This window comes from Pleuronectes platessa, chromosome 20, assembly GCF_947347685.1.
Source record: "Pleuronectes platessa chromosome 20, fPlePla1.1, whole genome shotgun sequence".
Classification (NCBI taxonomy): Eukaryota; Metazoa; Chordata; class Actinopteri; order Pleuronectiformes; family Pleuronectidae; genus Pleuronectes; species Pleuronectes platessa.
In genome coordinates, this window is record NC_070645.1 from 16538192 (window position 1) to 16682370 (window position 144179).

Below are 144179 nucleotides of genomic sequence, written 5' to 3' on the forward strand. Positions count from 1 at the left end.
AGTGTTAACAGAAATATTCCTGAGTCAGACTGGACTGGGAATACTGCAGCAGGTCAAAGTGAATCAATGCATCAGTCCCACAGTGACTGGTAATGGATGGTCTGGCAACGCTGGAAGTGTAAAAACTTGGTTGTAGTATGTGATATTAATAATAGGAACAATTCTAAATGATAATTCGTCTTGGAATAATAATATTTTAAAGTGTTTTTTCAAATGCTGGAAGGCTGCCACTCGTTTTTATGTCTTTTTATTTTTTATTGACTGATGTGCTTCGTCTGTGTGGTGGCTTTAAATAGAAAAATGTCCAAGCAGACATGTTGTCTTCTATTTGTGTCCAGATTATATGCACAACTTAGATCAGATTTAAAAGTATCGCTGCTAATGGACACATCATCCATGTAAAAGCTCAGTACTTGAATTTCATTACCACACTTCAAATTATGTCTCTGTTACTCGGCAGCAGTAAAAGTCGGTAAATCGTGACTGCAGCGGACATAAAACCCTGAAATAGACACCGACTCTCCTGAAACACACTTGTTTTGAATTTAAATCACCTGCTTTCAGGATGAGGAATGTGTCTCGACGTTTTCTTAAAAGTCATAAAAAACTGTTGCATATGCGAAGGCGGATGAAGCCAGGAGGGCGCACGCGGCTTCTCGAGTCATGTTATTCTCTGCACTGACGTGGAGTTTGAATCATGTCTTAATAAACACGGCAAAGAAAAAAAAACAATGATTCAAACTTCGGAGTTGGATTTGAGGAGGCAGGGAGCAGCTGGAAATATCAAAGGTTCATCTGGATATCATGGATTCATCTACATGAGTTTGATATATGTCCTGTTTGATCTATGATGATCCTGGACAGGTAGTGTTCGTATCACAGGGCCGACATCCAGAGACCAACAACCATTCAATTTGCATGAATTTGGACCCAGAGGAAACCTATGCAGACACTGGGAGGACATACACACTCCACACAGAAAGATCCTGGAGGAACCGGGATTCAAACCAAGAACCCTCTCCCTGTGAGTGCACACCACTGTAACACTGTGCCACCGCAGAAATTTCCCATTCGTCATCTTAAAATTTTCATTTTTTTTGTAGCAAAGTTTATGTTAAAAGGTCATTAGACGTTTTAGACCTACAGACCAGCGTGTTTAAGTCTGGTGTTTCAATCCACCTACCCCACCATGATGCCGTCCTTTGCCCCTGTTGTAATCTGCCACGGCCACTGAGGAGAATCTGTCACTTGAGCTTCACTATGACTCGTGATGAGCAGCAGTGGGGTCATGTTCGAGTGGAGGGCGTGAAAACACCTACAACACACTGGAGACGGGTTAAATAGACATGAAGAGGAATTAATGATTCTTGGTGTAAACTTTGAAGAATGCTTTTTGTGAGATTGTAAATACGTGACACACTGTCTATTCATATTTTCGATTAAGAATCACGGCCGTATGTTAAAGTCCTTTGGCTCTAGGGGTTGTATGTAATTTTTGTAGTTTTTTTAATGCTTTCATTTGGTTTATAATGATAAATAACTTATTTCAAAAAGCTGTTTATTGACCTAAAAATCCATTTTTCTCCCTCATCTGCATAGACACAAGCACCTGTGAGGCAAATTGAGGAATACACATATCAAAATTAATTTCTCCCTGTACTGTCTCACAGCAGGAGTCCACACAAACTGAACTGTGGTGTTTCTCTCCTCTCTGATCATCGTTCACTCTCCACCCTCCACCCTCCCGTCTCACTCACACACTCCACACCTCCACTCACGAGAGGTTTCTCCTCCGCCTCGGCTCTGCTTCGATCCCTCTCTTTGCTTTCTCTCACTCTAATGACTTCTTTATCATTTCTTCCTCTGGTTTTAAAGGGCCATGCCGTACTGGAGCGGCTGTAAATCTGCTGGGAGACTAATCTGCCACAACCCACCAGCTGCTCTCCTGGCACCGGCCGGGGCCAACATTCCCGTTGCCATGGAGATCACCAGTCACGGCAGTCACACATGAGGCCTGGAGCCGAGCCGAGCCGAGCCGGGCCGGGCCGTGTGTGGCCAGCGTGTGCGAGTGTGCCCGGATAATGTGCACGTGTGTTATTATTAGAAGTCGAAACCGTGTGGTGTGTCAACTGCCAGAGAAAGAGAAAAGGTTCATGATTAACGGCCATCACCAGCTGGTTGTCAGTCACTTCTTTGACGGCGTGCACGAGACAGTTGGGACAAAGTCGGTTGAGCGTTGCCTTTTTGTGTGGTTGTGTAATTGTAGAAGTCTGTGTCGACCTTTGACCCGTCTGCAGACACACACCTGAGGGCCACGAAGCTCCGTCATCACCTCAAACATCACCTGTGTCTTTTTGTCAGTAGAGCCAGTGTTGGCTGATGACATTCAGATTTAAGTTCGGGGGATTTTGAGGAGATTCATTTCACTCTCAGGTCTGTGTGGTTGATATGAAGCTCAAACTTTACTTTAAAAACTCCACGAGCAGCCAAACCTGTTGAGATTGCAAAAGTCTGTCGAGATAATGATCAGCGAACACCCCCCCCCCCCCCGATTCCTCCATACTGTACAACTGTGTCCACAGAGGTGATGATGTTCTCATCAGCATTGTTATCAGGATAATGCAAAAACTTTTGAACTGATTTCCAGGAAGTTATGTGCAGGGGTGGGAAACTGCCCGAGGCCTTTTGAACAGTTTCTTAGAAAGTTCACGTAACCTGTGGAGAATGTCGCTCTCACACACGACTCAATGATGACAGGTGTGCAGACTAAAGAGAAGTTGTCGTGTGAGACAGAGAACTGCATGTGTACACACACACAACTGAACTGTGAAGTTGGACTGTAGACACTGGCACATGTGAGCATGCGACAAATAGCACTGCACATAGCTACACAATGCAGCAATGAAGCAACACACCAAGTGACAGATCTCTTGTGTTGTTATGAGGAGTGATGGATGTTGTTTGGGTTTGATGTGAATCTGGGACAAATTAGAACAAAGTCTAGATACTTATCACTGCTTTGACATGGTGAGACGGGATTTAACTGAATATTGTCCAATGCCTTGTTTGTAAGTGAAAGTGAATTAACTTACATTCAACTTCTTTAAATCACCTGCTTCCTTTGCTTTCATAGAATGTTAGATTTACTTGTGTATAACCGTAGTCTTATTTATTATTGGTCTTGTTTGTAATTAAATCAGACACTGAACTCAAAAGGAAGCTAATTATTATTTTTTAAATGTCCCAGTAAAAAACCTGGTGAAGGGTCACAGGGTCACAAAAGTCATTTTTTTAATTTCGTGGCACCACTGTTGAGATTTACTTTCAAGCTAATGGCTTTCCTCAGAGTGGAGACGTTCTCGGGAGGTGACGTGTTTGTTATCTGTTCTCAGGTGAACGTAGAAGCTCGTGAGTATTTTTAAGATGAAGAGCACTCGGTGTTCTTTTATCAGTGAGATGTCCCGAGGCCCTGAGGGTGCAGGCCGCCGCAGACTGTCACACGTTGAGCTTCTGATGTGTTAGAAAGCTGCTGGTGAAAGAATGTGCAGCCGCAGAACGTTTAAATTTAGACCGCTGCACGTTACACAGAACTAGACAGCAGAAGAAAATCTATTGTTGTCCGTCACGGCCCCGGATGACACACGTAACATGCGCAGCACTCTGCATGATTTCCCTGTGTTTTTCTAGGTATGCACGAGGCCTTTCACTGAACACGTCTTAGGAAATGTGCAGGAAGGAAGCCGCTGCGGTTTTGGTTGCTGCGGAAAACAGGTGAGAGCATGTGCTGTGTGTGTGCTCAGGCGGTGACATCACACATTCCATGACGTCTACATGGCAACAGTGAAAGGTAGAGAGAGGTGAGGGGGCGAGCGGCGAGACCTCCGGGTTCAATTGATCCTCTCGTTAAGACCTGGGAGGAAATAAAACAAATATATAAATAAAGAGGAAAAACCAGACTGTTCCTAATAAGGTTTGTTTGTTCCTCACTGTCTGACAACATCACACGTACAGTACAATCCTCCATCTTTATAAAAAGAGGCTGTGCTTGTGCTGCAGGAATCAGGTGCCAGTTCGACTCCTGACACTGGAACAAAGACGACACACCTGCACACGTCAACACAATTCAAAACACGCAACACACACAAACAGTGGAAAGTGTTCAAATAAAATAAAACGAGTTAAACACACACAGATCCAGTCCAACAAACTCTTTAGCAAATGTTAAACATGAAATAACAAGTGTAACTATTATAATAATATTATTCAAATGTGCTGAGGATCTTTCTGTCCTCCTCTGATAAAGGGATGTAAACTGAAAAACGAATTAAAGACTGGGAGTGTCCTCTGACCTGAGAGGCAGCACAGACAATAGCTGTGTCGCAATTCAGAGGCTGCACTTGAACACTGATTACGTCACATCACTGTAACTGGGCTGCTACCGATTCAAAGAGGTTGTCCCACACACAAAAATGTCAAGTTGGGCCGATACAGGCGAATAGAGCTGTAGTCTCATCACAGGCCTGAGGGGAATTTTGTAAAATGTATGAATATCCTCACACGCCCAATCAAACTGTCTCTCGTGTGCTGTACAGAGGCCTGGAGCCCCCCCGGGTGTTTCCCAGCCCTGAACATGAATATGGTATTTACCCACCTGGGACTAAGTTTAAGAAAGGTCAGATCCGTATTTCTCTAGTTATTGTCTAGAATGATCACAGGATGTGGGTGTGTGTGGGGGGGGGGGGGGGGGGTGTGTGTGTGTGTGTGTGTGTGTGTGTGTGTGTGTGTGTGTGTGTGTGTGTGTGTGGCTCCCACATGAATTAATGGTTTCAGACGTTTGTCGATTTGCTTAAATCAGCAGTCTTATCATCACTGTCATTACCTGTCAAGTTACTGTGAGCTCACTGTCATGTGCTCTGGTATCACTTCCTGCTTTTCAAACCACTAAAAGACAATGATCCTTATCTCCTTTATTCGAGCACTTTGGAAAACAAAATCGATTGTTTTGGGGGTTTTAGGCTATTTTAAGACAAAGTGAAATGTCGGATGATTCATGCGGGACATGTTTAAGCCCTTTAACCCCTCGGCCTCCCTGTTGTCACCTGTCTCCGTCTTGTTCGGCTGATCAGGGGACATAATAGGGAACCAGCCACTTATCTGGTCTCAAACATGGATTCCCAGTGTCCCGCTTGGTGGCGGTGAGTACACCTAAGACTGAAACCACCTGGTCCAGACACCAGAGAGACTATTACAGGCCGCTATTCAGGTTCGGCTCCAGCTCAGCAGGAATCGCTAAAGATGAACCTCGTAAGCTGCTTTTCACAGGGCTGACAAAACAGCAGTGTGTCCTGTGATGAGCCAATGAGTTGTTGGTCAATAGATCTGCAGGAGGCTCTGGTGCTCTAATCCCACCACAGCCCCACTGGAGACCAGATGAGAAAACACGAGTGAGGAGAACATGTGGAGCATCAGGACCGAGAACAGTAACACGCTCCACATTTTATATGGATGTGCAAAATGTGCCAAAATCGGCCAAGTGTCCAAGAGGGTAATTGAACGAATCTGTTAAATGAGCGCGGCATGGGTTTCGGCACATTACTCCAAATTACTCCTTGCCCCCTGATTTGCATGCATTTGAATGCACAATGTCATCAGAGAGACGAGGAGAGAAAACGCACGGAGGTGATTGCCGGTGACTTGCCAACGCCGGTCCTTCCCTTTAGTCTCTATTAATCCCCGGCTCCTGGCCTCGGGCCATGGCGGGAATGTGCAGTGGAGGACGCTTGGTGCCCTCTCTCAGCTGCCTCCTAATCTTACTCCCAGCCCCAGACTCCCTCCGACCCCTCGGCCCTGCTTGTGAGGTCCAGCCAGTCTTTTCCTCTGGTTCTCTCCTGCCCCCTAAAGCACAGAGAGAAGAGTCAGCCTGTTCTGCTCAGACCTGAGGATCTCCGGCTGGTTTCCTCAAGGCTTCTCCGAGGGAAGCACTTGAAAAATGCAATGTACGGCTTCATGTGGATATTTTCCTGGTGCATTAACAACGCTATAGGATGAACCTCACATTATAATAAACGGTTGTGACTGTAATCTTCCTGGTCGTTGTGTGGATGTCACCAGAAGATGGAAGAGGGAGAAACAGCGCTTGGCAATCAAATATTCCCATGTGCTTGGTTTGTTGGCGTGCTTCTTTGAACCCTCGCGATTCACATGCATTCCTCTCCCAATAGGAGCTGTCACTTTGTGTGGACATTGTCCCTTCAGTGTGTGTGGCTATAGGGAGCGTCTGATGTCCACTCCGGGCCACTTGTCTCTGATGTGAATGGGAAGACAATGAGACCCCCAGTGGCTCCCTCTCTCCATGACCCGCCTGGGGTCTGATTTGCCTTGGCAAGGGGGACAGAGGCCCAAAACAAAGCTGAAGGATTCTCCGGTGAAGGGGAGCAGAGGTCAGCCCCAACGCCCGACTAACAGGCCTGTCCTCTGGTTCGGGCTCCTAAATGGGGAAGGAACACAGAGGTGCAGAGACAATGGGATAAAAGGGACCTCCAAAGCCATTAAATTCTGAGGAAGTGATGGCCGTGAATGATGACAGAGACTGAATAGAGACTCTTGAGGTGGGAGGTACGCTCTATTAATGACCATGGATGCTCCATTATGGCAGCCCTGAGAGGTTGTGATGAGGTGGTGTATTTCTTCCCATTAGGCCTCTCTTCTCCAAACAAGGAGACAATTCCAGATTGATGCAGGAGTCCTGGTCGGGGCGTTGAGGAGATCCCCTCTGTGGCGCCCGGCGCGGGGGGAACAACGTGACACCGCCAGGGCCCCCGTTGAAGGTATGGATGAGTCAAATTACTGTTTGCGCAACATCAAGCCCTTCACAGCTCCCCCCTGAAGGACACTTGGATTGATGGACTTTCTCCTGTACATCGCGTGTGTACAGGAGGACGTGGTCAGAGGCTTCACGGCTTCAAAGTGGGCAAGATCTGTCCTGTTCGGTATTCGAGGTTCAATTCATAAAGGTTAAAAGGGATCAGCGGTGTGGACAAATTCATTATTCTCTGTCAACACGGACATGAAGGACAAACCGCTTGTAACTGCATGTACATTACATGAATCCTAAACGTGTTATTCATCAATAAATTAAACCTAATCCCACTTGAAGCAGATTTATTCATTAAACACCGACATATGTTACATTAAATGTACTCACTGTTCTCTCAGGGGTGTATGTACACGCTCTCCTATATGGACAGATTTATTATTTCTCAGATGTAATTGCCGGCCATTAGGCAAATCCACATGTTTCTAATAGAAGCAATATCAGAGCCTTATTCAGAAATAAGAGCCTGAACTCACATAATGACGTGTTATGATCTTTTGTGTAAGATAACGTTCCTTTTTTATGTCCGAGTAATATTCAAACCTAATGAATTTTCATTATGCACTATTCCAATTTTCCAGGGCCCTCCACTCCCCCGGCTATGAGCTGAAAACTCATTTTCCTCCCGAAACACTTCACCTCCCTCCCTCCACCTCCTTCATACTTCACTATAGGAACCCGAGTCTGCAGCTGTGAGGTCAAATATAAGACCTTTTTCCTGTCTGGATCTTTTCCACACCCCCACACACTCGTCTGTTGGACATGAAAACTTAGGGAGCACAGGACGGTGAAGGCTCGTGGAAAACGGGGTGTTAGATATCTCCAAATGATTAATGATTAAAGTACCATACTATGAGAATTCAATTAAATTGGATTAACATCATTTTGAGTACATTTTGATATATGATAGCTCATGTGCAAGGCTGTGGAAACCAGATCTAAATTTATTTTTGACTGGACAGAGATCCAGCTGGGATCAATAGTTTGGGCATTCAAGAAAAAATAAATGGTTTAGCTTCCCCCAGCGGGCGTCATGTCATTGAAAAGTGAAAACGCAATACGTAATATGGAAGTATGGTAATTTACCTTCCAGCCGAGGGTGAGATGAGCCGATCGATACTGCTCTGGGGGGGGGAGCTCCTGACTGCAGAGGGAATAATCTCCTCATCTAAAAGGGAGAGAAATCAAATAAATGCTTTTCTCAAATAGAATTATTTAAGCTCAAAATCAAACTAATCTTAAACGCTGATAAACATTTTTTTAATCTGTGTTTCTCCTGATCTCACTGAGTCCACCTCACACAGTGCTTGGGTGTGTATCACCTCTGGATTCAGAGGTAACTCCAGATTCAAGGTTAAAAAGCAGAAGCATGTCTAGACTGCAATTATTCAGCCACAAATAGCTTGATTTAAGGAAGCCAGCCACATGTTCTACAGTAAGACTCTTTAAAAACAACACTGAACAGCTGGCTGCGACTGCTCAACGGGGCTGTCAGGAGGATTCCACTTCTTTTTTTTGTTCTCCCCCCCCAAGCAGGAAAAATGCACCGGTCTGGCCAAAAATAGGCATCTCGCTCCGTGAGGAATTGCTTGCAGGATGATATTCTATAACGGTTCTGCAGAGCCGCACGTGGCTTGAATCTCGGGCGGCAAACTTTGGGCCGAGATACGGATTGAGGCTTAATGGCCACCAGCAACAACAACAAAACACATTGAGAGCACACTCTGGCATTTGCATAGATCAGGTCAACAACAGAGCCAAGCACGAGCTCCATGCGGGTCCGAGCCACTCCTGCACACTCCGCTGGTCCTCCCACTGAGGGCACTTCCAAGAGAAAAAGGGCCCCTACGCTCTTAAGTGCACTTATGGCGTCTTTGGGGTTCAGTGCTTCACGTGATGTTGCCTCTTCTGCAGAGAATTGAGGAGAAGCTACGATGCCAGAGGATTCCTGGGCTGGAACAGGATATATATATATATATGCCAACATCTCTATCCTCCAGAGCAGGTTCACAATGCAGAGGAAGGTGAATCCTCTGGCATCGTCTGATCAAAGCACACGCACTAACCCTTTCACCTGGGGAGCAGCAGACTGTCTGCACATGGAGATCCCTGCTGCTGACTGGGTTAAACAGGCTGCTGTGGGAGCAACCCAGGGAATGGCCCAGACTACCAACTAGCTGCAAGCGTGCTAATATGCTAATGTTAATATGCTCATCACCATTCCCACATAGGCGCAGAGGGTTTAGCCCCGAACGAGGAGCTCTCTAATAAGGGTCCGATTTCACCCCTGGGACAAGAATGAATGGTAAACACACGGCTGAAGTTAAAGCCGCGGTGATTGACATAAACAATGAGGTCTGTTCAGGTAAAAAAAAAGATTTTTAAGGTCTGAAAACACATGTTCAAGTTGTATTTAAAATAGATTTGAATGGGTGTGTTTGCAAAGAACAAAATTCAGTGTAAAATGCAGATTTAAAAGAATCTTAGAAGATATTTGAATTATCTTTTTACTCAATGAAATAAAGAGCAAAACAGAAAAATATGAGAGATGGCCGTGTATCTGTTGTAACCCATCTACAGTGCATGCTTCTGGTTTCAGGGCCTTTGTTTGTTAATTAAATTGGGAATTTGCTTTTGTGTCCGGCGCACTGCAGCGTGCATAATTTAATTTTCCATCCGTATTAACCCCCCCCCGCCACGCCCCACCCCCCGCTCATGGCCGGTGTTGTGGCCCTGGAGAGGCAGAACTAGACCCCTCTTTTGTCTCAGCTGTAATTAAAGTGGACTGATGGACAATTAGTTTGGTCTAATTTCCAGGATGGCACTGGTCTTATTCTCACCTTTGAACCAGGAGGCTTGACACCAGTCTGACCCGCAGGGGCTGAATCTATAAGCGGCTGTGACGGGGTCAGCGGGGCGGGGAGGTCGTCCATACTTTGATAGGGTCTTAATTCCTCAAAAGACTTGTTTGGAGTGATGTGACAGATTTGCTTTCACCGGCGCACTCATCCGATGACATGGGCGGCGTTACCCGGCTCCGACGGCACATTTTCAATCTGACATTTGAAAGACGGGGAACTTCAAACAAAAGTACTTCCGTTCTTAGGAACTAAATAAAAGCATTTACTCAACTGCACATTGTTCGTGAATTGTTCCAGATTAATTTTTGTTTTCAATCATGGAAACACTCTGAAAGACTTTACTTTCACTTAATGTCGATTCCACAATGATCTAAACGACTGGTGCTTCAGTGTTTGTCATGTAGCTTGTGACTTGAAGTTAAGTCAAATGTCCAGTGACACCTTTTCCTTAGCAATCAAATTGGCCTCACTAATAAAGGCAGCCTTTTGTCTTCATTAAGGAAACCTGACCTATTTTGTGATCCCAGTGTTTTGTCTTCCTCATTAAGGTCTTCATGTCAACTCGTCCCCTCCTTAATGTCTCAGATCTGAAATTAAAGCAGACACTCCGTTACATTGCACTTATTGTTCCGATTTTAACTCCTTTAATTGGTCCTTTAATTAAGATTGAGTGCCATTCAGAATTTGCATGAGATCATGCGCCTCTAACACGCAGCTCTGCAAAGTACCAGCGTCCGATGAAGTGGATTAACCCGCTCATTAGATTGGTTTCATATTAAATCAATTTAAAACATGTTCTTGACGTATACAAAGAAAATAATTGCAATTGTCTTAAAACTGGAAACAAATGAGGAATGAAAAGTAAATGATGGTTTTGACTTTTCGAACTAGAATTGCACTTACAGCAGAAACCTCCTTCAATCTGCACCCAATTGTACCCAATCATACATATCAGTCCCCTAAATATTCCTTATTGGTTTTCATTATGATCCATAAATGATTCCCTGGGAAAACTGTGAAAATGCTGAAAAACAGCCAATCTTGTAATATTAAAGAAAGAAAGAGATTCACCCCCTGAACCGGATCTGCACCCAAATGTAAATGAGCAAAATTCACCTGAAGGCCACAGCAGCTGATAGATATTATATAAAGAGAAAAGCTAGTTCTTACATATTTTATAATTAAATGTACATTAAAAGTGTCAACACTGTTTTTATACTATCTGCTCCTGGACATCAGACATGTAGCGAGAAACACAGAAACGATACAGGTAGCTGAACCTGTCCCAGTTTGTAATGTACTCTACTTCCCTGGCCGCGTGCCAGGCTGTTATCACTGTTTGCGTACAGTGTGTTGGTGAGAGTTACACCACACCGACTGTTGACGCAAGGATTACTGAGAAGTCCGGGCCTGCGATACTGAAAATTGACATGATGAGCCGTATCATAACGGACCATCCTCTCAGTTATTAACTGTTTACGTCCTCACACAAAGGACAACTTGTTATTTGTGTGAGAGGCCGGAGCAACTGCACAAGAAAGAGAGTAGTGAAATCCTGACACATCGAACGAACCCCTCACAACTCCGGAATTTACCCTCGTCCCGTGTGTTTGAGTTATGAGTTTTTCAAGTTACGTCGTATTCTGGGAAAATGCAGAGATACCGGGGTGTACATCTGGACCACAGCAGCTACAGCCACTCATGTGTTTGTGAAGACGAGCATCACAGGGGTTGAGTGTACCAGCACAGGGAAAGACCTTTCTTTTTGAAATGAAAGAGGATGAAGGATGCCACTTGTGTACGACCTTGATTTATGTGCAGTCAGCGGCTCTCAGGGGCACGGTGACGTGTACCAGGAGGGAAGCGCACCTAGAGATCCTGCAGCGCATGGGAAACCTGCACCCAACACAAACAGAGAGGCCCAAACAACAGGAGGACGACAACCTCTCCTCATCGTTTGAGCTTTTAGACCAAAATAAGCTCCTGAAAGCTGAGCCGGGGTTGGAATTTGACTTCTTGGCATCTGTTCTACTCTATATAACAATTACTACGTCGTAAAATATGATAATTATGTTAAATCCCTATATGAGTTGTAAATCTGCACCCAACCAATATCTATACCACTTACCCTGTAAGGTTTGTAGGGAGGATTCAGTCAATTGGCCTGTATGTATAAAACAATTGTATATTTTTGAAAAGTCAAGATATTAAAGTTTTTTTTTTACCATTAGGCATTATCTGTATTTTTAGCTCTCATGTGGACGTATACATAAAAGGCATCTAATCTGAAAAGTTACAACCGGTCGCCTGCTGTTACTGGTTTCCCATCCTTCCCACTCTGGTTTTGGATGTGGCCTCTGTGTGTTTAGTTTGAACAGCCGGCTTTAGCTCCTATGTGAGTTCTGAGAAGCAGCCAGTGTGTGTGGACTGACAGCTGATTGCACTATGGTTTAATCTTGTTAGGGATTTTCAAAAGTGCTGCGTCCACTCAGATCTGGAGATAGGAGCAGCGCGCAGCCTTTGTGTGCAAAATTTCAACGCTCCCAAAAAGGGGGACAAAGGCCCCCCCCCCCCGGTGATGTCATTCCCTTGTCAGCAAGCAGGCCCTGGCTGCAGGAGAGGGGCCAGGACAGGACATACTGTGACCGTGACTCCCCCGCTGCCGGCCACTCTCCACCGGGGCCCGGCCTCTCACCCGGACTCCCTCCCAAACTTAAAGCCTCGAAATACGAGTCGCGCGGGACAAACGGCAGATTTAAAATATTTATGACCTTTCAGTTGTATTAAATTACCAGTGCCGTGAAAGTGCAGCTGCCAGTTTGGATGTGTTCCTTGAACTCCTATATTTATATCAGGGCCGTGTCTTCACCACACACACACACACACACACACAACCGACTGTCCGTCCACATGTGACACATGCTGCTGGAGACTTGTGTAATACTGCCTACTTCAGCACATGGATGACCGATTGTGTGGGACCCGCCTGTTACCGCACCACTCATATGTTACTGGAACCTAACAGTTATTTGGGTTTCCATTGATACAGCAGCCAAAATCTGGCCAAAATATATCAAACTTGTTATTCACTGTAATTTAGAATGTTGATGTAGTGTTGTTGTTTTCAGTTGTGGATATTCTGTCATGCTGTCTAACACACACACATGTACACTGCTTCCCCTAATGAACTTTCACACTCCTTGACCTATAACCCCAGCATATGACACAAATTGAGTTTGGGCCCCTTGGCACTTTTGTGTCTTTTTTAACTTGCGATGTGAGTTGTGAGAGGATCTGTTGAGCCAGCTCGGCATTCCACGGAAACAACTTCATAAATCTCAGCCATGTCTATGTGCATATGTGTTTGTGTGTGAGTGCGTGCGTGTGCATTCGTGTGCGTGTGTGTGTGTGAACACAGGCAGATGTGTCCTAACTTAGCAAAGCACACTGCGCAGGAAATTCTGTTTCCAAGAAACTGTACATTGTTGACTTCTCCCCACTTTTAGAGAGAGTGTATCTGGAGACACTCTGCTGGCTTATGTTGCGGTACATAGCACACACACACACACACACACACACACACACCAACACACACACAAAGGGACAAGCAGACATCTTACACCTATGGTAGCGTATACACACCAAGTGTTTATGGGTATTTATCGTCATTAGTCCTGTATGTTCATCAGAAGTCCCGCCCCCTTAACGCTTACAAACACCCGTCAGTCATACTCAGATTCTGCAACTTGATAATCATTCAGGCTGCAGCCACACTGGTATTTAAAATGGCAAAATGGTAATCAATACATTTTAGTGTAATAATCAGTGGACCCGCTCGGCTTCGATGACGCAATTTTTGTTTTGACATTTACAGCACTGACAAAAATAGCCGTCTGCCCTCGTGGTGCTGACCCTTGAGCCGACAGGAAGTGATTTATTTAACCATAATTCCTCTGTGCTGCAAATAAAGATGGATGACATAACAGCTCCTTGAAAGTGAAGCCAAAACCATCTTGATCGCCCCCTGGTGGCTGGCTGCAGTATAGATCCTGAACGTTGAACTGAATTGTATTGATATTATTGTTTTTAAAGTTATTAATGTTATTGACAGCTGAGGCTGGATATGAACTGTCAAATAAAGGGTTTACAGCTAAAAAAAGGGAGTAAAGAACAACTGAAGACATCTCCAAATTTAGATAAACCATATAAAAGATTAATAACTGAGACATGACCGAGCCGTTTAAGTCAAGACAGCGACTCTAAAGCAGAATTCAAAGCACAGTGTCAAACCCTTTTTTGTATTGAATCAAGAGGAAGTAAATTAAAAAAAAGAAAACTTGACGCTTGACAGGACTTTCTCATATTCTTACTGTAAACAGGAAGGAAGTCCGGCCACATGATGAGACTTCCTCCTCATGGAAACCTCCTCTGCCGTGAGCTCACAGAAAGCCCACCGCCGGCAGGCTGCAGCTGCCGTGACGTGGGCGAACACACAGACGTGTCATGGAGCGTTGGCGTATGACCTCACGGCAGCTCGCAGAGGAAGAAACCCACCGACGGCATGAGAGAAAGGCCAGCCTGGCTTCACCAGCCTGAAACCGAAGCAGAAGAAGGTGTGGAAGCCTCCAACTGTGATGGTTACTGAAGCAGCAGAGAGGAGGAAGCCTCGTCTCAGGTTCAGAGCGACAGGGAAGTACGTGGGTCTGTGGTGGGTGCTTGCACAGAGCAGCAGCTTTAATCTGGAGGTGCCATTCACTTTGCTCTAGAACATATTTCCATGCAGATTGGCCCGGTTGACATCAAGAGATCACAACAGGCGTCTGGACTGAAAGATGACACAGCAGCTAGAGGCCTGTATCGACTGGAAAGAGACTGATGGATCGAGACAGGCACAACGCAGAGAGGCTTCTGTTTGCAATAAGTGCCTTTGGTTTATATGAGGAACGAGGGGCTTTTGAAGTCGGGAGAGAAACAGCACCTCTGCAATGTGTTCATTAAAAAAGTTATTATACTTCTTCCTAGAAAGTTCATCATTGGGGTACTGAGTCACAGCGATCTGAAGCAGGACCCCTGCACTGCACATTTAGCCTCTACAAAGAGTTTCAGTGAGGACAAAGCGCACGTTTCCCCATAAATACTTGAATTTGGCCAAGGTAATGATGCCTGCACAAATGGCCCCCAACCAAACTAAATAGCCCTGATTGCCGGTTAATTTATTTGAGACAGGCACCATGCTGAGATCAAACGAGTCGCTCTCGCTTGTAGCACCTTCGTTGCAATGAATATGCTGACCCCACAACCTCCTGCATTTTTCTATAAGGGGCACGAGAGGCCGGAAAAGAGTAGCCCCGAGGTAAAGACGGGGTTAGTCCACATGAGGTTTGGGTTTGTGTGATGCTGGTGTAGCCCAATAAATCAGCTAGTTAGGGAGTTTTCTGTATACACACACACAGTAGCTGAGAGAAAAGGAGCATGAAAGCCAAGTATCCTGAACATGGAGTAGCTGCAGAGAAGAGAAACACACACACACACACACACACACACACACACACACACACACACACACGACTGACAGATGCATGAACATCTCCTCTGTCCTCGGTGTTGCGCTCCAAGAATGTGAACCTGAAACATTTCCACCTGAGATTAAAATAGAAACAGTGCATCCACGCACGTGCACACAAACCCTGTCTAGGCCCTTCCTGCATGTTCTTCTATTTTGTCACCGAGGTTGTCCCTGAGTGGAGGGGGGGGGGGGGGGGGGGGGCTTGGGTTTCATTGCGAGACGGCTTTAATGACCAGGGGAAGGGCTTGGAATTCCCACAACCTGAACATATGAGGAGGATTTAGTTTGGTTCTTTTGTTCCGAACATGAAACAGGACATTGTTAACTGTGGCCCGGAGGCAGAGCGGGCTGCAGTGCACGACAACAGGTCAGAATCCCAGGCCTCGGGTTGAGCAGGAGATCTTAACGAGTCGTTATTGGACCGACATCAGAAGGAGAACGAGAGGGTTGTTGGTTTATTGTGTCCGGCAAACGACCCACCTATATATCAAAGTTTTATTTAAGAGACTTTCTCAGCCCACATCTCCGGTGCCTACATTACCCAGAGTGCAACTGTACGTCTGAGCTTGGTCCGAGATTCAGGTGTGTTGCCAGTAGAAGCTTCATTCATCTCAATGCACGTTATCAGATTTTTGAGTAGCTCCACCTGGTGACACAAAAGGATTCATGCAACTTTATTAACCCCACAAACTGCAGCTCAGAAGACATACAGTGCCTTGCATAAGTATTCACCCCCTTTGGACTTTTCTACATTTTGTCATGGTATAACCACAGATTAAAATTTATTTCATCGTGAGTTTATGTAATGGACCAACACAAAATAGTGCATCATTTGGAAGTGGGGGGAAATATTACATGGATTTCACAATTATTTACAAATAAAAATCTGAAAAGTGTTGAGTGCATATGTATTCACCCCCTTTACTGTGAAACCCCTAACAAAGATCTGGTGCGACCAATTGCATTCACAAGTCACATTTGCAAGTCACATAATTAGTAAATAGGGTCCACCTGTCTGCAATTTAATCTCAGTATAAATACACCTGTTCTGTGACGGACTCAGAGTTTGTTGGAGATCATTACTGAACAAACAGCATCATGAAGACCAAGGAGCTCACCAAACAGGTCAGGGATAAAGTTGTGGAGAAATATGAAGCAGGGTTAGGTTATAAAAAAATATCCAGAGCTTTGAACATCTCTCTGAGCACCATAAAATCCATCATAAGAAAATGGAAAGAATATGGCACAACCGCAAACCTACCAAGAGGATGTCGTCCACCCAAACTGAAGAGTCGGACAAGGAGAAAATTAATCAGAGAAGCAACCAGGAGGCCCATGGTTACTCTGGAGGAGTTGCAGAGATCCACAGCTGAGGTGGGAGAATCTGTCCACAGGACAACTATTAGTCGTCTACTCCACAAATCTGGCCTTTATGGAAGAGTGGCAAGAAGAAAGCCATTGTTGAAAGGGATCCATAAAAAATCCCGTTTGGAGTTTGCCAGAAGCCATGTGGGAGACACAGCAAACATGTGGAAGAAGGTGCTCTGGTCAGATGAGACCAAAATTGAACTTGTTGGCCTCAATGCAAAACGCTATGTGTGGCGAAAACCCAACACTGCCCATGACCCTGAGCACATCATCCCAACAGTGAAACATGGTGGTGGTAGCATCATGCTGTGGGGATGCTTCTCTTCAGCAGGTACAGGGAAACTGGTCAGAATAGAGGGAAAGATGGATGGAGCCAAATACAGGGAAATCCTTGAAGAAAATCTGATGCAGTCTGCAAAAGACTTGAGACTGGGGCGGAGGTTCATCTTCCAGCAGGACAATGACCCTAAACATACAGCCAGAGCTACAAAGGAATGGTTTGGATTAAAGAATGTTAATGTCTTAAAATGGCCCAGTCAAAGCCCAGACCTCAATCCAATAGAGAATCTATGGCAAGACTTGAAGATTGCGGTTCACAGACGGTCTCCATCCAATCTGAATGAGCTTCATCTTTTTTGCCAAGAAGAATGGACAAACCTTTCCATCTCTAGATGTGCAAAGCTGGTAGAGACATACCCCAAAAGACTTGCAGCTGTAATTGCAGCGAAAGGGGGTTCTACCAAGTATTGACACAGGGGGGTGAATACTTATGCACCCAACAGATGTCAACTTTTTTGTTCTCATTATTGTTTGTGTCACAATAAAATTTATTTTGCACCTCCAAAGTACTATGCATGTTTTGTTGATCAAACGGGAAAAAGTTTATTTAAGTCTATTTGAATTCCAGTTAGTAACAGTACATAATGGGAAAAAGTCCAAGGGGGGTGAATACTTATGCAAGGCACTGTATGAACAGATGAATGTTTCCAAGATTTACTTTATAAAGCAGCTTCCACACACAGAGGTCAAGGTGACGCAGGGGACATTCAAAACAACACAGAGACAACATTAGAATAAATCAATAGCATCTCAGCTGTAAAGAACACATATTTAAATATTCCATAATGTCGATTTATCAGGAAACACGTGTTGTTGTTTTTTCTCCCACGGTCGCTGGAAATGAGAGGATTTGAGATGTGACAGGTTTCAGTGACGACTGTCAATCAGAGGTCAGAGGTCAGAGGTCAGCTCTGCACACGTTACACTCAGTCTGCACACAATAACTTTGATTTAACACAACAATGGTTTAATTAAACTGATCTGATCCCTGAATGTCAACCAACCAACCAACATGGTTCTAATAGAAAAGATAGATAGAGATGTAAAGGATATTGAGTTTTGATTGTGTTCAATCTAAAGCACAACAAAAAGGAAAATAAAGTAAAAGACATTATGTTATTGTTATTATGCAGTTTCTTCCTGCAGACATTTTTTTCCTCATTTTGCTTTATTGTAATTTTTGTCTGCTGTTTACAAAAGAAGTGTAAATTCCTAGTTTAATTCTGTAATTTATTTTTAATATATTCTATTCAGGTTTTTGTGATGTGAGTCAAAATTCTTCAATGCTCTTGTAGGAATTTTCTACATAATGTCTGATAATAATAACGGTTTGGACGCTGTAATAAATCTTAAAGATCTTTGTTGGTTGAAAACCTGTTGAAGAAGATTTATGGAGACAAAACCCACTTGTGTGTGAATCCCATGAGTTGACCTGCGTCTGGTCTGTGAACAGAAACACTCGGCCGCCTCGGGTCCTTTCTGTCAGACCGACCGTCACATGACAACTAAAAGCTTCCCTCTGTGTTTGTCTGTGGATTTTTTGACGTGGGTGAATGTGTCACGGTCAGGAGGTCTCCACCCCACCGGCGATGGACGCCATTGTTCAAGCGGGACCCCCCTCTGTGTTATTGAGACATGCTAGTCGTCTCCATTATGAAGCATAATTAGGCTGTTGTGTTTATTAACTCCTATTATCGGAGGAGCCCTGAGATGTCGTCTGCTTGTGACTGGTGCTTGTGGCTGCAAAATGTCCTCAGACACGGGTCGATGCATAATTTATGTTTCTTCCTTTCTTCCTGTCTGCATCTTCTAGTTTCCTCCCGTTTACCACCGTTTGCTTGGAGATAATTTAAAGGTGCAATCAAAACCAAAGCCTTGGTTTACAGATTGATTTGTTTACCATTCATTAAGGGCTGCTTTAAAAATCAATGTGCACATCAACACATTAAAAACAATGTGTGCTATTGTCAAACATACATTAATGTCGCTGTGGTTATACAACTGCAAAGGAGACGAGAGTATATGGTAGTTTTCATTGTTGGTGCATTCAAGATACAGTGTGTAGAAATGATTAAGCATCTATTTGGATAAATGGGATATCATTCTCATAAGTAGATTATAGTGACTCTATATAAATTAAATACCGTGATGTTTTTGTTATATGTTAGAATGAGCCCTTTGTATCAGGGGGCGGGGCCTGCCTCCACGGAGAGCGTCATGTCCTCAGAGGACAAAGGATTTGTACGTTCATGCAGAAGCGTGAATTGGACAGAAGAAACAGATTAAAAGCAATAAAATGTATGAAGGGTACATTTCACATAATGTACATGATAAACTGTATATATTTACCATTCATTTAGTCCAATTGCAAAACATAAAACTAGAAAAATAAATGTGTTCAGGATAAATCTAGATACAATAGCGTAAAAATACAAATCTATCCAGATAACCAAAAAGAAAGTGATTTCACATTCACACGTTGCATCAGAGCAGGAAATCTGGAAAACCTTAAGTTTGATCAAAGTTCTCTTTAAGTGATTCACACGTCTCTCATCCACGTCTGCTCTCACTTTAAATCCACACAACAGTCAAGTAAAGCAGAAAATAACTTTCTGAGACCGTCTGTGTGTATTCTGCTGCATCAGACTAATAACAGGAGCCCTCCGCCTCCTGCTGGGATAATTGGCTAAAGTGCTGCACCTCCTCCCGGTGTCACCGACCTGAGCCGCGGTGGTCCCAGTATCCCAACATCTGGCCCACTCCCATCACGCTCAGATACCAGAGACATTTTAAAGGGAAGACATTAAGGATAAGAGCGGAAGTGGAGGTTATGGATCGAGCTGTGCCCTGTGTCCCGGGCTCTTCAGGTTCTTTAACCCTTAAGGAACGTGACTGATTAATGCTCCAGGAGTTCAGGATCGCAAAGGTGAAGCAGCATTGATCTCTGGGGGTTTTCTATTTAAAAGCAAAGGGTTAACGCAGCTTGATCCTTAACCTGTACTTCCACTTTTATTCTTAATGATTTCCCTTCAACTGGATTTGAGGAGTGTAAAGAATAAGAGACGTGAAGGTTAAGGGTCAAACCCCTCGCCTGTCCCGGGTCCTTCAACACTTTGCTTTAAAAAACAACATGATGATATATTTCAGATTCTCAAAGGTGAAGGGATGTTTTGACGAAGCTTAAAGGGCTGTAGTTATCACAGGGATCCAGGACGACACACTCGGGGGGTAAGAATATAATTGACACCAGAGACGTGGGAGAATTCAGTAGCTCAATTCCTTGGAAAGGACCAAAGAAGATCAGATGAAGAAAGAAAGAAAGACAAAATCCTGTTTAGTCCTAATTCTTCTGGGAAAAATGCTAAACATCCGACTTTATTTCATCCCATTGTGAACATGGAGCTTTCTTACGTCACTTGAGGTTAGTTAGCGGAGGAGTTTTAGGATAAAGACTAATTTAAGTGTTTGGAAAAACAAATTTCCTTCTCGTGCGGTGAGTTCGGCAGCGACTGCTGGAATGTAAACTTCTCCAAATCCAATAAAGAGCAGGAGAGAGTGACGACAGGAAGTCGCCCGTGTGTCACTCTCCTCGCAGGACGTTTCCAAACACGTGGAGAAACACAACCCTGGATATTTGCACGTCTGTGATTGTGCACATACCGACAGACAAATGTCTCCCTCAGGCGGATTCTCTTCGGTTTTAATTGAACTTGATTAAGTCGTAAATTGGACGTGAGAAGATTCTGTTAATGTCTTTGTTGCTTTTGACCGAGAACTTGATCATTTCTGCACTGATGCATCTTATCAATTTAGAGCTTAGATGGCCAGTAGCTGCTCCGGGTGCATTAGGAGGCAGCTACATTAATGCCCTAACATTGGCTAATTTTCTAAATGAGACTTTCTAATTAGCTAACTAATAGCTGTAGCTAATGAATTCATAGCCTGTCTCTTCTCATTAACGCAGATTTAATATATGTTTTACTTCTTCTTAGGGATTTGCTCGGTCTGGAAAACGACTCTAAAAAAGGGTCTTTAAAAATCAAAACATTAAATCTGGGGCACGGTCATTTCCAAAGTCAGCAGATTGAAATAGAAATCTGCTTCTCAAATGGCCGACGATAGTAATTCAAAGCTGCTACACACAGTCCATTCAGGAGGTGGAGAATATGTACGCTCCACATGCCTCTGGGCTGCAGGGCGCTCTCATCGACTCGCGGAGATCTCCATCGGATCCGGGGCCTGACCTCAGTGGAAGCTGCGGAATGAGGAGCTGGTTGGCAGGTGAGCAGATGAGCAGGAGGCGACACGTGGATCCTGGTGGGTGAACCCGCTCACTCTCAGGCACCGAGCCCAAACCTCACAGGGGGAATGTGCAGCCGTAACACACCCTGCCAGGCAGAGGTAACCCGAGAGCTTCTGCTTATAGACCACCGAAACCAGGATTTTATTTATCTTTGCTGGAGACGCTCAGGATGAGGCGGTGGCGTTTGAGATCCGATGCAGAAGAAGGGAAACGGGTGAGAAAAGTAAGAATGGGAAAACACATTTCACTGGACTTCAGCAACTACATCCCACCTCCATTCATCTTTGATATAAAAAAAAAACCAGAACCAAACCAGTCACATCAACAACAACCAAGTGTCACTGGACGGTTTGTCCACTGACCAGAACGTTGGTGGTTCGATCCCCGGCTCCAGAGAAGCGTGCCGACAGACAGTGGATGAATCCGGTGGCCCCTGCAGGAGAGGACCTGGCCCTTAATGGTGACGTTCAGACTGAATGATCTTCCACGCACGATGGCACTCAAGCTGCTCGCTGTTTGATTCCGGCGTGCGACCCGGTGAACGGTGCCCGTTTGCTGGCAGAGGGAGATTGATTGCGACATCAGCGCGAACCACCGGGCCTCTCTGCCCTGTTTGATGGAGATGCTGCTTGACGTGGAAGAATTCAAGGTTAAAGGCTCCTCCACAGTGGGAGCAGTGGGAGCAGTGGGAGTGGTCCCCGATAACAAACCACCTCAGTGGCCCTCGTTACTCCGACGCTGTCTTTTGACATTGCTGATCTGTCATTTAGGTGAAATCCCCCGAGACGTTCAGGCCTCCCAAATGTTCTCCTCCAGGACTCGGCTGCAAAGTCAGTTTAGAGGATTTTCAGAGCCACTGGGTATAAACTGAAAAGAAGAGTCTTTATTCTTTGTTGCCATTTAACTTGAAGGCTGCAGGAAGTGTAATTAAATGTTCTTTGAAATGTTGGTGACAAGTTTTTTACTTCAACAAGTTTTCATGCTCACAGAAGAAATGTTACTTTCATGCCGATGATTTGGGAGTTTGATATTCCTCCATCTCAAGGACGTCATGTTTTCACTCGGGTCTCTTTGTTTGTTTGTTTGTTTGTCTGTTTGTTTGTTTGTGAGCTGGATTGTGCAACAGCTGCTGTTTGGATTTCCACGAGAACTTGGTGGAAGGAGGCGAAATGTGCAAAGAAAGCATCTGTTACATGTTTGTGCAATTTAATCCACAATTCAGTGCGGTTTTATTAAATCTTAGATTAATTATGTTGAACTATTTACTGATTCATTTGAAATAAAAGCAAAGAGAGTGATTTTGCTGATCTCATGCTCAGCTCCTCACTGCTCACAGCCCCTGGAGCAATGGATAATGATATGATATCACTCCAGTCACCTGCTTTAACATGCACGTTTTAAATAGACCAAAGCAGAATCACTTGGAACAAATCTGCTTGAGTACCAATAGTGAAAAGAATCATTTGCAGATGTTTTGCATAGTTTGTGGAAATTTGGATTTTGGATGTAAATCACTGGTGGATGTTTGTTGGCCGTTCCTCCAGGGGATCAAACATGTAAATAATAAAATACAAAGTGCTGGTATCATTGCATCAAACCAGTGATCCCATCCCCTCAGCCCAGTCACCAGCAGCGCACCATTACATGCTGTATGAAATGGCTTTAAAAGGCTTCAGGCCTGTTTACTTTACTTTCCCCTGCATCCCCGTGGCCCCACTGGGCAAATAAACATTAACCCAAGAAAGAGACTCTGACGGGCACCGGGTTGTTTGTTCCCCCAAAAATACCGGAGAAGCAAATGGCCGACGGGCACCGGCACCCATCAAACACACCGCTAAGTATCATCTGCTCCGACCCAGACACGCATCAGACGAGCAGAGCGGATGATTCCCGTCCTCCCTGAAGTCTCACCGTGCTCTCTCTCCCTCTGCCTGGCTGAGCATCTCTAATGGAGCTGCCCATTGACCTGAGCACGCTCGTAAATAACTGAGGGCTTTCAGAGGTGGGTTCTCCGAAAGGTAAAAGGGTCATGAAATGGAACTCCTTCTCAAAATAAAAACACTCGATGCCACGTTTTTTAAAAGGGAATCCCGCTGTCTTCTGTTAAGTTGTGTGACTAAATGGGAAATGTGTGTAGTGTTCAAACCAGCAAACCAGACATGTGTCATGTTTTTGGTTGCTTTCAGGGGGTTGGATGAAGTGAAGAGGAGGAGGATATCACAGAAATTATATTTATTCACTATATGCACATTATTCACATATTCACAAAGAGGTGTACGGGTAAGGAATGAAGGGGATAAAGGGGAGGAGGGGAGTGGGTAAGGAAAGAAGGGGTAAGGAGAGAGAAAAGAAGATCCTCCACCGCTCCTTTCCTCGTCCCTTCTGCTCCTGAGGATCGATCTCGTTCACCTCTGGCTCGTCCTTCACAGTTTCCACTCCGGCTCTCTGTCTGTCTGCGTGAGCTCGGGCTCTCTTCCACCTGAGTGAGCTCCAGACGGCGACTTGCCTTCAGTGCATCAGACCCGGGCCTCACAGCTCGTTGTGAGGGCGCGCAGAGGGTCGATGGAGGCAGTGGTTTGACCTCGTCTTTCCCACTCCCACTCCATCTCCCACTGAGTCAGATAAAGTTAAACTGGTACCTAAATATACACATTCAAAACAGAAAGGATAAATCTTCAGCTTTGAGGTTTGAATCACATCCTTGAAGTTCGGTTTAAAAGAAAACAATTGTTTTTCTTCTTGATGCCAAAATATTCCTAAAAATCATTTTTATGCAAAAGCAGCCAGACCAAAGCTTATTAAAGAAGTTCACACGGTGCATATCTGGTAATGAGGTCACGTTCCTCATCAGTGTGTATGACAAAGTGATAATTCCAGCTCACATGAGTCATTTTTAATGCCGGCTCCCACATAGAGTGTCGGCTCCACGCAGGACGCCCGGCACAAGGTCAGAGCCCGTGAAGAGGCCGGGGTCAGAGAGCTGCCTGCGCTCAGCCTAATGACCCACAGCACAATTAACACTCGGCAGCTCAGCAGGTCAGAGTGCGGGTACACCGAGGTGTTTATTGGCTGCTGGCATCGCTCCCCTGGTGGAGCCTGTCATGCAGCTGATCATCTTCCAGACTCTGGGGCTGGAGGCGCTCCAGCCTGACACATGCACAGTGCACGGCCGAGCCCAGCAGCCACACACAGGAGGAGGCCGACAGGGAGAGAGGGAGGGATGCTCGGGTTCTGTTGTTCTTGTGGGATGATGGTTACACTGGTCAACACTGAAGCTACTGGAGATTAACCCCGCAAAGCCCAACCTCCAGTTTGATAATCACACATTTCGTTCTCTTAGCACCTCGGCTGACACCCGGCAGGAGATGTCTGAGGATTTTAATGTAACTGACCCAATTCTCCAAACAGTCTTTTTGTACCTTTTCAAAAACCTGATGGAGATGAGCTGTTCGTGGGGGGGGGGGGGGGGCTCTGCTCGGCTTCAAATTCAGAAAAGCTGCACGATTTTAAATCCTTTTGTCCTTTATCGACTCTGGAGCTCAGGCTGAGAGAGAGTTTAAGACGGACAAGGACGGTTTGGGGAGCTGGTTTTAAAAGGGACCGGCTGAGAACACGGCTAAATAACGTAAATGACGGCTTCTAGAGTCAAATTTGAACCAGTTAGTTCAACTGTATTGGATTTGGCTGCAACGCTGTTTACCCCTGATACTCCGAAAGTGTTTTGTAGACTCCATCACCCCCCCCCCCCCCCCCCCCCCCGCCCCCCACCCCTCCACCGGCTTAGTGCTGTGGAGATAACGAGTGAATTCTTATATTCGGTGGCGAACCATCCCTTTAAACTGGGACGTGCACTACAACACCTGCACGTGCACATCACGGCCCCTGAGGAGTTCCCTCTCGTCTCGGCTCAGTTTCCTAATCACCCGAAGCCGGACGGGGAGCGGGGGGGGGGACTTCCCCTGTGCAGGATTCGTGCAGCTCTCATCAGTTCTTTCTTTCCTCCCATGTGTTGAATGTGCCGGAGCCGGAGAAGCAGGTGCACCGCGGCAAAGACGGGTTCTAGGCCCCGCAGTCTCCTAGCAACTGCACCGGCTCCCGGGGCGGCGGCTCTTCACCAAAACGTCCTCCATCTTTGTTTGGCTGTTGTGATAACAAAAACAAAACTAGGCCACTGGTTCTGGTGCATGACACTGAACTGGGAAGAGACACACACAGGACAAATTAGCAAGTGTGTTTGTGTTTTGCAGCAGGTGTGATGTGCAAATGAGTGAAGCGTGTTTATCCAGGTCATGATCCGGTCAGGGCAGTTTCTATTGGACACACAAACAGCCACAACACACACACACACACACACACACACACACACTCACAGACAGTGTGTTATTATTGTGCAGTGGGAAAATGAGCAATTAAGTGCAACTTTCTATCCCATGAGTCTGTAATTTACCAATAGTTTCCTCAAAGTTTCTGGGAAAATTGTGATTTTTTTATCTATTGGTCACATGTTCAGTTCCCGCAACCTCTAGACGTCCAATCACAGCCTGACACTCTCGCCATTGAGCCAATCAGCTGTGAGCTGTCAAAGTGTAAGATGTTCTCTCTCTCCTGTCTTCAGTTGTCAGTTCAGGACCACGATCAACGAGTGACCCGTCTTCGTCTCTGCACCACCTCGTCCTCTCCCTTCAAACCGTCCAATCAAAAGCCTCCGTGCTCCGTTTTCATCTCCACCAACCACGTGTGGAGGCTCCAGGGAAAGTTCTCCTTCACGTCTGAAGCATCTGATTCAAAGGAAGCTTCCATAATGTTTGACAATACATTTAATTTTACTCTAATTCACTTTCCATGTGTTTCTCTGCGGATTGACATTTGTACTTATACCGTATGGAAACAAAGGAGAGAGCAACAGTTTGTTTTAGTTTGTTTTTTGTTGTGTATTGTTTGTGTTGAAAAGTAACACAAACGTGTCTCATTCACATTTACTGCTCATAAACCTGTCAAAAAGAAATGAGAAGAGCTCACTGACCAGCGACAGGCGGTAATTATCGCAGCGTGTCGGAGGAATGTGGCTCGGAAACATCTGAGGCATTTTAAGTGTTTAAAAGTTTCTGGCCGCTCTCACAGTCCACGGTTTACCATGAAACTGTCCATTGTCAGGGGCCGGTGCTCGAGGAGTAGCCTTCCTTTCTTATGGTGGGCCGGCCCAGCAGAGATTAGGGGCCTGCGCTGCTGAATGGAGGCGAGAGGCGACTCTCTTCTTCTTTTCTGCTTTCACTCGTCAAGAATGAGCGTAACTCTGGGAAAGGTTCCCCGCGAACACTGGAGGAAACCCCTAAATCCAGCAGAGCTCCCGAGGGGATCCGTCTTTGACAAACGACTTCCCCCCCGCGTGGGGAGCACAGCCCGCGGATCAGCGAGTAGCTTTAATAAAAGAAAACAGAAGAAGTGTGAAGGTGTGGTGTTGTCCCGTCTGGGCCCCGGTTTCCAATCTGAGAGAAAAGGTCAAGGAGAAGTGATGCGGCAGGTAATTTATCTGCTTATACTCTTATATGTGGTAATTTGTTCCACGTGAAGTCACACACTCGGCACAAAGAGGATGTTTACAGCCGGGGCCGCTCAGAATAATGACAGAACAAACAGGGATCTCGGTTTTAGCACATTCCCATTTGAAAAGGTCAAACATCAGAAAAGCTGCTGAGTGAGTGACGCTGACAGATGCTGTCAATCCTGTTGGGGGTTATACTGCCGGTGGTTAGAGGGGCGGGGGCGGGGCGGGGGGGGGGGGGGCTCAGAACAGGAAGAGACAGCTGAGCGTTCCCGATGCTCTCCAGAGCCTGAACAGCTGAGACCACGAGGGCCCGGGCAGGCGGCGGCGGCTCCTCGGCAGCCTCAGCGTCTTGATGAGGAAAGCCTGTGCGAGGGGGGGGGAGATGAAGTGTGTCTGCACGTTCCTTAAGCCGAGCGGAAGCCATTACCCAAATCTCCCCAGAACGGACAAAGTGCTGAGAGCCGAAAAGAAAAACAGGCCCTTTGGCTAATAGACGTCTGTGGTCAAAACACAGGAGGGTCGATAGGAGGCCGTGTCTCGTTTCTGTATCTGGAGAAAACAATTCTACAACTGTTCCACATTATCACCCTCAACTGGTTCTGCATCCATTCTGCCCAGTAACGCTCCGCAAACGGCCGGTGCTATCTGCAGCAACAAGCGTGGTCAGATTAGACAAACTGTGGCGGCGGCACGGGGGATCTCAGTTCAACAGTCCCAACAACACAGAGTCAACTCAGGGAACATGTTCTCGGTGAGGACCTCCGGCCCCTCGGAGACCAAAACAAAAAAAAATAACATCCTGACTGGTTTCCAGAGTGAGGGAACGCTAAAAGCTCTAAGACATACTTCATGGTTGGGTATCAAAGGATCTAGAGGGGGGGGCACTCGAATGCTCAAGCTTTCATCTCCACTGTTCTGGTTAAGTAAGCCTGGAGTGAGTGATGGGAAAAGGGCGGGAGAGGTTTTTTTTTTTTGCACAGCAGCTTTATATTTTATGAATTTAGCGCAGGAAAAACTCAACGTTGACCTCAGCTGAGTTTCCTTTTGAAGCTTTCCCCTGACAGCGATATTATTAACACCTTTCGACCTTACACCTACAAACACAAACCATCCTCTCAGGACGGCCGGTAGCGCCGCAGGTAGCTCGGGGATGTAAGCGATCCGGCTGGGGGCCTCCCGGCAGACCAGATCGCCTCCAACACAATAACTCACCGAGGGTCAAGTCGAGCGCTCGATGATGTGCTCGGTTACTCTCCCGCTGCAGAACATGACCTCTGTCAGCCGGCACCGCTCCGCTGGGCCCGCTGTCCTTTCTTCTGGTAGCTATCTCAGCAGCGACATCTGTTTCCAGGCTCTATTTACCAAACTGGGACAGGAGGCAGATTTCCTGAGCTTCCCAGGAGGCTCCCTGTTGGGTCTGAAGGGGCATTTCAGCATCCACAATCCATAAAATGAGGCATGTTACACATAAATGACGGCTTTAAGGGCCTTTAAATGAGGTTGTCATAGAGAGTGTAGTGGGTCCTTAAAGCCAAGAAGATATTAGGGGACACCTTTTACTTTTAAAGCCCTGAAAAACACAACAAATATATAGAAATGTATGATTCTTTTCCATATATTTTGAAACTGTGACCTTTCATAAGTTCATTTATATCATCACATCTCTTAATGCTGAAAACAAAAAGCCCTTTTGTCAGACTTGCTTGTGTAATGTTGTGTTTGCCTTGTGTTTTGTCCCTCAGGGCCTCTGCACTTCTTTATCTCATCATCACTATCTTCTTCTTAAAGGGCTTTATTCACAAACTGATGTAATTTACTTCAATATATTTTCTCCTTTTAAGTAACTGAATTTGAAATAACTCTCAGACTCTGCCTAAACTGTTGTTATGTTGTTTGCCGGGGAAATAAAACTTAGCTTAATTGGGCCATTAAAACCTATTGGGTGGCTGATGTTCGCCTGAGGAGCCGGAGAAGTTTTATCTACTGTGAAACCATCCAGATAATCATTCTCCAAGTGCATCAATTTAACCTGGCCGACATTCGTTAAAGTAAATATGTTTAAAGATTTAGAAACTAATATTTGTCTTGAAACTTTATGAAATACATGAATGAACCCATCTGGTGGAAGTGATATTTCCATTTCTCCATTATCTGTACCACTTAACCTTTTGAAGGGTCGGGGTCGAGAACCAATCACAGATGGTCTTGGGTTGGAGACGGGATATAACCTGGTGAGGTCATAATAACTGTTCACAGTCACATCAACGGATAGTTTAAAGAATCCCGTTAACCCAAACACAACATGCAAACGTTATGTCTCTCTGTCGGTGATATCAATCCTATGTTGAATTATTATAATGTTTTATATTTTACCCTGAAGTTATTGTTACTTTCTCATCAAAAACACTAAAACCAGAACCATAAAATATCCGAGGTAACGTAAACAATGTGGGTTTTCTTTTCATTTCCTCATTAAGATTATAGAAGTGTTTATGTCCTGATGCAGTCGTGGGATTCAGAAGAGATTTTAAATGTCTTGAAACAGTTATAAAAACAGTCAAAGTATAAACATGAGTCACACTCATATTGTGATGGAAATCTTTGTTGCAAAACAAAACAAGGTATTATTTGTATGTGGGCGAGTGAGGCCTCTTTATGAACCAGGAAACACGAGTGAAAATATTCCTCTTTAATAATATTTATCAGTGAAATGCACCTGAAAATCAAATAACAATAAGAATAAATGTATTATTTCTGATAATAAAAGTGTTCTTAGTCTTTGCTAAGAGAGATAATGGAGCTGTGTTCACGCTTGGCAGGAGCCAAACTTCCTTAACGACGCTTCCAAGGATGAAGGAGCTGCCACGTTGGACCATCTGGACGCCGGACGTTTCACTGCACAGAGGTGAGGGATCGATTCTGGAGGATGCATACTAAAGAGAGACGGGATGATGCAAGACAACAGACACAAAGCGTCCTCACCGTCCGACCTGTTGGAGACAGGGCGGCAGTTAACTTAGTTGTTTTGACTGAAAATATCCCCCTGTCCGTCAGAGCTGAGCTTCTCTGACTCGTGGGAGGAAACGGAATCGAACCTGCGCAGAAATCCCAGGAACCGAACCTGGGTCCTTTCCCCTCTAATGACCTTTTAGGGCCGAGAGGAACACAAACGAACAATTAATCAAAGTGCTTTTAGAAAAAGGTGCAGAGACACGAGTCCCTGCAGGGTGACAAATGGTTTGCCCCAAAGTGCCGTCACTCCCGGCTGACACGGCCCCGGAGGCCCGGTGACGCATGACCAGCACGGCTCCTCGGACCGCGCCACGAGATAATGAGGGGGGGGGGGGCGGCACGGCCGGATAAGGCTGAAAGACTCTGATGTGGCAACACTGTCTGTTGGAGTAAGGGGAGCGTGTTGTTTTCAAAACAGGAACACATACACTCATGACTACATACATGTGCACATGATACACAAAACAGTTTGGGTTTAGGCAGCGGACGTGTCACCTGCAGCAAAACACACTGGCACAGATCAACAGTGTGTGGTGTCGGATGTGGAGCAGAGGTGCTCCCAGGTAAATCCCATTCGTCTGGCTGGAGAGGGATTATACAGGGTTTAAGTTGAGGTGGGAAGGTACTTTTACTTTGTTACTGTACCACAATAGTGGTGTACTCATAAAAATGAAGATTTCATGTGTACTTTAATTGAGTATTTATATTTCCGACATCTTTTTCTTTTGCTCTCCTCATTAAAACACAAATATCTGTACTTTCTAATCAGACTCGTTGGAAACACGAACACAACTGAAGGGAGCGACAACAGAACTTGTATTTGTGTTTTCTCACGGCCAACATAGGAAGTCAATGATTCAACATAAAAAAAGCCAAAATGCATTAAATGAAAAATAATGAGTCTATATAGAAAATGTAATGAGCAGCAGTTGTGTCGTGGCTTTTGCGTTTTGTGTTGTGTTGTTTGTGTTTTTTCTGTCAATGCTCCAGAAGGATTCACCCAGAAAACACGATTCCTGGTTGTGTATCAATCACGTGACGCACAAAAGACACAACGAGGCGTGAAAGAGGAAATTGACAGGAAGTGACAACATGGAAGAAAGTGAAGAATCAGCCAACGTCGTTGAGAACAAAGCAGAGAAACAAGACATTCTCTGTCCCTGCATTTAAATTAAGAATATTTAATTCAATACATTTTCCTCCTGGACATATGTCACGCTCACAAAGCTATCACCCCAGTGTTTTGTTTATTGTTTTATGTTTGATCTGAAATAAGAGAGGGTAAGTTAGATAGTCATGGAACTATATTCATGTGAAGTGATTCTCGGTTTGTTTTGCTCAGAAGTTACTCTCAGGGAACTTTTCCCTTTTATACTTTCAAGGTCTGTGCTTTTATACTTTTTCTGTTTTTATCACAGTAAAAGTGTAAAGTAAGTGTGTACTTTTACCACCACTCCTTCACCAATGCTTTAAAGACTGGTTGTGTTGATGAGAGCAGGTTGTGAGAGGCCAGTTGTTAAAATCCAAGCGGCCCCGATGACTGAAGGTCGAAGGAAAGTGTTTCTGAACCAGGAGCCTTTATTTCCAGCAGGATGCGGCGGCCTGAACAGAATTGAATTCAAATATTTACTTCCAGATCTGTTCCTCCATCTGAACCTGCGCTGGCCGTCCTCTGATGGGACGTGAGGGTCAAGGAGACGCAGCGAGCAGACTACACACACCGATGATGGGGGGGGGGGGGGGGATCTGGACGGTGGCGAGCGGGATATCTGTCTGACTTTGGTGTGAATAAAACATGCCATGGCATGTTGGTAGCGACGACCGAGGAGGCCCCCTGCATTATTCATGGAAGAGCAGCAGGCGAGGATGAGGGTCTGCTGGCTGGTATGAGGAGGAGGAGGAGGAGGAGGAGGAGGAGGGGGTGGTGGTAAAAGAGGAAGAAGAAGAAGAGGACAGGGGGGGTGCTGTGCTCTGCAGGGGGCTTGAGAAGGTGTGAGCGTGTTGCCAGGCTGTAAAGACCAGAGAAGGTCGTCCACCCAGCAGCTGGGCTCAGTGGCTGATCGTCACCCTGAGGCCTCTCACACTCACAACCGTCTCCCTCCTCCACGTTGAACCAGTGAGAGCAGCGGCGTCTGGGTCCCACACATCACTGAGGCCTCCTCTGTCAGAGGACGTGAGACAAATGTCCCAAACGTGAGCAGAAACATTGTGACCAGAACTTTGATCGATGGATTTAACAGCCAATCGATACCTGGAAGGATTTAAAAAACGTGTGCAGTCAGAGTGTGTCAGAGGATGATGGGGATGGGATGTGGGTGTCTTCTGGTGTTATCCCAACCCCTCTCACCCCAGAGACGGGACTCTCCCGTAAGAGCTGAATCAGTGTTTTCCCTCTGCAGAGGAGGAGGAGGAGGAGGAGGAGGAGGAGGAGGAAATGTGTTCCAGTCAGCAGCTCTTCCTCCAGTCAGGGAGAGGCAGACAGAGCTGCGAGCCAAAGCTGATGCTACTGCACCACCTGCAGGCTCCCCACCAGACCCAGTGTGTCTGCTGTGTATACGTGTGTGTGTGTGTGTGTGTGTGTGGCAAAGTTTCCAATTCTCCTCCAGAAACCTCATCACTGAATCATGCAATAGAGAAAATTAAGAGAAACATTAAGATGTGAATCGTTAAGTGCAAAAGAGGTTAAATCTTAAATTAGGAAGAATAGATGTGTTCAGGCCAGACTGCAGCTTGGATCATTCCTCCTGTGACACGCCCTGCGGAGGAAGAGGTCAGAGGAGGAGGGCTGCACTGCAAAGAAAAAAAAAACACACACATCTGCATCTCAGCAGGTACAACACAGCTTTAAAACCAGTCTGTGATAATGAAGCAGGGAGAGCAGCAGGATTCTGACTGTGGAAGAATCAGGATAACGCCCAAGGTGACATTGTTAAAGAGTCTGGAACCTAAAGGTAGAAAGTTTAGGACAAAGAGAGGAAACAAAACCATAAATTCAAGCAGCTGGAGCCGGAGAATATGTATAAAGGATTGAGAGGAAATTTACATTAGATATTTTTATAGCCAGGATTTTTGGACATATGGTTATTGGTGCTTTCGTGGACTATTTGACGCTGGTACTGTTTTGTGGGTGATTCCTCTTGGTGGTTGTTTCCTGTTTTCCTCTTTTGCACGTGCATGTTTTAGAATGTATAATTGTAAGATGACTGTCTGGGAGAAAAAGCAATAAAAACCATCTTAACAAACCAATTTATAGACTGATCCTTTCCAGCTTGAATCTGTGGAGTTTTCATCCTTCAGCTTTCCTGTATTTTCACTTTCAAAGAACCGCCTCTCCTGCATCTTCCACAATGATCCGTGCACCAGTATCAAACCTCCCGATCAAACTCTGCTGCCCTGGATTCCTCACTTGAGACGGAGACGACCCTTTCTAGTAATGTAAGAAAACTCTGGAGCAGCAAGGTGGTGAGGAAACCGTGGATCTGCTGCCAGCGCGGCTTGATTTCAGTAATGTGAACGTTTAGTAGCAGCTGGAGCTAAAGTCAGCAGCACAGTGCCCCTCCCTCTGCTCGACGTGCACGCACACAGACACACACACACACAGACACACACACACACTCACACTCACACACACACACACACACACACACTGCCTGCATTATAATTAAATATAAATACTCCCCATCAGCCTTTAGAGGGAAACACGGTGGAGCCAAGATGCTGTCGGTTCAGATAAAAATGTATAGTTTTTAAGTGAAATTCAATGATAAAATGTGTATTATTATATCAATCATTATTAATGGATCTTTTCAAATCAATAAAAATGTGTCACTAGATAATAATATGTTAAATCCACAGTGTTTTATCAAGCACTTTACATCCCATTCACACAGCACCCCCTATTTGCTTTTTCTATCACACACTATTGACACACTCTTGCCCAAGGACGCCTATAGGGATCTGGGAATCTAACCCCTGACCCTCTGGTTAGTGGACAACCCGCTCTCCCTCCTGAAGCCGCAGCCCTCTGGATATTCATGATATTTGTTGTTGAGCAGCGATTTGAAGCTGCAGACGTGATCGGACTCGACACACGAGGTGAAGGTCGATTCCAGCACCTGAAGAAGCTGCTTCTTTCTCCTGGCCATGTTTAAATACACAGCACCACAATGACCAGGGAGATCATGTGACCTGTAATGGAGCTGATTGCTAATCCAGTTCATCTCTCTCTCTCTCTCTCTCTCTCTCTCTCTCTCTCTCTCTCTCTCTCTCTCTCTCTCTCTCTCTCTCTCTCTCTGCAGTGTATGAATAAGGTGCATAAAGTAAACATTTAAAATGATCATCCAAAAACTTGTGTGTGTTTCTAGACGACAGTCACCCCCGCCCTCTCCCAGGTGTGTGTCTCGTAGTCAGATGGATTATGCAAAACAGTACTGCACAGATTTACATAAAGCTTATTGAAATGATGTGGATTGGGCGAGAGAGGAAACCATTACATGTCCGTGTGGATCTGGATCAGGCTGCGGCTTCAGGACTGGATCTTTCCCTGTCTTATTCTTGTCAGATAGGGCGTTTATTATTTTTTTATATATATATATTGTTATTGCCCTATCATGTGTGTATTTTGTTTCTTGATTATGAAGATGATAAGTGTGTGTGTGGGGAGGGGGGGGGGGTGCTGATAGGGTCAGGCTTCATGTTCCCCCACTCTTCCCAGTCTTTATGCTTACCCAAGTTAATAAGCTTTTGCCACCAGGGTCTCTGACATCTCCAAACTGTTTCACCCGCCAACCAACACTTATTTCACCATTTTCCTCCGGAACAGGCCGACCCGTCCCTCAGCGTCCGGCGGCTCGGTCGGATGTGTCGCAGTGACAGGATGGAGACAGACCTCGGCGGTGGAGACCCTCACAACAGTTGCACAGTCATCAGGACTCAGAGTTATGATTTATGGTCAAACACCGAGACAGAAAACGGTCGACTCCCTGCGTCAGGACCTCTGTCTGAGGAAATTGCAATAGACAGGCTGCATCAGAAACTGGAAGTGGAAGTGACTGTGAGCGCGACGGTTTTGTCTACATGAACAAAAAACAAGAAGCTTGATGTCCGAGCCAGGTATTAGTCTGGACCGAGGGCCGAGGTGATTCTAAGTTTGGAATCTCCTAGTAAAATTTCCTAATAATGAATATCTCATGAGGTTTTAAGGAATGCTTTTATTAACTAAATGATTTATTGAACTTATTATACTCATACTCAGGCTTTATTATCTATATTCATAATATTAATAAGTATATGTATTATACTTGACTTTACAATTTGGAATAACCAGATATTATTTTACTTCACTGTCTAATAGACGTAACAGACAATGTGTTTATTAATGGTTGATACAATTAATTTATACTTTATATGTTGTAAATACATTGGGAGAGAGGTTTTTTCATATCTACGATACATTTTTACACCAAATTTTACCTTGTGATATGATTTTATTACTTTCACTGTTAATGATTGACATAGTGATTGTTTCTGCTTTAACGACTGGTAGTAAAGCATTAATAACTTTTATTGGTTGCCAGGCTTTAGTGATAATCAAATTGGAAAGAAATTTCCATAATATGCAAAGATCACGCAATATTTTGAAGCTCTTTTATAAAGAATAATAAAGAATAGCTAAATATGATTATTATATTTATGGTAATCTATTGTTTACCAGTAAGAACAAAACCCTTTGAGCTGCCAGGTTGTGAGTAAGATGCTCTTACAAAAATCTTATTTAAGCTTTCATAAATTATTAACTATAACTTGTAAACCCAGAGTAGGTCTGGTACCAAAGGCTCAGTGAGGAGCTCAGAAACATCAGATCCTCTCGGAGCAGAAGCCGCGCTGGTCTCGGTGTCGTCCCCTGACGAGTGGACCAGCTGTTGTTTACAGTGAGAGTGTGTGTGGACGTCTGCTGACCTGCAGCCGGAGGTCAGGTCCGACATGAGGACCGGAGTTCTACTGTCAACAAGTAGATGACGTCCACCGCCGCCATCTTCCACATGACGCCTGCTCACTGGTGTGTGAGGTGTGTTTATAAAACATCAACTAGCAACACGCTCGGGATCTCAACATCTTTCAAAAGGTCGTTGAGCTGCTCAGACAAATGGAAAAATGCTTTATCTGCGTCTGCAAGACAACTGAGCTACTGAGGAAGACTGTGGTGAGATCGAAAGAATTAACTCAAGATTCAGTTAAATTAAGAACATCTGCAAAAATATGTCACAGCTGCAACTACGAGCAGAAAGTTGTTTTGTTTACTGTTGTATAAATTATGGAAAAGCAGAAAAACTTCACCACTTACAAGCTGTAGCTGCATTTCTCCTGGAAGGGCACGACACCATCCATCCATCCGTTATCTATACCGCTCATCCTAACTGGGATTCGAACCTAGAACCTCCTACCTATTTAAAACGTTCTTCCAACTGCGTTATTTAAATCCTTCTCTTCCAGGGGTCAGTTGCTCTCCTGGATTATTTGCATTAAAAACTGTTAGAACTTTTATCTCTGTGACGTGATGATATCTTCCTTTAATTCCTTTTGTTACTTGCAGGAGAATTTCCTCCTGATGTATGAATTATAAAAGTCAATATAAATGTTTTACACCTTTTCTAACGTATATTTAACTGCAGGAAAACAAACAGGAGGTGTTTCTCTGTGTTCTAGAACAGGACCTGTGATCGGGCCCCGAGCCCCCTCACCGAGGTGTAGCAACACTTTCACTCACTTCTCAATTCCTGAGAAATGCTCATGCAAATGCTTTTCACAGAGAAAATAGTCCTATCTGCCCAACGGACTCAGATTACAGCACCCTCCTCTCGGGTTTGGCACGAAACGTGATCCTCGCTGAGCCGTTGATGTTTTGACACGACTGATTAACTAAGACTCCTCCGATTAAAGCAACGTACAGGAGGAAGTGGGATTTTTTTTTGTGAAGGGGGGGGGCTTCTGCATCTGTGGCAGCATGTTTGTGTGTGAAGGGGGGGTCGGGGGGGGGGGGGTGGTCTCAGAGGATAGCCGTTGTCTTTCCGAGAAAAAGCGAACTTGTCTCACCCCCAGAGACAGATGAGCAACGTGTTAGGGCCTTGTGGTTTATGGACAGAGTTCAGTTCTCAGGCTCCTCTGGGGGGGAGGGTGGGGGGGGGGGGGGGGGGCTTTTCGCCGGAATTAGAGAAACTCTTTACTCAGAAATAACTGACAGTTGTGCCAGTTCACCGTGGCACATGATGCTCCACATGTCAAACCGTAGAGCGACACAAACCTGGTGTATTCAAGAAAAAAGGCCTCGTTATCGCCGCGGGGGGGGGGTTCGTCCTGCAGGGAGATGGACATTTCGGGTTGTGTCCAGAAGACCACGCTCTCCTCGTCTTCATCAACTCTCTACGTCTTCACTTCAGTCGTCCTGAAAGTCGCTCGACAAACATCGCGCAGCGTTAACGTCCCCGGACACGAGAGAAAGACGTCGTTCACCTGATGAAAACTCCTCAAGGTCAAACTGTGGAAGCTGCACCATGCTGCAGGACTCCCTCTCTCGTGTCTTTCCTGTGCTGCATCTTTCCTCCACCTTCACGTAACCTTCAGGTTTGGCTGCAGTATGACAAACGCAACTCCCCCCCCCCCGAAAAAACACTAAATGCACATTTACGCACCAGTGAATGTCTGTTAGAAAGTAAAATATGAGGTTTTCATCCAATACAAGTTATTTTTCTTCTCCTCGTTCGACTCTCTGACTCTTTAAATTGATATTTGCTTCACACCAGGCTTCAGGATTATCTCAGTAACTTTCAAGTTCACTCAATGACAGCATCCGGGGTGCAAGGTGCAGTTTGGGAGATTGGAGTTTCTTGTTTTTTCGAGGCAGCCACGCCTGCACACTGCATTTCTTCGTCATAATTTTCATGCACGACAAAGCAGAGCACCTGAGAAGATGCAGCCGCCGACGCAGGATGAGTGAGTGCTCGTGCGCCGGGTCACAGCGGGAGATCAGCCCGTTGCAGAGCAAGGATGCTGCTGCCCACTGAGAACATGTCACAGCGACACACACACACACAAACACACAAAGGCAGCTGCATGCTCCACAACCACGCACAAGCTGCATTCACGCAACAGAAGCTCCGGGCAGCAATTTCCAGTTTTTACCCACCCTCCTCTTCCTCAAGGACTTTCAAACCCACCCAACATTAAAGCACTTTCTGTCCTCCCCTCTCCCTCCTCCTCCACCCCCCCCCCCCGTCTGTTAGTGCAGTGATGCTGCAGAGGACACACCCATCCACACTCTGCTGCCTCCTTGTCTCTCTCTCCTTGACCCTGAGAAGTTCTCCAGTGCTGCAGTGCCCACCCAGCGGCAACTTCCCTGCTCCCACTGAAACGCTGCTGGAAGGAGGAAAAACACTGAAAGGTTAAAAGACGTGAGGGTGAAATGAACGGATGATTCACTTTCCCTCTTCTACCGAACACAACAGATACAACAAATATTAATAAATACGTGAAGAATGAACAATGGATCCCAGAAAACCTTTTTTTTATGAAAGTGAGACGACTACTTGTCATTGACATCATGTGATTATGATTTTCATGAGCCCTAAAGTACAGTAGATATGGAGTGGTCATAAAAGGCAAAGAGAACACGGCTCAAATTAAAAGCACATGAAACTAAATGCTTGAATATAAAGAGAAAACATTACTCGCTTTATTATTTTCTTATTTATTTAATGAGTCTTTCATAAGCCCGGAATTCCTGCTTTAAATAGAGGCTTCAAAACCTGCAGCTCACAAACCAATGGGTTACGTCAGGGCGCGGTTTCTACTGCTGCACATTCAAGATGCCTCAGTTCAGTTACCAGTTTAAACTTAAATGAGCAGATCATCCGAAAAATGTATTTTGCACTGCAGAACTTTTTTATTAAGGGTTAGGGTTTATTGTTCCTGTTAAATTAAGGTTTTTGCTTTTCGTGTGAAACTGTCCCTTTAAGGCAGTGGAGCTCATCCTGTGTCACTGGGTTTGTTTAATCAAGAGAAGAGAAGCTGAGAGATCTGAACCGTTCTCCCTCGCTGCCTGTTTTTATGATCGATCATAAGAAGGAGCTTCTCGCTAATTATCACGTGAGGAATAAAAATAAACCTTCACAGTAAAACATCCGACAGCTCGGATATGAGAACAGATGAAACCCGACGAGGCGATGGTAGAAAACAAGAGTTCTCTTTTTAATGTCTCCAGCCACAACTTACTGTCCACGTACAGTACACGCTCCCAATTTGATTTAGATTTTTTGCACACATCACAGTTTGAAAGTTTTCAAATGAAAAATACAACACAACTATGAGGAAAAAAAGTCATATGCACAAATTAAAACCTATAAAAAAATATAAAAACAGTACTCTGAAATCTCATTTTGACAAGTACCATTTCAATAACAAAACACGTAATAATGCACAATAGAGCAGACAAATTAAACTGAACCATTAGTTTTTTTTTTAAATACAAGGAAAGAAAGACAATTGTCATCATGCAGAAGATGTAATATTAAATAACGAATCAAACAAAAATAATATATACTTCTCTATATATCTCTCTCTTTTAAATTTTCAAGTCAAAGCGCTCCCGTCCCTTAAACAGGGGAAAAAAACAAGACATTGTTAAAAACACCAGAGGTTCCGCTATGTTTTCATCAGCTGCCATTGTTTCATGGCCTTTTATCGGAAAAACATCACAGCGACATCTTTTTGGCACAGAAAAAGACGTTTCATAATGGCAGTAGCATTTTGCAATATAAAAGAGGGCGGAGCTGCAGCTCTTTAAAAAGGAAAAAAACTAAAAAAAACATTCTGTGCACCGACATCAGTCAGGAGAGTGGCGTCTCCCCCCAGCAGGGTGTGAGGCAAGCAGGCAGCTCAGCTCTACTGCAGCATGCTCTTGATAGTCTTGTTGGTGGATTCATCATTCAGATGCTTGGTCGTGTACCTGCAGCCACAGGAAAAAGACATGAGTGAATTCCAACAAACAGAAGAAGAGCTCAGATGTTTTAATTCCCTCCGACAAGGAAGTTGTGTTTTCATCTGCGTTTGTTTGTTTGTCTGTTAGTCAGTTAGCAGCTTTACTGGAGGACAGGAATCAAAACAAACAGAGACAGTACAAACTATACATGCTGCTAAAGAAGTGGAGTTAAATGAAGACCTTCCTAAATGTATTCAGGACATAGAACATAATATTTCAATGTATTTAAGATTTGTTATAACCCTGAAGAAAACCTGTGTAAAGTAAAGCTGTACTGTACATCTAAAAATCATTTGTCATCCTCTGTCCGATCCGAGCTTTAGTTGCTGAAAGGAAATCTGGCAGCTTCTGGATGAGAGTGACCTCACGCTGCCGCTGAGCGCTCGCCCGCCTCAGGCCTCCGGTACAGAGAGAGAGAGAGAGAGAGAGAGAGAGAGAGAGAGAGAGAGAGAGAGAGAGAGAGAGAGAGAGAGAGAGAGAGAGAGAGAGAGAGAGAGAGAGAGAGAGAGAGAGAGAGAGAGAGAGAGAGAGAGAGAGAGAGAGAGAGAGAGAGAGAGAGAGAGAGAGAGAGAGATACAGATGTGAGGCCTCGGCAGCTCGAGCAGCTGGGAGTTTTGGCCCAGGCCGGCAGAATTTGGACGACTACGAGGGGAACGAGGTGTCAGATGTAACTGGTCTCTCTGGAGAGGCTTCGACACCCGACACACAGACGACCAAATCCCCGGTGGGACTGGGCAGAGGATGAGTCGCCGCACTGGAGGCGAGGGGTGAAATTAACCAAGAGCCCTGTCTCCTGCTCATGAGCCAGTATCACCAGTATCAGACTGGGGCTGCAGAGGGGAAGTTACCTGAGGAGCGTTGAGAAGGCCTTCCACACTGTTCGGAGGCTGATCTCTGAGGACTTTGATGCAGCCTTTCATCTGTGGACCAGAAAGACACGGTTAGAGTCGGAGTCAGATGGGAAGAGCCACAGTGGAACCACCCGGGCAGCACTCACGTCGATTTTCGATGACTTGGCGAAGGCCCCCTACGGGATGGACGTAGTCGTACAAGATGATGACCCCGACCATGACCCGCAGGCAGAAGGACACCGTCTCCTCGCTGGCGAAGCGGCTGCGGTACTCCCTGTCAGGACATGAGCGAGGGATTACATGAATGTAAAGAACAGGAGGTGAAGCAGCTCCATCAACATTCAAGTCACTCACGGTGTTTCCAGCATGACTTTACACACGGTCGCCATTGTGCTTAAGCAGACTGTCGTGTTCTCGATAGGCAGGTTCTTGTTCTATAAAAAGACAGAGAGATAAAAAAGGAGTGAGAGCTCGGTGGCACAGAGACGAGTGTTTAAAAGAAGCTCGCTGACTCTGTTGTCAAGTTTTTACCTCCGACACAAACTTAGTTGTGCCGTCGCTTAATGTCTTCAGCATGGGCGTGGCATCGGCGTAGAACAGAGATATCCGGTTGGCCAGTTCGTTGTTGACTTCATTCTCCCCCTCCGCCTGCAAACAGGTTTTTTTTTAATGAGTGAAGAGTTGTGTCATAATAATTTCATTGAAGAATCATCACTTTCATGTCACAGGTCAGACAGAGCAGACCCTGGAGTTCACAGGTTGATGAACAGCTTCACCAAACTGCTCGATACAGACAACTTATTGATTTCTATTTAAATTAAACAGAGTGTTGAGATCCCATTGTTCTCTTTGTTGTGATAATGTGAAATATTTAGTTTTTAAAATGAACAAAAAAACAAATTGAGGATGTGGGAAGTAAGTGAGGCTGTTATATGGGAACCAGATGTTTTGTTTGGCATCACACTCGTCTCCGTGCCGCCCGACTGGGATTGTGCGTTTGAAAGTCATTTCATTAAAATGAGATCCTGACAGAATAACACTGACACACGCTGACCCCTGCTGCACCTCCTGCTTCTGACACATTCTGCCGCTTCACTGGAAAAAACACAGGTATCTCTCCGACGCTCTGTTCTAAATTTGTCTGCATATTTAAACAACGATGAAGAACAATTGGTGCCTTCATTGTTTCAGCGCTGACAGAATAGGAATAAAATATCAAAACCAATTCCTGCTTTAACAGATGAGGACGTGCGAGCCCAGAGACATTACCACGGGGACAGAGGCGTTTCATCTCCGATGTCTGAATGGTTCAGTCGTCTGAGTGGTGACTCAACGCTGCTGCTGCTGCTGCGTGAGACTGAGCTTCTTTCAACAGTGACAGGTTCTAATGACAAGTGTCTGGGTCCATTCGCCGAACGGTAAATGTCAGAGAGATCAAACCTAAGAGCGGCGTCTGTTCATCATCCTCTGCACACACACACACACACAGGAACAATGAAGCCTCACTATTCCCTGCACCAAGTCTCTTTAAGATGTCCACTGAATAAAGATGCACGTCTTCTATATTTTATATCGCAAAGTAGGGGTGAATAAAACGCAGCCACAGACTTTGCTCAATAAAACGGCTCAAGCCACATTTCCACAGTTCTTCATTTTAGGGCCTAGAAAACAGGGATGTCTAAATGTACATTGTAGGAAACAAGCTAAAGATAAAACCAAGTTTAGGTCAATTAATAGATTCATTAAATAGTAGTTTCACGTGTGGATCCATTGTTAAATCACACACACTCATTATCAGGTTCTTCTGCAGCAGGCCTGCTCTGCTCTCTCTCCACGGACAAAGCCTGGAACCTGGAACTCGTCCAAGACGCTCATCTGATCCAGACCAGAGTTCAATCCCAGAAGGTGTCATCTACAGAATCCGCATTGACCTGGAATTAAGTGTTTAATCTCTAGAGGATTTGGGCCATGCTGCTGATTTGGGATCAGATTCTCCCGCCACGTGCCGTTACCTCCCACTCTGTGCTTCTAACTCCCTGAAGCTCCCTGTGGGGCCGCGGCTTCACATCGCGATCAAACAGTCTGAAAACTTCATTTGTCATTCCCGCCTTTCAACTGCTGCGGTCTGAACTGTGTCGGGATTCTAACGAGAAGTGACGGCTCAGCTCCGAGTGAAGACGACTCCCGATGACACACATCTTTAAATTTGATCAGGGCCAGAGCCACGGTGACATTAAAGGAATTCAGAATCACAGACCGTCTCAACATGAGGAGTTTTTAAAATAAAGTCATTATTCATCTTTGCTGAATCTTTGACAGTTGACGTAAAGGCCTCTGCAATATCACACACACACACACACAAACACACACAGACACACAAATGCACACCCAACTGATTCCTTTGCATTTTAAATAGTTGAGCAAAAATTCTGTGTAACAAGAATCCAAAAACATAATATTTAATAAAAGTTATTTTGTGTGCTAGTTCCAATAATGTAAATTCTTAATGCTACAGCAGGTAGCGTAAAGTGTGTTTGAAACTTTTTTCTGCTGCTGCTGAAAATGACACTAAGACAGTGAGAGTGAACCAAACATTACAAATCTAAACCATAAACTAGAAGATACTAAAACGCTCACTAGACTTGAGCTGAACTGCAGAATTGTGTTGATAAATCTCTGAGCTCATCATCTCCAGAGATTCCTTTCAAGAACAAGTAGATACTTTGATCCACGGCTGAGATCAAACCATTGATTGTCGCTTCTTTAAACAAAGTTGAATTCTCTTCAACTACAGTCTCTCCTTCCCCCCCCCCCCCCCCCCCCCCCCCAGAGAGCGGAGGGACGTAATGAGCTCACCGGCACGTTGTTGATCCGCATGCGGCTCAGCGTCCTCCTGTAATAACTGAAGTCATTCTGAATGGCAGGATTTGTCATCTGGAAAAAAACAAAACACAACAGAAAAATGGGTTTTAATACACACACAGAGCCAGAGAGTGTTTCTCTTCATGTCTGCAGGACATTCAGCTCGGGATCAAACACGCCGTCGTCCTGACAGAGTCTTTGAGTCAACAAGGCAGAAATGTAGCTTTGGGGGGCAAACGACATGAAAAGAACACTGATACAATTACAGTTTCATTTGCTGAACTGGATTTGAATCCTCTGACACTCATCCCGCTTTAACGTCCACATCCCCGGCTCCTCCTGTCAGGGGAGGTTTGGTAATTCTCCCTCCACAGTCTGGCCGTGCAGCTGGATAGTTTCTGACAGGAGGGTCAACAATTACGCAGCCGTCAAAAAGGTAGTAACGGGTCTCATTAGGCCGAGCGAAGGTGAGAAAGGAAAGCCTCAAACAAAAGCCACAAAATTCAGTTGATTTCCTTTGACACCACTTTCTACAAATATGACTCATCTGGCCACGGTGACCTCTTAACGAAAAAAAAACGAAAAAAAAAGCAACCAACCAGAGAGCTTCTTTTCAAATGTCACCGGCAGTGAGAGCTCATCCTGTGGCTAATTACCGTCAGTCCTGTATGAGCATGTCACATTCAAAGCTGTACTGGCAGCAGGCTAATCCTGCGACAATGGACTGGTGCTCGGTCTGTGTCCACTGCGTCCACCAGAAGAGACGGGCGGCACGCCACACAGACAGTTTAACTAGGTCAGGAGCCCGTGCATGGGTGTGAAAGATTGATGACAAGGCCTAGGATGCCACTTTGCACCCCCCCCCCCCCCCCCCCTTTGTACCCCTATCCTGGGTAGTGGGCACTAATTGGGACATCACAGCAAATCGCCTCAGGGTGTCAGGAGGGTTTTTTGTAAGTTTTTGTTTCTGAGGAGTCGGGGTGTAAGGGGAACCAGTTCACCCACTGTCTCATCATGAGGCCTCATGCTTTTGACAATTCGCATTCAAGCGACACCAGCACTCGATTCCTGGTGGGGTTTTTTTTTTGGGGGGGGGGGCGGTGGCGCATCAGCAACTTGTGTCTGAATTCAAGCCAAATATTAATTTCGGGAAGGTGCCTTTCCCCTTCATTAATAAAAACCTTCTTCATTATGCAGAACTACACTCAGGACAACAACAGTTTGCAGACCTCTTTACCCGCAGTAACCCGTATTAGCCATTCCACTGACATCCGCTGTATTATAAACAGCAGAGCAGTATCAGGACTCTAATTAAATGCTAATTATGCACTCACTGGCTGCGGTTTTAAATTGCACGGAGCAAGAACCTAATTCAAGGGCGTCAGCAGCTTGTAGGGGACTGAGAGGTTGGGTCTGTATCACAGGAGAACAGTGCAGAGGTTACTTCAATATCTAAAAGGTGAGCTCTGGGTTTTAAATGCAGGAAGTGACGCCCCCCGGACGTGTTGGAGACATTAAGAGTGTCTTACTTTAAGCTCATCAAAGCGCAGAGTGAAGTGTAGGATCTCAGCAAACTGCTTGGCCAGTGCCTGCTCGCGCTCCAGGTGCTGAGTGGGGTCATCGTACGTCTCACTGGTGAGAGCTCCCAGAAGGCTGTGCAGCGCCGCCTCTGTGGAGAGAAACACCATGTGTGTGTTAGAGGAAAGGTGCCGAGAGGACAGGCACAAAAACACAAGGACAAAATATATACGTGTTCTTTTATTGAGCCTGTCAGAGCCTCATTTTGGTGTGTAGTCGTCCAGGTTGTCTTTCACAATCGAGTTTTTGTTGTTCAAGGTTCCAGTTAACAGATGAAGAATCAGTACAATATTACAGACAATGGAAAAACCAGGAAGGTCGTGAGAAAGAAGAAACGCTCCATCTGTCACGGCAGAGTGAATATTCAACTCTTTAATGTAAAACAGTTCAGCGACTATTACAATTGTAGTTTATTTTCATCATTGATTCATCTGCTGAATATTTTCACATTGAATTGTTTCTTAAGTCTCTGGAAATGATTAAAAAAACTTTAAACAAGACAAAATGTATAAACTTTACACTCATTAATGATAAGATATAACAGCTAATCTTAACAATTGAGAGGCTTTGCCCAGTCAGTGTCTGACATGTGAATAACAATCAACCATAACAGCTCCACATAACTCATCAACTAGGATTTAGAGGCTTTCTGTCTTATATCGTTGTGTGTTGTTTCTGGACGAGGCCAAAGAAAAGTCCTTAAAGTGGATCCTAACCACAGTGAGTGTGTCAGCCAGCTGAAGCAGCCTGATTAGGACACAGACAGATAATGGGACAGTGGTGGTGCCCAAACTGCCGAGGGCCCAGTGCCAGTCTGGGGGGGAGAGGGGGGGAGGGATGGTCCAGGAAAGAAAGGGGGGGGGAACGAGAGGCTTTCCTGCTCAGATGCAGATGAGACATGGAACTAATTATCTCATTGGAATGGAATTGGGGGGGGGGGGGGGGGGGGGGGTGGAGGGGAACAGGATTTCATTCAAGCAGAATTACACTCATTGTTTTGACAGTAAGTAAATACAAAGCCTGTGTCATGCCTTGACGTGACATACACACAGACCAATAATTAAGCATGCATGAGGAGCCCCAGCAGGGATATTAGGAAACGATTAAGTGAAACGTAGTGATCGACACAAAGGCGCTGATAATATCAAACAAGACAGGTCTTCTTCAAACTCACAGTCAAGAACCAGAGGAGAAAACTGAGTCCAGCGGGAGTTTTTATTTATAGACGCAGACGATGCTCAGAACTCAGTCGAGTCCGAGACGCTTTTAAATAATGACATAACGAGCTGAGCGTCTGATGCAAAGTTCCAAATGAGCACTGGATAGATTTATTCTGAGTGTCTTTTACATCTCTTGTTGATTACACAGGACGATGAGCATGTCAACATAACCTAGAAACGGACAGATTCAGACGGTGGCAGACTAAAGATAATCAGACGGAGCACCGGCAGCGCTGCGCGGCAAATTGAGCGTGTTTGCCATTCGGTGATGACTCCCATCTGCTCGGGACAGCGTTTGCAGCGAGGCGGCTGACTCAGAACCTCACTGAGTAGTGGCTTCTCCTTCCCTCTAAGTCCCAGTCAAAACAGAAGTTAAGATGGAGATGCTTAAAGGCCGTCGGAAATGAGCCACTCTTGTCTGTCGGGAAGTCGGGGATGGAGAGGAGGGGAGGGGAGGGGAGGGGGGGTGGGCGGCGGCAGCGTGGGGGCATGTCTGAGCTCATCAGGTCACGGCAGAGCAGGCAAGTAGAATGCAGGCATGTTAGGCGCTTGAGTCCTAGAGAGGGGCAGGACGGAGGATGGTGCATCTTTAGTCTGGTCGAGACCCGACCATCTCCGAGGAATCAGACTCTAACCAGATCAGTTTCTCCGAGTTTAGGTTAAAAACATCAAATCCTGATCAGAAAGAAAGGATGTAAGTCTTGTCTGTAGCAGAGAAAATGTACGTGGTGCCAGTGATGCTACATTTAAATCAGATTTGAGTTTTCATGCAGGAAAAACACGTGAGCAAGAGAAACACGTCTCTTACATAATCAAACAAACATGTCAAATATTTACCAGCTTCTCAAATTCATCTGTTTCACATTCAGTAAACATTTGGTTTCTTTCCAACTGTTCAGAACAACATAAAGACCTTTTATTCTGGGAGGATCCATGTCTCAACACTACATTATGGGGAAATATGGGTGTCAACATAAATGACATAATGGTCCCTGTAGCAGATCTTCCCTCCTCTGCAGAGTGCTCTACCAGCCTGGAGGAGTGAAGGCCTTTCAGCTTCACGTAGATCCGACAGGACATCGGGACGCGGACGCCATCACGGCCCCTGAAGCCTGAAGTCAAGGCAGTGAAATAGAGCAGCAGCCGCGACTGGGAGGTGACCTACTTCATTACATAACCGCCACCGTCAGGCAGCCGCCGCCCACTGCTCCCATTGACTACCTTCTGCACCGCCACTGGGATTACGGGGCTGAGGGCGTTGGGGCATGGCGGGCTCCCCCCCCACACACACACCCCTTCAAGCCTCAGGGTCATAAGAAGATCAGGGAGCAGTAAGCCTACTTCTCCCCCCTCCTCCCCCCTGCATCCATGCTAATTAAACAACCTATAGCCCCGCAGAGGTCAGGCAGTGCAATGCAAGCAGCATGTTGAGAAATGCGCGGCTGTGGGGGTTTTCAAAGCGAGTTGGTATAAGGCTGAGCTGTGGGTAACGTGGGTGTGTCGCATGTCTGTTGACTTTTGCCGTTCAGCAGTCAATACTGCAGATGCACACGTGAACAATTAAGGTCATGTATGAAGGTTGCGTGGCTGCTGAGGCCACTAGAAGACCTTTTATATAAAAGCACATGGGCTTTCATCCTTACCAGCAGCAAGTCTGAGACTTTGGTAATATTTACCCACTTTCACATCAATATATCTGCAGATACATACCTAGCCTCTGGGAGAACTGGTAGAACTTCTTCAGTTTCCCCACTAAAGGAACCACAGCCGCCCACGCCTGCTCCTGTAACGCCTCATCGTTTGGATTCTGGATCGCCTAGAAACACACACAAGAAAAATAAGAATTAAATCACTCACAGACAAGGGTCACTATACAGAGTTATAATAGAGGAACTCTACAGATTTTCTACATGAAATTCGGTTTTAAAGGTATTGGGGTGCACTGGAAAATGTATTGTCTTTGGTGGTTTTCTTGGAGGACGCTCAAATTTAGTTTATTTTCTTCACAGGAGAACTCTTAAAGGAGAAAGACAATTTCTCTTTATACTGTTGAAAAATCTTTTTTGATAAAAGACTTTTATCTGAGCCCTATTATTCCCAAATGCAATGTCACTCACAGTTGGTCAGTGAGAAACCACAAGTGGACAAAATGGGGCATTAATGTTCCTTCACTTTGAAATTTGTTAAATTCCAATGTCAATATTAATTTGTGGTTACAGACTGAGGCATTAACATCCTTAATGACTTAATCATTTGTACAACCCCTTGTGAATTATTCCCAGCAGTCGTCTCCTGTGGAGGTTATTCATTTGACTTTTCTTTTTTTAATCTGAAAGGGAAACACCTCCACTACTATCAGTGTGATCTGAAATCCTTTCTTCACAGCGGGACACAAGCAGACTCTCCAAACTCTGCAGCAGCTCCGCTCGCAGTGAGCTGGAGGTTGGTTATTTGTGTAAGGGCGTACCTCTCTGATCTCCTGCCCCGCGCCCTTGTACGCCTGCAGCTCATCCAGGATCCCCTTGGCGTCTTTCAGCACCACGTCAACCTGCTCCCACACCTCTCGCTCTGCGTCCGTGGGCTGGGCATCTGCAGCAGACCACCACCACAACAACAATAACAGCAAATCTGATTAGTTTCTAATCCACATTCAGACTGGCTTGACAAAAAACAGCTGTAGGAAATCTATTAAATCCCCAAATATGATGAGAAACCTTAATGTGCAGCTTTCAATTATGTAAATGTAAATTCACAGGAATAATCTCATCTCAGCAAAGCTTCCCATTTATCCGTGACACCACCCACTTCCCTGGCTGATAGAGGGGAAATGGAGCAAGATAAGAGAAGACAAATGAAAAGGGCTTATATCTACTCTTTGTAACAGCTCTGTGGGTAGAGACTGTTTGGTTTCTGAGTTCTTATTTTGCCTTGAGAGAAGTGGCAATGAAGAATAGCAGCAGGAGTATGAACTCTTTTCCAGCACCTGAAGGAAGAGCACCTTGCCAAGTGTGATGAATGTAAACTCCTGCTCCCGTGCAGCAGCAACACCTCAAATTCAGGTCATACTGGGAGCTATAATAAAGTATATCTACTGTGTATCATTATTCATTTTTACTTTTGAATTTTATTCCATTTAATAAATCATTGTTTACATTTAATATGGGTCTTTTCGAGTAGATTTAAGGGAGTAAAAACATTCGCAAAATGCAAATACACTCTAGAAAGAGAACAGCTAGAGAGATCTGTATAATATCTAAGCAATCTTGCATTGAAATTATTTGTTAGATATAAAAAAAACTGTGATGTTATTTCAATATAAAAAAGAAAATCACCTAGAAACAGTTGGAGCCATCCGAGGCATTGTTTCCTCTAAAGGTATGACTGAGTCTCTGGCTCTGCCAAGTGTGAGAATAGTACAGTACAGGATCAAGCCATGTTGAGGGGCCTTAGGCTACACAGCAGCTGAACTTAAGCGCTTTATATTTGAGGAGGGGGCTCTGCTGCAACACGGCCCTGATTGATATTCCGCACACACTCCGGTGGAGAAGAGGCAGGTTTGATGGAAAAGGAGCAGAAGTGGTTGGTTTTATTCGTTTTTGCCGCCGGGAGCAACACAGTGTTTCGGAGCTGATAATGTTATGCTAAGATATTCAGGTGATCAATATCAGTGGAGGGGGGAGCAATTACTTCAGAAGGACTCACTTTCAAAGTCGAGGAAAAAATTGGGCTCCTGTTCCAGATCTGTGCATGTCAAAACTTTCAGTAGGTTCCCCATGATACGATACCTGTTGAGGAGAAGGGAGACAAATCAATAGGGAGCAAAGAGAGAGGAGGTCAGCGGTAAAGTGAGTGGGAGGAGAGAGCGACTGAATCCACCTCACTCCTGCTCTTCTTCACCGCCTGTGCGAATGCAGAGGTGCCCCCCAGATGTGCCCGCTGCTCAGAGACACCCATGTGTTTCCTGCTCTCAACAACCACATGTCACACCAAAAAAAACAAACAGAGAATATAAAAAGAAACAACGCTCTTATTCTCCCCGGCAATCATCAGCATTTACAGGCGGTTGTACGCAGAGTAATCAATTCCACAAGCCTCCACAGGGAAATCAAACATGATCTATGTTTATGTGAAGCAGGTAAATGTTCCCTGCTCATGATCAGACGCAACTAATTAAACTTTTATAGAGGATGTTGTCATGTGGAAACAGAAGGGGAGTGGATTATGAGGTTTGTTGGTCGTGTGTGATGTGGAGCTCGTCCGCCGTGATTTGAAATGCACTTCGTCGTCTGTGCAGAATCACGACGTTCCTCGGGACAGTGTGCTGCAGTATCTTCAAACACAACATGAATCATTAACGTCCCTTTGCCAACCTAAGTACCGACAGTGGGACAGACACAGAACCTTGTATTTACTACAGGAGCACAGTGCAGGCCATTCGTCCATATAGCTGAATAAAATACATTCACATCCCAGGAGGTATGTTGGAACTCCACGTTAACTTCTGTGACTTCTGCAAACAAGTATTACCTCCACAAGTTATTTATGTTTTCACCCTTGTCCGTGAGTTTGTAGGATTAAGTACAAACTACGGAACAGATTTCCACAAAACTTGATGGAAGGACGGGACCTTAGCCCCCCCCCCCCTCAAAAAAAGCCACAATTTAGTTTGTGCAGAGGATCCAGAAATGTTTTAATCACGTTCTTTAACATTGTGAGACTTGTTTTGAAGTCTTCTGAGAGAATCTATTATATTATGAAAACTCTGCAGCTCCATGTCCCGATGGACATGAAAAAAAATATGAAAGGATTCCAAGATTCAAGCAAATACAGATGCAATTGAAAAGTTTTCAGAAAGTATAGCTACCTCAGAAATGTACTCGAGTCTCATTGACCTTCACTTAGAAAATGATTTCTCCTTTTTCAAGCTTTCACACTTTGTAACTGGATTTTAATTCCTGGTGCAACAACTGTGCAGCATAAGGCAAGTGTCAGACTTTGCCATTGTCCCTCAGAGTTGACCTTAAGGTTCAAGAAGAGGATGAAGATGATGAGGAAGACTATGTGTCCAAGCTTTGGCAGTCAAACCCATACCTTCACTGCTGATGCACACAGACATTTATAGATACACCTTATAGCTACACATCTGCCAAGAGCTGCGCAGGGAGAAGTGACAGCCTCTCACATGTCTCTGTCCTGTCGTTCCTAGAAAGCAGGATATCTCTCAAAAGCACAGGTCAACAGACATATGACAAGTCGAAGATCGGTGGCAGTTTGTAGAGAGAAAACAGCGGCTCACTCCCCAGTGACAGATTTAACCCCTGGTGACAGAGCGGAGACGGGCAGGATGCACTCAGGGAGGGGAAAGGAAGGAGGGTCGATGATGAAGTTAAACTTCGGCAGGCAGATGTCAGCGGGGATGAGCGACAGGTGAGCGGCCAAAGTGACTGAGTGAGGGCCGGAGGTGACAGGGTAGATCATGCCAGCAGAGGTGATGCTGGGAGACAGGGAGACGCTGCGACAGAGCAAAGTACACAGTCAGCAGTCAGGAGCACAGGGGAGATGGAGTGCTTTTAAAATGCATGAGGTGCACGAGGGAGGGGGGGGGGGGGCGGCACGTAGTCCTGCATCTTGAAAACCTTGTCAAGGCTTTTTTTTTATTTTTTCTTAAAGAGAGATTTTTTTTATGATGAATGGACAATTTATACTTGACTGTAAAGTTTATGTACGAAAAGCTTTCATACTATTACCTTCTCTGTATTCAGATAATGGATTGGTACTTAATTAACAAAGCATCTCAAAGTCAAAAGGAGCAAAGCAATGTCTTCTAACATGTTTCCTCAGGTTCAGTCTCGAGTGAATCAAGCTGAAGAAAAAATAAAATAAACATACTAAATAAAATATAAATATATATGTTTACTGTAGGAAAAAAAGATCTGGTTCCTGCTTCTTCAGTGAGATTTATTTTGGTGCTGGTTTGATAGTACATTTTAAATCTGGGTGTTTTCAGCTGTGGTGGTGTTGAACTTAAAAACAAGGCGGTTTCACTATTGACTTCTTTGTGCTTTATCGCTGCAGCTCCAGGGAAAGCTGCTGTGTGTTGGATTGAGGATTGTGATTACAACTGGGTTGCTTAAATATAAAATGTGCCTGCCCACGTTTACTACTATTACTGACAACAACACAATCGTTACTGTTGTGATTACTGCTCCCTTCATCTCTGAGACTTTTTCTTTTGTATGAATACTTAAAACATTGATACACCTTCTCCAGAGGCTTGTCTCCTGAATGCTGTAAATAATGTTATTTTGTCGAAATGCTCTTTCACACACACAACACCTATTGCACTTCTATCTGTCCTGGGGGAGGAATCCCACTCGGAGGTTTCTGCATCTACTCCCCCCCCCCGTTCTTTATCCTGCAGCACTCTGCACAGACAGTATTTGCTACTGACTGTTGTGGTCACTCATCGAGCCCAGTGACCACCTGCAAAGACCCACCTGCCTTGTCCAGCCTCGTCCTATTACCCTCCACTAATGTGACCTGAATGTCTGACTGTGCCGGCGCTGGCACCTCACTGGCTGTCGGACAGCAGCACCTGATCCAGCAGCCCTCAGAAGGGATGAGAGCTGTCACCCTGCTGGATGCAGCGGGCACTGCCCACCGTCACAGGGGCCTCCACCGGTCCTCTGCTGCCCCCTCTCAGCCGCCCTCGGACCGGCTGCCTGGCAGAGCTGCTGGGGCTCGGAGCGCTTAGACGCCAGCACTGGCACCATGGCATGCTCGGTGCTGCTACTCCCCCGTGCCGCCTAAAATGAGGTCATTCTCGGGACAGGGATTTATGTGGCCGAATTTCAGAGTCAACCGGGGGAATGTTCAAGTGTAGTAGAAAGAAAGCAGAGTAAATCTAGATCATTTCCATTTTTACACCTCAAACTGTAGCCTGAGTATCACTTTCAGATTACGTAAACATGAACCACCTGACTTCATAGCTCCTATGATGACAACCGACACATTAAAAGATGACAAGCCTCCTTTTAAAAGATGAATTAAATGTGATATGAGTTAATGTGTGTATATGCCGGTTGCCTGGTGACGGTGTAGTAGAGTGAAGTGCTGTCTGAGAGTTCACAGATCCAGGATCAGAGAGAGATCGAGGAATTGAAGCCCCCACCCCTCCCTCCCTCAGCAGTTGTAGTACTACCCGGTCGTGCTAGCATGACCTGGGCACCACAGAGAGCCCGCCGACAGCCTTGTTGTTGTTTTGCACCCCCCCTCCACCCCCCCACTGAGCCATCGCGTGCTCCCTGCGAGGGGGGGGGGGGGGCTGCTTCTAAGGCCAGGGGCAGAATCTGACAAGCAGGAGCCCGCGCGCTTCTCCCATTGGCTGAGCCCGATCTACCCAACAGCTCACTGTATCCATGGAGTCAAAAAAAAATTTGGTGCCATTGAAAACATTGCAGCAGCCAATCGGAGGCGAGCTCCCGGTGAGCAGCGAGTACAGTAGTAGTAGGACTTGAAAGCACATGAATATATTAATACAGATGAGGTAATGCGCCAAAAACAGCGGATTAGTAGAAGGAGGGAAGAGGAATTTTTAATTCCACTACTGAGCACGTTGTGAGTTGGAGTGATTTCATTATTTATTATATGCAGTACAGCAAATTCACATTATTATGATTATTTAAAAAATTAAATAAAAAAAATATTCACAAATGATGCTTCTTGTTGTCACTTTGCTAATAACTGATAATCAATCAAATATCAGAAAAATATACAATATAAAACTGGAAAAGTATTTGCAGGTTGCAGAAAAAGGCTGAAGCTTATTTTGGAAAAGGCACCAAAACAGTGCCACGCCCATGCAGCAGCCTGACCTCCGGATGGCACCGGCTTCTGTCATGTCCCCGCTCCCCGAGACGCCGGGCACAGCTGAACCGAGGCACTGCGGCATCGTCCGACACAAACCGGCTCGAGGGGCTGATGGCTGGCTGATGTGAGGGAGGAATATAGTGCTGACATTCCACTACTCGGCTGCAGCATGAGGATCCACGTGCCCTGCCGCTTTACTATGGATGGAGAAACGCCCTCCCCTCCCCTCCCCTCCCCTCCCCAGCCGGGCGCAGACACAGCAAAGAGCGTCACGTGGGTTCTGCCGTGGAGAGGCTGAGAGCACGCCTGGGGTGTGTAAAGGGGAGGGGGGGGGGGGGGGGGGGGGGTGGGGAGCGGCGGCGGCGGTGTGTGTTTATGTCTGAAATAATGTGGGTCTGGAATGGAAAATGCATGGTTCATTATTTATTAGTTTTTTGGTCTGTGCATGATATTTAAGTTATAAATTAAACAGTAATATGGGGTAAGGCTGAGTGTTGTGTATTATTGGGTGTGTGGAAGGGGAGGGGATTTGAAGCGTCACACTGCGGCAGGGGCGGGCAACGCTAGGCAGCTTTAAACTTGACCTAGATTCCCCGGGTGACATGCCACATCGCATTAGCCCACTCAGCCAGGACCCGGACCCGCCGGAGCTCGCTGACACTGGCCCGCTTCGACAGGCAGAAAAATGGGGGACCACTTCCCAAATGGGGGCTGGCATGCCGGCGTGTGTGCGTCCCCCCCCCCCCCCCACCAGCCCTTCCTCAAGCCACGTTGTCTTCCCCAACTCATCTTCTCCCCCCCCCCCTACGCTACCATCCACTGCCAATTCAACCCAGCTGACTAGAAATGCACATGGTGATGAGGAAAAGGGGGCGGGCTTAGGGGGAGGCCGCCATTTGTTTGTTTTTGGGAGCGAACTTGATTACCTCGTAGCCACGCCCTTTGTATTGTTACGCCCCGGTAAACAATCGGCTAATGCTCCCCCCCCCCCACCCAGATTCTATCAAATCAAAACAAACCGAATCTGCACGACTGACGGCGACGCTTAAAGTGACATCAGCTGCCAGCGATGTCATCCTACTCTCCAAAAAACATTCCCTCCCTAAATAAAACAACTCCTGCTAAAGCTCCCTGCATCTCATCCCCATCTTCACTGTGTGTTCATCAGGGAAAAATTAAACACGTGAAGCCGGCTGTTTGGTCCAGAGAGGCCATTCAGAAGGGGAGGATGAAAGTGACAGCCCCTCATCCTCGGCTAAGCCCCCCCCTCTTTGGACGGCACCAGATGAAAGTTGGAAACCATGGCAACAGGCACATACACAAAAGAGTCCGCTAAAACGCTGGCTCCATTGAAACAGAGCGAACCAGTCACACCAGTATAACACTTTGCCCCCATCAACACAGAGAGACACACTGACAGCCTGGGCGGGTGCAATTAACTGGTTTTAAGAGGGGGGGGGGGGGGGTTCTACAGCAGCGCCACAAAAGTTTATTTGATTCTCCAAACTGAAGAGAAGGAAGGACATATTGCATGTGGAACCCAGTCCATGATGTCTGTATGAACTCTTTTTCCAAATTCACCACTTTTGACTTCTCCTCTGCATCCGCTGAACATCTGCCTGAGAAGGAAGCCGCCCCCCCCCGCCCCCCATACACCACTACCACCATCACCCTCCCTGCCCTTGAGAGTCCTCTGACTTCCCTCCTAGGACGTGTTAGGAAATCATTAAAAAAAGGAGCATTTTGCCTCACTGTCCTCAGTCAAAGCAGCACCTCCTTCAGGGGCAGCTGCCTCCAAAAGCCATTCACAGACTGATTCCCCCCCCCGTTCTTTTGCCACAACAGCCCCGAACCATCATTACTCGCCAGACCTTCTGACTGACTGTGACTCACCAGCATCCAGGCATCCTCAAGTCTAACGCAATATTCAGAGGGATTACTCCTCACAGTTTTGTGTGATGACAAATGAATGCCTCATTTGAATTGGAGAAATACACGTGAAGCGTCACCTCACTTAGTTTTTCCCGGCAGAATGTTAACCTAACAGGAATTAGGGTGGGGCACGCTGGAGATTTTGGAGGGATGATGCCTGTCACATGGAGGAGCACTAGGGATTTTATTTCTGTAAGAGATGAGTGCCATCTGGAGGAGGAGAAGAGTTGTGCATGATGGGTAATAAAGACCACTCCCAAACAGAACACAATCACACACCAGCTTTAGGGATGCTTTGTACTTTAAGATACAACTGCAAGGGAACAGCCAGAAACCTTAAAGTTAGTTGAATCAGTAAAATAAAATGCTGTCATTTGCCAAAAACAAATTTTTTAATCTTTGCAGCAAATAATATAAATATCTGATTCTAATAATGTAGCAGCTCCCTGGGATGAGGAGTGGCATTAATGACTGAACCAAGAGCTCCACCCAGTGTTCACATGCAGACACTTCAGCAGAGAAAGGGGATTTAGATTTTATAAAAAAGGAAGAAAATTCAACGTTATTATTATTGACTAAATCTAATGTTAATCTTCCTTTTGACAGTAGGTCCAACATGTGCGGCTGCAGGAGGGAACTTTGACAGGAGGTTCCAGTGTCACCCCTCCAGAGGCATAAATAATAGATAACTGAGGAGAAGCTGGGAGCTTTTAGCTGACATAACAAGCCACTCCATATATTACAACCACTTAGACATATCATCTCAAATTACCTATGCAGCCTGTGAGGGTGAAGTGGAGCAGGGGCGTTTTCCATATGCTGACTCAAGACTGGAGCAAGTGATATTTCCATTATGTAAAAAAACTTGTGACCAAGTCTTTTCATAAGTAAACTCCTAAAAGAGGCCAAAGCCCCCTTTAGTTTGGAAGTGTAATCGATGGCATAGCATCTGTAGGGAAATCACTGATTTTAGAGCTAGAAAACATAAAATCACAGAGATCTAGTAGTCAGACCATTTTTATTTCATCTAATGTTATAGCCTTATGCCAAAATAAGAATAATCCTTTATTAATTTTTTCCAAAATTGGAAATATCACATTGACATAATTTTCAGACCCTTAGTTGAAAGCACCTTTGACGGGGATTAGCAATAAGACTCACACACCTGGGTTTAGAGATTTTTCTACCATCCTTCTCAGATAGACTCGATCTTTGTCAGGTCGGATGGGGAGCGTCGGTGGAGAGCTATTTTCAGGTCTTTACAGAGATTGGGTTCAGGTCCCTGCTCTGGCTGGGCCACTCGAGGACACCCTCTGTCCTGTTGGAAGGTCCTGAGGGCCCTGATCTTTTTAAAGATATCTCTGTCCTCTGTTCAAAATGGAGGGAAAGCTGAATTTAATTAAATTAAATTCGCTGCCAGTGAAATACACCCACCCCCACACTACGGTGCTACCACCACTATGCTCCACCTCTTAAATGGGATTGATGAGCAGTGCCGGTTTTCTTCATCAAGGTGTGGTAACAGGTTAAAGATGATCATGGGGTATTAGAGGCACCTCAGCTTAACTGTAGGTGTCATAGCAAAGTGTAGGAATACTTATGTCAATGTGATATTTCAGCATTTTCTTTTTTAATTAATCTGCACGGCTTTCACCTTGTATTTCGCTCCCAGTGTGAATTGATGAGGGGAAAAAATAATCAAGGTTTTTCAGTAGAATGTGAATTCTATATTTTGTTTGTGCATAATCCACTATATCAGGCTCCACCAGCTGGGGGCAGTATTGACCAAGTTATGATCCTAGCAACAGGAGAGCCAAGGAAAGCTTCTCCTAGGGCTGCTCCCTCCTCCCCCCCCCCCTTGGCTTAGAGAGATAATCCATCCTGTGCATATTCACACAACCCTCTGCCCGCTGCATTAACTCGGTTCCATTCTTCGTTTGTAATGCAACGCGTCTCCTGCTCGCCTGCACCGCCACAGGCTTGTGTACTGCATGCTAACTGAAATAGCTCGTTGTTCAGGCTATTTTCGTGAATGGATTTGAGTCTCACTCGAGCAACACGGCAGCTTGGTGTTAGCCTATAGACACACACACACACACTCACACACACACTCACACAGTTCCCTGGTGGGGATGCACTGACTTAGTGATCCTATATATGAACCACCTGAGGCTAAGCTGTCAAAATGGTGCAGCACTCAAGCACAGGAGCTAAGCCAGTGGAATGATAGCTCTGTGTCATGGAGACAATCTCCAAGGAAGAAAATACAACAGGGATGGAGGGATGGGCGGACAGACAGAAAGACAGACACACAGGCAGAGAGACAGACAGACAGACACACAGGCAGAGAGACAGACAAGCAAGAAAGAAATTATGGGAGTTGTGAGAGACGGAAGAAAAAGAAAGCAAAAAGGGAAACATGAACAGGAAACAATTTCTAAAACGTTCCGCTCTAAAATAAGAAACATGCAAATCCACAGTTCAACAGCATGGAAATTAAAATACATGGAGTGCGTGTGTGTGATCGCACAAGAAGTGTCGAGAGCTGAGAGTTTGTCGTGAGCAGTGACCCGGCGCCCTGTCGTTACATAAATACACTGGGCCTGGGGAGGGGGTGTGCAGGAAGCACCTACTGTACATCTCTCTGCTCCTTTTTACAGCCCATAATGCACTTCATCCCCTGAGCCAGTGTTACACATGCACCAACAGCACGGCACATTAAGATGATATTAATAGGCGTAGGTGCACCACCGGCGGTCTTACATAACGAGATGTCTGTACTGGTGCACGCAAGGTACAAGCACAGAGATTAAAAATCCTCAATATCTTTAGTCCTTGGTGGTGAAAAAAGGCTAAATTGTTTTTATTTTAACACAGGCCATTACGCCTGAACAACAAGAGGTTCAAGAAAGATGTTCAAACTGCATTTCAACAGTTTTTATGATGACTTTATTTATTACCTGCACCAAGGAGGTCATGTTTTTGCCCTCAGGTCATTGGTTTGACTTTCAAAAACCTGTAGGACGGATGACCACAAAACCAACACAACCAGATCAAGGGGCAGATCGAGGACTATATTTTGACTTGATGCTGCTGAACAATGTCCACAGAGAGACATATCTCCACCTGGGTATCAAAACAGCGAGGTGAGACAACAGTTCCACGACTTCTCCTCCCACCTGCCCTGAGCCCACACGAGCATGGGAAACACCAGCAGTGGAAAGAAAGCTAAGTATCAACAGCCATTTACAGAAAAATGCCGCCATCGATTCAAAGTCCTTCATGACCTAAATTCCTTCTGAAACATGAAACAATGGGAGAAATGCAGGCGCACAAACCAGAGGGATGTAGAGAATTATGTCTGTTCCTCTCAGTGACCTGTTTTTTCCAGCGCTGCGGTCAATTCAAATGAAGATCAGATATGATTTTAATCCTTGCGATGGATATAAATAGACACGTAAACGCAAATCAGCAGTAACTGTGAACAGCAGATGCAATCTGGACATGCAAAATGGAAGTTTACATAATAAAAATAGCCCAATGGGGGAATTTTCATTGATGAATTGAACACTGAGATCAAACTTATGGACTTAGACATTGAAATTGACAGTAAAGTTGGTCTTAGGACAATACTTGAATGTTTGCATGAACCCTGAGTCTTAAGTCATAAGTAAACTAGGTAAATTATCCTGGTCACACTGGATGTGAAGAGATCTCTTCCTTAATTAATATTCCATTAATTGTTATCCTAATTTTTGCTGCTTTTCTTTGTCACAGTAATCAGATATATTCCCCATTTTCTGACCATATGTCAAACGCTTACATATATAATATAAGATGAAAGATAAATTGAGACAATCATCTGCAGATTACTCAGGAATAATAGCTGTAGCCACTTCTGAACCAATCACACGATAACAGACGTTCCCCACGTTTTACAGGTGAGGTGTGGGAAGAGGACTCACCAGCAGTGGATCTGTGCGACTGTCAGTCCGGAGCAGGGAGGCCTGGCCTGGCAGGTGGCCCCGGGTCACAGTCCTCCAGCAGATGCCTCTGAAACACAGGTCGACAGAAACGACATCTAAATGAAACTCTTTGCAAGAGGATAACAAAGCAGGGCCCAGCTCAAACAGCAGGAGAGAACCTGCACACGCATGTTATTTCACTTCTCTCTGACAACCTGTTATAACTCAATAAAAAACACACAAGAGGGAAATAACGTAACCAGAGTTGTAGCAGTTATGGTAAGGATCCAATAAAAGGTTTGTCGTTATGTTCTGCTCTGCCTAACTTGGGGAGAACGGCCTAAGTGCAGACTGAGTTCAAAAAAACATGGAACAAATAGCTGTGCATACAAAAAAAAAACACTTCCTATTGTGCAACACTTCCTCTGATTCACTTCAGGTTATCTGCAAGTCGCCCGGCTTCCTCCTGTATGAGTGCAAAACTTAAAACACTCAACCCAGCACACGTTTACAACCCAACATTTAAAAGACGACCAATGCAAACTGTGAACTAATTAAGTCGTTTAAAAGACACCATTCTAATGCCAGGACCTAGTGACACAAAATCACCGCACACTTTTTCCGTTTTCCGATTGAACACATTCTCTAAAAGCCACAAGCTGGTTTCACAAGATGTGCAGAGAACAAGCTCAGCAGACTGTGAGACCATTAGTACCGAGGAACTTCTCTCTTCGACAGCCTGCATGCAAATGAACGGCAAAAGCTGCAATGTTGGTTCATGCGTGATTGTGATCAGACTTCAAGCCCTGACACTTCAAATACCAATAAGAATGGAGAGGGGGGCTGTGGGGGTCGGCCGGAGAATTCAACAATGTGAAAACTACCAAAATAAGAGCAGAAAAAGAATAACCCTTCTGAATGGGAAAAATGTAATACAGCGTTCCGGCCTCTTTTCTTTTCCTGCTTTCTGTCAGGAGCTTTCCTTCATGCAAACTGGCGGCGGCCTGCTTTTGATCCGATGGAGCGGGGGTGTCACAGGGGCGCGTCTGGGTGACATCTGTGTCAGGGCATCATGGGAGTCAGCCACACATCATGGCTACAGCTGGAGGGCACAGTGACACATGGCCAAATCAGCCCCTCAAATAGAGGTTAATGTTTAAACCCACAGAATGTGGAGCGGAATTTTTTAACTACTCTCCCCCCCCTCCCTCACGTTCTTCATGATGAAAACTATAACTTGACAGTCAAGATTAATAGAGCAGTTAAGCCTAGATCATCAAAATAACTAAATGCCTTGCTCGTGTCATTTAATTCAATTTTATTTGTGTAGCTTCAACAGAGAGGGTTAGGAGCCGAGAGATGGGAGCTTTTCGTGCGGTGCTTTAGTCGAGTCCCTCTCTGCTCATCACAGCTTCCATGATAAATGTGAGGTGACCTGATGAGTCCATCTTCTGTAGATTTCACTCCCACAATCTAAATGAACATTTAAAGCAACTTTACATATATAGGAGGAGGAGGAGGGCTGTCATTCACTGCAGTGCTGACATCAAAAAAGCCTCACATGATGAGATCATTCACGAGGGGCAGTGTGTGTGTGTGTGTGTGTGTGTGTGTGTGTGTGTGTGTGTGTGTGTGTGTGTGTGTGTGTGTGTGTGTTGTCATTCAACTTTGCTCATGCCCCCAAGCAACATATAAATCCAGGCTATCAGGGAAACTCAGCTTCAGCATAGTTAACTAGTGTAACAGTTTAACATTTCATATAACTGAGGCGTCTGCTTGTCACATGAGACGCTTTTCATCCTACAGGAAAAAACCAAACTTAAAAGAAGCTATTTAAATAAAAGACCAAGTCGGTCGATAGATCACTGCCATGAAAAAAAAAGAAAATCTGATATTCAACATGCTTTAAAAATCACTTTTCCAAACATCAGTAACGCAACACGACTGATCCGAGGCTGCTTTAATCCCACAGGATCAGAAGCAATCAAACTGGGCTACATGTCGACATCCTGCTGTTTCCAAACTTAATTCCTTGTTTTGATTAGTCACTTCCGGAGAGGGTGCACAGTAGCTGCTCCGCGTCAACGAGATCAGAGAAGGATGCGTACAAGACAAGATGTCGAGGGGCTGAACAATCACAGCATCTCCAGTGAGCAGGAGAAGTAATAAGTCGACATGCCGCAGATACTCGTTTGCCTTTTATCCCTAGAACCACATGAAGGGGTCGATCGTTGTGTGTGGGCCCGCTGCAGAGTGTGTGTGTGGTACACATGTGTCGAGTCGGCCTATAGATGAGAGCCCTGAGGTGATCAATAGGATCTATATGTGGAGCCTGACCATTTGTCACACACATGGAATACATAAGGTTTATTAGGTTTCCCCAACACGCATTTTATATTCCTCTTTAAACTGTTGAGAAAAACTTAAACTGACCTGTTGCTTGAAATTAGCTTCATTCAAAAACGCCACCACTGCCACTAAGTTGACTTTGTGGTGGGTCTGTTCTGACTCATATAACCTGTTTAAGACCCTTTTTAAAAACACTATTAAATGTGACATTACTGTGGCTATAAAACTGAAGTGTGTGTGTGTGTGTGTGTGTGTGTGTGTGTGTGTGTGTGTGTGTGTGTGTGTGTGTGTGTGTGTGTGTGTGTGTGTGTGTGTGTGTGTGTGTGTGTGTGTGTGTGTGTGTGTGTGTGTGTGTGTGTGTGTGTTTTTGAGGGATTGAAGCCCAGCCAGTACAGAATTAAAGCCCGAGGCACTTGGACACAAATCCGTCCTTGTGGTGTGAGTTTCAACACCACTGAATAAAACTTCCATTAAAAACTCAAGTTCCCATGACAACTCGTTCTCCCCTTTCCCCTGCTGGCGAGCGAGGGACGAGGACGGAGGAGGGACGAGGACGGAGGAGGGACGGAGGAGGGACATCGAGTGAAGGTGCCGAGGCCAGCGGAGCACAGCGGAGCCTCTGTGGAAAATTCATTTCATTAAGAAAACTCCCACAGCTCAGTTGAGTGGACTGGAGACGCTCGGGTTGAAATGTCACAACAAATAAGTTGTGGAGGACTCGCTCGTCTCATCTGGAGAGAGAGAGAGGCATCACAGCACGCCGAGCAATTACAACCAATCACCACACAGAGATACAGAGGTTTGATTGTTAGTGTTACTGCCATTAAATTATCATTATCATCATCAGTCTGAGCTGTGGAAAGAAGCCGACCCCAGTGTTTTCAATCCAGTGACATGATGGTAACTCTAAACCGACATGAAACAAACATTTTTAGTAAATAGACATAAAACACAAACCAGTTGAAAACAAGAAAAAACATAGATAGTCCTGCGTGAGTAAAATACCAAAAGATATTTAGTTCATAATAGAGCGCCAATAATTTATAAGTTGGTGAAAGAATAAACATTTTGTTCAAAAATTGTCTGAAACGAAGTATCCGCGCTTATATTAACCAATATGCGAAAATTGTACGTTTTTTTTTCCTCTTAAACATTTTGAGATTATACTTTCACTATTTTACCAGGTAATAAAAAGATTTAAAGCAACTGATCACAGATCTAAAATTCCATTTTTCCCCTGAACAATGAAAAACCCTTAATAATGAGCCCAGTGTTCTGCACCACAACACTGCGTCTTTGTCCAGAAGGAGAATTATAATCGTTTATCACCGGCTTACAAATGTTCTAGACATGGTTAAATATTAATGAACTACGCACTTGCTGTAAAAAGTGGGACAGGATTATTTCACCCTGGGTCTATGTGACTGTTTAACACCACGAGGAGTGTGAGGATGGAGGTTTGGTGCGGGGGCAGCACAGCAACAGTTTCATGCAACAAAAAAAAAAAGAAGAAAAATCTTAATTTCCTGCTGGTCGGCCATCTGTGGCGACACCCTCCTCTACGTGTCCACAGACGAGTGGGCGGCCACATGAGGATGTCAGGCCTGCCTCCTTCAACACGCTACAACAGAAGCATCAACAAGGCACAGATGGATTCATTATGATCTTCATTATGATCTGCTCGACGCAAAAAGAAATTCACTTTACATTTAACTAATAATTTTGAAGACATCTCGTACACAAATGTCTCTTTTCTATGATCTGAGCCTGGAACGGTTTTCACTGCATGTGTGAAAGTGTGTAGCGGGGGGGGGGGGGGCTGTAGAGGTGAAAGACGTCACTGCTTTTTTTCCCTTCTGAGTGGGCCTTTATAGCCTAATGTTGGGAGATTCAATGCAAAGTCCACTCGGCTTTTTCTTTCCACATTTACTCTGAAGATGCGGCTGTTGCACGCAGGGAGCAAGAAATGAAAGCATCCTGTTGGCTGCCTGCAGGAGGAGGAACGAAGAAGAGGAAGAAGAAGAAGAAAAGGATCTGCTCCCTCTCTCCTCTCATCGTGCATATGCTTTATGGCTTCACATAAGCCAACATCACAGGGCGGAAGTGAGAGAGATGGGAGGAATGCTCGCATCTACCAGCACAGCCGATCGGAAACCACTCACACACAGTGATTCATGCACATCAGAGACATACATCAAAAGTATATTACTGCTGCCGCCAAAGGGCTGCACACACACAAACACACACACACACATACAGACACACAAAGCCAGGACCTCCACAGCTTTAGAACATCTCGCTCTGCTCATTTAACAGCAATAAACAGTGTCGACTAAATCTGTTTGTGGGCTGATGAGCAGGGAGCACTCAATGCTTCCTCACACACAGTATGGACTCTTTTGTGAATTCAAACCACTCACACACACTCACTGAATCCATATGCTTTCTTATGTAAGAGAGAAGAATGTAAATGGCAAATTTGTTCCGGAAGCTGAATAGCATCCCTGAGATTAAACAGCTCTATACATTGTGAATAAAGATCAACGACGTGTCTCTTCTTCTTCGTCGCACTTTCCAGAAATGAAGCTTGAAAATATCCGGGAATCGAACGCTGCCATCCTGCACATGTGGAGCCAGAGTCTGACTAAGAGCTATCAGGGGGATGGAGCTGCAGTCGAGAGGTCCAGCAGATGCACATGCTTGACCAGTCAGATCAACCCGTTTTATTATAGCATCAAATAACAGATTAAAACCAAACTCACCAGACACAGGAACACTTCAGTGGGATAAGAACGACAGAGCGTGAAAGAAGGAGTCCTAGGTTTCATTATTTGATGTGGACATTGTGTATAGTTTGGTTTTGTGATGTATACTCTGCCATGTGGTGTTCAAGATGATTTGGCTTCAAATTTGGGGTGCCATCATGTATTCGATCTTTATATGCAGTCTATGGCTAAGACATAAAGGCTATGAAAACTTACACCAGAAAGCCTAATAGACAGATAATAGATATGTATATGAACAGAATAAACAACTAGCACAAAGATAACGATCAGAGGGATAGTTTAAGGGTGATCCAACATCAGCAGTCAATGAACTGTTCTGAGGAATCCAGAGTCAGATATTTAATAAATGTAGATTTCAGCTCTTTAGTAATTCTGCTCTGTACAGGAACACAGGCCGGCTCCATGGAGTGAGGTGGTGTCGGGTGTGGGGCTGAGGGGGGGAGACACAGTCGGCCTCTCCCCATGACTGGCTGAAATCACTTCAGCTATGATCTGCTTGAGGACAAGTGCGGACATGCAGCAGTGAGACAAGAGGGAGAACCGTGTGCACTCGAGAGGGAAACCAGATCACTCAGGAGAAGTCCACGACTGACTATTTTATAATTGTCAAATAATACAACTTCCCCGACACTGAACAAATCACCTGTTTCTGTAATTGTAAGCCAAGTGCCTTTAAAAAGCATATCATCTATAATGAGAGAAATTGAATGATGTCCTCGCTGTGCCACGATCATGTTCGGACAAAATGCTGAACAGGCCAAATGAGCCAGAGGAAGTAATAATACAAACAACTGCACAAACAGCATTAGGCTGTGGAAGGAGATCGATAAAGCTCTGTTCAGTATAAAGCCAAGACACAGCAGCACCTGGCCGAGCACGCTGACTAACACGAACCCTTGCAAAATGTGTAAATACTAACATGTAGTTGTGTTTGTGGACTGCGTCAGAGGACTGCTGGTTTGGATTTGTGCCCATTGTTAACTTGTTATTGTGTTAAAACAACTAAAGATCAAATCAGTCCAACACGATGCCAGGGAAACAAATATACTGGGAGTGAATAAAAAGCTGAGAAACAAGGTTAAGTGGGTCAATGACAGCTTTGCACGGTAGTAAGGTAAATACTCACTGCATGGTTAATTAACATGGTTAACTGGTTGGATTGTCACTACACTGCAGACCCCAATGTTACAGCAATGACTCAGCTATACAAAATGCACAGTGTGTGTGCGTGTGTGTGTGTGTGTGTGAGATTGTGTGTGTCCATTTGCTGCCGGAAATATATGAAATCGTCTGACTGTCAGCAGGAGACATCAATAAAGCTCATATCGACAGTAACTCAACCTCCAGTCAGCGTCTCACTGGGGAGAGAGTGGGAGAGTGGGCTGCATCAGCTGGTTCTCGCCACTCGACAATGTCCCAATCAGATAATATACAAAAGGTGCATGATTGTAATCATACGTTTAATTCTCATGACTGTTTTTCCCTTTTCAGTGAACAGACAGACAAAATGAGACTGTCTGAGCAGCTCTGTCTGAAAAGGTGCTTGAGACGACTCCTGGAAAACTGATGAATAATTAAAATGACCGACCATTATGCTTCCTCTGCTCTCATGTTATCAGCCCGGCTACAGCGTCTACAGATGGTCCAACTAGAAAAGACATTTGCTCGAGACACCATGTGGAAACTTTTCACTTTACTGGTTCAGTCGATCCCAGTGGGTGGAAATCAGACAGTTTAATACAAATTTAAATACAATATGAGGCTATTTTTTAAACCACAATTAAAAATGTGTCTATTCCTGTTATTTAAGCATTAATAAAAGTTAAATGTAACGCAAAATAAAGGTCACAGCCAGATTATAACCAAGTAGTGATAAGTTACCTCAGAAATAACCATTTGCTAACCTGGAAGCTGACATTTGCTCTGTATTTCACAATATCCGATCAATGTTGGATTTTCTGAGGAAGGTCATGCCTACCAAACGTGCATGCCTCTGCATGTGTGTTGTGCAGAATGAGCCACATTCTCATTTCATGCCTGTTTGACAAACCGAGGCCGTGAGAAGAAAGAGAAAAAGCTCCTGCATGCGACTTCCTGAAGCCATAAAATACTCGACAGAAGATTTCACTTTTTTGTCACAAGAGGCATTTCCTCTCACTTTGGCAATCGTAGTAAGTCCTGCTGCAGATATTTCCATTCAACACGGATCAAAGAAAGGATTCAGTTCGCTTCAGAATAAACTGGGTTTAAAAGTCGCCAGGACTGATCTCACATCTGTTCACGCCACAGCAGAAAGAGAATGAGACACAGCAGAGCAAGTCGTACCACGTCTCCCAGTCCTACGTCTGTGGGAGAAGTCGGGGATGTGTCATGTTGTTTCCAGACCAGAGTTACAGGGCAACGCTGGTTCAAGCTATGAGAGCAGACATGTAGTGTAGATGTAAGGAAGACTAAATTTAAAAAAAGAAACATTTTGGGGGCCATATTAGAGAGTAAAAACTGACTCTTCATCACAGGCCGAACTCGCGTCTCACACAATTCACACGAACAGGAACCTCGGAGACAAGTCACACGAAGACGTTGCATCAGAGCACAACTACTTTGCACTTTCCTAACAAGGCATCAAATCTGTCTTTCTGGACGTTTCACTTCTACTTTGAGGACGTCATCAGAAACACAGGCAGAGAGGAAATAACACACACTTCCGTTCGCTGCTTGTATGGTTGTGTAGACAAGTGATGCAAACACAAAACAACTAAGTAACTCCAGTCAGATAGTTGTCTGAGCTAATGACAGCTTTGTAAGTGGACCACATGAAGACTCTTGTAAAGATACTGGGACCCAGTATTTGAATAGCACTAATTACATTTACTCTATTACTGCACTGGAGGAGAATGTTGGGGTACCAGCCTGAACATATTTCCATTTTAAGCAACTTTAACGAAGTCTCACATGGAAATATCGCACTGTCTACTCCTTTACGTGTATTTGACAGCTACAGTCACTAGTTATCAATCAGAAAATTAATTAGCTGAATGGATAGACAAATAATAAATAATTCCTGTGTTATACACACAAGTAAACTAAATTTATTTGGGGGGTTTTGGGCTATTACATGTGTTTGTATAGTTATTACAAACTCAAAGCAATAACTACCACTGAATTTGATTGCATTTTAAAAAGGCACTACTCTAATTGCAGTAGTTCATTTACTTTTATATGTTGTTTTTTTATGGGGAGGGGGGTTGTGTGGTCTGGTTCTTTTTCTTGTTATGTGCGGAGGCAGATTCCACACACCCCGAGTTGAGTGGCAGTAAAAGTCCTGACTCCTGAACTGACTCTTGTATCGAGTCCCGCGCCGGGTAGCGACTTGTCAGCGGGTTCATTTCGTCTAAAGCAGCTTTAAAGACGCCTCCCGTCCAGCGCCTGGAAGCGAGCAGCCGTAATCCAGACCATACGGTGCGGTCTGGATAATCTGAGCCCACTTTACGTCGCGGGACGCCGGACACCAGCTGATAAACGTGGCCTGCGGCCGGTACACAGGGTCCGAGGGGGCATGTCACAGTCAAATGCCTCCGGCCAAATAAAGGAGAATCGTTAGCCGGCGGTGTCGCCTTGAGAAACCTTCCGCTGGGGCAAAAAAGAGGAAGTTAACTGTTCCAAATCGAGGACGTGAGCGAAAACACCCGAAATACATTTCTAATTAAATCCGAATTCAATTAAAACAGAAACTCAGTTTGGTTTCGACACACGCTTTTTTTTGAGTCACCATTCATTTCTTCCCCCAGCGAGGAACAGAAGTGAGGGACTCAGGAGAAGATCCGTTGAATGGCAACCGGTGGACAGCGGAGGAGGAGGAGGCGGAATGAGGTGCTGGGTTTAATGGTTTCCCTTACCTGGATGCTGGTCCGGTGGAATGGGGGGGGGGGTTGACGGAGCTGGAAGCCGCCTCGCTCGGAGCCAGCAGCGGTGCGAGCCGAGCGGAGAAGAGAAGCGATCTGCGGCCGCTGCTTCCGGGTTTGCTGTGGAGCGTCAATGCCGGAGGGGGGCGCTCGGTTTGAGTCACCTCAGCGGGGCGGGAGGAGAGCGGAAGAGAGACCCGCCCGTGCGCCGCAGACCCGCTGAGGTGTTCCAACCAACCGTGACTCGAACCGGATCACTCCCGCTCTGACCCGCTCCACCGATGTGTCACCGCTGCTTCCATTAGGGCCGGTAGAACCCGGTGTACTGACTGTGGCGGAGCGATACGGACACAAATTAAAACTGTTTATCGCCAGTAAATTTATAATAAATATTATAATAATAATACATATAATAATTATGGCATGAGTCATATTATTCTAACATACACACACAATCTGATCCCAGGTAGCCCCATGTAATCTTAGCATATTGTTGTTGTAGTGTGTACTTGTCCTATTCATGTCAATATTATTATAGACTTTCTTTTGTGTCTTTTATCTTGTGCACCTGACTCAAAGCCAAGTTCCCCCCCCAGGATAATAAACAGCTGAGTGAAAGAATGAATGAAACATGTATTGTTGTGAATGAACACATTTGGTCACAGCCTGTCCTTGAATTAACCCAAACTTTGTGATTTCTGCTGATGTAACATATATATCAGAAAAGACTATGGAATGTATTTTCTGATATAGATGTTATATATAGATGATATAGGAGTGTGATGCACCATTATTGATGACACAACAGTTTCTTGCTTAACACAGTCAAACAGCTGTTCCTGTCAAATTAAAAACATGTGAATCTCCCGTCTGATCATTTCCTCTTTGTCTCCTTGTGGTTAATCACAGTTTGTTTGATGCACAGAGAGAAGCTGCTTATTAAACCTGTTTGAAATGGTTCCACCTGCAGAACCCACAGCACCTGGCTGTAATTTGAGCTCATTAGATGATCCACGGAGACTTTAAAAGACAAACTGACTCTAAGTGCTCGCTGCACAATGATTAAAGCTCGAGCTGGAATATTTGCACGATTCCTTACTTTGCACTATTGTACACAACTGAAAGAAACAGCATTTCTGACAAGTATTTAAAGCTTTGCAGCATTTTATTCTCCTTCTTTCCAAACTGTTCAACAGCGTCACTCCTCAGCAGACTGGACTGACACCAATTAAGCTTAATGATGCAGCACACCTGACTTCCGAGTGGATCCTGGAGCTTATATAGTCCGTGCAAAGAGCCTGTGCCTTCCTCTCTGATAGCAGCCACAGAACAAGTCCACACAGTTGTTGCATCTCAGGGGAAAAATTGTTTGTTTGCTCAGCAAGTTGACTTTCAGCCATGGTGAAAGAGAAGTCTCACGTCAACATGGTGGTCATTGGCCATGTCGACGGTGGCAAGTCCACCACCACCGGACACCTGGTCTACAAATGTGGAGGCATCGACCAGAGGAAGCTGGAGAAGTTTGAGAAGGCGTCTGCACAGGTGAAGAACAAAAGGCCTGAAAATGCCCTAATGTTTTAAATGTTGGAAAATAACTCGTCTAATGTTGTGTTTTTACAGATGGGGAAGAGTTCCTTCAAGTTTGCCTGGGTGCTGGACAAGCTGAAGGCTGAGAGGGAGCGTGGAATCACCATAGATATTTCACTGCTGAAATTCAACACACAAAAATACACCATGACAGTAATTGACGCTCCGGGCCATCGAGACTTCATCAAGAACATGATAACTGGAACATCACAGGTAGAAATCGCTGAATTCTGAATTTACTGTCCGCATATATGTATTTTGACTCTTGAATGATGTACCACTGCTGTGATTTCAGGCTGATGTTGCCCTCCTGGTGGTCTCTGCAGCTAAAGGGGAGTTTGAGGCCGGTGTATCGAGAAGTGGTCAGACCAGAGAGCACGCCCTGCTGGCTTACACCCTGGGTGTCAAACAAATGATTGTCTGTGTGAACAAAATGGATCTGACCGAGCCGCCCTACTGCCATAAGCGCTTTGACGAGGTGACGCGAGGCGTGAGCGGCTTCCTCAAGAAGATCGGGTACGACCCCCTGACCGTGCCCTTTGTTCCCATCTCTGGCTGGACTGGGGAGAACATGATCACCGCCACCCAGAAGGTAGAAGACATATTTAGCTTGAAGTCAATAATGTGACTATAGGAAGATGTTAAATGGATGTGTGTGTGCAGATGCCCTGGTTCCAAGGCTGGAAGGTCCGACGGAGGGAAGGGAACTTCAATGGGAGAACTCTCCTTGAAGTTCTGGACTCCATTCAGCCTCCTGTGCGCACCATCAACAAGCCGCTTCGACTGCCTCTGCAGGACGTCTACAAAATTGGAGGTCAGGAAATCTAAATGAAGACCTCCTTATTTTACAGGCATCAGACATCGATCATCTTAATTCCTTTTATTCAGTCAGGTGAGTATTTTGAAGGGAACTTGTTGAATGCTCTGTGCTCCTTCCTCCAGGAGTTGGGACGGTACCGGTGGGCAAGATTGAAACGGGCATCCTCAAACCCGGCATGACCCTGATGTTCTCCCCCGCCAAACTCACCGCCGAGGTCAAGTCCATTGAGATGCACCACCAGGGGATGGAGACGGCCCTGCCAGGACACAATGTTGGCTTCAACATTAAGAATGTGGCCGTCAAGAACCTGCGGCGTGGGGACGTGGCCGGCAACGCCCAGCAGGACCCTCCGTCAGACGTCAGCAGCTTCGAGGCCCAGGTCTGTCCGACGCAGCTCAAGAAGTTTAACCATTAACACGTCTGCTTGTCCTGATGGTTCCTTCTGTCTGCAGTTGATCATCCTGAACCATCCAGGGAAGGTGAAGGCCGGATACTCTCCGGTGCTGGACTGCCACACCACCCACGTGACCTGTCGCTTTGCCGAGCTGAAGGAGAAGCTCGACCGGCGCACGGGCAAGAAGCTGGAGGATTCACCCCAGTCCCTGGTGTCTGGAGACGCTGCCACAGTCAGACTGGTTCCCATCAAGCCCATGTGTGTGGAGAGCTTCTTCACATACCCTCCCTTAGGTACAGAATCTTCTTGAGTCGTTATGTGAAGGGAATCTCCCTCGTGTCGTCTTCTGAGGTGTAACGTGTTTGTCGTGCTCCACAGGTCGCTTTGCAGCCAGAGACCTGAAGCAGACAGTCGCTGTCGGCGTCATCAAGTCAGTGGTGAAGGACCATGGGTCTAAACCACACAAAGCCCAAGTGGTTAAATAAGTTAATTTCTGTTTACCAGTAGTTTGGTATCACTGCTTTATGTACAGTTATTTTTATTCACACTGAATTTGTGTGTTTTGACACAAAGTATTTATTTTGTGTTTTGAAGTGTGTAGTATTCCTGTGTTGATATCAATCTCAAAGATACTGTTGAGTTGTATTTTGTTTAAAATGTGAAATCAGAAATGAGACGAGATAATAAAAGTATTATTTGAAGTTCACGTTTTCGACTTTTGACTCATCTGCTCTTAAACTGGTGTCGGATAGAAAAACTGAAACTAGAGTAAAGTGTTTCAATATCTTGTGTTATATAACTACCAGAACAATGTAAATGCACTGCAGTCCTGCATGCAGGTACTCGGTATTCCTAAAAAAGGAATGGTCCCTTGACTGATTCAGTCTAGCATTATTGGATTACTAAACCTGATGCACCAACAGCACTTTAAAGTTTGTCTAACTCTACAGAAGTTGAGTCAAGTGTTTTCCTCAAATGTCGGATTCCCTGAAACAAGGTGTTGAAATAAATGAGTCATGAGAGGCAAACTTTCTACTACACAACATTTACACTTCTCGTTCTCTTCAACTATATTCTCCCTAAATTATTGGGTCTCAACCTCTGTGTGAAGCTCCTTAACATTGCACAAAATGAATTTTGAAATGTATAAAACCTGTGGAAAAGACATTGGTTTTGTGTGTCAGTTCATTCCAAACCCTTTATTTAATAGGGAACTTACTGATACATAACAGTAAAAGATTTCCCTCAAATGGAAGTGTTACAATCTATAACTTAGATTTGTCTACTTTACAGAAATGAGAGCTAATTATCAGTCAATGTAAATTACAATTTCCCTTGTTTCTCCATCTTGAACAGTTGCTCAAATAAGCTGCTTAGAAAAATGCACTTTTCCCTCTAATGCTGGAGTTTTGAAATTCCACAGGGAGACACAAACACCTTGAAATCACTCGGTACAATGAAAACTAAAGGAGCAGGCTGAGGGTTGAAGTACAGCACTTTTAATGATTTGATGGGTTTGTTCCTTAACATGGGAAGAACTGCAAGTCAGTGAGGACCGGGTGAAAATACATCGGCTCTCCAGCCTCTTACAAAGTCCACTCTTCATCTAAAAGACATCTCTGGTTCACAGGCAAACCTGGAAATGTACTGAATCCAGTATCGTGGAATGATATTACATGACTCAAAACAAAAAAAATATATAATAAAAATTCAAGCTCATGAGGTTTTACAAGACACTGAACTGTGAACACAGGTTGGTGTGAAACGTCTAGCCTGTCAGAAAATCAAGTTATTGCTAAAGATGTCGAGTTTCCTGTACTTGTTATTAATAGTGGCTTTTAAACGACAGGATACTGGTTGTGGAGTCCTGCTTAATTAATAGTGGCTCTTCAAACCCTGAGGTGAGCGTCTCAGAACGCAGCACTCCACTCAATTCCAGTCATTGTTACACCATGCACAGAGAAGGTCAAAGCACTGCGGAGACGGGAGTAGAGTTCACACACGAGGAGCATACACACAGTGAACAGTGTAACAAGGAGTAAATTAGTGACCTACAGTGAACCACAGGCTTCGATATTCCACCACACAGTAGCAGCAGGTTTCTATACTGTAAAACAACTGTAATACGTGTACACACACACAAAGCAAGCAAGAACGAGGAGTACATTTAATGAAAGATCAGTGGGAGACTCCGGCACCTTCAGTCTATTCTGGTGGGCAAACGGGGGATGCAAGACACGAATAGTGACGCGACCTATTTCACAATCCTTTTTCTCATTTGTCCTTTTTTCCAGAAATATATGCCGATAGTTACTTAGAGGGCCAGTAAAATGAATACAGATAAAACTCAACCTCTACCGCCCTGATGCTTAGTCTGACAGGCAGAGAGCAATGGTACATGTTTTGTACAATAAAACATGTATATACACTCACACACAAATATATATATTTACATACATATATACACAGTAACAGCATAAACATAGACTTTTAGGTAAGTGCTAGGGTTCTGAGAGTGGCTTCATCACAGCCGTGCTATAGGGTTAAGATAATACTGGTAGAGGAAGAATACACACATTCTTTGTACAGCATGGATGAGGAATCCATGGTTAGATCATCCTTCTTGGGTTATTTCTTCTTCTTCGTTGTTTTTTTTTTTGTTTCTTTAGACACTCGTCATGTGACAAGAGGTGTAATGATCGCTATTTACAGGTGCTCCCGATTCAGGGGGAGGTGTAGTGCAAGTCTCTCTGGCTGTCAGTCACTCAGGATGTGCACAAAAGACATGGGGAACACCCCCTTTCTTTCCGGATCTCCTTCAATGTGCCCGATCTGGAAGTAAAGAGCTTGAATTAGTATGTGAGGTAAAGATTATGATCTGGCAGTAAGTGTGTTTATGATCCTGTTCAGATCTGGTATGAAGATCTCTCTCACAAGTGGAGAGCTTAAAGTTTGTCTGTCCACACGTGACATTAAAATGTCTCCTGTGACAACTTGTGATCGGATCCCCACTCACCCAGTTAACCAGAGTTTACAGATGTGTCCAACAATGTGTGTGTGTGTATATGAAGAAAAACTATAATGTTGATATTGTGGCAGTGGTTACCAACAAATCAATGTGTGATACCTGAGCATCAGACCCGAACAAAGCCCTGATCCGACCCCAAGTGGGCACAGGAGAAGAGTTTAGGACTCATTTTAATACTGGGAGTGAACAGACAAACTTCACACTGTCCACTTGCAGAACAGATGTTAATACCAGGTCTGTGGAGCCTCTGTGTCTTCAAGGTGGTTCAGAAACCGTCTGAGAACCAAAAGAGTGGAGGTACGGAGTAAATAGTGGAGCAGGACTCACCCACCACTCCGGGTCCTCCTCGCCTGTAACTATGATCACCTCTCCTTCCATAAAGGTCAGCTCGTCGTCGTTGTCAGCCTGACAGTCGTAGATCGTCTTCACCCGCCGGGATTTGCTCTTCCCCTGGACATATTGTTCAACATGATTTTACATTGTAAAGCCGCTGTGACCACAAGTACTCATTTTAAAAACAGACATGGCGACACAGAGAGACGTAGAGAGCATCTAAATCCAAGGTGGAAAATCTCAAGGATGAGAAATCCCCTTGAAAGTCAAACAAATACCTGTAAAATCTAAATGAAGTGGCTGTTCACCGAGTTCATCTTTAAGTGGGACTAAAACTTGCTGCCTGAGGGGATAGAACTTCTTGACACCACACTGACAGCAGCAGGAGAAAATACCACCAGTACATCAGTAGTTTTTAAAACAAACTTTTCGAGGACGGATAAAATGTGGAGCAGGGAGGGACTTGTTCCTCAGGAGGAGTATTGCCTGAATCCAGCAGAGGACATTAAAACAAACCTTGGTGCCTTGAACAGAATGTTAAAAAGCTGATAGCCAGTGTCAGAGCGTTTTATTTTATCACACTGGATGTTTTATATTTATAGATTAATAAAACTGAGACAGAAGAAAGCTGATATTGTTCTCAAAATCCCAAAGGGAAGAAAAATAGAGTAAGAAGTATAAAGTAGACAAGCTTAAAGTAAAACTGAAGTTAATCAGCTCTACATATGATAAAGAATAGTTAACGAGCTTTAGAGGTGAGCGTGTTTGTACCGTGTTTATCTTCCTTGGTAGCGGCACAGGCGTCTCCGCGGTTCCTACCGGCGTCCCATTGGTGTCTTCAGCAGTTTGGTGGGAGGGGGTCGGGATATTTGCTTGATTAGGCGAGGGCGAGTCTCCAGGTGGAGGTGGAGCCTGCGGCTGAGGTTGAGCCTGCGGCTGAGTTTGGGTTTGCGGCGGAGGCGGAGGTTGAGTTTGAGGCCTTTGCAACGTCTCTGGAGGTGGCCTGGGAGCGGCCTCAGCCACCCCCGGTTTGGGGGGGATGTCGGCGAGGTGAGGCTTGGGAGGGAGGTCTTTGAGCTGGGGTTTGGGCGGGAGGTCTCCCAGCTGAGGTTTAGGAGGCAGGTCAGAGAGCTGCGGCTTCGGAGGAAGTTCTCCGGGTTTCGGAGGGAGATCAGACGACTGCGGTTTGGGGGGCAGGTCTCCCAGCTGAGGCCTCTCCGCTGGAGGAGCCTTCTGAGGGGTGTCAGTTGCCGGCGGGGACTTCTGGAAGACCTCTGGAGGAAGGCTGGATTTATCCATAGACGGGTGTATGGTGTCAATCTTCCGCAATGCCACTGCAGAGAGGAGCAGATCACCACTCAATCACTTCTTCATTTTAAAAGCTTCTATTAAAACCACATGAAGAAAGGAGACTTTACCTTTTTGAGGTAGTTTGGGAAGAACCCTTGGACCAAGTGTGGACTTTGTGTTGCTTGCAGTAGAGCTGGGGAGAGATTTCCAGATTAAACTAAATCAAATTCTAAGAGGCTGCTTGCACCATGTCAGCTGGAGTGTATTTTATCATAGTGAGTGATGTAAGAGACGCCTGAAACCACAGATTTCCCCGTGGCTGTCGTGTTTCAGTACCTTTGCTGTTGAGGAATGCCTTCAAACTTGTTAGACACAGGAGACATCTTGCTGACAGGAGGCGGGGTGGAGTCACTTCCTACAATATCAACATTAACGACGACAAAGCCATTACTCAACACCCCAGCAGAGCGCTCACCACGAGATTATATTGATATAAATGTGCAAATAAATAAAACATGCTGTGATGGTTAAAAAACAAAAACAATGAGGGAGGCGTCATCTGGCTGAGCTTTCCATGAGCCCGTGTTGTTTGGAAACTAACGTTGTGCAAAATAAAGTTTAATTAGTGGTGGGGTGTTACGGTGCGTGTGACACAGAATCCACAAACACCACACCACAGAGGACAAACATTAACAAGAGGAATTACAGCTAAAACAATATCCCCATTTTACAGATATGGGATAAATGGATGTTTGATTTCACTCCCTCTTTCTCCAAGTCTTTGGAAAGGGGACCTCTTTGTTCAGGGGGGTCTGAATTTCAAAATGATTAACGTAGCTCTGTGTCTTTCAGAAATGCGAGAAGCAAGAAGAGTAAGAACTTGGTATAATATTGGAAAAAAAATAAGAAAATTAATATATGAATAAAAAAATGCGTCGATAGGGTGAACCAGTCATCCATTATTTAGTTTTTATCCACATTTCATTTAGATCCTTTATTCTATATTATATATAAACTGCAAATAAAAAAGGGACCGATGGTTTGTGCTGTTCAGGGTGAAATTAAACTTAACCACTAAGAATCTAAACATCAGTAAATGTTTAGGCATTAAAATGTCATCTTTAAAAAGGTTTATTCTTTGACAAAATAACCCTTAAGAATGAGGCTGGTGATATTCCACAGTATTGTCAACAAATCATATCAACAACCAACAGTAAATTAAGTGTACTAACAAATACTGTGTCTCCAAATCCTGATTTCTGTGTATATTAAAACTGTGAGCCAGACTCTGGATGTCAGGTTCCTTCATTATAAGGAACAGGGACACTGTAGTTTACACGCACAAGCCTGGTTGCATTAATATTCATGAGGATATTCATGAGGACGCCCGATGCGTATAAATCTGAAACTGAAAATTGTCTCCTACAAATGCACTATTAACTCCCGTTAGAGTAAAGTTAGAAACATTACTACACATGACAGTGACGAGCTGTAGAGACAATATACTGTGGGAGCCGCTTTTAAAGATTGACCTCTTCATTGTGAAAATGTGACAAACATAATTTTTCTGGGTTTTGTTGACAATATTTAAATAAAAGGATAACACCAGCCTTATCATTTGACTCAATAATCACTTAAGGGCTTTTTCTGGAGCTTTCAATAGCATGTTAAAGTCACCACCAGTGCAGGGAGTGGACTCGGGAGGTTGTTGTTTTGTCAACAGGTTGTGCATCGGTTGATAAAATAGGTGAAAGCTCTGGAAAAAAGCTGCCAAGTGGACCTAGAGTTTAGATTATTTGATCAACACTTCTATACATTTGTTTATTTCAGTGCAGATCTACTGAAAACCTCCAGCATCTCTGGAGAATCATGATATTCTGGCTTCTGGCTGGAACCAGGCCAACTTTACTGTTAACGTGTGCTTGCGTCTCACCCCCAGTCAAGCCCCCTTTACTGTGTGGACTGTGAGAGAGCGGGCTGGGTGGGTCAGACAGGGTGCGTTTGTGTCCAGGAGGTGGGGGCGGAGGCCTCTTCTTGGACAGGGTGGAGCTGCCTCCTGGAGTGAGTGTAGAGGGAGGGCCGGATGGGGGAGGAGCTGGAGGAGCGATACATAAAACACATGAGGTGATGAGGCCGACCCCCCCAAAAAAAAATCATTCTGTTAACCCCCAAATCCCAGAGAAGGCAGAAGAGAGGAGAGGAGGATGAAACATGGAAAGGAGAGGAGGAGCGGAAAATATGGAAAAAAGTTCTGCTCGCTGTCACGGATAAGTTTATCAAGACGGAACGAGGACACAGGAAAAACCACAAATATACAACTCAAATGTAAAATTACGAAACAAGACACTAAGTGTGTTTATGGCGTGTCCATCAGGTTGGTGTGTTTATGAATATGCCTGTTTGTCTTTACTGGGAAACCAGAGTACTTACTGGTCACTATTATAGACAAAATAGAGCGTGCGAGCAGCTAACAGAGAGCTCAGCCAGAGAGGAATCACTGCGGTAAAGGTCTACAGCTCAAGGACGGTGGGACGTGCACGTAGACGATAAAAAAAAATCATGTAGACAAGAAATGTTTAACTTGAAGCTCAAGTTGCCGACGTGGTCCCAAAAAACCCACCACCACCCTTTAAACCTGAGCTGCACAGGGAGAAACAACTGAGGGGTAACTGTATATGGGCCACACAGCCGAGTAAGGAGGAGAACGTAAAAACAGGATATTCACTGATGTATGGTCGGGTGCCAGCCAGAGTGGCGTAGTGCGAATGAGAGCCGAGGAATGCCAAGTGTGGAGCTGAAAGAATAGAGAAACAAAAAAAGAGAGAAAAGAAAAGAGAGCGAGATGAGGAGCGTGGGAGAGAATCTGCAGCATGTCAGTCTTAAGAAGGAGCTGCTCCCACACATTATAAAATAACAAGATGAAGTCTTATCAGTGGCAAGCAAAGAGAAAAAAGAGGAGCAGCGGGTGCAGAGCCGCCCCCCCTGGGGCGAGCTCTTCAGCACCCGCTGAGAAAGAGAGAGAGAGAGAGAGAGAGAAGGGCAATAACAATCAGGAGCATCTGCAGAGTTAGCATGTTTCTCTATACACTGTGCAGGTATGTCATATTTTTGCTTAAATACAAAGTAGAAACTACACTTGTTTCCAGTACTATTTTAATCATCTGTCAAATAAAACCGTTTACTCCTGTGTCTATTCAAAACGATCTGAATAGCTCTGTGTCCCCTCCAGGAAACAGAGATGCTCCAGGAACTAAACTTCTGGGAACTGAATTTAGATTCTGGTTCCTGTGGTCGACAGGAAGGTGAAGCTCACGAGTTACTGAAGGGCTTCCTGAAAAAAGGAGGAAGCAACTGACACGTCTGTCAAACTTGACCTTTCTCCACATACATGCGAGGTGTGCGTGTGACTGTGATGTGAGTGAGATCAGTAACATTTGTTGTGTGGGAGTTAGATAGATTTAGATTTAGCAAACCCATTGATTAGTCTTCATTCTTTGAGTGTAGTGTTGTAAAAAAGATAAATATATTTAACTAAGAGCATAAATGTAGCCGCTACGTCGTTAATGTCTTTTGTTCACTTGTGTGTTAAATGGAAGATCGATGGTTTAAACATCAACCACAACACATTTCTAGAGCGTGAAAGAAGGAGAAACTAATTCAAACTTGTTCATTAGCACTGAAAGCAGAAGCAGTTTCTCTCCTTCTTTGTTTAAAGAAAAACAAGATTGATGGACTGAATGAGTCGTTAGGATGGACTTCAGTCCCCCCCCCCCCCCCCCCCCCCCCACACACACAGAAGGAGGAGTGTTATTTTTAATTCTGATAGTGCAGAGACAGCACACCCCCACTACACTGTGTGTGTGTGTATAATGTGTTTGGACTAATGATTAAGTGTGTATCCAGCTTCCCTTTCACACGCCTGTCCCCCCGCTGCCACCCTGGCCTCTCCAGCAGCCATGTTTTCCTGAAGGTTTACTGTGTAAGCAATCTTAATGACACCTGCTTCCCGCCCCCTGGTCTGTTTGTTGGCAAATTGCATACCACTGCAGGGTGTGTGTATCTGTCGGTGTGTGGGTGTGTGGGTGTGTGTGTGTGTGTGTGTGTGTGTGGACTAATGATCAGCGCAAAACTTTACAGAAAAGTGATTACGAAGCGTCCGTCTGCAGCTAATTCTGTCCTGGATACAATCAATACACCTAATAAAGTAAATTTTACAAGCACAGACAACCTTTGGACCATTTGCATCACATTTAGCTAAAGAGATAACAGAACATAATCTCTTGAATTTAGTGCGCCTGCGTATAAACCAGAAATTAAACTGAATGTTGTCTGAAACTGGAGGCTGGTGCAAAGGCGCTCGGAGCAGGCAGGTCTGACCTTTGCCCTGGTTCCTGGGGGGCAGCGGCGGCCCGTCGGCCACGGGGGAGGAGGTGAGGTCGGTGGACGCGCTGTACATCTGGTTGGTGAAGGCGCTGTAGGACAGACGCTGCTGCTTGTCCCTCTGGCTGATGAAGCCCGGCAGGGAGAGCTTGTCGTGGGGTGAGAGGCTGGAGGAGTGGCAGAAGCTCTGGGGCCTCGGAGAGCGGTCCTTCTTGATGGGACTGGGCTGGAGGGGGGGGGGGGGGGGGGGGGGGGGGGCACGGGACAAATGAGACTTTAGATTGATTTTTAGGGACGGATGATTAACTTATTAACTTATTGACAATCATTCATGACATGCGGCGGACTACAAGTCCTTCAGACAGCTAGCCTCTGTACAGAATGAGTGTGCACATTGGATCCAATGCACTTTGAATGTGAGGTAATAGCAACTGGGGGATTAGCTCAGATGGTAGAGCGCTCGCTTAGCATGCGAGAAGTAGCGGGATCGATGCCCGCATCCTCCAATGATTTTTTTTAATTTTTTCACGATTACATTTTTTTGGTGTCTGCAGCAGTAAAATGAAAATAAATAATCTCTACTTGCTAAACTGACAGTGTCACTTGATGCTGATGATTTAAATTGGTACAAATATATCTTCACGTCAATCTCAGCACCCTTGGGAAATCAATCCTTGGATTCTCTTACATGTGTGTGGTGTGGTGAGCTGTTCATTAACCCAATGAGAACCAGTTTGGTAAATTATTCTAACAAATGTTTCCCTGGATGCTTTCACATCTTTTTATCTGCATATCACAAAATCAATGCATACAAGTGTCTATTAATTTGACTTTTTTCATCCCTTATTCTAATTCTCTGCACACAAAGACACACAAAGACACGAGAGAAGCTTTTGTTCTCTGATTCTCTGGAGATGACATCAAGTCTTGTTTCTATTCTATTTCATGTTCGCAGGGAACGTCTCCACATATCACACGAATTTGGAAGATTAGTCACAAAGACGACAAAATATATCAAATCCAATCACTGAGCTCTGGAGGATAATTCCCTCAGGCATGATTATTAGTAGCATTCAATAACATGATGTGTTCGAACCTTATCGTCCAGGTCGTCATCGCTCTCGTCCATCTCCTCCAGTCTCAGGCTCCATTCATACTCCACATGGATGTGAGGGTTGAATTTCCCCTCGGCAGCCTGCACAAGCTAACACACACACACACACACACACACACACACATCCATCAGTTAAGCTCAGGCAATGTACACTTGCGACAATCTAGGATTGCAAATGTGATTATTTTCTTTACAAGTTTATTTTTCCGAGCAATTTTTCTTATTAAATTGTAGGATATAGTGGAAAACACTCAGTGTCCAAGCTGAAATATTCCAATGTGCCATTTTGTGTGTCTAATAACCAAATATATTCAGATAAATTAAGAATTTACTGTATGAAAAAAAGAATTTGATGAATTATTTGCCTGAAAAAGACTTAGAATGATGCATTATTTAAAAAGACTCAGCTCTACAAAAACTCAAACACTATAAATAGGTCAAGAAAAGCAAACAATAAAAAATACAATAAGGAACATTAACACTGTAAATTGGGGTCAAACATGAGAGCTAGGAGAACAATGAAACCACAGATATGTTAGTATTCTTCTCTACATGAGAGCAATTGTCCAATATACAGAGGAACCACAAAGAAACATCACATTTAAAGCTGCTTTTTTGTCTACGTGCTCATATTAGCGTTAATAACAAGCACACATCAACAATTACTTCCACTCTGCTGACAGTGTTGCCTGCGGCTGGAGACAGACCTTTGACTGCCATCTAGTGTTCTGAATTATCTGGTCAACACGTGTCCAGTCAAGGCTCCGCAGCTTTTTGTTTAAATCATCTTATTTCATCTGTATTGCGTGATTTTCCTATACATTGATAAATCTTTATAGACCATTAAAAAATCCACAGTGGAGTCCAGACGCTGCGGCCGAGCAGACGTTTACTTACTGCCTCCTCGCACTGAGTGTTCCTCAGTCGCCTGGCAACATCCAGGGCCGTCTCTCCGTTCTGATTGGCTGAGGGGAGCGGAGCGAGAATCAACAGTTAGGCTCTGAAACGTGTGCACGAGCGACATTAACGAGAGCATGAACCTCGCCGTGTGACTCACTGATGTCGGGAGCCGGCTTGCCCCGCAGGAGCAGCTTGAGGCACTCGGGCTTCTCGTACATGCAGCAGTAATGCAGGGCGGTGTTCCCCCATTCCGTCTGCTTATCCACGTTACCACTGAGAGAACACACACACACACACACACACACACACACACACGTTCATAAATACACACACGAGTAGTCAGGACACGGAGCCGCAGGGTGTTTTCCACAGCCCGGCAGCTGCAGGTTAATGTGGTATTACCCAGGATTTAGTGAGAGAAAATGGTTGAAAACAAACAAAGATCTGTCTTTTACATTAAAAGTCTGAAGGGAAAAAACTTAATACAGCAAAACTAAAGCAGAGCAGGCATTAGCTGTGTTAGCTGTGCAGAATCTTCAATGCCACAGTCGGTAAATAATCCATTTGTGATCTTCCGCAGCTCCCTGAGTAATATTTTAAATAATGAGGCCCAAGCATGACACTGTATGAGCACAGCTATTAATTAATGAGAGGGTCCCGCTTCCTCTGCATACAGACTGTGTGCGGTAGGAGCAGTGGTGGGTAAACAATTGAAAAGAGGAATAAATTAAGGCAGAGAACGAGTGCTTGACCCATTTCTGTTTGCCTTGTGGGAATCTGAGCTGAGCTGTGCAGCGCTAAGCTTTCCTCTGCACCTCGGCTGCTTTATCACAGACCAGAGCGCCGAACAGGAAAGACTCACAGCCGACAGACAGATCACATTTAATACTGTGTTTTCCCACCAAAGACCTTGTTGACTGCATAATTTAGCCGTAAACCACTGATGTGTTCAAAGACATCCTGACAGCTGTTTGAACCCGCATGAAAAGCCGAAGTCAGGCCAGGCTCTTGTGCAACATCATGACGACTTTTCTCACCGCAAGTGACTGTTAAAGATTTACCTGTTCTGCACGAGGAAGTCCACCAGGTGCAGTGAGGTCTGGTCAGCGGTCCTAACAGAGTAGTGCAGTGCTGTCTCTCCGGCTTCCTGCAGGGGGCCATCAAACACAGCAAAGACACGGTGAGACAATCTTGGGCAGCATCCATTCTGTATTCTCTCCCTCTGTGTCTCTTTCAGCATTTAAACGAGCTGAAGTAAACAAAATGGCTCCTAAAAAATCATATTTAAGCCGACGAGAAACTAAGATTTTGTCTATTTTGGGGGATGTTCTCACAGATTGCACCTGAATTGATTTGTAAAAAACGTAAAAAGCAATTTCTTTAGATTCAACGTTAAAGCTGGAGATATAGGATTAAATTAAAGGGACGGTTACATGTATTGTATATTTGGTGGCATCGATAGGTTTGAGAATGGGCCGTGTTCTGTCATGCATTCCTGTAACGCTATCTGTGTCGAGGTTTAAGGGGAGAGTGGGATGTCTCTGTGCAGACTGCAGCCATTCAGATGCTCTGACAGCAGCAGTTCAGATATCGGTGAGTCAGACTCGAGAGCAGCAGCAGCTCCCTCTCTCACCAAATGATGTCCTCTTTCACTCTGTTGCAGCAAAGCTCATTTAATTTTTCATTAGGGAAAAAAACAGGTCTGTGTTATAAAACCTCGACCTATTTATGTCAGATCAGGTCTCACCACCATGTTGTTGGTGGTGACAATGAGAGAGAGAGAAAACAGGCTAAAGCACAGAATAAAAAAGCTGACTGGTGAATCGAGCCACTGCAGATGTCGTCATTTCAGTAAATAGGGACTCAACAGAGATTCAGGCTCAGAATGTGGTGGAGGTTGTTGGATGTCCCCACCTGCTGGCGAAGTTATCCAGATGACTCACGATTTTCCAGATGTTACGCCCGTTTCTACCCACCAAATAATTCACCGACTGGTCAAGATGTGTCAGCGCTGGATGACGGGAATAAATCTCACATGAGGAGGAACCGCTGCAGCAACATGTGCAGAGCTGCGGGGAGGCCATATTCCAGGCCTTCTAGTTTAGTATGAGATCACTGAGCGTGATAGAAATATGCTGTCGCCCTGCATGTGGAGGTCTCGGCAGGAGGTTGGCAAAGATTACAGACAGCTTGCTAACCGAGAACATAAATTTCCCCGGGTTTTTATCATGACTAAAAGACTAGTTCACTTAAATTAGACCCAAAAAAATGAAAAAATATTAAGGCTCCTCAAAGTGCGGCAGATATATGCGTCCTTCCGTCACTGAAAAAAACAAAGGCTCGAACTGGTGGATCCTTCACTGGCCAACCTATCCCAGGATTCATTGCACCTGGTCACAAACCATTATTCAAAGCGGTAATGGCACCGGGAAGCGAACAAATGCCTGATGCTTGAGTAATAAGCTATGGTACACATGTAAAAAAAAAACAAGAGCCATTAAACCTTTCTCAAATCCTCTGTAGACCAGAGCGTTTCCTTTTGGTTTCCAAGCTTTTATGCAACTGGCAAATGTAAATATTATAACACATCTCCTCTACATCTGTCAAAGAAACTCTGACACTTCCATTAACTCACACCAGGCAGATGAGCCGATGATCTACTTCCACATTAGTCGTGTCCAAAACAGAGAGTGATGACAATTGCTGCAGCGTGACAAACCACATGACGTTCAAGTATCGCTAAAGATTATCATTCCACATCAAATCATATTATTTCCTTGTGGCTGGCCTTGGAGCAAATAATTGAAGTCCCACAGCTCGGGGGGGAGACTCACCTGCCCCGCCTCTGGCAGCGGCTCCATAAGCTCCACCCCCTCTGCGTAAACCTGGACGAGGGCCAGCAGGTCCCTGGACTGAACCGCCTCAAACAGGTCGATCATCTTAGCTGATGCGGACGTGCACGTCTTCCTCGCGTACCTGTGGTCCTGGTACTTAGCGTTGATGAACTCCTTCCTAACAGTCCTGTGGAAATATGTAATAATTGTTATCAAAGTTTGTTTTGAGAGAAAAAGGAATTTGTAGCAGTGTTGGGGTTTGAAACCCTGAGAGGACTTACATGTCACTAGAGGGAGTGGGCTTTGGTGAAGGGGTAGTGAGGTTTCCCTCCATGATCTCATTGAAACTACTGTTCCCTACATTCTTGGCCAGCTGGGGGAGAAAGAGGGAAAAATCGGTCATGTTAGAAAGTAGAGCAGCACCAGAGCCAGATGAGGACGGAGTGAGACGCCCTTCTGCTGCAGGAACCACATTCTGTGCTATCCCCAGTTTCCATGACTCCTCCGCTGATTCTAATGTTTCACAGGAGATGGAAATAGAAGAGGGCCTGGACTTCTGCCTCTAACAAAGACTACTCACTCACACGTTAGAGAGCGATTCTCTGACTCACCAAGAGTTCGGAGGTCCCCAGCTTGTCGAGCTCCATGGACTGGATGCGGGAGATGTGGACCCCCATCTCTCGGTGGATGCCAGAGCACTCGATGCAGGTGAGGATCCCCAGGTTGGTGGAAAGCCACTTTGGGTCTAGAGACACAGACCAAACAGAAATAAACACGTCAGCTTCCTGCAGCGTGTAGTTTCCACTGTAGTCGGTGGGATTGTGAGAGGAGCGGGTGCAGGTCCAGGAAAACTTTTTCAATTTGGATACGTGTCTCACACCAGGTGCCACTAACAGCTCTGAGCTCCAGATACAGTGAGATACGATAGCTTGAATACCCTGAATCTATTTATACTGCAGTCAAGGAACATGGTCAAATAAAGATTACAAAAAAATATATATATATACCGAATGAAAAAGCTAAAGTTTTTCCAGCAATAAAAAGCATCCGTCATGCTCCTCAGTGAAAATAGATTTCATGGCCATGTTGAATCGTGGCCCTGGAAAGCTGCTGTGAGAGGAGGAATTGGTTTCTCTGTGTCTCTATTGATTCATTCTGTGTGATTGTTGAACTCAGAAGAAAAACCCTCGACAGAAGCTATTACTTTTGAGCCGTAAGGAACTGACATCAAAACCACAGACAATGTTGATCAATGGATGAAACAAATTCTATATGAAACTTCTCTAAAGCTACACTACACTTTCCACATTTGAAAAATACAGGGCACATCCTGTACAGATACACAAATCCAACCCCAGAAATTAATTTTGATAAACACAAAGGATCTTTAAGTGGATGTAGCATTTTATATTCCCTGCATTTTAATCCTGTGTCATTGATTGAGGCTAGCACACGGGCTAACAGCTCGAGGCTGCATTCCTGGCAGCAAACAACAACACTGATTAAAATAAACAACAGTTCAATCCCAGTCTGATCTTCATCGGGTCAAATATTTGATATTTGAGGTCATGTAATCTTGTGTCAGCTGATGAAACGTGTGTGTTTCGACCACATGAACCTTGAAAATGACGTGGATGCTTCACACAAGCTTATTTATTGACCGCCTGGAGTGATTTTATTGACATTTCAAAAATAGATATTTCAGACAACTGAAGGACGGGCGCTAACAGTGACCTCAGTCGCATCATACACAAGGAGGCAGATAACGTCTGTTGTGTAACCAAAGCAAAGCCGCTAGACGCAGCAGCAGCAGCTGTATCGACCGCCATCACAGCCTCGGTGCTCTGATGCAATCTGGGAGATTTAAACCGGAGATAAACACAAAGCTCGGCCGTGTTGGTTGTGAGCTCCGTGATGCTGCAAGGTGAATGATGTCGTTCTGTCTCCCTCTGACGAGTGAATACCAAGCAGCAGAGGACGGTGGGAACGTCAGGTGGCACTTTGAAATCCAGTGAGTCACACCGAGCAGAGCGCACACAGGCCCCACACGCATACAATGAACAGATGCAAGCTGCTGGCAGGTCGCAGAGTGCACGTTGAGCATGATGACTGGATGCACGGTGACCTCTATAGCTGCTTAATGCTAAAGCTGCAAAGCCGGGTGTTATAGACGGAGATCCTGAGAGAATATCAAATAAGATGGAGTCGTCCTCTTTCCACTCGAAGCAGAGGGAACAAAGAGCCGGCGACCTTTGTGATTCATTACGATGACCTTTGCCATCTCCTGTGATTTGATGAGGTAAAAAAATGGAAAGCAAACAACCTTGATCCACATCTGGTGGAGATGTTACTGACACCATGTATACACAGTGACAAGAGAACAGACGTGACAAAGCGTGTGTGATTTATGTAAGAACATGATGTAATGATGTTGCTTCTCAAAGCGTAAATGTTATTTTTTTCCCCTCAGAGCATAAAATCCCCCTGTCGGTCCGAGCTGCTGTGTGTGTTTGTGTTGACGTAGGGGAATGAGAGTGAGCGTGTGTGTTTGTGTGTCTGTATGGTGTGTGTGTGTGTGTGTGTGAGCTAAGTGTCAGAGGGCCTGAATGTCTACCCTCTTAAGTGCTGAGTCTTTGCTTCGAACTGTGGGGGAGGACCGAGATCGGATTGTGTCCTGAATGCTAACAACACTAGTGCACGTACATGCACGCTCTTGTTTATTAAAGGCTGCTGGTGAAGGCGCACTGCAGCTGGTTCCAGTGCCGTCTCCCCAGTGGCTGTGACATTGCAAAGAAATCCAGATTGCTGCGGGGGATCAAATAAAACTCACAGTTGAATGTGAAAACGCTGAGGTGACTGTGTTTGTCCTTTTCCCCGTAACAAGGCGATGACTAAGCACCAAACAGGAGGAGGGTGTGTGTATGTAGATATATTTGAAACCTGTCTGGACACACACACACACACACAGACACACACAGCAGAAGTACACACCTGCAGCTCCGCAGTCACAGCAGATTTCGTTGCCTGGCATGCGCAGCACGTCCTCTATGATGGCTTTAGTGAGATCCTCCAATCCGTCCTCGCCTCCGCTGCTCTGCCCACCGCGGAACGCCATGTTCAACGCCTCCTCCTTGCTGTTGGTCAGCACCGAGATCCAACTGCAGGAGGAAACACACCATGAAGGGAGAGGAAGCTGGAACGAGGGAATATCTGTCCTTGTTGCTTAAACCGACAAATTTAAAATGATTAAGATGATTATAAATAAATATTGCAAGTGAGGTATATTTCCATAAACCCAAAGACCCAATATATTCTTTATTAAACACAATCATGAATCAATCTTAAGCAGAACACTTCAGAGGCAATAAATAACTCTTTCTATAACTTAAAGTTTTTTATATTTCATGTTTGTTTAAAAGAGATAGGTTTATTAAAATCTCAATGCTAAATCAGTTTGATTCTTCCAAGGTGTTTTGTGCCTGAAAAGGTGCAACACACACGGATGTATTCACAGACACTGTTGTTCATTAACAATCACACAGGAAACACTGCAGCGGCCTTTCAAACATGGCCTCCTGCAGCTCACCACACGGCACATTCTGCTCCTACACTCTACCCACTGAACCGGCCCACGCTCACACCTACACACACACACAGCACACACACACACACAACACACAGAGTGGGCTTTATGAGCCTGACGTCAGCATTTCCTCTGTCCCTGTTTGTAAAGCCAGAGGCCAGACAGGGAGTGGGCACACAGACTGATGCGTTAGATTGTCTGTTTATCAGTAAGTGTGAAAAAACTAAGATATTTTAATCTGCAGATGCGTAGGTGTGTGCAGCTGCTGAGCCAAAGCACTTTTGTGTTTGCGTTACAATACGCTCCCAGCCTAATTGAAAGGGAGCATGATTGCCTAAAGCAGGAGCCCTATGGAGCACTAAATATTTGATGGAAAATTCCCATGAAGAGGCTGCGGCTGCTGCAGCTGGAGGTGCGTGACAGAGCGGGCGGCGAGGAGCAGAGGGCTGGATCCCAGAGGACATCATGTACATGGAGGAGTGTTCAAGCTGCACTGAACCAGGCAGCACAACCACAGGAAGGAGGAAAAACAAAGTTCCCGTCATCAGAGGAGAAACATGCGGAGGACTGAAGTGTCAGAAATCAAAGAGTGTTTCAAAGAGTCCAGACAGCTCAAGAAGATTCAGTGTGATTGAATTCAGTTTTCTTTCAATGATTCAGTGTGTGTTTGTCCCGAGAAGCAACTCGATTTAATTTAAGTGTTATTTCATCATTATGACTCTTGTGAATGTGTTGAATGAGGCTTTATGGTTCCATTAGCCTTGTCTTAAAGTTATATACTTACTTACAATAAAGCTGAAATATCTTCTTTTCTATGTTTTACATAAATGCAAACTCAATCATGTTGTTTGGTTTGACAAGAGAAGCAGCTGGAAGGCATTATCTTGAGCTTTAAGACATTTAAACTGGTATTTTTTTGTTTTTTGAAGACATAACCAGTAGATCAGCTGGAAATTTAAACAAATCTGGTCGCAGCCATAATTAACATTTAATTTAGAACCAAGTGCAAAATGTTAATCTTAGTTTTCAAACAGACTAATTTATTCAAATTATTCAAATTAATGCGGCAGAAAAAGAGCTATTGCCTTATTTATTTTTACCCACAATGCAGCTCGGCAGCTGAGAGTTCAGCTCAGGTTATGCTCATAGAAGCTAATGTAGCGTCGAGCTGCTGCTGTTGATCTGCAGCAGTCAGGAAAAAACTTAGAATGTGGTTCTGCTTGCATTTGTATGTATAATAAAACATTGGTTGAATGTTGAACTGTCCCAGTAACCTGTGTCTGTGTGTTCCTGTGTTTGTGTGAGTGCATGTGAAACAACAGGTTGAGGTTGACCACAAATTCAACCGCCGCCCTCTCAGCCTCTAACTCTCTGCTCGTCACAAAGTAAAAACACATCCTGGCTTCAAGGATGACAGCGCCACGACCCACTGTCTGCCAGCCAACCTCTGCGGTAGGTGACAGCTTTCTAAGTGAATAAATGATTTGGGTGGAAGGTCATAGGAAATGGAAAGTCTCTTTTGGCTTTGCAAGGAGTGCACAACTCAGACACCTCAGGAACTAAGAGGAAAAGCTCTTTTTGCTGTGGTCGACATATTTTTCTCTGAAGTACTCACATGACAAACTCTTGCTCATCCTCAGCTTGGAAATGATATGTCCGATTATCTGTGGAAAACAGAAACCAGGTTGTTAAATAAGCTTTGTAATGAGAATCATCAGAGGGCACAGTGTTGACTAATCAAATATAAGACCTGTCATGTGATATCTGTTGTGTAACTTTCTAAAAATGTTCTTTTCTACAAAACTGTGTTGAATAACCACAGATTATTTTTCCTTGATGTTTTTGTTTAATAAACTTCTTCCCAACGTTCGGAATGCTAATGTGACTTTACGTAACTGATCCATTCTGGCACGAACAGTGTGTGTGTGTGTGTGTGTGTGTGTGTGTGTGTGTGTGTGTGTGTGTGTGTGTGTGTGTTAAACTTACGAGAAATGAGATCAAAGCACTTCCTGTCCTCTGCGCTCGGTTTGACCTGGCAGGTGAGCAGGTTGAGTTTGACCGGCTGCCTGTTGGACTGCAGACATAAACAGATTCAGATAAGACATTCAATCCAGACAATGCAAAATATTAAACACTGACCGCTGTTTGTGATTGATGCAAAGACTTCTAATAGAGAGTCGTATGAAATGTCCGAAAATAGTGAAAAAAGCTCCTGAGATTTTCCCAGGACACAAGGAGTCTTCAATTGATTCGTTTTGTTCAACAACCAAAGAAAACAGTAGAAAAAGGCAAAAGATCCTCAGGCTCAAGAAGTAAAAAAATGCAAATTGTAATATTAATATTAATGTATTCATGTTTATAAAAGTATCTGCACCAGCTCTCTCTTTCATCACGATAAAGAAACCTGCTTTAATCAATCATTAAAATGGCTGTCGACTTTATATTCATAATTCAATAACATCCCCGCCATTATCCAAACATAAACCTAAGATTTTGAATTATTCACTAAATCAAAGCCACAAACCCGTCAAACTGTTGAACAACAATCTGACCTCAAGGCTTTTCTGGTGCCCACTTGGAAGCTGGGCCGTGTTGGCTGGCTGAGCTGGGCTGTGTGCTGTAGTAATGGGCCCAGTTGGCACATGCACTGGGAGCATTGTCTCCTGCCAGTACTGTGCCAGAGGAGGAGAGGCCGGGGCACGTGCTAACGAAACGCTAGCAGGCTATGACGAGCCTCGGAGCTGTGCTGGCCCGCTGCCGTGCCACCATGTCAACGAGAGTCACCGAGAGTTCAGCTGCCGCGAGGGCCGAGGAAATAATCAAACTTGGCTTGTTGGTAGATGGGGAGAATTGATTAGAAGCTCTTGTCTAACTTCAACTCAGCGGGTCAGACTGTACAGAGCGAGGTTAAAGATTTGTGTCGCTTTCGAACAGGAAACCTTTCATTTTCTGTCTGAGGCAACCACTTCCCCTGAGCCCCTTCCAGCACACACACAGGAATGATGTCACGTTGGAGGCTGCGGCTCGGTGAAGGTTAAACATCACGCTCTAACACTGAGTCTATAAAAGCCGCTAATGTGAAGAATGAATCTGCACAGGTCAGGATCACTCTGCTCTGCCAGAGCTGATCCTTCCTGCAGACGAGTTTGAACGAGGATGACTGTTTTCGGTTTGTAGGCCCGAGGAAGATCCATGTCGAGTTGAAACCGACGAATTACTGACTCTCAGAATTATTTGTCCTGGGGGTTTCTTATATTTTCAGTGTGAATTCTCCAAAAAAATTTACACGAGAGAAGAGAGGAAATCACACTGAGCTGTTTCTCTGCTGCTGCTGCAGAGCGGAGACAATGCTGCAGACGTGACAGCGTATACAGTACGCTCACACTCGCTCCGAGATGAGTCACCGAGCCGCAGCAGGCGGAGGGGGGGAGGTGTGGTGGTGGGAGAGGGGGGTTGGGGGGGGGGGAAGACTGTTGCCATGACAACCCATCTATGTCAATTCCACTCTTGAAGCCTCCAGATTGAGAAAGACCGACTCAACCTTTTCCGAATGATGATGCTCTCCCTTTGATTCACATAGTTACTTGTGGGAGGGGGGGTCAGGGAGTTTATGTGTGTATGTGTGTGTGTGTGTGTGTGTGTGTGTGTATGTGTGTGTGTGTGTGTGTCTACTCACTGTGGCATGAGAGATGGTGAGCATGCCCCCCTTCACTGAGCACTGCCTCCTCTGCCACACCTTCCTTAGTCTGCGTGGGAGAGACGGGGGGGTAACACACATTAGTGAAGGGGCTGTCGTGTCTTTGGTGTTTAAATGTTAATGCAACACGTTGTGTTCGGGGGGGCAGCGTTCTGAAACAATGGCCGTGTTCTCCACTCACCCGTCGCTCTTCTTCAGCAGATAGCCTTTCTTCTCACTGCCAAACTCCTTGTTTCCCTGCAGCTGGTGCATGCTGTATCCACCCTGCTTACTCTGAGAGTCCTGCGCAAACGCAAATGAGACAATGTTAAACACTGAGCATGCACAGAGGAGGTATGTAAAGACATGCATCACAGACACAGACACAGACACACGACACACAACAAACTGACATCAAAAGTACAGGGGCTCTTCTCAAAAACAAAGTGATAGTGCTAACAGATGAACATTTACAGGGCATGCACTTTAACACCTCTAAAGGGCCAAACAGTCAAGCATAATAGACAGATGCCAGCAGGCTCCACATGCACCAGCACTTACTCTTCTAGACTTGAATCCAGACAAGCAGAAGGCAGAGGGGGGAGATAGAGGGAAGAGGTGTGAAAGATCCAGTTCAGGTGCAGGCGGTGGGTGTGAAAAACTGTGTGTTGCTCGCCCGTGTGCTCACTGAAATCTAGCATCTCGCCTTTCAACTAGTTTGTGCTATTAGCAAGAGAAGCTACAGGAGGTGTGAATGACATGTGAAAGGCTCTATAGGTTGTTTCATGCAGAACAGTGAGAGTGAGTGTGTGAAAGTGTGAACTGAGGGGGTGGTGGGAAATCTAAACGATATACCAGCCTGTGCAGATAAATAAAACCAGGGTTGGCTGTGTTTGAGAGTGTGTGTCTGTGTGTATGTGTGTGTGTGTTAAGTCTGGCAGTGAGTGTCTCTCCACTGAGCAGCCAGTGAGGCACAACACTGGTCACCAGCAAAGCCTACCACACACTGGCTACCAGCATGGTACAGCACTGGGCACTCGCTCTGTGCTGCAGGAGACAAGCTCCAAACCTGGTAGTGGCCTGAGTGAGAGGTTGTGCATGGTCAGATATGGAGAAGGTTTTTTTAAATAAGACTGGAATGGCTGACTCGTGCCTACCCTGACTGTGCTGAGCCAAATATATGTCTGTGTGAGCTGGTGCAGTCGGAACATCACCTGCTACGAGTAAAGATTTGGCCTTGGTGTGTGTGTGGGTGTGAGCTGCCTACCTCCTTCTGGTCCAGCTGGAGGGAGGACTTGATCAGATCTCGCAGGGCAGTCAACTGCTTCTTCTCCTCATCCTGAGTTTGTTTAATCTGTGGAGAAAGTAAAGCCATGTTGAGGAAGAGATACACCAAAGCTTCTTTCAGATTCTGGACAACAGCCCGGATCCAATTTTCCTGACTTTGAATTTCACATAGGAAGAACGACGCAGGAAACAAAAGTTCAATTTCTCAAAAACATCAACTGTCATAGCTGAGAAAATAAAAACCAAAAGCTGGAGGATGCAGTTGTTGGAAGAGGTGAAAAGGTGAAGGACGAGTATTTACATTGTAGAGATCGGCTGCCAGTTTCTCGATGTACTGCTTCAGCTTATCCGCCGTCTTCAAGCCATCTTGGAAGAAGCTGCAGAACACAGGAACGTGTGAGTCTCGCTGACATTAACATGCACTGGAATAAATATGAGGCACATCGGTAATTTACGGGAACTACTCTGCAAATGTCAGGCGTCACAATCCGCTCCTCTCGGCTGCGGTGAAGGTCACACAGAGAGGAACTGGTGCAGTTTATGTTTAATGTATAGACCGATTCAGTCTGGCACCTTTGCCTCTTGGCACAGAAATTCATGGCTGGCTGAGTCTGAAGGAAATTTGCAGAGGTGCTTAGCACATCCTGAAATCAATTACAGATCTGTGAGTGGTGCACACCTCGATGCAGCGCTGCGGCTGCAAATCACCACTAATGACCTCCCCCTTCTCTCCCTCTCTCTCCTCCCACTGACCACTACTCTCTTCTTCCTCTTCTACCAAACATCTCCTTTCCTCATTTCATTACATGCTCTTTCGCCTCTTTTGCCCTCGTTGTCTTTTACTCCCCCTCCCAGTCCATCCAGCTCTCCATTAGAGACGTTCCGATACTTAGTCAGCATTAGGTCGCCAGGTCGGATCACACGCAAATATATGTACTGACCCAATCCCAAGTCTTTAAAGTACATGAGTTTCATCCAGATAATGGATGATAAAATGTAAAAAATATAATTTAACTAAGTTGTTCATTAAATGCACTAGTTTGGGATCGGTACTCTGATTCATAAAGTCTGAGTCACTATCAGGAAGGCAAAATAATAATTCAGGTATTTTTCTCGCCCACAATTTGGAAAAGGAGATTAATCGAGTGTCATTCAGGGTCCAGGAGTGAGAGCCTTCGTGATCTTTGGAAATTACTTAACAGAAATCACACACTCACACGCTTTGAGCTCGGCTGAAAGTAAACACAGAAATCAGCCCCCTGGGAACCTCTGCAGCTGATTCACTAGCTCTATTCATGCTCTTTCATCTTGGAAAGAGACTGCGGTTCGGCATGCGAGAGAAGTAATAACAAACATGAGGAGATGGCTCATGCCTGCGAGTTTCAGGATCGCATTTACTGCGAACTTTGAAGTTTTGAGATGTGAGCAAGATGTAAACAGACACCAAATTCGGCTGTTATTGCTTTACTTTCTGAATCAAAAGCTCTGGACTGTAAAATGAACGCAAACTTTCAAATTATCTCCATCCTTTCTCGGCTGTAAGCAATCACACACACTCAGCTCTCCATCCGCTGCGTTTATGCCTCTAATCCGTCACCGGTGCAGCTTTTCTATCCATCGAGTCCCAGGTTGAACAGATTAACAGGGAGGTATATTGTTTTGTCCCGGTGTTATGACAGGACCTAGCAACGCTGACAGAGAATTTGTCATCCTGTGACGGGGCGTTCTGAGTTGCGATTCTGGCACGGAGCGCATCCACTTATTTACCCACCAAACCCCACAGCTGTCAGAACACATCTGTATGAGGACCTGTGCATATTTATGAGAGCTATATATACACACAGACACACACAAACACACGCACAATGATGCACATCTGAGAAACATTAAGTGATAGGAAATTTAAATCTAGAGCTGCAAAGAGGGAGCGATGACCTTTTCCCTTTGGTTTGATGCACATTACAGGGGAGATTCGCCAAATCAGGTTTGGGGGGATTAGGGTGGTACTTACTTGCACTGTGCGTGGTAATACTTAATCAGGTTCTGGAGGAGGTCCACTCCTTTCTTGGTCTTGATCTCATTGACTTTGATCAGGTACTGCAAGATAAAGAGAGGTGCAGAGTTCATCAACGGGTGGAAATTCTGTTTCTTCAATCGTGTTTCATGTGGCATTGCTGTTAGACCGAGAGAAGAGACTCTGCTTTGCCGTATATGTACTCTCTGCATTATGCTAATCACATCTGAGTGAGTGCCCCGTGAAGCCTTTCATGTATGAGCCAGGACGGCCTTGACACTGGGAGTGGGGACAGGACTGGTAAACACAGAAGACAAAAGGCCTTGTAGTACAAGAGAATACCATCGCTCTGCTTTGATCTAAATAAAGTTTCAAAAGGCTGAGGAACAATATTTTTTATCATTATAATGAAGAAAAGAGAGAGAGAAGCCTCCGGAGGAAGTGCTTTGTCGGCTCCGTCTGGGTGTGTGAGGATTCAAAACAAATGTCTTCAGACGCCACTCCCACTAAACAAACGAATAAAAGATAATCATAATCGGAGTTAATCCCACAGTGTGCCAATCCACAGAGATTTACAAAGAGTCCCGGCTAAAGACCACTTTCAGCTCCGCAGTCAAATTAAAACTACTAAAGCGTTGTTAAGCTTCAGTGGCCAACATACAGTTTAAATATACTTGTATGTGGATTCATGGGTTCATACATGTGTGTGTGCATCTATGTGTGTATGCGTGTGCATCTATGTGTGTATGCATGCATGTGCTGTCCCTTTGTCGGCCTGACTGTGCTCGCTGGACGGGAGATTATCCACATTTTGTCTGAGCCTTGTGTGGGTTCAGTGTTTTTGAAGAGCGCTGCCGCATGTGCATGTTGGAACTCTTTTGTGTGAATGAGCAGCGACGCTCAAACTGCTGCCGTGTCTGGGCGGAGTATAATGCAGCCCGCTGATCCCTGCCTTTCCGCACTCCTTCGCTGACGGCGTGGGATGAGAAGGGTGAGAGAGGGAGAGCATCCTGTAATCTGGTGATTGAGTAACATGGTGAGAGAGAGAGAGCGTGAGAGCGAGAGAGTGCACGCAACACAGAGAAATGAGGTTAAGTGGGATGAACAGATTGTGCCACTGACTGCAGCGACTGCCCCGCACACAACAGCAGCAGCAGTGATATGTCCGGCCAGGATGACTGTTGATTTAGGATATCGCTGATGTTTGTGATTACTCTGGCTCCTCTGTGTGTATTGGCAGCTTCAGAAATATTAATTAATCTCAAAAACATGTCTCTTACATAAGACAAAGTAGGATAAATGAAATAAATGCCTCAGATAGAGAGAAACATGGATAAAATGTCAGTTTAAAATGTGTGCCAGCTGCTACTAACATCCTGTGAAAGGGTTTTAAACTGAGCAACCACACTACTTAGCAACTAGCATTAGCATCCTCAGAGCTGTCAGAGGGAGAAATTAAAATAAATGGCTTCTATTTGGACTTGGCCAGATTAATACTCTGACAAATCTGTAATGGATTTGATTTGTACCCAGAATGTGAAGGAGCTTAAATAACAATGGAAGCGTGTTAAGATGCATCAAGATGGCGTGAGAGAAACGTGCTGCATTGAGTTCACATAACCAACAGCAGGAGAGGAACCATTGGTCCATTATGCAAAGAAAAAAGTCCTAACAGGATAAAACAGTGAAGGAGGCGTAGGCGTCGCCGCCCACCACCAGAGAGGGATCTGGCAAAGCACAGTGAGCTCCAACAGTTTGTTCTGATTCTCTCGGGCACATAACGAGCTCTCATTGGTTTTGCACTTAATTCCAACTGTCGCTTTCTTTAACTACGGCCTTTGGGATTAACCAAAAAAATAAACTCAAAAACAACAGTGTCGCCACAGACTTGAAGGGAGACCAGTTTGCAGAAACAATGGAACATCTGAAAACAGTTCAATTAAAAGGCCAACAGCTTGAGTGTTTATGAGCTGTTAGCTGCTCAAATATTTAAAATGTACTCGTCACATGTCATGAGACTGTGGGTGTTGTGTTTTCTTAATCTTACCCACTGACTTTCAATCATTGTCCAGTGTTGAGGAAGTAGAGACTGGTGAAGTACGTACCATCCCCATGAATTAAGTTCATGCTCAAGTGTTGCAGCTATCCTTTAAACTATTCAAATCATCTAAGAGGGGAAAAAGTCAACTATATTAAACTCTAGTTCAATCTTATTAGTTAAAGACATGCCATCGTTTAACAATAAATAAATATTCAGGATGAATAAAAAAAAAAAACAGCATTTTTTTTTTTTTAAAATAACATGAAACCAGGAAGGCCAGTGTGAATGACAGATCCATGGGTTTGAAGGTTAGGCCAGTAAACTAAATACAGTTAATAACACTATGAAAATAGATTTGCAGCTTTAATGCAGGATAGATGCAAAGCACACGAGGCTGTGATACATTCCAGGACCTGGCTAACTGCTGGGCTGCTTCATTACAGCTCCAACTGCCACATCAACTCCATTTACACCTGGTAATAAAAGCTGATAATGAAGTCGGATCCATCGGCCTTTATCACTGTTATTCATTAACAATCTCCTCATCGTAATTCTGCACTTTCATCACATCTTAATGTGTAAACAGGAGTGTGGGGGGGGGGGGGGGGGATAGGCACACTATCTTGGTAGCTACTGATACTACTTGTAGTTTTTTTCTGGGCAACCTTTCAACTTACCGGGCGGTTATTTATCTCAAGAGTGACGTCACACGAAATAGATCGACTTCACAGCTGAGATCTCATCTTAATGAAAGACAGACCACCTCCACTTTGCCTCAGTGGCCACAGTGTGTCACTGTATGTGGTCTGGCCGTTTGTTCCCATATCCACATCCAGGACTTCCAGATGCAGATTGTGTGTTAATGCCAACAGTCACATTTCACTACCCACCTCGCACATCTGGAGCTGGAAGAGACGCCGCTCCTTCTCCATCTCCTCGGCGATCTCAGCCCCGGTGATCTCGGTGCGGATCATCCCGTGCTGCTTGGCGTGCTCTCGCTTCTCCTTCTCTATCTTTGTACTGACAAGGCGGGGAGAACAAATCAATAAATGAATGTGCTTCTCCTTTTCACATGTTCTTGACTTTGTGTGTAGGCTGGAGGAGCCGAACTAAATGATTGCATGTTACTAGCACTGTTCGATCCATTATTCAGAACACGACAAATGAGTGAGGTGATGCAAATATGCAGGGTTAGAACATCAGACTTTAATTATCCACTTACAACTTGGCCTCGTAGTCCTTCCATGCTTTGTCAAAGGGCTTCTTAATGTCCTGCAGAAACACAGGAGGGCAAGCATCAGCAAACTACAAAGAGGGTCACCATGAGAGCCATGTGGTTAGCAGAGTTGGATCGCTACCAGAGACGCAGCACATGGCTCACTCCGCTCACGATTTATTCCCTGGACGCACAGCAAGGGACTGCTCCCCTTCCTTGTACTCGAACATCAGGGGTTCCTGACCCAGTTACTTGCCACTCACCTCAGGCCCAACATGGAGGCAGTGTTTATTTCTCCAAGATTTACAGTGTGAACTTAAAGCAACAAAGAGCTGAACCCCTAACTCCCCCATCTCTCGTCTAACTCCCTCTGCCTCACATGCACAGTTAGATCGAGAGGTGTGCAGATGAGGGATCTATTTTTCCTTGGCCCACTGCCGAAACGTGTCATGGGGAAGGGGCCCCTCGAGAAAGTCAAACATATATTCTTACCCCTTTCACGCCTTTCAGATCGCCCTTCAGCAGCGAGTCCAGGGTGAAGATCACATTGTGGCTGAGGCTCTGGAGCTGAAAGACGACACAGAGAGAAGGAGGACAGGAGTTATGATGTGGTTCTTGTTCATCATAAAACAGTGGGCGATGTACATATATTTAGGGGATGAACAAAAAACATGAAAAGACAGAAACATCTGAAAAGCTTACTATAACAAATTCAAGTAAATCAAGCTGCCATAGATATTTACTATGGCACCAACTAAGTAATAATCCACATCTGAAAACATGCCCCATTAAATATACTACCTACTCCTGTTTGAGCAACGTTTGCTAAAACCTACAACTTCCAGCTATTTTATAAAATGGCTCAATATGCAGTACTTGTCCCTCCAGCTTGTTTTAAGCCAGTATTTAAACATCAGGCAGGTAACAGAGCAACCCAATACAGTGAAGGGTCTTATTTCTGGTCACCTGATGAATCTACATCCATTATTCACTCTCCCTCTTCGCTCAGTTTTTGGTCTCCACATTGGGTTTATCATCTTATTTTATTTTTTTACAGCTCTACTGTTGCTGTACAACGAGAGACAGGGAAACAACACTAAAGTAAAGTGTTGGTGCAGAAAAACCAAAAGAAATAAGCTGACAGACAAAGAAACGTTTTGTTTGGTTGAGGGAAACTGCAGAGTCATTCATGTGCGTCCTTCCACATTACATTAAATCATCTGATGTATTGCCAATATAAAATATCGATTAGTGAGGCCACTGATAGCCGAATGGTTAGGGCACACTCTGTATGCCTGGTGCAGCCGGCCGGCTCCTGTCTGGCCGGGCTGCGTGTTTCTCCTCTACTATCTACCAGTTTCCTGTCTTCTTCAATGTCCCTATCAAAATAAAGCTAAAACTAAAATGCCCCAAAAGCTCTACTTTGAAAATAGTGATTAGTGCAGCTTTAATCTTAAGTAGGAGCTTGTTGTTTTGGCTTTCTTAAACAAGTTTCTTGACAATGAGCAAAGCCTCTATTAACACCAGCGTCATGCTTTAACCTATAGAGCAGTGCATCATCACATTCCTGCTGATTGAAGAAAACATAACTGCAAGTTTGGTCTTTTGAGGAAGTAGCAAAAGCTTGACTCTGCCAGCAGCTCGGGTTGCCACAGCTATGCTCAGCAGCTCTAACCATCAGGATCAGCAAGGTCATTTACAACACTACTAAGCATTTAAGTCCCTGTTGTCCGCACAGACACACACTCGCAGTCAAGGAAGTAAACAACACTTAATGGGCGCTAATGTGCTTCTTAAGTGCCTGTCTTGCATATGGCCAACGTCAGAATCAATCTTCAACTGGACAAGTGCCGGACTACTCTAACAGCCCATCCTGGAAGCTGTTACCGTCTACCTCGCTTTCTTATTCGATACGATTCTCCGAAGGAACGTAAGAGGGGAAGGTGCAGAGGAGCTGGAACCAACATGGACTGAAATCCTTACATTTAAGGCAGGAAACACATGTAGGACATCGAGGACAAGCATTATTCATCAATACTAATTTGTAGAGCACGAGCATACCAGCAGCCCTGAGGGCTAATTTATCGAAGTCTGCAAACTCGCTCAAAACGGAAATGACAGGAGTCAACAGAGAGGAAAAAGAAGAGATCGAGAGGAATGAAGAGAGATAATTTCACTGTCCCGCAAAATATGTAGGTAGCCCCGACATGTGGCTGATATGAGGAGGTTTCCAAATTGTCACACACAGATATAGACACAGACACACAGTTGTTCCCGGTGCTGCCAAGTGCACTCATGGAGTCTAATCTCGCTGTCGGCCACACAGGAAGAGATGGTGAGAATGGAGACTGTCTCTTCTTCCTACAACAATCCCTCACAGAGGATTCACACAGGACACAATATTCAACAGAGACGGGGGGGGGACAGGGGGAAATCCACAGCGGGCGGATAAGAGCCTTGACCGGAAAAAAGAAATACAAGACTCCGAGGTAGATTTATTGACTGTCAGCCTTACTGTCTGGCTGTGGGCATTCTTTTTAAAGGTGTAGAGACATAAGAAAACCTCTTGATCACCTGCAGACAAACAGATACAACTATCACCCCTTACCTTAAATCTCAACCTTTAACCTAAAGTAAATCTAATCCCAAACCTTAAAGCCAAATCCTAAACCACTTATCCGAGCGTAGACAGGGAGAATAAACTCTCTCTCTGGAGAATGATCCTCTTTCTGTCCACGTGAAAGAGGAGCAGCCACGACGGCAGTTAGCGTTCAGTCGGATAGGCTCTCTGAGACACTCCTTTTAATTATAGCCCCGGTGTTGACATGCTGGACTCACCAGGTTCTTCAGCAGGGCGGACAGCTCCTTGGTCAGGGAGGAGAACTTGACAAAGGCCGTCCCCAGGTCAGGGTTGTCCCGGCTGATGAAGTTGCTTCCGAATTTGTCCAGAGCCTGGGTGTAGTTCTCTTCATTTTGAACGTGGTCTGAGGGAAAGAGAGGTCAAGCGGGGATAAATATATCTGATAGAACATGTGATAAACTCAAGATTAGTATGAAATATATATATAAAAAACACTATTTGGAGTTCTCTGCACAAAAAATGTAGTAAGATGAAAGGAAAAACTATAAAAATATTTCTATAATATCACTTTTTGTTCTGAAATGCAGGAGACAAACACGTGGAACAAAGCCGTTTTTTTTAATCTGACTTCCCAGGATGGTCATGTTGACACAGATGTGGCAGAATCCTTCAGCGGAAAGTTTCCCTCATCAGAGCAGCGACACGAGCGAATCAATAACAGACACATGAGACCTCAACCCGTGATTTTCATCGTCAGTCAAACAGCAGCATCCATCCGTCCTCGTCATTAACTCCAGAAATGGAGAGAAGCTGGAGGGACGGACGAGGTTAGACTGATGCCAAATCCAGACAAGAGTCCTGGGAGGGAGGGAGGTCAGGTGAGAAGAGCGCCGGGGAGCTGATTCCTGCAGCAGCCATTTTGGACCTTTGTTAAACTGGAAACTCAAATAGAGTCCAAGCAGGGCTGTGGTTTCCATTGAGGACAAATAACCCTTGTATTGTTTATATCTTTTGTTTCTTCTTTATATTTTCTGTATTCCTGCGAATTCTACGTGGGTCGATATTTTATGGGCCAACAAAATATATTATATATATCCTTGATAACCTTACATTTTTCCTAAAATAAACCGCACACTGCCTTTACTGTGAAGCTGTCGCAAAAGAACTACTAGAATTAGGTTCTTGTCACCCGAGAAATTCTAAAAACCAGACATGTTATTTTCTTGCATTTTCTCCAGAGGATAATTTTTTATATTTTGAAGCCTTAATGGAACCAGACAGAGCCTCAGCCTCAGCGAGCTGTTGAATGAGGAGTTGCAGCCGACGATCTGCTGCACCCCCTCGACTCCTCGGCAAGCGAACTCCTTCTGCCGTGTGCAGCCTGAACTCTGATTGCAGGAGACGTGATGGAAAAGGGCAAATTATAGGCCGACTTCCTTTTTTTAAAACAAAGGGAGATTGTTTGGCTGCAACGTAAACAGACGAACCTCTCGCTCTCCTGTTGTATTTCTGACAATGAAGTTGATTCTGGAGAAAGTTTGGAGAAAACTTAAACTATATTTGCCAAATCAACGAGGAGTTAAATCGTTGACTGAATGAATGAATTTGTCTTTTCTTTAAAAACAATCATACAGTATTTGTCTCACACCAACATAACTACTTTAACTAGCAGATAACGTGTCAGACGGTAAATACAGAACTGCTCCAGGCGTTTCTCTAGAGGTCACAACGAGACTAAACTCTTTCTGGGGAGAAACAAACAAACTTTTTTGTGTGTTTGTGTGTGTGTGTGAACAAACATCTGAAACTGTCAATTTACTGGGAGGAGGCTGCTCTCTGAAGAATTCAGTGGAAAATTACTGAGGAACCATGTCACAGCAACGGGCAAAACAAACTCAGGTGTTGGTTTCTGGGACAATGTGGAGACGCACGCACACAGAACCCCATCTGTCCCAAAAAAAGCCAATGTTCCAGACAACAAAAATAAATAAAGCAATCCTGCGTATTCCAATGGGGGCTTTCCAACGTGTAACCAACATTCAGTGTTGATCTAGAAACAGTGTGTCTCACCTTGTCCTGAATTGTAGATGGCCTTCACTGATTTCTTCACCTTCTGCAGGGAGGTTCGATCCTGGTCCAACGCCTGAGGACAGAGGAGGACACAGTGGTTTTTAAGTGGGGTTCTCTTAAAAAAAGAACACACTGGAAACAACCACATGAAAAGACAGCAAAAAAATGTGTAGAAATTCAAAGCCCTTGTTTTAATGAAGTAGCAAATGTCATGAATTAAGGGCGTCGCAGCTGATATTTGCTCAGTGATTCAAAGCATTCACGTTCCTTGAAACTAGACAGAGTGCTCACAATACAGCGCTTGACCTGAATATGGCATGAATCATTATTTCAACACTGCTGACTGCAGGAGAAAACCCTGCGTGTTCCCCATTAGGCAAAGCAAATAGGCAGTGTTTCCAATTTTATCGCGCTCAGGTTATTTATTCTGATACAATGAAACATATAAATGCAGGAGAGATAAACCGCTGAGCGAGTGTTAGAATTAATTATCTGTGCCGCTTTCCTTTCAGAGATTAATGATCACGGTTTAGAAACCTAAGCACCAGGGAGTTCGAATAATGACCATAAAAATAAAAATAAACTATTCAGTGTTTCCCCACACTTTCAATTTACCTGAGTATGTTAACACACACCAATGTATGTGTTTTGTATTTTAAATTTTAAGTGAACAACGTCATCCGCGAACAATTCACTAGTTGACAGTTAATATCTTAAATTGAACAAAATGTTTATTATTTATTTACTACATCCATTTTACTTTATAGCCCGTTTTTTATTGTAAACCTTTCTTATTAATACTTTTTTATTGACTACATCCCATTTTTATCCCAGTAGTCTTTTCTTCTTCTTATTATCCAGACGGCTTGTTTCTGTTTAACACAATATGAGTTTATCAATTTCGCTTTAGCAACTTTATTCTCTTCCAATGTATTTTTGGTTGCTTTATTTGTAATAACAAAAGAATCTGCAGCAGATATAAACCTTTTCTGATCCCTGGTTAAAAGCTTCTAAGAGACTTTACTCAATGATCATAGTTATAGTTTGTAGAGTAAAATCAAATTCTCCTCTGTTCTGTATTGTGATTTATTTCCCATGTGTATGAACCGCTGTGAGCAGATTAACCGCTGAGCAACCATACAAATAACTGAACAAACCCGGAGACATTTCTCTGCTCGCTGCACATCAGCAACATGAAGATCACCTGTCACACTGAGCGCCATCTGTCCATTAGGATTTCATTTACTGCAGGAGAGGCTGAGGCGCTCAAGAAGCAGGAAGAGTGTACACAACCAACACAACCACACAGTGCCTGCCTCGGCCAAATGGTTTCAAATCTGATGGTGCTCGTCAAAATCAATTCTTCCTGAGGGAACAAATATCTCATAACCAGCCCAAATCTAACCACAGGGAATCCAACCATAACTCTGCCATGTTTGCTCATAAGAGATGATAAACACCGGCAAAAACACAATTACATCAAGGTCAGCCGGTTAAGAGCAGACACACACACACACATACACATACATACATACACAACAGCAGGCTAATTAAATTTCACAACATAATTAAGCTGTCCTTGCCTTCCCCTGGACAGTTTTACATGGCTCTCCCCCAATTATGGCAGCAGACATTTGTAGCCGCGGGGCCCGTTCTGCCAGGCCGGAGCCTTTTGATCCCCCCTGCACACGGAGCAGACCTCTACTCATACTGCCTAGCCCCGTGTCTGTTTACCTGCACAGGCACAAAATGAATCTTTAATGGCACCATTATTACCTCTGTTTATCATTTTGATAATTGCTATATTGAAAATCTTCAAACAGAATGAAAACATTCTCGAAGGACAAAAAACTTCACTCAGATCTTGAAGGTTATTCGTAGGGGAACACACTTCATTAAAGATATGAACAAAGCTCCTCCACTTGCTCCCACTATCCAGAAATGAGGATACAATACGCCATCTTGCGCGTTATTGTTCTTAGATCTGCAAAGTATTGATCGGTGATGGAGCCTCGGCAGTGAGATCCACTCTCAACCAATCGTGAGTCAGTCTGAGCTGTCAATCATGAGGTTTCATGACATTTCTGTAGCATCAACTAATAAATAAATAAAACCAAAGTTATTAAAAAAGCACTTGAACAAACACTGGTGTGATAAGAAGAGCTTATGAGCTATACTGCAGCCAGCCACCAGGGGCCTATCCAGATGATTTGGCTTCACTTTTAGGAGTCAACCCCAAACAAAATGACTAAATACAATAGATTTATGTTCTACTATTGTCTTTGTATTCTTTTCTGTCTCTCAGTATTAATAATATGATGGACTTCTCTTTGGCTTGAAATCTGATCTTTCCCAGAGCTGGAACAATAGATCTGTGGATAAACAGAAAATCTATTGGCAATAATTTGATAATAATAAAGATCAAATCGCTCACTGGGTCCAGCTGCTTCAATGAGATGATTTGCTGCTTCTCTCTGTTTGTGTTTTTACTTTATTCTATAACTGTAAACTGAATATCTTTGGGTTTTTATCAACACAAGATGCTGAGGACCTATTCATGGTCTCTGGGAAACGGTGATGGAGATTTTTCATGACTTAAATAACTATGTAATTAATCAAGAAGATCAACAGCACACTAATCTATGAATGTCTTTAAAAAGCTGAAGGAGAATAAATCCATTTCTTATATGTGATTACAAGCGGTGTCATACCACAAAAGTCACAGATTAAATCCCTGTAACAGCCAGCACATGTTCTAACAAGCCCTGTTTTGTCTCAGCTTCCCTCTTTGCAACTTGCCCAAAAGTGCCTTTGTCACTCTGTCCGAGTCCGTCTGCAGTGAAACCCCTTCCAAAGCAAATCTGTGATTATTCAGAGGCTGTAGCACCAAGCGCTGATTAGGATGAGGAGCACAACACACGGGCTGAGCAGGCAGATTGACCTTTGTGGGGCTCATGCTGAGAGCAGCTGGCACCGCCACCCAAGGGTCACCCGTAATCCACTCTGTCTGTGCTCTTAATTAAATATTCGGCCGCTACGTGAATAGGCTTTAAAAAGATTCACTTTCTTATCGTGTCACTGTCCATAGATCCACATAGTTACATCTGATTAAGTAGCTGCTTTAGATTAGATGTCAAGGCCGAGCGCATTTATTCAAAATCCCAACAAATTCATACATAAATTATAAATTTATTCTCGGTGGCCAGTACCATGTAACTGGGAGAGATGGTTTGCTGAAGCTGTTTCTCTCAGCTTTTCAAGGGGCAAAGAAATCAATGAAATAGCGCTGTCTTGGCACACAGTCTTTGCAAACCCCTGGCAACGGGCAAGAATGCATCTGAACTCTGCTTTTCCAAAAGCTTGACAACTATTGAATATAGTCAAAGGATTGTTTTTTTTATCCCGCGGCAGCCAATTGCGAGATCCCACTCTACCCAGTGGGATTAACAGGCGTGACAGTGCCAAAACATCTGCGGCCATTTGTCTCTCCACCCAAACAGGAAAGTGATGCACACGGACGATTTATTTAGCACTGCTGAGAAAATGAAGCGAGGAATAAAGTATGTTCCGTCATCGTGTGCTACTCCCCTGAGAAATATCTTTCTTGAAAAGCCATTTGTGCTGTGGACGGCAACATGTCGGTGTCAGAATGCTTTTAGGTCCAAGTCCTTCAGAGATGGAGCCAGAGAGGTCAATGGCCAATTACGGGGGTAAATATGAGTGACCATGCATGACAACTCAGTATGAAGAGATTGTGTTGCTAGTCAGCACCAAAGACTGAAATGACAAACTTAAAATGTCTTAAAATATAAACTAGGGGGATTTTATCTCTTGGGTTTTGAGTATTAATATAGTATCATTCAAAAAAGGCCTTCTGTCCACTATCAATAAAGGAAACATGTCCAGAAAATGTCCCCACTTAAGAAACAAGACGATTAAAGATACCAACAAATACAGGGAAAATCCCCCAAACAACATGTGACCTCATGTGACCAATGGGGTTAATAGGGCTGATTGCTAGTCGCCAAACAAACACAGAAAACGGGGGGGGGGGGAAACTGGTGTCTGAAGCGACTGGGCATGACTGACTGGACACTGTCTCAACTTCACACTTCCTGCCCGAGGCCTTATCCTCCCCCGGCAGCCCTGCCGCTTCCCCTGCAGCCGTCCTTTGACAGGAAGCAGGAAGCGGCCAGGCCTGACAGTGTCCTGTCCTGGGTCGGCAGCACTCCGTCTAATGACACCAGCAGCTCCCCGCTGACGGCCGAGGAGTAAAAAAAACAGCAACGCTCTCTGGCTGCCGGGGAAGTGTTGCTCTTGATTCGCTGATCCACTCAAGATTCCTGCTCTGTCACTTTCATGGCCTGTTAAGTCCTCACTTCCTCCCTGAACTCTTCCTCCTGCAGCCCAGCTCCTCCTGCAGCTCAGCTCCTTCTGCAGCTCAGCTCCTCCTGCAGCTCAGCTCCTCCTGCAGCCCACCTCCTCCTGCAGCCCTCCTCCTCCTGCAGCTCAGCTCCTCCTGCAGCCCACCTCCTCCTGCAGCCCACCTCCTCCTGCAGCCGACCTTCTCCTGCAGCCCACCTCCTCCTGCAGCCCACCTCCTCCTGCAGCTCGGCGTTTGGCATCACACCGGCGGACGATTTTCTGCAGTTACCAAGGAGATGTGATCTGGCCGTCTTGCGTGTCGGCTCCACATTCTTCAGTGCGGAGATCGCAGGAAGCTGCTCTGACTCACCAGTTTGTCAGAAGCTCTCTGGGACTCGGTTGTGCCACTGTGGCAAAATCGACTGTGCACCCAGCAGAGACACTAGCTCTTAGTGGAGCTTAAATGCTAATTATTTCCTGGAAGAAGAAAACAGGAAGTGGGGCATTTATCCACGGACTTGAGCTATAAATTCTCTGGCGTGGAATCTTTAGAACAAAAGTGACTGAGCAGCTTTCACTTTCTAGGTTTTATTTCTGCTTTTTGGTGAACCGATGAAGTTCCTTTGTGGCTGCAATCAAACAATGGCTCCTACAAAAATACACACACAAAAAAGGAAAATAACGCAACTCTTGCTTGCTCTGTCCAAATGAAGAACTCAGAGCAAAGATAAGTCTGTGTGTCATTTAGATTGTTTTTTTTTCTCCTGTTGAGTCTATGTGGCATGAGTCAAGCAGGAAGGGTGGGGAGTCGTTTTCATTGGCAGGAAACAAATGCACATCCCTTTCTCTGGGCCTGCGGAATGGGAAAAATGAGAGGATGTAACGTTTCCAAAAGCAGCTGAGGTCACATGGCCTGTTTGCCTCACACACACACGCACACACACACACACACACACACACGCACACACAAGGTACTGATAGAGTGTGAACAACTGCCTGTGGTTTTGGTTTTGGTTAAGAGGTGCATAAGGGCGACCACATGACCAGTGTATCTGACATGCTGGCAACTGAAATAACAAGGATTAGGTGAGACGACATCTTTGTCAGTCAGAAGTTAAAGGTCCAAACATGAACATGAAATCATTGTTTTTCTGAATGGGATTCTGCAGGAACCAAGCTTCTGCATCATCACGCTCACAATAAACTCAATATTTCATGATCTATAGCAACGATACTGAAAGTCCTGCAATTCAAAACTCACTTGAGTCCATAATTCATCCACTTACTCGCATTTTTAGCTAATCCATTATGCAGGATGGAGTCAAAAGGGAGAATCCAGCTTTGCAGCACAGCTACAGATGGTAAAAGGTCAACAAAGAGAATTTACACAATCTGACTCTTGTATTTTCATTAAATTTCCTCCGACCATTATTGTGTCTACCCCGATAACATGGACGGATGCTACATTCACAAATGAACAGAATGATTACCAACTAGAGTCTCTATGACTGTAGGTTGTTCATGTGCTAAACATAGAGTTAAACATGGAGGAAATGACAGCTCTCAAAAAATGAAGCAGACATATTTTTTTTTTAACACCCTCCCTGTGCCTGACGCCCCCTCCATGTTATTTAGAGATAGTTTATGTCATTGTAAGTAGTTGTTATCACACTTATATACGTTCAAGTGTTCATGTGTTGGATCATTTGGGTTTAATTGGTTATTTGATGTGATAAAAACAGGGTGACATGTCATGGAAGTGACTCGTGATTGGTCGAGCTCGTGTAGTGCCCCCCCACCCCTGATACTGCTGTCTCCTCTCCAGGATCACTTCCCCACAGAATCTGGCTCCGTATCCAGAATATTTTGGCTCCATGTTTGTACAGTGGGAGGAAGTGTAGACATGTCGTCCATCTTTATTTAGAGTCTTTGGCTGAAACGTGGAAAATCACCAGTAGATAGCTGCTCTAATTAGCTTGAATGCATTTATCAGTTATAAAAAACCTTGACCCTAATGTATTGGCCAGCGAAGAGACGTCGATACAAGTCGGCCATTACTCCATTATCTACTGCTGCGATTAGCTTCCAGCTCTGGCCTCCCTGAGAGGAGAGAGAGGAGAGGAGTTGCTCAGCCGAGAGCTTCTCTGTGGTGAGTTGGGCGAGGTCACGTGATTGGATAAAAGCCGACTCTCCGAGCTGCACATCTCCGGTGACTTGATGCGGGAGGCGCCTGCGTGAGTCGAGCAAAGAGTCAAGCCGTGCTCGCAGCAGTGTTACATTCACACATCATCTGGCAACTTCCCTCTGTGGTGCTCGCTCTCACTCAGCACACCACTGCGAGCTGTGTGCGTGTTCTCACAATTACGCCCACACACTGCTGCAGCAGACTCACATCACACAAGGACCATACCCTCTAACTGTATCATGTTTACCATTATTCAGATTATCAGCAGCCATCAGCAGGAGAAGAGCGAGAGGAACAGGCAGATGATGGATACAAAATAAAATCTCTTTCTGCAGCATAACGAAAAGGGACAAATCTGAACATGAAAACAGCCCGAAACCACTTTCTCTTCAGGCCTGTGATTAACAACCACCATCTGTTTAATTGATCATGGTTTTGAGTATTCGTTTAGTCCATAAAATGCCAAATTGCCTCGAAAATACAGCCAAAACATAATACTTTATGATTATGTTCTCAAATAAATTATCTGTTTGGTTTATAAAATGACTGTAGTGACATCATTTTCAAGCTAAAATGCCAAAAATCCACTGATTCTCAGAAGCTTAAGTACAAATATGTTATAGACCTTTGGATTCGTGGCAGCTGTTTGGTCAAAAAAAGAAATATGACTATTTCTACTTTGGTTTAAAAGGGATTGTGAAGGTTTTTGGATACTTAGTGGATCAGACAGTTATTTGATTAGTCAAGAAACTTATTAAAACTGACTTATCACTAAAGAAAGTTTTTTATTATCTCTAAAGCTCTTTTTTAGATTTATTGTCAATGCATGGCTCATTGATTGATCACAGGCAACAGACACTTTATCACTGAAGCTCTTACAGATCAAAACAATGAGAACATCCGAACTATCACATCAGCATTAAAGTGTTGATCATTTATGACACAGTAAAAAAGAGGAATACAACACCAGACACAGAACGTGTGTTTTCTAACAGGCCAGCGCCCTGTAGGCCGATCAAAGAAAAGCTAAAATAAACTACTTCAAGCTTTTATCACAGAGTTTTTGCTTATCATTGATCAACTGGATAAGCCTGCCAGCTCGGCTTCCTACCAATCAGCCGCCCGTAAATCTGCAGGGCACGCCGCCAAGGAATGTGCTCCTTTGATAAACATGCACAATGAGAAGTACCAGTAATTTTCTAGCCTCTGAGAAATGTTCCCAAACGCCGCTCAGTCATCAGGAGTCCTTGTTGCAAAGTCACAGAGCCCGGACTCCGCAGAGCGCTCTATGGCATTCCTTGAAGTTTCTCTGCAGACCAGTCTCAGGTTTCACACTTTATAGGACTCCGCTGGACGAGAGAGCAGCTCCTCCAAAAACCACAGGTGTACCCACTCCCTCAGGCTGTTCGGATGTTCAGACATTTGAGCAACTGGACATTCAGGGGACTTCACGGTGTCAAACCACACGAGCTTGAACCACTTGAGGGGCTGTGGTTCGGCAAAGTTCCCACTTGGATTTCCCCTTGTTTTCAGAGGGACAGTGGCTGTGAGAGAGTCACGGCGCACAACAGGAAGTGATGCAGCACTTTTCCCTGTCTGTAAAATGGCATTAGGAAAACACGTAAACAGCTTGTGTGGAAGGCCCATCGGGGGTTGAAAGTCGGCATTGAAAGGCTGCATCAGTTGTTCGGACCGCGCTATCACGCACACACGTAAATGAAGACAGACAGTCCAGGGCTCACACACACACACACACACACACACACACACACACACACACACACACACACACACACACACACACACACACACACACACACACACACACACACACACACACACACACACACACACACACACACACACACACACACACACACACACAGAGAGACGCAGTGTTTACCCCCAAGGATACGACAAGACAGGCAGCCGTCACAGGACAACACTGTGTCCTGGTTTCTGCGCGGCCATCCTGGAGGACAACAACGTTACCACTGATATAATCATGAAAAGAAAAACCGACAACACACAAACAATGGAGGACTTAGAGCATCTGTGGCTGGTTTGTCGCAGATGAACAACAGATATTTAACACTTAATGTGTCACAGCTCTATTTTCTATATTCAGAACGTGTGTCTAATGTAGCTTTGGAATCCATCTTACTGCTCATCTTTTAAGGGCCGCGGGGGGGGGGGGGGGGGGGGGGGGGGCTGCACAGGTCACCAGTGTAGCCTTGATGTAATGGTATTTAAATCCACAGTAGGGGTGGATGGTGGTCACTCAGAAATGATCGTAGATGCAATGATTCGTCAATTAACCAATTAACTGATACTGGCAACTATTTTTGATGGTTTGATTGTTATCATACATTTCTGTATCTACCTGTAGCATGACAGATGGAATATGTAGCTTGACTCTGGAGTTAAATTAATGAATAGAAAGTGTCATTTGAAGACACATTCCTCAAACTGACAGCCCAGACTTCTGAGAGTGTCACGTGGACGCACCCTGGCCTCCCTCTCTGCTCCCTGTGTCCCATTACAGATTAAAATGGCTGTCGACTGAGGGAGACTCTAACACCATCCATCCGTGTGAGGAAGGCGAGCAGACAGATGTGAACACTGACCCACTCTTCCTCACCTAAATCTGGGGAGGAGCAGGGGGGCAGGGGGGGGGGCGGGGGGGGGATCAGGATGCCAGAGCAGAGTCTGGTCGTGGGGGGGGGGGCTAATCCGCTGCCGGCTAATAGCCCTTGATGATATACGCAGTGCAGCTGCGGCAGGAAGGTAGGCCAACAGCTGTGGCCCACAGACCGATTATCAGATTTCAGCCACAGACAAGCTGACAAACAAGCAACGCAACAGACCCACCTCCTGCTGTGGGAACAAATTAGAAAAGGCATCGGAGATTTATTATTAGTATTTTTTTCTGGGGGGGCCAGATTTGAAGTCACACCTCCCCCATATGCCAGCCCTCTTTGAGATGCTCTTTTAGTTCATGTGTCACCACTCTGCGAAACTCATTGCGCACTTGGATTTATCTCTTTTTGATGAATTCAGCCAGGAAACGTTCCTTATCATCACATTTACACAGAAACTTGCTGCTCAAAGGCCGGTTTGTCTAAAGTTACAGGACGGCAGCAAATCATGTCTCTGTGACGGCTGGAATATCCCTTTTTTGTTGAAACTGTGTGTGAGATCTTGTTTGTGGTGCTACTGAACTGTCCTGCATTGGGCTGACAGATGTTTCTATTTTGTCACTATCTGCACAAGTTTCAGTTTTACCTAATGAACAGTTTACATCTGAGTGTCCAGCTGTTTTCCAGAGTTTGTCTTTCACATATGAAGAACGCTGCAGGAGATTGTCGGGTCAGACGCTCGAGACAACAGGAAGATGAAGAGCAGCAGAAATCACATGTTTTTGTTTACCGCACATCTACACCGTGTCGGCCATTATCACCCAAAGCTCTCGACTTTAGACCTCTTCATCTGTGTCTACTACGATTGTGACTCTTCTTTCTAATCCTCCGATATTTGTATATTTCCATATTTGTTTTTGCTTTCGGCGCTCGTTAGAAACGTCATCATCACACCCACTTGTCGCTGTGCAGTTTGCCGACATGTTCCTGCTGCAGTCTCACGTGGACTCGCTCAGACATTTTACGAGGGGGATGGAAGGAGAAGGTTCCAGAAGATGTCTGGAGCAACTGACTCGCATATGAAACCCTTTGAAAGATTTAAAAATGCAATGCCATGTCTCATTTAAAAAAAAAAAATGAAAGTCACCATCAAGACAGTTTTAATATTTAATGCAGCAGTCACAGCATCATGGTCACAGTCAAAGTGTGTTGACTATGACAAATGCCGTGAAGAAACACTATTGCAGACTGAAAATGTCAAACTTCATACTGACAAACTGGGAAATTACCACTTATACAGTTTTTTTTTTTTTACAGTGCAGTTTAACTGGAACAAGATGTCATGTGTTGTGGTGCCATGACACAAAAAGAGAACCCCCCCACCCCCTCACAGTGTATGATTCATTGGGTTTTGGTGACACCGGGGACAAATGATGAATAAAATGCGATAACTTATTAATTGAATCAGACACAGTTGTGCTCCTCAGCTGCAAATGCTCCAGCACTGGAGCCTGAAATAGCCGGCGCTCAGTTTTGTTATGTAAAGCCAAGTTTGATAAAAACCCAGCGTTAAATTATTCATCACATTTGCCTCAGTTCCGGTGGTTTGAGATTCAAAGTAAAGACCAAAATATAATCAAGCAGGGACACGAGGGGGGGAATACTTGTCATATAGAATATTGGTCAGGAGAGTAATGAACTGGAATCTATCTAGTATCTGACAATAATGAAACTTGTGTTTACTATGCACGTCTTTTAAATTATTTTACGTATCTGACACCAGAGCCTGAGTGATGTGGATTTTTTCTACTAGCAATATATTGGCCGTTATATATTTTGGGGAATTTAGTGTTTATACGACTGAATCTTCCCTTAAGTGAAAAGTCTGTTTCCAGTTTCGGTCACTAAAAGGTAAGAGCCTCTGATGCCAAATGACCAAATACACAAAAGAGTTGTGTGTTTGCTGTGCAGACTGTGACCACTGACTCCTCGCTGCCGGGCTTGACGTTCCATGTGACGGAGATGAAGCCTCACATGATAACATGTCATGAAGGCCGCCGCCCTCGGGCCTTTTTCAGACAAACAACTCCGATCTACGATAACTGACAAACGCTGTATGTCCCGCTCGCCGCTCTGCGACTGAACTCCAGGACAAACAACAGAACCTCTGTGAAAGCAACACACAGCAGATTCCTGCAAACGTCACAAACACACACTTTTGTTGTTCACGTTTTGTAATGCTTGTCCTGTGTCCAGTGCAGGAGCTGTGGGCTGTTTGGAAGCTTCTTCATAGTGAGTCCTTCGTTTTGAGTGATGCCGTTTGACATACTGTTCTAGTGAGTTTCCAGAGGCTTTGTTTCTCATTAATCCTCATTTATGCTCATTAGATTATCATTTTATTATTTGACAACATCGTCTTATATTAAATATATATATATATAATAATATATGACTGTATTTTTGTCATTTCATTTCACGGATCCAGTGTTTTTACCAGTTTATCCAGAATGGTCCAGCCTGACAAGGGGTTTAAATCTCAGAAGGTCACCTTAATGAATGATCCAGCGTTTGATAGGAGGGAGAGCAGCTCTTATAAAATTACGAACAGTAAATAAACACCGGAGCTTTGAAAAGAATGGCAGGAATGTTAGTTTTTCTCTTTGGACTTACAAACAAGAGGAGGAATGACGACTTGAGGCCATGATTTTCATTCCAATATGAAAACCCAGTGATTTGGAAGGAAACTCCTCCTTCAGCTTCAAAAGCAGGATGGCATCCAAACTACCTGAAGCTAAAACATGGCGGGACTGAAAGGGATGTTATATAAAAGTCAGAATATAAAAGACCTGTGCCTATGAGGTCAAGCCCAGCCATGCTTGAAGAGAACGACAGTGTAAAGTCAACAATTCTCTGCTCCGGCCCATGTGATGTGGTGCGAGAGGCGCGCTCAAAGGAATGCCAGTGCACTGAGGGTTTCCCTTGTATCGCTGCCGTGGCTCTGTGTGGTTTAGGAAAGCAAACCCAGTGACGCAAAGTGCCATCTGTGGGGTAGAGAGGGAGTGACAATGTGAGCCCCACGGGGGGATAACAGGAGCCTGCTGCTGCTGCTGCTAATAATAACGTATATCAGAGAAAATGGGAACGAGCGAGCGGGAGAGTCGTAGAGTGGCGGCTTGTGATTGGCTGGTTCCTGCTGTTCCACGGGAAGAGAAAAAACCTCTCAATCTGATTGGCAGTTTTTATCGTCGGCCAAGTCGTTGAGTTTCCGCCTCTTTGGGCTTTGCAAGAAAAATCTAGTTAGGAAATGAAGGTTAAGATTATTATTATTGTAAAGCAGCAAATAATAATTATTCTAGATGGTTATTAGTTGAATAATGAACTAACTAGCTCTAATTTGTTATGTTGCAAAATCCCTGAATCATCACTTAACCGGACATTAGGTGTACCTAATGAATTGAAAGCTGAGCGTCTATTACTACACTGCATGCTGTGCTGCTTTTAGGTTCATAGAACTTGATGCAAACTACAATAGTTGTGAATATCAGAAAATAAATCTGTCGTAACTGTGGCCAGCGATATTTGGAAAAAAGAGATTGAACAAATCAAATCGAATTTCCTTGCAGCCATTTAAATTTTTTATTGAAATGGCTTGTGGACGTCAGTTGAGGAAAGGTCACTGGGTGCAGAAAGTTAAAACGTTTTCTGCTTACTCTCATAACTCTCTCCAGCAGATTAAAACCTCTGAAATATCTTTCGGGTCACTGTTTCTGAAAATCCAACAGATCTGAATGCTTTTGTCTCTCTGGTGTCTGTGTGGATTAAACTCCCTGGACGAATAACTTTGTGTTCCCGGCGTATATTTGAGGGGATTTCAGCTTTTTATCTTTGACTATAACAAATAACCAGGATACTTCAATCTCTCGCGTCGGGACGAACAAACTCCAAACTTCCCCGACAGTTTTCTGGGAAGTGCAGCGAGGGGAAAAAAACACCCACCTCAACAATGGCTGATTTACGCCGAAGATGTCACCAAAATAAAACCCAGACTTATCAGCCGGCGTCCGCCCTGCCGCCCACGCTCAGAGAACACACAATGCCCCCGTCTCCTGCGTCTGGAGTCATCACGACAGCGGGGCCGGGGGGGTTATTTTTAGGGGCTTTATCTCTGCATCTCGTTGCTCATTGTTTTCCATATTTCTGCAGTGATCCCGGTGCAAGCTGTAAACATCTCAGAGTGCTCCGTGGAGAGAAACCCTGGTGATTCACGGGTTCCTCTCTGTGTCACTATTTCCTGATCAGCCATTGAGATTAAGACAATATGATGCTGCGGTGACCTTTTTCGGAAATTGTTTGCACCTCCAGATGACTCAGTGGAAGGCTGCAGAGACCCCCCCCCCCCCCCCCACCCCGGCGGACTCGACTCTCCCCCTCAGGTTACAGCATTAAATATTCACGCTGTACCTTTGCATAATTTACCTCGTCAACATACCGAGGAAATGACTCAGAGAAAAACTAAAGAGGTGAACGCTCTTTAGTTTGAGAGCAGGAACTCGAGGGCTCAGCAGAAATCCAAACTCCTCTCCGGGCAAAGTGAAGCCGAAAGGCAATTTTTATATTTCTGAAGTGGCTCCTCCGTTGGGTCCCTGCACATCTCCAAAGGGATAATTTTATATAACAGACTCTAACATAACAGTGTTCCTGGCTGCAGCCGGGCCGCCTCCGTCTCATGGGTGGATCCCCAGTCTGAGTTATTCCTCGCCGAGATGTTCCAGGGGCATCTCGCCTTTTGTCTAAACACTGGGGAGCATGTTGCTCTGTGCCAGAATAACGGTCTTCCTTGTCATGTGATCTCCGCAACAAAAAAATTCCAGAGCGGCTACTGAAGCACATGGCGGCCCTCTCCTTCTCCCTCTCCTTCTCCCTCTCCTTCTCCCTCTCCTTCTCCCTCTCCCTCTCTCTCCCTCCCTCTCTAACAGATGTTTTTCGTTTGTGCAGCCTCTCGGTTTCGGAGGCGCAGGGCCAGGGAGGTGATTCACGGCGCGAGCGTTTTTTCCCTCGTTACAGTCAGCAGACGTGGAGTGTGCTCGGGGTTCAGGGTAAACACGGCCCTGGCCCTGTTTCGGTGGATTTTCTGCTGCGACGATATAATAAACTTGTAAAGGAGTGAAGGTAGAAGTGATGGATAGGGCAGGCTGGAATAGCTGCTTGTGTGTGAAAGAGAGGCCTCAGCTTCTCTTGGGTTCTTTCCCCTTTTAAACAAACCGTCTCTGGTTACTGTGCTGATCACATTATTGTTTACACACGAGCTGCACAGTCGTTTAGCCACAAATAAACCTCATTTAGTCACTTTCAAAGGAGAGTAAATGAAAACGTGGGTATCGTGTTCAACGTTTCAGACGGAATCCACTGAACAGTCTGAAGCACGGACTGAAAATAAAGATGGATGACACGTCGCCATTTCCTCCCACTATCCAGAAATGGAAATATCCCGGATCATACGCTGCCATCTTGCGCATTCGGAGGCGGAGTCAACGCAGTAACGCACGGGGGCTGAAACACACAAGCTCGACCAATCGTGAGTCAGTCTCAACTGTCAATCGTGACATTTCACCCTGTTTTCATAGCATCAAGTAACTAATTAAAACCCCGACTCACTGCGGCAAAGTTAAATGTTAATTTCAGACGCGGATCCCACGTTTGACGGAGCCGTCACTTCCTCCATCTTTAGTCTGCGGTCAGAAGGGATCCTCGTCTACAGCCGAAGGTTTTAAGGTTGGACATGAGGTCATGTTGTGGCATTTATCGTTGGAGGTGCTCGCTCCCCACCCACCCCCTGCTGTGATGTTCAATTCAATCATGGCAGCAAGTACAGCAGCGGAGGGTGAGGGACACACACACACACACACACACACACATCACAGCCCACCTGCCTGACCTGATTACACTCCTCCTCCGTGATCAGAGGTGACACGGCTTCACACAGTGTGACTTTGGGCGTGTTCCTGTGGAATATCTGCTCTGGGTTGTTTTTTTTTTACTTTAAATCCTGAGATGAGAGAGAGAGCGGGGAAATCTCTGTAATCCTGAAACAGTTAAATCCAGATCTGACTAGCAGCAACTAGAAGAGGTTTCTCTCTCTCTCTCTCTCTCTCTCTTTCTGTCACACACACACACTTCTACACCCGGGCAGCATTGCTCCGAAGCTGTGAGTTATGTAATAGTGAGCACAGAGAGAGCTGCAGGCCTGAGTGCACATCCTCCTATTCCCTGCACTCTTGCACCATTCCATCCATCCCCCACTCTTTTATTGCTCTAGATAATCTGGAAAGAAAAGGGAAAGAGAACGCAGGATGTAGGAGTTCACCTCCGCACACGCACACCCACACCCTCCATGATCATTCAACAGCAGGGAGGCGTCCATCTTTGAACCAGGGGAGTGAAATATGAGAGAAATGCACTTTAAAAAGAAACTGCAGCTCAACAGGTGCAACTATTGTCATTTGTTGGAGACGAAGTTGTGGGCGTGAACGTCGCTGATCGGGTGACAACAACAAGTACAAGGCATCATCTTACACTTACACACGCTCACGACTTACACTACCTGGCTAAGTTGCCGAATAGCGTGTTTGTGGGAATAGCTGACAACTGCTAACGTGCAGCAGACGAGAACGCCCTCATAATGTAAAAGTACAAAATGTGCTTGAACAGTGTGGCTGACAGTAAACAACGAATTACTTAAATGTGCACCTGAATCAGGATAATGGACTCAGTGTAAACTGTGGCCCCCTTTATGGCCCCCTTGAGTTATAAAAATCCTTTATACACCACTGTCATAACACAAGTAGTCGAATTGTGGGTTGAATGCAAGAAGAGATCGGTTTATTTAAAGTTATTCCACCTTAAATTCCACATTAGAATAGTGTAATGTTGTGTTGTTTAATTTATAACCTCCATCCATCCATCCATCCATCCATCCTCTCCAGGAAGGCTGACACTGTGCTCTTATTTTTCCGAGCTTTTTTTAGTGCTTGATGTGCTTGAACGAGAAACACTTTTCTAAATCTATGCAATGATGTGACAGTAAACAAGGAATCACAGGAATAGCGCGTGGATGTTGGCCCCCCCCTGTGGAAACTGTGGCCCCCTTCTACAGCCCCTGGTCACAGAAAAACCTTAGCTCCACCACTGTCAAACCTCACCAGTTGAATTTAGGGTTAAAAACCTGAAACAGTGGATTTAGTTCAAGGTGATTCCCTCTTTTAAACCCTGGTGTTTTCATTTAGATGCGTTTCATCGACCTTCATCCAACCCTCACCCTCCCTCCCCCCGTGGCTCTTACCTCCTCCAGCACGTTGACCGTGTTCCTGCAGCTCTGCAGGCGGGTGGTGAAGCTGGATGTAGTCGGGGAATTGTAATCCTCTGTCGTCTCCGACAGGAACTCGGACACCGATATCTGATCCGGCATCTTTCAGGCGAGGGGGTGGGTGGGAGGGGGGGGGAGCGAGGAAGAGGAGGGAGACAGCGGTGGAGGTTCAGCGATGAGAAGAAGCTCGGAGACAGAAAACCATGAAAGACGAGAAAAGAGGGAGAGAGCGAGGTGGAGGAGGAAGAGGAAGAGGAGGAGGGAGATCTGCTTTTCCTCTGGAGGTGATGAAGACTCTTCTTCTTCTTCTTCTCGGATGACTTCACTGGTCCCCAGGGGCCACGGAGGGAGGGAACGCGCGGAGTTATCTGCGGGCTGTGTGGCTGTGTCCCCCCTCGGCGGCGTCTAATCTCTGGCAGGCGAGTGAACGCGTCGGGAAGCGGCGTCGCGGCGGCTCTGGCTACAGCTCGGAGGAGGAGAAGGCACCGTGCAGGACCGCGGATGAACTCATTATGCGCCACAGATGTTCCACTAACCGCCGCTCGTCGTCCGCACTGCGCTCCGTTCGCGGCCCCTGTCTACGATCGAGCACCAGCCATGGTCCGCCGGGGTCGTGTCACTGCCGCAGCCGGGTTCGCTCCCCTCTTCTTCGGCCGCACTGGAGGTTTTTCGTCGCTAAACGCTGCCGCAGACTCCGACTCCTGCTCCGCGCTCGGGATCCACAGCTGCAGTCAAGCTAGCTGACAGGGGGGGGAGGGACTTCCGTTGAGGTGTTTCAACATAAAAGCCCCGGTTGACTTTAAGCTCATAGCCAAATAATAAAACTACTCCAACAACTACTATTAGTATTACTACTACTACTGCTACTACCACTATTATTGCTACTACTACTACTGCAACTGCTACTACTACTATAATTACTACTACTACTTCTACTACCACAACCACTACTACTACTACTACTTCAACAACTATTAATACTACTACTACTACTACTACTACTACTACTGCTACTAACAATACAAATATAGTGATACTAATAATATTACTACAACAACTACTACTACTATTACTACAACCTCTACTACTACCACTACGACTGGTCCTGCCACTACTGCTACTTCTAACAATACTACTACTACTGTGACTGCTACTAACAATTCAAATATATTGATACTAATAATACTACTACTACTGCTACTACTACTACTACAACTTATAAAAATAAAAGTAACACAAATATAACAACAACAACAATAACAATAACAAGAAGAAGAATATTTCAACTTTAATGAACGCTTATATTTGAATGAACAAATTGTGCCCCTAAAATATGATTTATGTTATTATGACCTTTTGTCATGTTTCATTACAGCTGCTCAGAATGTTCTGATCAAATGACAAGTGTTTTAAAATTATACTGAATAGGGACACATCCAGCTTCATAGATTAATGTACACGACTCTCATAAACTGCTGTTTGAAAAGGATCTGTAAAGCCTGAACCTTAAATTTGAATGAGTCGTCAAAAAAGCTGCAAAGCAATAAAATCTATGTAGTGGACTTAACAGTACTATATTTACCCATGAAATAAAATGTAGTGTAGTACAACTTCATAAGTATTAAGTGACTTAAAATAAAAATCCATAGGTAAAGTACATCTGAGTACCAGTACTTTAGTTACTTTCCACTATTCAGTCTAACACACCTCCGTCCTTGTGTATATATATAAAGTGAAAGGTTATTATTGGGTTTTGAGTTTCAAACTCAAGCATAACGTTTTCCAATTAATTATAATATAATAATAACTCTATTTATACAGCATCTTTCAACAGCCGTTACAAAGTTCTTCTCAGAGGACAAATTAAGACATATATATATATATATATATATATATATATATATATATTAAAACAATGAAATAGCATTCAAATTCAATGACAGCAGATAATACTCTACAGAATCTGAAATCAAATACAAAAAATACAATAATGCACCATTATGACTTATTTTTGTAAACCGAATCCTCCGTTTCCGGTATCTCGTGTTTTTAACTTGACGCAAACCTCTCCCACCTCTGCTGGCTGACGGGGACGAGGAGTGCGTGTGCACAGTGCGCATGCGCGCTGTGGCCTGTGTGACTGCAGCAGAGAGACGAAGCTGAATCCCTGAAAAACACAGAGGATCCTGGGAAATGTTTGAATCTGCGTCACTTTAACCTGCAGTTTGTGTGAAGTTCAAACTCCAGAGAGTTAAATAAAAGATGAGACTCCTCCTGGATTCTGTCAGTTCGAGGGGAAGCAGCTTCACAAGAGACTGAGTCCAACATGAAGCTGCAGAGGCTGAGCGTTGACCTTGTGGAGAGGAGACCAAACTTTAATAAACAGTGACTCACATTTATATTTTATCATTCGTGCTTTAATGATAATCTACTTTAGATTTGATAGGAATGAATCATCATGTTCTTTCATTTTCCTCCCATCACAGGCCTCTGGTCCTCTGATGCAGCTCCAAATAAGAAGATGGACATTTGCGTTCCCTCTGAATAATGTCCTGAGTTCAGTGCACGTCTGAAATCTGTGGTTTGTCCATTTGCTTGTTCTGAAACACGACAGTGGAACATGGGAAAGGAGTCGTTCTCTCTCTGTTTTATGTGATTATAGACTAATCTGAAAGTTATTAACCATTTGTCAATAGATAGATAGATAAACAGAGATCCTTACATCCTGCACACGGCTGTTATTATATTCTTTTATAAAATACAGGAGCCAGTTTCCTGCAGTGAACTTTCTTCTGAGAATATCTTTTAAAAGCAGGATTTTTAGGTGAACAGGTTTTATGTTGGTGCACTGGTACTTTAACCAGACTGGAGGATCTGGTTACTTCTGCTGAACCACACAAAAAACAGACTGGATCTTTGCCAACGAAGAAACAAAAGCTGTTTCCTTCTGTTTCAACCAACTTCTCATCGGCCTGTATTAATATCCACAGACACACTGAGCCTCGTTCTCCCAGCAGAGGTCACACAGAAGCTTGTTCAGGGGGGGAACAAACATATTAGATCTTTTCGTAGTTATAATACATTTGAACCAGTGGTAGCGGAGGGAAATATTTTAATTACACCAGGTTTTAATCCACTAATAACTTTTTAATACAGTGTAAATATATATAAAACACCAAAGAATCTACCTGTGGTAAATAAGCAGGAATATATAAAATACGATCACACTCAGTATTCAACCTTGACAATTATTATTAGACATTAAAGTGTTAACTTTGTTTAGACAGATGATGAAAGTCGATATCAGAGAACACATTAATATTAGCTGCTGTACGTTTTCATCACAGATGATACATTTCTGATTAATAGTCATTAACATTAAACACTTGAACACGACTTTTATATTTATGTGGATTAAAAACCTATTTAATAAATGTTTATTTACCATTTATAAAAGCTAAACTGGGGCCTAAAGTTTTACGTTTCATAATTATTATTAATATTACATACTTTTTTCCACCACCCGAAAAGTCTCTGCATGTTTCTATCATAAACTCAAACATGAAGCGCCATCATGTGGCCATGTGGTGGAATTGTTTAATTTTGTATTTAATTAGGGCCCGAGCACAGGCACTGACAGACAGTGAGGCCCTATTGAAATTGTAAGGATTATTATTATTATTCAGGCAAATTAATTGGCTTTTGAGGGCTTTAACATACTCAAATTCTAACCAAAATTTGCAGCAAATTAGAAAGTGGTGAAAATGTATAAATAAATAAATTAAATTAAAAAAATATTTAACAGAGATATTAGAAAAACATTAAAAACATTTTTATATAAAAAAGTCAAGTCCTCGTTCAAGTTTACTTTCTCAGGTTGAATTCATGCACAGACCAGGTGAGGCCTCATTACTGCACGAATCTACAACAACAACAAATCCCTGGTTATTATTATTATTCATATATTTTGAATTTTATTCAATTCAATTTATTAATTAAATTTCTCAACTATACCTGTAAGTTGTTTATGGTTTACTAAGGATGTTCAGGTTAGTAACAGCCTCAGATGAAGTTTATGAATATCATAAATTATATATTTTACATAAAGCCTTTATTTAAACACAAAAAAAAGTATTATACCAGTGATCCAAATAGTAACTTACCTGCCAGTGGTGTAATTTATTTTGTGCATTTCCTATTTTGAAAATCCCAACAGGAAGTTCCGTTTTTTTCACTGCCTCGGGCTTGACGTCGCCTGGGCTAGCCTGTAGCTCGTTAGCATTGAAAACGTGAGCCGAGGAGCCAGCGGCGGATTTCTGACTCTTTCTCAACGCGCTCGTGTCTTCTCTCACATCCGGAGGAAAGCGGAGGAGATCCGGATTCTCTCCCAACACCCGGACACACGTGACATTTCCGGGGAGATTCCCCATTTTGTTGTGAAAACTCGCGACGCAGGAGGAGCAGCAACAACCGGGAGCAGGAGCTGAATGGCTGAAGGCTCCTCAGGTAACGCATCCTCCTCCTGACGAGAAACTTAAAACTACATAAACTAACCTGAACTGGTTTTAATATTTACTCTAAAGTCCGAATCTGACGCGTCACACTCTTTGAGTTTAGCCGCTAGCTTCATTAGCTCCCCTGAACTTTGAGCTAGCTGCAGCTAACCCCCCCCCAGCAGCTCACTCCCCTCAGTAGTGATGCACTTTCTTAGCTCGTTGCTAATGTTAGCCTAGCATCTCAGTCAGTAGACTTTGAAGTCCAGATGCTAACAGAAGTTAAGCTAACCTCTTAGCCCGCAGTGATTCCAGTGTTTGGTTCTTTCATCTTGTCAAGTTCGTCTCGATCGTTACTCTGTGATTATTAAATATGTAAAATAACTTTGGGCCTGATATTAATCTGAACATATGTCAAAGTCACTGCTTCAGAAATTAGTCCATATAACATGAAAATGTAATAGACATAATCCAGTTATATATAAATAATAAATCTGTATTATAAGTTTGTTGTGTCTGCTCATATCTCCAGTATCACTTTACTTAAATAAAAAATATGATTATTATGTTATTTTTGCTATTTTTAAGCCCTGGTAACTTTTGATTGGTTTCGTTATCAGTTATTGACTTTATGTCGACATACATATATATTTTATAAAGTTCATATCTCCACTCACTCTCACTCTGTAATCGTTACCTTTATCTCTTTATTTGTAGTGTTTAGTTATTGTTCTATTACACTTTAGCTATTTTTTTGTGGTCTTTTTTTAGTTCACATATATTTCCCCTTTTTATTTGTCTACCTATCTATAAAAGACTAAGTTAGAAGTAAATAAAATGGGTTAAAGCCTGAGTAATAAGGAAGTGGCTGAAATATCGACCAATATTCGCTCATTGCAGATATGTGAGCTGACAGATGACCGGAAATTGAAATGCAGAAATGAAAAAGATACATTTTGAAACTCTGTCTACCAGAGAAATGTTTATTTTTGTAATGTTTAGTTTGTTAATGATGCACAACACCAGGTTTTTAACGTGGTCTCTTCTTCTCTCTAGAACCACCTGACTTCAATCCTAATGGGACGTCACACGAAAAGCCTTATCAGCACAAATCCAGACGAGGTCGACCCAGATACAACAATGACAGAAACCTGAGCGGCAACAGCTATGATCCTTCTCAACAATTGGGACACCTGCAGCAGTGCTTTAACCCCCCGTCCAGTTCTAATAATTCAAATCATGCAGAGCATCAGCATCCTCCCTACGAGAGAGAGGAGGGAGCCAGAAGACGAGGCAGAGGGAGAGGGGGGAGGGGGGGGGAGAGACGGGAATAGAGACGTAAATGGAAGCGCCGGCTCCGGCTGGCAAAGACCTGGAGGTGACTATTCCTCCCACAGTGGCAGCAACAGAGGGGCAGGTGGCTACCACGTAGGTGCACATCCCATGGATAGACCCGATAGGACGAACTGGCGGAGAGAAGATGTGAGTCGACATTCAGAACACGCCAGTGAAGACCAGGACACGTGGGCGAAAAAACCCAGGAAGTTTGTCCAGGAGCAGAGGAGAGGAGAACAAAACATGAGGGGAACCCACGTAAAGGAGAACAACACCTCAGGAGAATATCAGAGGTCAGATGACGCCAGAGCAAAGAAACAGCCGTCAGAAATACGAGAGAGAACTCAGAGGAACAGAGCAGGTCCAGACTTTCAGCTTGATGATCATCAGAGGAAAGACACTGAGACAAAGAGACGACAAGGACCGATCAAACCGCCTAAACCAGCGTCTCAAGAGGAGGTGGGTTCAGAGGGGGGAGCCGCTGGTCGAGAGACCTCGGACCGCAGCCGATCATCTCAGAATGCCACTGGTAAAGCTGGAGGAGGTTCGGGGAGACAGCCCCCCCTCCAGGTCCGAGGAGGGAGACGGACACAGCCTCAAAACCACAGACCTGATCCGAGGAAGTGGGACAAGATGCCACAGAGCAAAGAGACACAGACAGGTTAGAATTAAACAACAAAAAAACAACTGCCCTGACCTTTGTATCACCATTATCAGGACAGGATGTCATGATAACCTTAAATACCTTTACCTGTGACAAGGAGGTTATATCACCTGCTAGTAGGATGACTACCTGACCAGATTTTAATGAAACTTACTGGAAAGGAGGGAAATGGGCAAAGGAAGAGCTCATTAACTTTTAGAGCCAATTTGATTAAGGGGACAGATCATGAAAATAGATTTTTCACTTTCTTTAACATTGTGAGATAGAGTATCAGCCTCGGCGGAGGTATATGCTCTCTCTCCAACTGTCGTCCAGCTGTAATATATCATCTTTAAACAGGTGTTTGTGTCTACTTAACCTAATGCTCACTCAAAATTAGATATATAACTGATTTATACATCACACTGTGTCTCTGGACGTGAACAGACTTTATTAGAACATGATTTTTCTCTGATGAAGCTGCAAAACGTCTGTTTTTTGCATAAAGAAGTTAATTGCAGGTTATTTTCTGCTGTCTTCTGAGCCTCTGATGTCTCCCCCCCCATAGGGTGTCTGATTGAACAGCTCTCCGAAGAGAAGTATGAGTGCATGGTGTGCTGCGATATCATCCGACTCATGGCCCCGGTGTGGAGCTGCCAGAGCTGCTTCCACGTCTTCCACCTGAACTGCATCAAGAAGTGGGCTCGCTCTCCGGCCTCTCAGGCGGACGGTAGGACCTTTTAAAATAACATCTGGGTGTTTGCTCTGGACTCTCTGAACTCGTTGTGCTCCGCTGAGCAGGACTGTGCTCGGCCAGGACCGCACAGTAGCTCAGAACATACAATAGGTCCCTGTAACATAACACCCTGTCATAATGCTGTGTCAGGTATCTGCTTTACCAGAGGGGCCCTGTTAACAAAACACTGCTCTGGTATTCCTGCTGTTTCATCAGTGTTTTGTGTTGCATGACATTACATTACATGTTATGCTACTTAGAAATGTGTCTTAATATTTCGATATGATGCTGTTTTTCAGATTCAGAAGAAGGTTGGCGTTGTCCAGCGTGTCAGAACGTGTCACTGAAAAGCCCGACCTTCTACACCTGCTTCTGTGGTGAGTGGCGGCTGCACTCGTGTGATTCAATTCAACTTAAATCAGTCGGTTTCAGTCAAACTATTTCTCCTGAGATTCTTAAATCCATCCTCTATCAATCCTCATTTCTTTTTTTTACATTTGTTTTGCAGGTAAAATGACAAACCCGGAGTGGCAGCGCACTGAGATTCCTCACAGCTGTGGTGACCTGTGTGGAAAGAAGAGAAGTGGATTGGACTGTAACCACCCCTGTAACATGTGAGTCTTGAGAAAGAAGAGATCTAATAAATATCATAATTATTATTACTGTATCATTATTATTATTCACTTGTTTGCAGTCGGTAGCATCGCCATTAAATCCTACAAACTTCTCTACATGCATAAGTTGAAAAGAGATAATAACTTGTTTTAATACTTTGTTGTTGTCAGTTTATGTCACCCTGGGCCTTGTCCACAATGTCCCGCCTCCATAACCAAATCCTGCGTCTGTGGGAAGACCAGGTACGTCTCAGTTTTTATTGTGATCCTCTTCACAGCTTGGTCCTGTTTCCCTGTTGCTTTGAGTTTTGACATCTTGTTATCGATCGATCTCTTTCTAGTCAACCGATGCGCTGCGGCCAGGCCACCGTGCTGCAGTGTGCCGCCGTGTGCAGTGCTTTACTCAACTGTGCACAACATACCTGCTCACAGGTGTGCCACAGCGGAGCCTGTCAGCCCTGCCCCCTGCAGGTTCAGCAGGGTAAGTGTCACCCCAACAGAAACACTCTGACGGATAAAACACATTATGAGAAGAAATTAACTGAAATTCAGGCTTGAATTTAACAGATTTTCTCCTGGTTTTAATTTCTGTAGTTTGTTACTGTGGCGTCACAACTCGCACAGTCCTCTGTGGGACAGATAGAAGCGGGTTTAACGGTTCGGGACATTTCTCCTGTCAAAAATTATGTGGAAAGTAAGTATGACGCCGCAGCACTGAAAATGTCTCTCATCCATCCATACTAGAGCTCTTATTTCCCTCTGACAGCTCCACTGATACTCTGTCTCTCTCTCTGCAGGATGTTGGACTGTGGGGCCCACAGTTGTCAGCAGCTGTGCCACCGCGGCCCATGCCAGCAGTGCCCGCGCTCCCCGACCCTGGTGAAGACTTGTCCCTGTAGCCAGACGCTGCTGTCCAAACTCCTGGAGCTGGGCTACTCGGAACGACAAAGCTGCTCCGACCCCGTCCCTTCCTGTGGAAAGACGTGCAACCAACCTCTGGCCTGTGGCTCCAGTGGTGAGTCAGAGAGAGGGTTTCAACAACACACTCATTCCCGGGAACTACTGAAACTCAAATAGTGTCTTATAACAGTTTAACTGGTTAAGGATGGGACTTTCTGTTGTAACAGATTTGAACGCTATGTTGTTTTAAATCAATATACAGGAAGTGCATTACCTTGAGCTGACAGGCACCTTACTCACAGTTTGTGAGGAGTTAACAGAACGTGTGTTATTTCAGACACCATCCATCTGTGTGAGAAGCTGTGCCACGAGGGCAGCTGTGGACCCTGCTCGCTGACCTCCACTATCAGATGCAGATGTGGATCTAAGACCAAGGTGGGCTGAAGCACCAGCAGGACACGTGTTTGTCACTGTCCCTGGATTTGTTTAATGTGTGTTACCAAAGATTGGAAAGATGTCTTCTTAAAACAAACAACTGGCAGCCAACTGTGGAAGGAATTCAGCTGGGAAAATAGAGCCAGGCTTTGTTTCCATTACTCCTAAACATGTTTACGAGATATTTATCTACACACTGGAGGCTGTGTGGCTAAAGAGACTCAGATCCCTCTTATTTTCAGGGAATTTGAAAGTTTGAGATGATTTATTGAGAGTTAGTCGTGATTATTACCCAAGGTTGGGATTGAAAAGCACTATAATTCAAAATCTTTGTTTTTCAGGAAGTCCCATGTGTGACAATCCAGAAAGAGGGTGAGATTTACACTAACTCAGATGAAATGAAATCAATAAAAGATCCCCTCAGCCGCCCCTGACACTTTGATGCTCTATGTTCCAGAGGAGCTCGTCTTCACCTGCGAGCGGCGCTGCAACAAGAAACGCTCCTGTGGCCGACACAAGTGTGGGGAGCTGTGTTGTGTGGTGAGTGTTCGCTGAGTCTGTGTGCCGTTTAAAAATCAATCAGACCTCAAGAATGAAGACCAAACGTGGCTACTTTAAATACCTGAGGTTTTAATATGACGATTCCATATTGTCTTTATTCTTCCTGCTCAGGCACCACAGATGAAAATTTGCTATACAGCCTTGTAACAGTTATTGTGTTGTCTGTTGTCTGCATCTGTTTAATGAGCTAGGATCCAGACGATAGCCTGTTCCCGTTTCCTCTTTGCACCATCTGGAGGATAAAGAATCAGATTATTTATCTAATAATAGTGTTGAGCATTCCTCTGTTGTGAATTCAAGGCTTCACAATCTGTGCAAACTGACCATATGAGGTGGTGTTACTGGTTTCTGTCCCTGTCCATTCAGACTGGGGAGCACAAGTGTCTCCTGATCTGCGGCTACAAGCTCAACTGTGGCCTCCACCGCTGCCAGGATCCTTGTCACCGTGGCAACTGTGAACCCTGCTGGCAGTCCAGTGAGTCACTCTCTGTGGTCCGACAGCGCTTAGGAGCCAAGTCTCAGTCAGACCACAGCGTTATTCTGTCATTCCAAAGATACTAAATTAAGGGTTTTTGACATCGTCTTTTGTTTTAGTTTGGTTCCATCTGTATTATTATAGTTGACATTTAAGAAGCAGCTCAAATGTGTGGTGACTCCTTCTGTCTGCAGGTTTTGACGAGCTGACGTGTCACTGCGGGCTCTCCGTGTTGTACCCGCCCATCTCCTGTGGCACCAAACCCCCCGAGTGCAAGAGTGTGTGCACGAGAAGACACGAGTGTGATCACCCAGGTAGAATATAACGACAACCGTTCACCAAGGTGTTTAAACCAAGAATGTGTCCTTAACGTTTTCCTCTCGTTTAGTGTTTCACAACTGCCACAGTGAAGAGAAGTGTCCACCGTGCACGTACCTCACTCAGAAATGGTGCATGGGGAAGCACGAGGTAACTTCCCCAGAGCTCATGTGTCTTACTCATATTCTGTCATTATTCCTAAGAGTGAAGTGAAGTGATGCTCTTTTTCTTTTACTTACAGCAACGCAGCAACATCCCATGTCATCTGCAGGAGATCTCCTGCGGCCTGACGTGTAACAATGCGCTGCCGTGTGAAATGCACCGCTGCAGACGGATCTGCCACCGGGGCGACTGCTTGGCAGAAGGCAGCTGCCAGCAGCCCTGCACGCTGCCTCGTCCAGACTGTGGCCACCCGTGTGCTGTACCCTGTCATAAAGGCAGCAGCTGCCCACGCAGCACCTGCACTGCCAAGGTACAAAACACCGTGACTGAGAACAGCTGGACTTCTGGGGGCTGAGAAACGGGCGACAAAGTTTAAACAGATGGTCTCGTCTACATCTGTATTCACAGAGAGTCGGAGCTTATGTTCCCACCATCAAACGTTTCTCCTCACTAAATAACTAATGACCCTGAAGTGTTTTTAGGGAAAAAACTCAGTTTTATGAATGTGCTGCATCTCCTCAATGACTGCAGTTTAACAGTCTCGCTGTGACTACAAGTATAGACGGTATATAAACAGTGATGTAGACTCAAGGTCTGGAAAAGGAAGCCAATGCAATGCAGTGCCTGAAACCTACTTCCACTCAAATGACCAGCAGAGGGTTGCTACTGGTTGCAAAAATAAGTCAGTTTCTATAGAAGTCAACACTTGTAGTCGAGTCTCATCCCCCCGCCTTTCCACAGGTCCCTCTACAGTGTGATTGCGGCCGAAGAAAGGAAAAAGTCATCTGCCAAGAAGCAACCAGTTCCTATCAGAGGTCAGTTTCTCTCTTCTAGTGCGTCTACCTCTATAAAGCCATCAGACTTCTGAGTATGAAGGGGTTGAAACATCATGTTTATGAACTTCAGGTACACGGCCATCTCCATGGCCAGTAAACTGTCGGACATGCAGCTCGGCGAGTCCATGGACATCGGCCCGCTCCTCACCAAGAAGGAGCTGAAACAAACCAGGTAGAAAACCAGAGGAAGAATACTGATTGACGCTCCCATGCAGTATCAATGTTACAATAGAAACCTGGAGGGTGTCTTTCTTCTTCTCAGGCTCGAATGTGACCTGGAGTGTGCCACGTTAGAAAGAAACCGGCGCCTGGCCGAGGCGTTACAGATAGACTCGACCTCTGACCCCTTCAACGTCCGCTCCGCCTCTGTGTACAGCGACAGCCTCAAAGACGACGCCAGGTCTGACACTTTTCATGGAAACCATTTGTCCTTATTGGTTATTATTAGATTATTATGAAGCCTCACAAGCATAAATGTTTAACCCTTATTTCCCCTCTGGTCTCTTTTTTTGTCCTTTTTCTATTTCCAGGAAAGATCTGAGATTTGTCACCGACGTAGAAGAAGAGATCAAGAATCTCGTGGAGCTGGTTAATAAGGTGAGTCAGGGAATCCTTTTGCCAAAATGGTGGATTTAACATGCTGGATGATGACCTCTGCTTGAATGCAATGCTCCCTCTGGTGGTTGTGTTGGTAGCTCACTGCACTTGGGCAACAGTTACTGGAGAAGCAAATTGATTAAACTCCTGAGCTTGCACTCAAGTTAATCCTTAGTGAGTGGTTGTTTCATGTTGAAATCTAGGTAGGGTTCACATACAACACTATTCAAAGAAAACCTTTGCCATTAAATGAAGCAAACTGAGCTTCTTACACAACAAGATTCTTCATGAAAGATGCAGAACCCTCTATTTCCTTTCTGAGGAATCATTTGCTTTCATATAATCACGTCTGTCCTTTTTACTGGAGTTTACAGCATTTGACATGTTTCATGGATCTATTCATGATCTGACTTTTGTTGGGAAGAAAACTACCTTTCAAATTATATAGAATTCAGCTGCAAAACCAGGCTGGGTGTGACATTAATGCATGTACAGTGTCCAAACTGACCCAGTTGCTGTATATTCAGTTATTTCTGAGCTTGGTCAATTCTCCAGTGGACCTCCAACATGGAACCAGCTGTGGCAGCTTTCAGACTTCAGCCTCTGGTGTAACTGTTTCTAAGCCAGGTCTAAATTAGTAGGTACCTCATGGGGCAGCTGGAAAAATACTTGACTTTTCTTTATCTATTATTCAGCTTTGTTCGGTGAATAGAGAGAATTAGGTACGAGGCGGCCAAGGTCGCCGTTGCTTTTGTTTCATTGCCGAATATAAAATATTGTTTATCACCACCTGAATGTCTTTTACTCAACAAATCACGAGTGCAGATCTTAACTGCCGTGGAGTCGGTTTCTAAAAGATTTTTATGTTCTTTTCTAACGTCTTAGATTAGGTGGAAACACATTTGTTTCATTACTGAGATCATTCTCCACTTTCGGTCGTATTGTGTGGATTTCTACGTTCCTAAAAAACAAGATTATTAAATTTCGTGCATCGAATGTGAGCTGGAACGCTTTCTAACAATCTTCTGGCGAAGAAGGTTGACCACTTTCATGCCAGCTTTTGTTTTCCTCCCTTTTCCTTTGTGAGTGTGCTGTTATATAAAATCGGGTCAAACGACCCTACCAACAGAAACTAGGCCACACATACACTACATGCCCAAAAGTATGTGGACGCTGAAATCACTCCACTCTTGTTGAAAAGGTTTTCCACGAGATTTTGGATCTTGGCTGCAGGAATTTGCTCTCGTTCATTCACAAGAGCATTAGTGAGGTCGAGACATGATGTTGGGTGATGAGGGACATCTACTTCCACTCAATCCCAAAGGTGTTGGATGGGATTGAGGTCATGAGGCTATGAGCAGGTTCCTCCAAAAGAAACTAGGGAAATCATTTCTTTGCAGACCTGGATCTGTACACAGGGTTAGAGTTAACCTTAATCACTGAGAAGACATCTTTTCTGTTTGTAACTCTATGATCTTACTGATAAGATCAATGGAACCAAGCCTTTCTGACATATAAACCCTTAAAACAAACTACTCTCCACCTGGATTCACTGGTTGCATGACAACGTGACTATTGACCGTCATATTTATGTATTCCTTTAAATACTTTCTGGAGGTTGAACATTTTACATTATCATTAAATCCACAAGAAAAGAACAACAGTTGATAGATAGATAGATGGATACTTTATTAATCCCGTGGGAAATTCAGAAGTTTGAAGAAAGCCTGCTATAATAAATCTGATATTGTGCAGCAGAAACGTTTTTTCTGCTTTCCTCTGCCATTAATCCTCTTGTGTGACCCACAGAATACATTCCAGATGTAGTTCAGTGATTCGAAAAGTGCGAAATGTGGATTTTCAATCAGCATAATTTAACATGACGTCTAAGTTAAGCATTCAAAATAGTTTTTTTTCCATTAAAACTGCGTAAATGATTTTAAATGAACACTAACTCAAAAAGTAAAAGTCGTATTGAGGACAGATTGAAGCAGGTCAGCGATGCCTCTCAGTAGAAATCCCTAATGGACATGCATTACTGATGTCTGCAGGGAAAACAGCCAAAGAGGAGCCACTGTTTCCCGCCCATGAACCGAGAGCATCGGAAGATCATCCACGAGCTGTCCGAGGTCTACGCCGTGGAGAGCGTGAGCTACGACAGCGAGCCCAAACGCAACGTGGTCATCACAGCCCAAAAGTAAGAGCTCGGTTCCAAAACATACAAAGAGCCATGCTAATGAAAATGAAGTGTAGATTGTGGACTTGAGGATGTCTGTGTGTCTTGATAATGTTCAGGGGGAAGTCGACATGTCCAAACTCAACCCTGACGTCACTGATAGACAGAGAGTCGGTTTCGAGGGCCCCGCCTCCCATCGCTCATATCAAACAACAGAGCAGCAAGTGAGTGTACTTCCCTGATTCCTGGTTATCCCTGGCTTCTCACACAGAGTGGAGATCGTAGCCACTCACCAAAGATACACTGAGAACAGACGTTCAGGGTGAGGAGAGGGAATGAAAGAGGAAACATTCTCCAAGTCACTGAACCATTAAGTTAATTTTGAAGCTGCTGTTTTATGGTAAAAAAGCTGCTTAGTGTTGCTTTAAGAATCAGACTTAACTCGTACTGTACCTCCTCAATCTTTTTAACTTTATACTGGATTTCCCTGCCTCTTTCCAAACTCATTTCATCTTATTTTCTCCTCCAGGGTCACCAGCGGAGCTTCCTGGTCCAAGATGGTTAAAGAAGAGCCTGTGATCGATTATTTTGACGTCCAGGACTAAGACAGAACAAACCTCAGGATCTGCTCAGAAACATCTCTTTGCATCTGCCAAAACTTTTACTGTTGTGTTCATCAAGGATCAATAAGAATCCCTCTAGCTTCAAATCTAATAAAATATAATTTTAATAAAATCTCTCAGATGTGATTACCTCCCCGAATCTCAGGGGAGGAATAGAAGGAATGCTGAGCGAAGTCATCTCATGAATTAAGATATTAAAGTGGATCTGAACTTGCTCAGATTCTGAAGGTGAAACATTTTGAAAAGCTCCAGACTGTTTTCTTTTCCTTGTCTCATCTGTGGCCCGTCCCTCACCGAAGACAATTTAATAAAAAGCAAATTATTCCCCATGTAAAGGAAACAACTGTTGACATCGATCCAATCGCTCTTCATCAAAAAACCTCACATCTCCGCAGCAGATTGGTTTTCAGATGGAGCTCTGGTTTGAGATTCTGCACCAGTGAGCCAAGCAGCGTTTCAGCTGCCGGGTACCTTTTTGTTTTCTTCGCTGGTATCGAGCCAAAGCTTCAGTAGTGAGCCTCTGCTGATTGAGTTTGTGGGTAGGTAGGAGTGGGCTGCACTGCGCAGAGAAAGCTTTGTTCCAAACAAAGCTATGACCCAGATGTGGGGCTGCGTTTTCTGAAGAACTCTTAAAGTGTTTGGAGGTCAGACTCAGAACTTGTTCACCGGATGAGGATTCATGTCGTGGTTAAAGGAAGGATGAGAGTAAGAGAGCAGTAACTGCTGCATATTTACTCAAGTGTTTCCACTTATATTTTTTCTTTTTATTAAATCATTAGCTACAATTCTTGACAACCAAAACATTTCAAAAGACACCAACAGCAGCGAGTAGTCTTATCCTCCATCCTTTTACCTTTATGCTGATTTTATGCATCACTGAATAAAATTGTGGCGTGTTTACATTTCCTGAAATCTGTCATACTTAGCACTGAAGGTTATGTTTTTCTGGCTCCTGTGGATCAACTTGCTGTTTAAGTAATATTTAAAATGTCAAACTCTTGCCGGTCAGGATTTTAAGCTTTTAAAATGTCAACTGACTGTCGACTACAACAAGTAAAATGGGCTTTAGGGACTTTTAACAGGTCATATGACTCAGTTTGTCACATTTCATAGACTACTCATGTTTACCAAATTGGTAATGAAGAAATTAGTCATTATTTGAAAATGAGCAAAGAAAATATGAGTCAAACTATGTATCTATCCATTTATCTGTCCATCTATCTTTTATCATTCTTTCTTTCATTGTATCTGTTCTATCCTTCCTTCTATTTGCATCTGTCTGTGTCTAATACACTAATATTATAATATAATTGTTTATTGATAGCATCTTTATCAAGGGACATTGACCCTGATCATTTGCAGATGCTTTTCCAGAACAGAAGATAAGTGGACAACGTAGGACCAAACCAGTCAGTGGATTCTATTTAAATTATAACTTCTCTACGAACCATCGGCAAATCCATAATGAAATGATAAACAGTTATAACTTAGTTGGTGCCTTATGATGAAGTGCATGTTAGGAAGCTGACTTAGTGCATCATTAAAGCGTAATACCCAATAAATAAAAAGCTATTTGCTGCACAAGCTTTTCAACATTTAGAAGAAAAGCTTTTTTACAACAGTGCCTCCCTCCCTCCAAAATAAAACCCCGAGTACAATTTGCTGACGCTCCCTGCCGCTGGTTGGGTTTTTTCATTCTATCGACTCCCCGGCAGAAGGAACCTGCGCCTGCGCCCCAGCTCGCTTCCCCCGAACGAGGCTTCACCAATCCGGGCTCTGGCTCCATCCCCGGCTCGGCGTCCCACAGGCCAGCAGCGCTCATCAGACGCCTCGCTGTCCAGTAATGGAGAAGTGATCGGAGGAGGGAGAGAGAGAGAGAGAGCCAGAGAGAGAGAGCCGCTGCTGCCCGAGGAAGAAGAAGAAGAAGAGGAGGAAGAGGAGGAGGAAGAAGAAGAGGGAGCCGTGAGGAAGTTGAGGAAGAGCAGCTCCGAGCCCGGACCCGGACACCTCCGCACAGACACATCCGTCAGTTGCTGTGGTTGAGTCGCGACCCCTTCCCCAAAAAACCGCGCATAGTGATGGAGAGAAAGGTACGGATGCTCCTGCTGCACGCTGAGCCACCATTGAACTCCTGTGTGTGTGTGTGTGTGTGTCTGTGTGTGTTTTCTTTATGCTGCAGGCCGGATTAGTGGGAGTTGTTTTATTATATATATACATATTATTCTCATGTAGCTGTTATTTATTGTGCATGTAAAAAAAAAAGAAAAGCTGCAGGATTAATCCCCCCCCCCCCCTCCTCGTGTTGGATTGTCTGCATTGAGTGGGGATGTGTTTGGAGAAGGGGTGGTGGAGGTGGTGGTGGTGGTGGGGTGTTTTCAGGGGGCCACAGTGGCTGTGCAGCCCGCGTCTGCATCATCATCACACCGGGTCGCTGCACCGCCTCACCCCCGCCACCTCCACCTCCTCACCCCTCCCCGTTTTCTCCTCCAGCCGCCGCAGACACCAGCAGCTCCGGCTTGTTAACCTTGACTGGTGTGGGAAGCAGACACTTGAGGAGCAGCAGTGATCCATGGATCCATCCTCCCTGTCTCTCTCTCTCTCTGTGTGTGTGTGTGTGCTGCTTCCTCTTCTTCCTCCTCTTCCTCCTCATGCACGCCTCCACAATCACATGCACACACTGCTAATAATAATAATAATAATAATGGTGGAGTGCCCAAGTGTGGAGTGTGTTTTGGATCTTGCAGGAAAAGTTTCAGTGTGGCTGTGTGTATGTTCAGTGGGTGCACACACACACACAGCAGCAGCAGGAGGAGGAAGAGGAAGAGGAAGAGGAGGGGGATTCAGGGTGCACAGTTGTAACAAGATCCACTTCTGCTGGTTCCAGAGGAAAATCTAATTTTTTAGATTCGTGCTGTAGCCGGCACGTTGTCTGCAGCTGCAGCTACGTCTCCAGTGTTTGTGGAGATAAAGAGACAAAGGCCACAAACTCTGTGGTATAGAAATACTGCATTATGGGGGATTGTCTTTGTTTCTCCTTCCTGAGAGTTGGACAATGACACCTTAATGTCCTCATGCTAAATATGAAGCTCGCCCAGCAGCCAGTTAGCGTAGCTTAGCTAGGAGAAGAAAGGCATAGCTAGCCCACATACTTTAGGGCCCCTTTGCCATGGCCCTAACCCCTTGATATGAGGGGCCCTTCACTGGGAGAGGTCCACAACATCTTGTCATCGGTTATTACAGTGACAAACGATATCAGCTAATGGATAATAATAGATAATGGAGACACATCTGTCAACTGCAGGACGGACGGGACACATTGATCTATTAGATAACGTCAGTCCTGTCCATGAGCAAAACCACAGCCTACCTAGCCTATTTGATTCTACCATAGCAATAAGGCTCGAAGCGAGCGTTAGCTAATGTATTAACTCATTCTCATACTCATAACTCACTTCATAAATACAAACACTGGTATAACAACACGTTACATCTTGGACTATTTCTTGCGAACCGCTACCTGCCATGCTAGCTCTTCTAGTTTCTTTCAGCTAAACCCAAGTAACTGGCTGCTAGCTTTAGGAAACAGCTAGTTGTCGACCTCATGCTAACAAATCCAGCTAAGTAGGCTAGCTTTTCCCCCTGTTTCAGTCTCATGCCTCGCTTAGCTAATGATTTAATAGCTGTGGAGAGTGGTATCAATAGTCTCAACACTTAGCAAGAAAGCAGTAGCCTAGCTATAAAACAGTATTGCCCAAAATGAAAAGTACAGATACAGAGTTTTAGACAGGCTTTTTTGAAACAATTTTCATTTTTCGAGGTACTGCACGATACCACGGATGCAGTAGAATGCAACTAGCATGGCACTGAGTGATGTCGGTGAATGGAGACCAGTCATTTAATAATCTGGACTGTCCGTGGTTGACAGAATAGGTTTTTACGGGGGACCGAGAATAGGAAGAACACAAACAAATTAAGACGACATCTTAATCTATGTGATGAAACGTGCACTGCAGAAAAGTGAAGCCCCCGCCTGTGGTTCGATGTTTCTTCAAGTTCCCTCACCACTGACGAGTAGCAGACTTAATGTCATCACTGTTGTGGGTCCCCTGGAAACATGTCATTTCTGTATTTGCATATGTTGTGACTTTATGCAGCACATGTGACGTCAAATTGAGTTCTAGTTTGCATGTGTTTTCTTCATTTGCAGTGTGTTGAGCTCTCTCAGCCACCGTAGATTTAAGTTTATTTGCAAAGACTGAAAGACAAATGAAGGATATTTACTCCTCAACCTGAGCAAGGTAGAAAATGGACTGAACCTCTCAAAGGCCACTGGCAGCTTAAGGTGGATTGTTTTTCTTGTGTGTTATTCTGTGTTTGAGTTTGACGTTGTGAGTCAATGAAAGCACCTTAAAACCTCTGGGTTAATGTACAGAACTGTTGAGAAATGCATGGAGGACCTGGTGACTCACCATCAAGCTCGTGGGTTTGATTCTGTGTGTGAATAATAATAACACTGGCACAGACGTTTGGGTGCAATTAGTCAACAAAGATTGTTGCATAACCAGAACATTGCTGATTGTGTGTCGGTTTCCCATGGATCTCATCTCTCAGCAGCGTTTTTGTGTCACATTTTCATGCAATAGTGAAAGATTGTCCCACCTTTTTCATGTCTTTTCCTCTCTGTTCACTTTTTCTTTGCATTGCAGGCTGTATGGTTAAGCTATTTTGTGATTTTCCTCCCTGTGTTTGCTGTAGAAGTGGCTGAACCCTGTCTGCTCTCTCTCTCTCTCTCTCTCTCTCTCTCTCTCTCTCTCTCTCTCTCTCTGTGGAGAACTAGGACAAAAAGAGCTAATTTCTAAACTCCAGTCTTCCCTGACCCAGCTGCCGGCACACAAGTAGAACAGAGCCATTAGTATGCAAGGTGCTGTCACAGCTCCTGAGGTCTGATAGAGGATCAGAGGATCAGCTCCTTTTACAGTCCTCTGAATGCTTGACCTGGCTTTTTAAGGAGAGCCACACTGGTTTACCCCCCCCCCCCCCCTCACACACACACATTATTCAGTCATGTTTAAAATGTAGTTTGGGTGGCTCATCAAGGTCGATCAATGTTTCACTGAGCGTACGGCTGCAGTTGCTCTCATAAATTTTTGTCAACAGAGTTTTTTTAGCAGCAGTGGGATTGATCAGACAGAATCTGGACGCTATACGCTTTTGGCTTTGTTTCCTAAATAGCAGGTCGTCCAATTAAATGTTCCCTGGCTTTGTGTTTTGTGTTGTTTGCTGGATAAACGGACAATGGAGCACTTCCTCTTTTTTTTTGCCGGTGAGGAATGTGCAGACTCAATGGCTTTTTGTTACCCTGCAAACAAATGAGCCGACAGGAAACTTTATGAAAACTGTTGATTACATGAAATAATAGTGTACAGACTTTCAGTCCGTTCCCTCAGTAGCCTGCAGACAAGAGTATTGTGATAATTAAATCACTGTTTAGATCGGTTCTCGAGCAAAAATGCTGGGTTCACCTCCTCAAAGTTGAAGATGTATTTTATATGATATTAAATTGAATATAATGTAGTTTATTCCCAGACAAAGCCTTTCCATGTATTTCTAGGCTCTTACCACTGAGAAACACTTTTCCAGTTTTCTGACCTTTTCCATAGCAAACACACAATCGATTAACTGAGCAAAATAATCGTTAATGTAAATAATCTTCAGTTGTAACTGAAATAACAATTCTGTCATTTTCCGAGCCGTTATTGTCTGGACCATATCTGTTATAATGCTCTACAGACAATAGAACCTGACTTAAGATTTCTGGGGTTCAATGCCGATACCAATATTAGGGAGTAAAACAATTCCAATATATTGGCCAATATAAATATATGTTTAAAAAGATGGCAGTTATTACTAAGATGTTCATATATAAAACGCTTATGACAAAGAGGTGATTGAGGCTCGATATTCTACAGTTTAACAATAAACTTTATCGTAAATAACTATGAATGAAAAGAAAACACAAATACAACCAAATGTGTAGGAATTGAATCAGGAAAAAAAAATGTTTTGCTAAATATAAACATAAATACACATATTTTCTGCATCGTAAACATCTTTGTGAATATTGTATCGATCACTGTAAACAATAGTGATAAAAACCTGAAACTGTGATGGACAAATCACAACAGTCAGGGCATCTTCCTGCACTGCTAATAAGTAATTTCATATCAACAAACATGAGAACCCACAGACACATAAAATGTCGGTGAAAAGCTCCTATCGACCCAATTTAGATATCGGTCCATCGATTAATCCTCTGGACTCAACCAGCAGATGATGTGGTGATAAACTTCAGTATTTCACATATACAGTCCATATAGTACATTTACAACCTCAGTACTGAGGATGTATTTTACAGTTTTCATGCAGCCCTCTGACACTGTGTCATTCCCACAGTGAGATTATATATTTTTAAGCCGAGCTCTTTGTAACCTAATAACGCATGTCGGCCTCTCGGCCCTCCAACACATTACAACTGGTTTATTTGAATCACTGCTGCCCTACCTAGTACATGATCTGTGTTTTTATTCCAGTTGCACATTACTCCCATTTAAAATGTGCAGTTAGTTTAGCCTAATGTGGACAAACTCTCTGGGTCCTAACGGAGCTACAGTTCACTGAGCGGCCGGTTGACCCATTTACATGTTAGTGCTCGATACTGCACCACACTCTCATGTGGGCTGCACACATTTCAAATAACAGACTCTACATCTTTCCTTTTCGTTGTAAAAGCTTTAAATTATTCAGATTATTCAAATTATTTTTAGACTAGGGAAACTGGTGACAGTTATTTTCATGCTCAGCTAATTCGCAGATAATGTTTTCAAAGAATCCTGTCGTCACAACTAGTCGGTGATTAATTGTCTATCGATTAGTCAGTTAATCATTTAAAAGCATGTGTGTCCTGCATCTTACAAGATCTATATGTCCATGGTCAGAAATTCTAACTTATTAGTATTCAACCAGTTCACGCCTCTGAGATGGAGGAATATGAATATTTGTTTGGTTGTTGGTGAAACTGAAAGGGAATTCCATTTGGTTTGATATTTTCCATATAACCATATACAGTCATTGGGTTTGTATTAAAAAAAATTGTGCATAACCTTTTGTACAATTTCATACTCTGTCTAATTCTTTACTATATAGTACTAGTGTCATGTGCATACAAACATCCAGTTTATATCAATTTAAGATATATATATGGAAAGATATATATGGTGAAACACTGGGCACATGAGAATATAACCTCTTAAATATAATATAACTGCAAGTGGAGAATTCGCCTCGTCTAGAAAACACCACAAATAAAATCTGCCACAAAAGATTTACCTCGGTAAAAATACAACTTGGACCTGAATGCAGTAATGATCCTTCCAGAGGGAGCCATTAAAACTGAAGACGCTTAAAAGTGCAATGGTTGAATTATCATGTAATTAACAGCAAAGCATAAAATGAATAGATAAAGCCTCTCAGTTCATCCATTTAAACTACAGCACATGGTTTCTGTAGTTAACAGTAATGTCCCTGATTTCATATGTACAGATGTTTAGATCATCTTCAGTTTAGTTTAATTCTTTACACTATAGGTAGTTTAAAAATTACAATATTACTTGATTTGTGGTTCTTTCTACAGATCTATGAAGTCCCATTTTCAGAAATAGATTATTTATTTTTATCAAGGTAAATGTCACATTGTTATTTCTTTAAAGTTTAAGTACAGGTTTTGGCTCCTGACTGCAGTTTGTGGTTTTAAACCCTTTATCGGCAGAAACGAACAAATCTGAGGCAGATCAGTTAAGTGTTATTCTTCCTCATCCGTGCACAATGCATAAGCAATAGATCGATAATTTGAACCTTTGTTTTATTCCTATTGATGGATATTAGATTATTGATTTTATTGCCCAACCCCTGGATGAGTCTTTAAAGATTCTGGGAATCTGACTCTTGGCTCGGTGACCGGAATGAAAATGAAATAATAATACATTACAGGCAGAAACCTTATACTGTGTGTGTGTCTGTGTTTGTGTGTGTGTAGATTTATAGATTAATTCCTCTAATTGCTGCTTGGATGATGGGCGTCTCGTGACCCTGAAGGAATGGATCAAGTCTTTGACATGAAAGTGCATTCATTTAATTCGTTCCCCGACATACCGATCCTGCCCTCGTTCTGTCGGCTCCCCCTCTCATCCTGCATGGGCAGAGTGGTGCTGAAAGATCAGGGCTATTACTAAGGAGGAGGAGGAGGAGGAGGAGGAGGAGGAGGAGGAGGAGGAGGAGGAGGAGGAGGAGGAGAGAGAGTGAGA

General features: G+C 44.5%; 4 protein-coding genes and 1 non-coding gene across 5 annotated transcripts; 3 read left to right on the forward strand and 2 right to left on the reverse strand.

Annotated features, from left to right (window-relative positions):
* Positions 1-39090: 39090 nt before the first annotated feature.
* On the reverse strand, positions 39091-69291 carry fam49bb (family with sequence similarity 49 member Bb). The gene is given in 11 exon segments (XM_053412507.1): positions 39091-40821; positions 40899-40928; positions 40930-41026; positions 41107-41186; positions 41284-41400; positions 43609-43686; positions 45144-45283; positions 48123-48228; positions 48880-49001; positions 50115-50197; positions 69210-69291. Coding segments are annotated over 10 exon segments (966 nt in total). The 5' UTR covers positions 50188-50197; positions 69210-69291; the 3' UTR covers positions 39091-40698.
* A 1268-nt stretch (positions 69292-70559) lies between these two features.
* On the forward strand, positions 70560-72685 carry eef1a1l3 (eukaryotic translation elongation factor 1 alpha 1, like 3). The gene is made up of 7 exons (XM_053412284.1): positions 70560-70757; positions 70836-71015; positions 71098-71394; positions 71466-71616; positions 71745-72001; positions 72075-72309; positions 72395-72685. The coding sequence occupies exons 1-7, from the start codon at positions 70614-70616 to the stop codon at positions 72499-72501; spliced, it is 1371 nt and encodes a 456-aa protein (XP_053268259.1). The 5' UTR covers positions 70560-70613; the 3' UTR covers positions 72502-72685.
* Positions 72686-73493: 808 nt separating this feature from the next.
* Positions 73494-121499, reverse strand: asap1b (ArfGAP with SH3 domain, ankyrin repeat and PH domain 1b). The gene is made up of 28 exons (XM_053412283.1): positions 120892-121499; positions 104364-104436; positions 102551-102696; positions 100205-100279; positions 99719-99768; positions 99387-99516; positions 96453-96538; positions 94743-94818; positions 94422-94508; positions 93357-93457; positions 93155-93224; positions 91465-91552; positions 91094-91142; positions 88887-89053; positions 86507-86640; positions 86177-86268; positions 85896-86082; positions 84123-84208; positions 83219-83334; positions 83059-83126; positions 82144-82251; positions 81045-81273; positions 78601-78762; positions 77004-77082; positions 76796-76860; positions 76149-76711; positions 75372-75494; positions 73494-74848 (listed from the first exon to the last, which is right to left on the reverse strand). Exons 1-28 carry the CDS (start codon positions 121015-121017, stop codon positions 74774-74776), a joined length of 3411 nt encoding a protein of 1136 aa, XP_053268258.1. The 5' UTR covers positions 121018-121499; the 3' UTR covers positions 73494-74773.
* Positions 81481-81553, forward strand: trnaa-agc (transfer RNA alanine (anticodon AGC)). The gene has a single exon. It is a non-coding gene; the product is annotated as a tRNA-Ala (tRNA).
* A 3639-nt stretch (positions 121500-125138) lies between the features above and the next one.
* Positions 125139-136053, forward strand: nfx1 (nuclear transcription factor, X-box binding 1). Its single transcript, XM_053412264.1, is given in 24 exon segments — positions 125139-125421; positions 126465-126709; positions 126711-127404; positions 127955-128116; positions 128422-128499; positions 128631-128736; positions 128908-128979; positions 129078-129217; positions 129331-129430; positions 129534-129751; positions 129974-130071; positions 130413-130443; positions 130529-130611; positions 130999-131107; positions 131302-131421; positions 131496-131575; positions 131667-131897; positions 132329-132402; positions 132494-132595; positions 132686-132823; positions 132954-133020; positions 135072-135217; positions 135316-135420; positions 135726-136053. Coding segments are annotated over 24 exon segments (3294 nt in total). The 5' UTR covers positions 125139-125402; the 3' UTR covers positions 135802-136053.
* The last annotated feature ends 8126 nt before the right edge of the window (positions 136054-144179 follow it).

What these genes read in the sequence shown, in the direction of transcription:
- asap1b (XM_053412283.1), bottom strand. Translation starts at nt 121,017, where the DNA reads ATGCCGGATCAGATATCGGTGTCCGAGTTCCTGTCGGAGACGACAGAG. An exon ending in TGGCAGCCGATCTCTACAAT is followed by an intron (nt 94,509 to 94,742) that starts GTAAATACTCGT and finishes CTTTCTCCACAG; the next exon opens with ATTAAACAAACTCAGGATGA. An exon ending in TCCCAAACTACCTCAAAAAG is followed by an intron (nt 76,712 to 76,795) that starts GTAAAGTCTCCT and finishes TCCTCTCTGCAG; the next exon opens with TGGCATTGCGGAAGATTGAC.
- eef1a1l3 (XM_053412284.1), top strand. Translation starts at nt 70,614, where the DNA reads ATGGTGAAAGAGAAGTCTCACGTCAACATGGTGGTCATTGGCCATGTC. An exon ending in TGATCACCGCCACCCAGAAG is followed by an intron (nt 71,395 to 71,465) that starts GTAGAAGACATA and finishes GTGTGTGTGCAG; the next exon opens with ATGCCCTGGTTCCAAGGCTG. An exon ending in GGACGTCTACAAAATTGGAG is followed by an intron (nt 71,617 to 71,744) that starts GTCAGGAAATCT and finishes TCCTTCCTCCAG; the next exon opens with GAGTTGGGACGGTACCGGTG.